Source organism: Dendrobium catenatum, unplaced genomic scaffold, assembly GCF_001605985.2.
Source record: "Dendrobium catenatum unplaced genomic scaffold, ASM160598v2 fragScaff_scaffold_1220, whole genome shotgun sequence".
Taxonomy (NCBI): Eukaryota; Viridiplantae; Streptophyta; class Magnoliopsida; order Asparagales; family Orchidaceae; genus Dendrobium; species Dendrobium catenatum.
In genome coordinates, this window is record NW_021319682.1 from 10,466,898 (window position 1) to 10,611,076 (window position 144,179).

The 144,179-nt window shown below is 35.1% G+C and overlaps 6 protein-coding genes across 13 annotated transcripts; 3 read left to right on the forward strand and 3 right to left on the reverse strand.

Annotated features, from left to right (window-relative positions):
• The first annotated feature begins 3,263 nt into the window (after window positions 1-3,263).
• Window positions 3,264-26,414, forward strand: LOC110100408 (alpha-1,3-mannosyl-glycoprotein 2-beta-N-acetylglucosaminyltransferase-like). 2 transcript variants are annotated; one of them, XR_003702241.1, is made up of 15 exons: window positions 3,264-3,502; window positions 9,556-9,606; window positions 15,480-15,556; window positions 15,686-15,731; window positions 15,802-15,864; window positions 17,372-17,438; window positions 17,788-17,856; window positions 17,942-18,011; window positions 18,107-18,168; window positions 18,274-18,364; window positions 18,453-18,546; window positions 18,613-18,675; window positions 18,776-18,814; window positions 18,929-19,062; window positions 25,967-26,414. XR_003702241.1 is itself a non-coding variant. In XM_020827902.2 (15 exons), exons 1-15 carry the CDS (start codon window positions 3,434-3,436, stop codon window positions 26,081-26,083), a joined length of 1,149 nt encoding a protein of 382 aa, XP_020683561.1. In that variant the 5' UTR covers window positions 3,264-3,433; the 3' UTR covers window positions 26,084-26,401. The 2 variants fall into 2 exon arrangements, 1 of the variants encoding a protein (XP_020683561.1); XM_020827902.2 differs by having other exon boundaries at window positions 18,892-19,062; window positions 25,967-26,401.
• Window positions 26,415-28,786: 2,372 nt separating this feature from the next.
• LOC110100395 (U-box domain-containing protein 44) lies at window positions 28,787-61,473 on the forward strand. Of its 6 annotated transcripts, none has more exons than XM_020827879.2 (5): window positions 28,787-29,219; window positions 37,827-38,403; window positions 38,491-38,800; window positions 40,563-42,172; window positions 61,190-61,473. In XM_020827879.2, exons 2-4 carry the CDS (start codon window positions 37,852-37,854, stop codon window positions 42,140-42,142), a joined length of 2,442 nt encoding a protein of 813 aa, XP_020683538.1. In that variant the 5' UTR covers window positions 28,787-29,219; window positions 37,827-37,851; the 3' UTR covers window positions 42,143-42,172; window positions 61,190-61,473. The 6 variants fall into 6 exon arrangements, with proteins under 6 accessions (XP_020683538.1, XP_028554909.1, XP_028554913.1 ...); XM_028699077.1 differs by lacking the exon at window positions 61,190-61,473 and having other exon boundaries at window positions 28,790-28,951; window positions 29,078-29,219; window positions 40,563-42,424; XM_028699078.1 differs by lacking the exon at window positions 61,190-61,473 and having other exon boundaries at window positions 28,790-28,951; window positions 29,113-29,219; window positions 40,563-42,424.
• Window positions 61,474-62,253: 780 nt separating this feature from the next.
• LOC110100405 (protein HOTHEAD) lies at window positions 62,254-67,530 on the reverse strand. The gene is made up of 5 exons (XM_020827898.2): window positions 67,239-67,530; window positions 65,860-66,374; window positions 65,154-65,693; window positions 63,801-64,366; window positions 62,254-62,518 (listed from the first exon to the last, which is right to left on the reverse strand). The coding sequence occupies exons 1-5, from the start codon at window positions 67,312-67,314 to the stop codon at window positions 62,464-62,466; spliced, it is 1,752 nt and encodes a 583-aa protein (XP_020683557.1). The 5' UTR covers window positions 67,315-67,530; the 3' UTR covers window positions 62,254-62,463.
• A 16,872-nt stretch (window positions 67,531-84,402) lies between these two features.
• Window positions 84,403-85,200, forward strand: LOC110100409. The gene has a single exon (XM_020827904.2). The coding sequence runs from the start codon at window positions 84,546-84,548 to the stop codon at window positions 84,906-84,908; it is 363 nt and encodes a 120-aa protein (XP_020683563.1). The 5' UTR covers window positions 84,403-84,545; the 3' UTR covers window positions 84,909-85,200.
• A 3,233-nt stretch (window positions 85,201-88,433) lies between these two features.
• On the reverse strand, window positions 88,434-114,079 carry LOC110100403 (ABC transporter B family member 28). The gene is made up of 16 exons (XM_020827893.2): window positions 113,498-114,079; window positions 99,921-100,108; window positions 99,209-99,232; window positions 98,143-98,244; window positions 97,739-97,829; window positions 96,771-96,871; window positions 96,605-96,655; window positions 95,583-95,711; window positions 95,283-95,345; window positions 94,871-95,150; window positions 93,734-93,882; window positions 93,578-93,667; window positions 89,542-89,676; window positions 89,401-89,457; window positions 88,950-89,006; window positions 88,434-88,862 (listed from the first exon to the last, which is right to left on the reverse strand). The coding sequence occupies exons 1-16, from the start codon at window positions 113,922-113,924 to the stop codon at window positions 88,626-88,628; spliced, it is 2,181 nt and encodes a 726-aa protein (XP_020683552.1). The 5' UTR covers window positions 113,925-114,079; the 3' UTR covers window positions 88,434-88,625.
• An 18,282-nt stretch (window positions 114,080-132,361) lies between these two features.
• Window positions 132,362-138,032, reverse strand: LOC110100415. 2 transcript variants are annotated; one of them, XM_020827911.2, is made up of 3 exons: window positions 137,686-138,032; window positions 134,342-134,513; window positions 132,362-133,079 (listed from the first exon to the last, which is right to left on the reverse strand). In XM_020827911.2, the coding sequence occupies exons 1-3, from the start codon at window positions 137,935-137,937 to the stop codon at window positions 132,538-132,540; spliced, it is 966 nt and encodes a 321-aa protein (XP_020683570.1). In that variant the 5' UTR covers window positions 137,938-138,032; the 3' UTR covers window positions 132,362-132,537. The 2 variants fall into 2 exon arrangements, with proteins under 2 accessions (XP_020683570.1, XP_020683569.1); XM_020827910.2 differs by having other exon boundaries at window positions 134,342-134,519.
• Window positions 138,033-144,179: the final 6,147 nt, after the last annotated feature.

The following is a 144,179-nucleotide window of genomic DNA, read 5'->3' on the forward strand; positions in this document are numbered from 1 at the left end:
GCTTGTCGGACACAATCATACTAATATTTACATATCAACTATTTATAATTGTTGTGTCCTGGAATTTTCGTGACGGTAGGGAAATATATATATTTTAACATCTTAGTTTTGTACAAAGATCCAACACATAATCAGATAATATATATGGTGCAACATTTATAAGAGACCCCAGAGTTTTTACATGAAAATCCCTAAAATGGGGAAAAATCACGAGATCTAGCCCAGTTTGGAATGATCCAATAATTTTTGTAGTTGGTTACAAATGAGTTTCTTCCTAGGGGGGAGGTCCTAGTTTGATGTAACAAATATACATCATATTGAGTGCATTACATGGTGGGAATAGGAAGAATCACTATTGACGTGTTCGTTTGGCTGAAAGGACACTAGTCGATGGGCGACGGAGGTAGGAAAGACCGTTGTCGGAAAGACCATAGTCGACGAAGGAGGTTGGAATGATCATAGTATGTAGGCGACAGAGGTTGGAAGGACCGTATTCGGCGGGCGACAGAGGTCAAAAAGACCATAGTCTAGTGACGGTGCTCGGAGGGACCATAGTTGGTGGGCGACGGAGGTCGGAAATATAGTAGTAGGTGAATGAGATCAGAGGGACCGTAGTCGGCGGGCAAAGGAGGTTGAAAAGACCGTAGTCGATGAAAGATATCAAAGGGACCATAGTCGGTTGATGACGGAGGCCAGGAGTCCGGTGTTAGGCGAAAGTTTGATGTCGGGTAGAAATCTGGCGTTGGTCGGTGATCGGGTGGAAGTCCAATGGTGGTCAACAACTGGGTGGTGGTCTGATGACGGCCAGGCTGAAGTCTGCGTGGCGGTCGGTGACGATCAGTGGCCGGGCGGTGGTCCAACGACGACCATAGTCTAGTGATGGTGCTCGGAGGGACCATAGTTGGTGGGCGACGGAGGTCAGAAATATAGTAGTAGGTGAATGAGATCAAAGGGACCGTAGTCGGCGGGCAAAAGAGGTCGAAAAGACCGTAGTCGATGAAAGATATCAAAGGGACCCTAGTCGGTTGATGACGGAGGTCAGGAGTCCGATGTTAGGCGAAAGTTTGATGTCGGGTAGAAATCTGGCGTTGGTCGGTGATCTGGTGGAAGTCCAATGGTGGTCAACAACTGGGGTGGTGGTCTGATGACGGCCAGGCTGAAGTCCGCGTGGCGGTCGGTGACGATCAGCGGCCGGGCGGTGGTCCAACGACGATCAGGCTGAAGTCCATGGACTGTTGGCGGTTGGGCGGTGGTTCCCAGAACTATTCTCAGGACGATATTTTCTACAGTGCAGATCGGCCTGGACGATCTCCAATCGGCCCGGACGATCCTGGGAAAAATATCACTTTTCCCAGTAGCTACAGCAACAGGAAAGGAACGAGGTCTCACAGTCGGCGACTAGGATCTGGTCTGACGATGGTCGGAGTGAAGTTCGGTGGCGTTCGGTGGTCGGGCAATGGTTCGACGACTACCGAGAGAAGTCCGATGGTGGTCGGCGGCCAGGTGGAACTCCAGCTACTATCGGCGGTCAGGCAGTGGTCTAACGAAGGTTAGGCTGAAGTTTGATGATGACAGGCGGTTGGGTGGAAGTTTGACGACTACATGGAAGTCCAACGACGGTCGGGCGGTGGTTCGACGACGGTCGATGGCCGGGAGGAAGATCAGTGGCTAGGTAGAAGTCTAGCGGTGGTTGGTGGCTGGGCGGTGGTTCGACGATGGTCAAGCTAAAGTTCGACGGTCGTCGGTGGTCTGGTCAAATTCCAGCGGCGATCGGCGTCGGGGCGGTTGTCTGATGAAGGCCGGATTGAAGTCCGTCGACGGTCGACGGTTGGGTGAAATTTTGGCGGCTGTCGACGGCCAGGTGATGGTCCGGCGACAGTCAGGCTGAAGTTCGGCGGCGGTCGGCAGCCGGGTGGAAGTCTGGCGGCGATCTAGCTGATGACAGTCAATGTGGGTTCGCCGGCGATGGTGTAGGAGCTCTTGAAAGCTTTAGAGCTCTTTCCAATCTCTAACCAATGGTTCCCTTTAATGAAAATAGTGTGAGTTTATTTATAGATTTTTATGAGAGGCACACACCGTAAATATAGAGAAGATCCGGGGCTGATTCAGAGTGCTTCATCGGATGGCTTGTATTGTTTCCCCAGATCATGAAGAGTTTCTCAACTGTTTAAGTGCCTTACCGATGTCGCTCAATTTGATTATAAGAATGTCATATTTGGATATCATTTTGTCATCCAAATAATGCTTTGATCCTTCCAAATGTGGTTCGGCCCTCGATTTGGACCCATTTGGTCTCGGGTTGGACCGATTTCAATGTCGTTGGGTTCGTCTCTGTGAGACATTCAGTTTGACTATAAGTTTATTGAAATTGGAATTCAAATGATCCCAAATTGAATTTTGAAAATTTCCAACTTGAATACGCCTCAAGATACGTGCTCGATCAAAGTAATTTTTGATGTCGTATCAATAATATAAGTACAAAAGAATAAATTATTTTAAATTACTTGTGATAATATGTAGTTATTATATAGAAGGCTTTATTATGCTAATAAGCATGCGCCTGATAAAATATCATAAAAATGTCTTCTAATTAGTTTGCATAAGTTAAACTTTTTTAGATCTCTCGTGCAATCAGGTAAACAAGCTAAAAATTTCTTCTTCCTTTTTTTCATATAATTACGATATAAAATATATTTTTTTTTAATTTTAAATATTCTTCATGACAAAGTTCTTGAGTATTTTAATAATTTTAATACTTCTATGTATTTTTAAATCAGATATGTAGGAGTGTTTATTGTTTGGTTCAATCAAATTGATTTTATTTTGTTATTTTAGTTCGATTGTTAAAGTATTAGTTGGGTTATAAGGTATACTTTTGATTTGCTTTGGTTCTTAGTTATTTATTCCATTTTTAATATATTTAACTAATGAAATAAACTAAATAATATTTATCTCTTAAAATATTAAATTAATAAAATCATGTAAATAAAAAGTGACCTAAAGAATAACTATGAATATTATTTATTTCATATAATAAAATTATAAAATTGAATACAATTAATTATCATTCATCTTAATATGCTTTAAAAAAATCATTTTTTCTAAAATTTAATTATATTTTTCATTAATTTATAGAATAAAGTAAACTAGATTTAATTCAATTTAATATAGATTGAAAATCATTTGATCGAGTAAAAATTTTAAATTTATAATAAAACAAATTTATTTAGCGAATTTATAAATCAAATATAATTTTCAGCCGATCCGAGCAGTCGCAGACTCGCAGAAAACCTAAAAAGGCAATGCTCCGGAATTTTATGTCCGACGACTTTTCACGGAACAGTGGAACACGGTGTCTGAAGCAGCGAAGGGACGGTGACTGTGAAGGCGATTCCTAGGTTAGGGTGGTGATCTTCCTTAGCATCACCGTTTAATGGCTAGGAAAATTTGCAATGTTGGTTTTCTGATATTTGCCGCCGCGGCCATATTTATATTAATCCAGGTACTCTATTTCAAACCCTGTCCTTCTCTAATCCCTGTTCGTTGATTATTCTTGTGAAGCGATGGATCAATCCCGTTGTGATTACCATCTCGGCTGATTTCTTTGAGTAAAAGGGTTAGGGTGTAAGCGGGTCTATCCATTCGTGAGTCAGCTTAACAAATGACTTGTCAGTCGAGCTTTGATGAGCTGATGAGTTAAATTTGAGCAAATTCTGAATCAACTTGTGAGTCTTCTCGTTTAGAAAATATTAAGATTAGTATACCACTGGACTTATTTACACTTATAATTCTATTGGTTCGTATCTGTTATAGTGAAAAGAGAAATAGCTTGGGCTAACTAATATGGCGGAGTTTTTGGAAACTGCTTTTAGTACTTTATGAATTGGAGTTAGTCGTTCATTTTTCATCATAATGAAAGCAGTCGTTCATAAATGGCAAAGTTATGATCTTTGGAAGGGATTGACTTGTTTGTCAAATTAAAAGCTGCTTCTTATACTATAATGTTGGAAAAGACTAACAATATAAATGTTGTATGGATAGTAGTGAAGGGAGAGTTGAAAGATAAAATTTTTGTGGTGTATATGGTTAGTAAAAAGGTGATTGCTATTTAGTTAATTATCAACGAGGATATTAGAAATATAGTTAGTGGTAATGCACCTTAAATTGTGTTAGATGATAGTTTGGAAAACTAATTTGGAAAGAGATGATTGAACTATTATTCCAAATGCATACATGAGGAAGAAAGAATCAAGATTGAGCCCATATATTGTTGTGTTGATTATGAAGATGCTTAAGAATAATATATAAAGAGAGATATCTCGATGTATGCTTTTTGTATATGACAATTTGAATTGGTTCAGTATCTTCTAAAATTAGTGAGAAATTAGAATAATGATGATACTTTTTGGAAATGAAGATTATGAGAATATGATTGACTTTTGCAACCTTATCACCCTTAATTAGAATAATATAGTTTTATCATCATATTAGTAAAATCAAAGTTAGAGAGGCTTTAAAGAAAATGAAGTGTGATAAAACTGTTAGACTTGATGATATTCCAATAGAGGTGTGAAAATGCTTAGGAGATTAAGGAATTTCTTGGCTTATTAAACTTTTTAATATCATTTTGAAGATTAAAAAAATGCCAGATGAGTGGAGAAGTGTGTTGGTTCCTATTTTTAAAAATAAATGTGATGCACAAGAGTGTGCAACGAATTAAGTTAATGTGTCATACATCAAAACTATGGGAGAGAGTAATTGGGCATAGGTTATGAAGTGATGCCAATGTTTCTCAAAATTAAATTGAATTCATGACGGGTAGGTCAATTATGAAGCTATTGAGAGGTTTGATGGAGAAATATAGAGAAAATAAGGATGATATACATATGATATTTATTGATTTAGAGAAAGCATATGATAAAATTCAAAGAGAAGTGCTATGGAAAGTTCTAGAAAAGAAAGGGGTTAATAATGCTTTTATTCAAGTCATGAAGGATATGTATGCAAGAGTTGTTACTTTGGTTCAAACACAAGGTAGTTTAACCAAGTAATTTTCTATTTCAATTGGATTACATTAAAGATCAACTTTAAGCCCACATCTTTTTGCTTTTGTCATGGATGTTCTTAGTAGACATTTGCAAGAGGATGGACTTAGGTGTATGCTGTTTGCTGATGATATTCTTCTTGTTGATAAGAGTAGAGAGGCAATTGAAGGAAAACTTGAATTATGTAGGTCAACCTTAGAGTCTAAAGGCTATCTAGTGGGGGGATTATGATTTTGGGTGATCAAGCCATTAAAAAGAGTACATGTTAGATATCTCGGGTCTGTTGTTCAAAGTGATTGGAAAACGAACAACTTAAAGTTATTAGAACAAGTGCTAACTATATTATATTATGATGTTGTTGTTGTTGTATGATAATTTTTGGAAAACGAACAACTTAAAGTTATTAGAACAAGTGCTAACTATATTATATTATGATGTTGTTGTTGTTGTATGATAATTTTTGGAAAACGAACAACTTAAAGTTATTAGAACAAGTGCTAACTATATTATATTATGATGTTGTTGTTGTTGTATGATAATTTTTGGAAAACGAACAGCTTAAAGTTATTAGAACAAGTGCTAACTATATTATATACAATTTTATATGGTGTGATATTAGTAGTTATTAATCATATTACTAGGAGATAAATGGTAAAAATGTGTGATAGATTTAATTATAATAGATATATATATGAATGAAAATGTAGAGGAGGATAAATTTTTTAGAGTTATGATTGTGGTTAAAATTTAGGTGCTTTAGGAGTATTATACAATAGAGAATATCATATAAACTTAAAGCTCATTCTTGTACACTACAATTTGGCCCACTAAATTGTATGGGCTTGAGTCTAGGGCAATAAAAAAATTTATGAGAGCTAAGTTGAGCGAACTAAAAATGAGAATATTAAGATGAATGCGAGCCTGCGAGGCAATGGTTAGTATATATAGATTAAAGAATGACTATATTAGAGGAATGATTGGACTTAGGAATAACATCATTTTATGACACATCAGTTTAAAGTAGACTTGGAGGATTTGGTTAAATACAACTTTTGGTAGAAAATGCACGCATTAAATATGTGTATAAAATTAGTTATTGAGAATTATGAAGGAAAATTGGCATGCTTAAGGTAAAATAGATAGAAGTTATTCAAAAATATTTACGAAGAAATAGTATAGCACTCATTGCAGCACTTAATAGTAACGAATGAAAAAAAAAGTATTTATAAAGCTAATCCTCAATAGTTGGGATAAGTTTACTAAAGACGACGGCTTCGGGAAGAGAGGAAAATTCTTTGGGGTTGACTTGAATAGACATACGAGTTCTAATAGAGTGGACTATGAGAAGGTTAATGTTGGCTATGGCTTAAGAGAGAGTAAATGATTGAGAATTGTTAATTGGTTTTGTAGTAACATATGGTATTGTAATAATTAACCTATATTTTCAGTAATAGATAATTGTTGGATATGGATCAAGGTGTCGAGAAAAAAACAAGTCAGTGATAGTTAAGTTCAGTGTGGAATAAATGACGATTTTAAGATGGATATGTGACAAAATTAGAAAAGATAGATCGAAGAATCATTATATTAGAAAAACTATGAGAGTAACATCCATTGAAGATAGTACGGTGAAAAATGAACTTTGGTAGTATGGACATATAAATTGAGAGTAGAAATAAAATGGATGGATAAATTTTTCATTAAAAGATTTGAAAGCGAAATGGTAGCTTGGTAGGCCAAACATGAATTAATAAATGGGAGGTGGAACAGGCTAATTATGCAATACTTATCATGAATTAATAAATCAAGAGGTGGAACAGGCTAACTTCAAGCTGAGTTAATGGGAATAAACTTGAATCATACTTTAGTCAATTGATGGCTAACATAATTCCACAAAAGCTATTCGAAGTTATTTTGCAGCATAAGTTAAGTGGACTTTGGAATGGCCCCAAACCAAAAACTTTTAAGGTTTTTTGGGTTGGTTTAGGTTAGCTTTAACAGGTTAGATTAATCACATTGTTATTTTAGAGTTTCGGTGTAAGGGTGGGTTATTTTCAAGTCTATTATCTTAGTATTAAGTTTAAGTATCAATATGGTTTCTATTTGGTTTGTTAATGAGACAATCCCTCCCTTGATGTTGACATTGGATCTCTTCTACACTTGATAAAATTTAACTTGGGGGTAGGTTTTGTGCTTAACGTAGGCTTGAGATAACTTGGGTTTAATTGTTGCAATCCCAATCTATCAAGCGTGCTAATTATGAGCTTAGCTTTACCCCAATAAATCCTCCAACCCAAGAGGTCTTTCAAGTTTGCCAACCTTTCTTGGTATTGAAACATTCATCTTCCTTTGCATTGATACTCCCATCATGAGGTGGGAGGATGAAGGTATTTATTAGAAATGGCAATTGGGAAAATATAGCTAAGGTCAAGAAACTTCATTAAGTGAATTATCTAAGTTTATGACATTCCATCAGACTGTAAATTATTTATCTCGAAAGAGGCATTTTTGATGATTTTGTATGCTTCATGTTTCTTCTATCTCAAAATCAATTTGAATTCCTGCTGGGTAGGTCAACTATAGAAGCTATTGAGATGTTTGGTGAGGAAGTATAGAGAGAATAAGGCAGATCTACATATGATATTTATTGATTTAGAGAATGCATATGATAAAGTTTCAAAAGAAGTGCTATTGAGAGTTCTAGATTATATTCAAGTCATTAAGGATATGTATGCAAGAGCTGTTACTTGTGTTCAGACACAACGTGATTTGACCAAGTATTTTCTTGTTTTAGTTGGATTACATCAATGATCAGTCTTAAGCCCATATCTTTTTGCTTTAGTCATGAATGTTCTCACTAGACATTTGCAAGAGGTTGTACCCTGGTGTATACTTTTTGCTGATGATGTTCTTCTGGTTGATAAAACTAGAGGGGGAGTTGATGGTAAACTTGAATTATGGAGGTCAACCTTAGGTTCTAAAGGCTTTCGTTTGAGTTGATATAAAACTGAATATATGGAGTGTAATTTTAGTAATAATAGTTCTTGTGGGGGATTGTGACTTTGGGTGATAAAGTCATTAATAAGAGTATACGTTTTAAATATCTTGGGTCTATTGTTCAGAGTGACGGAGAAATAGATGGGGATATTATTAATAGAATTCAAGTTGGATGGTTGAAGTGGAGGAATGCATCGGGCTTCTATGATAGAAAAGTCCGCCTCAAACTTAAGGGAAAATTCTATAAGATGGTGGTTAGACTTGCACTGTTTTGTGGTGCAGAATGTTGGCCATTAAAAGAGAAGCATAATATTAAGTTAAGTATTGCAGAGATGAGGATGCTCAGGTGGATGAGTGGCTTTACTCTTAGAGACATGATACGAAATGAGCATATATATGAAAAGGTTGGAGTAGCTCCAATGGAAGATAAGATTAGAGAGAGCCACTTTAGATGGTTTGGTCATATAAAGCGCCGGCCTTTCGATGACCGAGTTTGGAAAGTAGATGTATTAGATTTGACTTACCTTAAGAAAGGTAGAGGTAGACCTTAAAAGACTTGATTAGAAGATATTAGAAATGACATTTCTTTATTAGAATTAAATGAGAATTTAATTGTTAACATGACACAATGGAGAAAAATGATTCATGTAGCCGACCCCACACAGTAGGATAAATGATTGATGATGTTGTTGTTGCATGTTCCTTCTATCTTATTGAATATGTGCTATATTATTTCAAATCCTTGAAATTTATGCTGATTTTTTTGAACTGTCTAAGTCTTTCCCTTATGTATTCGAAGGTTGTAATTTGAGCTCTTGTAACCTTTTTAATTTTTATTTTTTGGCCCTTTTTTGAATAAAATACATTTAGGTTATTTTCATAAATAACTGGGTGTTAACATAATTCAAAATGCATTCTTAAGTATCATCCTCACCACCAACCCCTCACCCACACTCACACGTATGCTGTATGAAGATCATTATCTGCTTCTAAATTATGGTACCTATCCTTTTCCTAACAATTTTAGTTTATCTTTATGAATCTTCATTCTCCATTAATTTTTGTTGTGTTTTGTATGAAGTGTCGTCTCTATTTTCTACAAATATTCTTGCATAACAGAGTCTACTAACCCTAACTTGAGGGTACTATGTGTACTTTACTCTTTCACATTGTTCTATTTGATTTACAAGTAGAACCAGTTGGCAAAGGATGTTCTGCTACTTTTAGTGTGGTTTTCATAATGATTACGAATTTGGCTAATGCATTGCCTACTTAAGCATTTTTGCTAACTAGTCTGCATTTTATTTTCTTCCCTTTACTTCAACCATACTTTGTATTTATGTCCATCTATTTATGCCTTGGTGCTATTATTTTACTTGCATGCAAGATTCATATATATCCATGCATTCCTTAGCTTTCATGGATGTGGTAGAAATGCTATACATAGTCTACTCATTTTCTTTTGTTTTTTATGAGAGGCAACATTAATCATTTTTTTTTATCTGGCTTGCAGATTCGACTTTTTTCAACACAATCTAGATATGCAGATCGCTTGGCTACCAAGGTATGCATTTATTTTTGATTTTATGTATAACATTCATGAAATAATATAAAACGACTTTGTAGTTGTTAGGGCTATAGTCTAGTGTTTACTACAAACATTGATAATCAAGCACTATTTATTTGCTCATGAATGCTCCTCATGCTGCCTTTTAGTTTTGACGAGAGCGTAAAAGGATTGCTATTTAATTTGAACTTTCACGTGTTAATGTATTGAAATTCATTGATATGTAGGTTCAAGTATTAGACACTACTATCTAACTTACCTATCAGAGGATTCTTGCATTACTGCTTATAATTTCAGCTAGTTCGATTGTGAAGCAAATATTTGACATACATATTAGGAAAGAAGGAATTCATCCTACATAACCAATGTGAGAGAACACAACTTAGATTGAGTCTAGGGCTTTTAATTGGGCTTATAATAATATAAGTTTAAGCGCTAAATTCCTCTTTGCACTCAATTTAACCTAAGTGGATTCTAAACCTTATAGGGACTATTTCAATGCCATTATATCATGAGCTTCTAAATTGATGGAATTCAAAGGTACTAAGGTACTGATGGGATAAGGTGCGGTTATATCTTTTGAGGAGGAAGTGTTTACTACATTGGCATAAGACCTATCTTGTCTATGATAGAAGACACCAAGCTTTCTTGCTTTACTTTTGGACAGATTATAAAATTATGGATTACTTCAACCCAACTTTTGGAACTAACCATGTGAACATTTTGATTGAGAAATCATACAAAAGCTATAATAGGGAAGACTTTGTAAAGGTTATCTGCTAATAAGTAAAGGGCATCATAGCTTTGTCCCTTTCTAGCAATGATTGGGTTTTTTCCCTCTTATATGAAATGAATCAATTTATATTTAGCTCTTTGTCGTTTATTGTAGTGATTAATTAGGTATTTGATAACTTATGGGATGGATCTTCTTCGATGAGCTCGTTCTACTTTTACCTAAAAAGCTACTCAATGAATGAACATCTTTGTTGCATCCAACCGTTGACTAAACTAAAACATTCATAACATGAAGAGATGAGGGTGTCCCACTTTTAGACAAAGAAGCCTTGTATTAATTTTGCTCAGCTTGAAAAAATAGCTTTCATTGACTTTTTAGTTCACACATGTCCAATAAATTTGGGCGTAAATATTGTCTTCTTGCAAATATACTCATGAATTATCACATAAAAGTCTATCTAGCCAATGCAAAAGATGTTCGTAATATCCTCTATTGGCAATTTAAATGATATCATCAACCATCATAGCTTTAGGTACAAGATTTGTATGATTGGCTGAAAATTGTGAATATTATGTGTTGGTTGTGAAAATAGTAGGTAAAGAGACCGTATATTCGAAGTGTTGGCTGATGTTGTATGATATGAAGTTAGATTATATATATTGAAAATTATAGTAATAATAGACTTTTTTTTTATCTATAACTTGTATGTTTTACCCTAAATATTTGTATTATCTTATAAAATCTCAATTTTATAACAATTAATTTCTTAGGGCTGTTTTGTTTGTTGAAAAATGAATACAATATAAAAAGATTACAATGTATTTGAAATGTTTTGGAGTTGTTTGGACAAGTGTAAAATAAATGCATATAATTATTTTTTTATTTGACTTAGAATATAATGAATGCCATAATGCCCAATGATTGTGATGGTCAATGGTCACCAACGATAATAGTGGTACCCAATGAGCAATGGCGGAGCCGGTGGCAAGCTGATGTAGCAAGGATAGGGTGGGGGGTAATAAAAAATTAAAGTGCTAAAATTCCATCTCAGATTTCCCTTAATTAATGGATTTGAATTTGAAATTTAAATACGAAAAGAAGGGAGGGAAGAGTGGAATTAATTATCTCCTTAATTGGGCCCTTAATTAGGGAGGAAATAATTATGATAGAGGGGAGAGAGAGTGCCAGCCAAGGAGGGAGGAAATATGTCCAGATTCGATGTATGTGTCTACATACATTGAATAGGGGAATTAAATTCAAATCCAATCATTTAATTCAGATTTGTACTAATTGGGGGGAATTTCCTAAAATAGGTGTATGATATTTAGGAAAGATTTTAAAATTCAAATTCATTTGAATTTGAATTATGAAATCTTTCCAAATAAGATAGGAGCTAATTTAGGAAGATGATAATGGGGTAATTGAATGATTCTTTAATTAGAATCTTGAATTAGGAAAGGGATGAAAGACCTTTCGAAATTTAAAATTCAAAATTAAGAGATGGGAGTGAATTGTGTAATTAATTCAAATTAATGAGGGAAATTAAAATCTCAAAAAATCATGTAGCAGCCCCCACGTAGTGGGTTAAAGGCTTGATGTTATTGCCACTGTTGTTGTTTAATAAGTAGTTATTTGAGAGCTTGATAAAATGCTAAATTAATGATGACTTAGTTATTTATTTGATGAATTTTTTGTATTATTATAATAATTTTATTACATTTTATGCATTTAAAAAATTATGTATTTTAGTAGAGATCTAAGTATGGTAAAAATATTAAACAAATAGCTAGATATATGAATTAATTTTTTATAAGTATTTTAACATCACCTAACAACTTAAATAAATTTAGCAATTTATGTTCATAATTGATTAATTCTTATATATTCATTTATATCTAATAGTTAAGTTGTTTGCTTAAATTAGTAGCATTAAATATATAATTAGTTAGGTTTTATTAAAGCTTGAGTACAACTTAAAATTGAATGAAAAAAAAAAAAAATTGAATGAGAAAATTAATGAATAAGTTTGAACATGGTAATATTTAGCTCGATTCGTTTCATTTATAGATTGAAAGTTTGAAACTATCACATGGTCCCAAATTGCTTGTTTGCCAACTATAGTTGGAAAGATCTTAGGAATATTGAGTCCCTCAATGTGTTTCTTGAATAACGAAGCTATAGAAGGGGAAACCCATAAGAGTATCTATTAGAATAGTTGCAATAAAAATTTGCTATGAAGGAAGCTCCAGGTTTGTCAAGAGTGTTAGTCATCAAGCGGATCTTCAATTGGTTGCAATGAGATGCGAGAGGAATGGAGGATCACTTGGTTATTCTTGAGTAGGCCAATGATATAAGGAGTGAAGCCTTAGCAATGAATATATAGGAGAACATGAGATTTAATAGTCAAAGCCTAGTCGAGGATTACTTAAAGACCCTCTTCTTAGATGGAGGTGTCAATTTGGGTTTTTGGGTCAGGTTCGAGTTTGAGTTGAAGTTGAACTGACTATAATATACTCGAACAGAACTCAACCTATTTATTATATGAGCAATAATATGAGGAAATTTTAAAAAGGAGCTTAATCAAAGATTAATTAGCAAAATTAACTTTGTTATAAATAAATTAAAAAACAAGCAAAAATGCTAAGTTATCTTGCATTATCTTAGAAAATGCCAAATAGTTTGACATTTTCCTTAAAAAATGTATTTTGTCTAATATTTGTTAAAGAAATAATTTAAAAAAAAAATATGATGATAAGATTTCTAGTTGTGTAGTAGTAAGCAAACTATAGTTCCAATGAGGAACCTAGGTTCGAATTCCCCTAAAAAAAATTGAAGTAATTTTCTAACTTAATTATTCAGAATTAATTAATCATTTTTTTAACTTAAATGTTTTTGTGATAATGATTAGCATAATCTAATTATTAAATATTTATAATTAATATTAAAAAAATAAAAAATATATTTAATATCTTAATTCAAATTTTAATTTTTTATTAGAATTAATTTAATTTATTTTAAAACAAATTTTTACATTAAGATAACTTAATTATTCAATATTAATTATTTATTTATTTTAACTTAATTAATTAAGTCACATTAAATTCATTACATATATCTTTACAGGTGGTTCAAATTTATACAATCTTTCACATATACATATATATTTATCTATCATAATAATCACAGACATCCTTATTGTCAATTTTTCATTATCACATATACATTTGAATTAGCATTATCTTGCACGTAATAGAATTTGACTATAAGTGAAACAAATATATAAAGTATTACATTTAGAATTTAAATAAAATAATATAATGAATTTTTTATAAATAGCTATAATTAACCACTTTAATTGCTTATGTATTTCAATTCCTTTCAAATAATTGGTCCCTGAAATAGTTTCTTAATACAACCTAAAATTACACATCCAATTGCATAACTATTAGCATCTTTAATTTTCATTATTTTCACATAAACATTTCCTAAATACAATCTTACCTCAAATCCCTTTTTGCAGTTGAGATTCACCACTAATTTTCTTCTCTCTATTAGACGATCACTTATTTTTTTATTAATTAAAGAAATTCAAAATAATAAATTTGAATGTAAATAATAATTAGATTACTTACCCTTTTCTCCGTTGCTAGAACATAGAAAAACTCCAAATTCTAAATTCTCTTTTTCTCTTTTTCATACTGTTTTTAACTTTTCAATTTATGAAAACTAACCTACACTTGAATTCACATTAATTGATGGTAATTTTTTAAAATTTGAATAGAAATAAATCCTAAACTAAAAGTAATTACATTTGAATGCCTTGTTGACGTTCTTCCAATTTCCTTCCCTTTCCTCTCTCAAAATTCTTCCTCTTTCTCTTCAAATTTATTGTCAACTCTCCCTTAAGTTTCAATCATAGGATAAATGACTAAATAAAAATGAATACAAATAAACAAACTTACTTCCTTTCTCCTTCTTTTTCCTCTCCGCTGAATCCTCTCAATCGAACTTCTAATTTGCGTTTTTCTGCCACAGGAGTGCGTAAAAAAGGTTATTTCTCATAAGGAGTGGCTACCTTTCACGTTTGATCGCAGAAGTCCACTCAACGGTGCAATCCGAGCCCTCTAGAAGGGTTCCCGCACCCACGCGGGTCACTTGCGGTCTGTCTAGACCTGCTTCTCACTGGATTTCTAATTAGGGTTGGCCAGTTCAATTGAACCGGCCGAACCGGCCTTTACATATTTGGTTATATGCAAATTAAATGCATTAAAATAATTTTTAATATTTGTTAGGACACTTTCAAATACACTCTTTATCCGTCTCTCTTTCTCCATGCAAACGCCAATTAATGTCGCAAACCAATGTTTCATCAATGGCTCCTCTTCTAGACACCATTGTCATCACCACTACTTGTTGACCCCACTCTCAAACCACCGCCCTCCACCTTGCCTTTTCCCTCTTCTCATCCTCCTTGCCGCCCCCCTTCCCCTCACTCCTCCACAACACCCTTACCCTTAATTGCAGCTATTGTACTTCTAGTTTGAAATGTCTCGATCTCCACTTTGCAATTCCCTTTGGCTTTTGAGGGTGATGGGCCTTCATCTTCTTATCATAGACAATCTTCATAGGTATGCTGAAAAAAAGCAGTTACAATTGAAAGTTTCAGAATATAAGGACTACAAAGTAAATGAAACAAAAATTAAATTGTTCAGGCCATGTATTCACTCTGCACTCCTGCCGAGCAAAAGCACGTAAGTCTCCATGAAGTAATACTTTAAAAAATTGTCGAGACATAAAAGGACACCTTTCAATGGGTTTGACTTAAAAAAAATTGTAGTTGTAATATTTTAAGTGAAGGGCATTACAAATTGTCTTTTTCTTCATGAATCTATGGTCAAATTTTTATGAAAAGTGATCAAATTAGGTCACAATGTTGTTCATAAGTTGCAGGCCAATATCAATAATCTGGGTCTTGTATTTGAAAGTAATGTAGAAGGCTAAAAGATAATTATGTAGAGAATGTAATCGATTACTCTATCTAATGTACGTGTTGTCTTTTATTTATTTTGGCATGTTATATCAGCAATCACTATTTGTCCATTTCTGACAAATTTGCTCCGCTACTTTGTTTTAGGAGCCCTTCGCAGCTGTTGTAATAATGGCTTGCAACCGCCCAGACTATCTTGAAAGGACAATTGAATCTGTCCTGAAGTATGTCCATTTTTTACATTAATTATATTTTTAGATCCAACTGTTTCCATGTTAAAACAATAAGTATCCTTTCTTTATGTCGAGAAAACATAGCTAACTAGCATGTTAACGCTGCTTCATCTTTTCTAGATATCAGAGGTCAGTACCTTCAAAATTTCCCATTTTTGTATCTCAGGTACACGTGCCTTACTTTATTATTAATTTTTGGATTTTATTTCTAGAAAGTCAAATTCTCCTATTTCCAGGATGGAACTAATCCAGATGTTAAAAGCAAAGCTTTGAGTTACAATCAGATAGGACATATGCAGGTCTGAGATCTAATTGTTGCTGCTAAACCAAAAGCACCATGTTTTTTTTACCTCAGGCATCTGATTTAACTGTGGCAATACTATAAGCAAACTCTAGCTATAAAATTTTCAATAGTTTTGCTCACTTTATGTAGTATATTGCAATGTGATTTGGCCTCTCTTTACAAAAAAATGACATTTTTAATATTGGCTAGATCTCTACTGTCCTTGATATCTACTTTTTATCTTACTCCGCATCCTTATTTGATTGCAATTTAACCAAATCTAGGTTTAATTTTTGAACTCTGCATTGTTGGTCTCTAATGATTGGGATAAGGCTGCTGCTGCTGATGATGATTATAAGATGGGGTAAGCATAACTTTATATGATATGGTCAAACACCAGCATTGATAAAGGTTATCCCATTATGCTGTTTATTTATCAAATCTGTAAACCTTTACAACAGTGGAGCAGTGGGCGAACAACACGTACTGGAACAATGCCTGTATTGATTTCACCTTGTTACCTGTTTATATAACTATCAGGTCAACACATTTAAACACATTGAGTTTGTTTAGGCTATCTTAAACACTTTGAAATTTTACTACTTGTTAGAGTTTAGGTTGCCAAATGCATCCTCAATTTAACTTAGAAGGCCTAAGTTTGAAAATAAAACACAGTTCACAAATTGCAGAAGTTTAATTATGTCCTACTATTATAGCTACGTTTAGGACGGCTTTATCACTGCTACTTATAGCAGCTTTCAAGTACAAATTTTTTTCTTTTTTGTACTTGAAAGCTGCTTTAAGAAGCAATGAGAAAGTCGTCCCAAATGAAGCCTATATGATGTCTTGATGCGGTTAGCAGTTAAAGGTTTATTCTCTTGTTTTGTTGCTTTATTTCCTCTTAACCTCCCAACCCCTTGTCACTTACATTCTCCAGGATCTCATTCATCATGATTTTAGAAGTAGAATTTTGGTCCAAAGCATTTGAATTGCCCCTTCTTGTCTTTTTAAGCTTGGATTTTGAAGTTATAATAGTTTTTGCTGATAAGATAACAACGGAGGGAGCCAAGATCTATATAATTGTACAGTGTACTTTTTTTTCCTCCTGTATAGCTTTTGCGTTAGAATGTAAGCATTTTTTAGACTGGTTATGTTGCATATTGCCAAATCCTCATATAGCTTAGATCAGTGATCCAGCTCTAGCCCAAAAACTTATGTATATTATACTCTAATTGATGAAAAATAAGACGCTTTAATGACTTTTTCTGTTGAAAGAAATTCCGATGTTGGCCCAATCTCATGCTTTTGATCAGTAAGGGGTGAAAAAAAATCTCTTAAAAGAAAAATGTGCGAATGATGAACTCATAGTTGAAACGTAGTAAGGCACCATGTGAGCAATTATGCGGCTGTAATTTATATCAAGATTTTCACTGATTCAATTTATCTACTCATTTTTTACAAATTTTATGAGCCATTAAAATATATTATTAGCCAACAAAGTTTTCATTATTGCTCGATTGCAGCACTTGGATCTTCAACCCGTGAACCCTGAGAGACCTGGTGAAATAATTGCATACTACAAGATTGCTAGTATGTATCTTTTTAGTGTTAGTTACATTTACCTCCTCTGTTGATAGTTAATATTATGCATAAATCTCTTGTGTATTCTGAAATCATACTTACATTCCATGTTAGATATTACATTACATGTTAACCTCAATGCTCTCTTTGAAAGTACACTCGACTCCACTATTATTAATTACATATTAAGCCCAAATCATTACCTGAGATCTTAAAAAATATGAGGTAAGAATTTCAGAAAACACATGAGAGGCATGTGTATTATTGCTCATCTATAAGTGAACTAAGTCTTATTAACCAATAATTTTGTTTTCTTTCATTTGATTTTTTTTTTTAGACTAAGGGTTTTACTTCTCAGGGCATTATAAGTGGGCCTTGGATGAGTTATTTCTCAAAAAGAATTTCAGTCGTGTAATAGTATTGGAAGGTATCATTGGCTTTTGGGGCTTGTTGATCTTGTTTGCTTTATGCACGGCCTCTTAACTGCTAGTTGACTCTTTATTGCTTGACAGATGACATGGAGATTGCCCCAGATTTTTTTGATTATTTTGAGGCCACGGCCGCTCTACTTGACAATGATAAGTATGCTCCAAATTGACATATCTAATGGAATAATGACTATAGCTGCAGTAACATCACAATGACTAGATAATTTGCTCACCAATTTACTGTTGAAGGAGTGTCATGGCTGTTTCTTCGTGGAATGATAATGGTCAACGTCAGTTTGTGCATGATGCTGGTAAGATTGGATTTACCAGAAGCATTCTTAGGAACTGGACATCTTTGAGGATATCTACTTTCCTTAATGATTTTTAATTAACTTTTGGGTGTCATTTATCTGCAGAGGCCCTTTACCGTTCTGATTTCTTTCCTGGACTAGGATGGATGCTAACAAAATCCACCTGGGTTGAATTGTCACCTAAGTGGCCTAAAGCATATCCTCAACTGCTTAGTTATAACTTCTTATGTTTGTGAGCTATGAAGAATTTGCAACTTTGGGACATTTTCCTTGACATAGCACACTTATTGGGATGACTGGCTGAGACTAAAGGAAGTACATAAAAATCGCCAATTTATTCGCCCAGAGATCTGTAGAACATACAATTTTGGTGAACATGTATGTATCGTCTTAATTCATATATTTGCTTAAAAAAGTTGACCTTTATATGTGACTTCTTTTCAGGGTTCTAGCATGGGTCAGTTCTTTAAGCAATATTTGGAGCCTATCAAATTAAATGATGCCCATGTATGTTCAGGAAGTTCATCTTTTTTGTTCCCTTGCTTCAACTTTCTTTTTTATCAAAAGATCTTATATTGAGCCCTTTTACTGTGATTATTGGAAATAGGTTAACTGGAAGGAAATGGATCTGGGTTACTTAACGGAGGTATTGCTATTTCTGCTATTGTGTTGTTGCGGTCTATGATGTGATAGCTGAATTTGCACTACTATGATGGTTGGCAGGGAAATTTCTTGAAACACTTTGCAAAAATGGTTGCAGATGCGAAACCCCTATATGGAGCAGATGTGGTAGGACAGGCTTATAACATAGATGGTGATGTTAGGATCAGATACAGTGATCAAAGTGATTTCGAACGAATTGCACGCCAATTTAGAATATTTGAAGAATGGAAGGCAAGTGCTTTTCTGTTCATGAGCATACTTTAAATTTGGCAGTAGAAAGGTCACATCTTTCCTTTATTTTAAGTAAAACGACTCCCCAATTTTTTAAGTGGATGACAACTCTCTAGTCTCTTCGATGTCTTCTGGTGCCACAATCACTTGTTATACCCTTTGTTTGTTTGATGTCTCAATCATTCAGCCTTGATCTGGTCATCTACTTATCCATCATTGTATCTGAAACATTCATTTGCTGGATTGCTTAAATTTTATCATAAAAAGGGGCGTGCCAGTATATGAGGATTCCTGCTAATGCAGGATTTGAGAAACTGTTGATGTGCATTGACTTATCCCTGCAATTCAGATAGGTTACTTTTGTGACTTGAGCCCTTGACTTCCACATCACAAAGGCAAATTAATCATTCGTCCAATCTAGCCTTAATTTATTTTGTGTTTGGAGCAGTGGAAAGTGCGGACAATGAAAGGAAATTTAGGAAATTCGTGGGTTTTATCATGATTAAATTTTTTGGTTATTTGGTGCTCACATGTTCAAATGACGACAACCCTCCTATGTTCTTGGTAATGGGTGAATCCTACAACGTTTATGCAGTTTTATTTTGAATCTGCAACTTCCATTACCTTTACTCCAATTCCGAACTCCTAGTAAGAGCCTTTGAATCAGCTATCCGAATATTCAGCAACTAAAAACCAACCAATATTTAGAATATGTGGAATTTCTGGGGAGTGTTTAATGAAGAAGGTCTAAACAAGTGAAATTTTGTTACCTTTCCAAAACGCTTATAGAAGATTCCATCTACAATTTTTTTTTCCTAAGCTTCTTGAGAGTCCCTTTGTAGGCATGAAGATGTGAATTATCTAAGTCTTTATTTAGTGCAAAGAAGGTTTGAATTCTTCGTTTAGTTTATGATTATTAGTTCATCATCTTGCCTTATTTATTGCTCTATGAGAGGGAAATTCGAACAAAATTTTCATGTATTCATTAAACTGTAAGAATATTGGTAGATTGATATGCTTCTTGATCCATATCAAGAAGGGGAAGGCATCTTTTGAGTAGGTGTTAACTTCCAAGTAAAGAAGAGGGGAATGAAGAGAGATTAGAGAGATAGAAAATAAGAAATTATTCATTCTATGCCAATTGATTACAATAGGGCCTTTTTATACTACTTGGGTAGACCAAGTTTATAAGATAGACATGGTCTACCTAGTACGTGGCTTAAAAATAAAATAGATAGACTCAGTCTACCTTATTAAAAGAGCCTAAATAAAGTAAAGCTAATTTCATATTTGTAGATCTTTTTCTCTATGTTACCTATCTTGACAATTTTGGAGTTCTTCTTGTTCTTTGGTAGACTCTAATGTTTGTAGCCCATTCTTCACATTTGATATATGGATCTAGCCCAGATGCTGATATCTAACACTTCCACCACATTTGAAAACGATCTTGTCCTCAACGTTGCGAGAAGGAAAAGTCAAAGAGAGGGAAAGAAATTCAAGGTGACTATTAGTAATAAGTTTGATGGAGATTTTTTTAGGATGAATCTTAACTTGGTGAGAGATAGAGGAAAATGAAGTTTGAAAAAAAGCTCTATGTAATTCATCTAAAAATTCTTATACCGTTGGCATAGAAAATTTAGCTAGAATGATGAGGATTTTAAGGGCTATATAATTCATGCAGGAATACCAAGTACCATCCTATTTTTGAAAAGGATGGATGTTAACATGTTGAGATATTGGTGGAAAATGAATACGATGGTTAATGGCACTAGGTTAAGGTAAAACTTGTGGCAGTTGAAACATGTATTGAGATTGTTTGAGGAAGGTAGGATTGAATAATGGTAGATGATGTGTAAGAAAAGAAAAACGTGCCAGAGAAGGTGACGGTTGTTGAGAAGAGATTCAATAGGTGTAAGAGGAAGTATATTGATGGAGTGTAGTATGTGGACGGTCAATAATTAAACTAGCAAGTTTCTTGTTTATGGAATCCATGAAAGCATGGATTTGTTGAAGGGATGAGCCAATGGAAGCAAAATGATCATTGGCTGGAGTTACTTTTAAATTTTGGCAAATTGCAATTCTTGATTGATTTGTATCAGTCAAACAACTTCTGCTAAATTGGAGTTTTTCATTTTACTTGATTATTCAGGGCTGATTGAAGTAGTGCCAATGTGGTTTTATTTTTTGAAAACGAAAAGCCTAATGTGTTATTGCAAGGAAGATTAGAAAGTTCGCTAGTCGTAGTATCCACGATATAGTATCTGACACCGGTAGTGATGATGGTTTCTTGTTGATTAAGGTTCTTGTTGGTAGTGAAAGATAGCGACTCCTTATGAGAAATAACTTCTTTCCATGCAATTCAGTGAAAGAAAATGCGAGTTAGAAGTTCTGTACGAGAGAAAACCATATAGAGAAGAGGAAGAAGGAGAGGAAGGGTAAGTAGGTAAGTAGTGGTCTGTTTTATGTATATTTTGGTAAAATTTCTCCGTGATGTAAACTTAAGAAGGAATAAATGTTTAATTTGAGTGCACTGGAAGAACCTTTAAAGAGAAAGAAGAAGAAATTTGAGAGAGGAAAGGGGAGGAAATTGGAAGAACGTCACTAAGGTATTCTGATTTAATTTTCTTTAAAGTAAGAGTTAATTAATTCTCGAATTTTAGAGATTCATCGTTGATTTATATAAATCCTTGTGTAGGAAATTCATTCGAAATTCGGAAAGTTGTAGTAAAGAGGAAGAGAAAGAAAACAAGTTTGGAATTCAAAATTTCTTCTATCCTTGTCGACAGAGGAAGGTGTGAGTGATTGACTTATTTGTATATGTTATTACATTTTCATTTCTTTAATTAGAGGAAATATTATTGCTGTAGGAAGAGCTCAATTATTGTAAACATTGATTCAATAGATAGAGAAGAAAGGAAAGCTTTATTATGAAGAAGAAAGGAAAAATTTAGTGAGAAGGAGAATTAAATATATTTGAATTGAGACGAATATTGGAAGTATATTTGATGGGTCGAGGATTTGAAAGGAACTGAAGCACGAAATATCAAAGTGGGTAATTACAGTTGTGTATAACAATTTCATTATTGTATTTCTACATCAATTCTGAAAGTACTATTTTATAAAATTGTTTTACTTATTTTTTTATATTATAATGAGTAAAGCGATGTAAATTCAAATGCATATATAATGGTGGAAATGTGATATATAAATTGTTTTGATTAAAGAAAAATATACTGATTATCATGGGAGTATGAAGGTATACAAAAATGTGAAAGAGATATATATTAATTTAAAACACATGTAAAAGAAATAAAAAGTAAATTTGGAAAGTATATATATAATAGTACAAGTAAAGAATGAGGAAAGAAATGATATAACTTATAAATTATAAATAAAAGCATAAATGAATAAATGAAAAGGGTAAAAAGGATATTCATGCAAATTACTAGAGTTCACCCCCGTATGATATTGGATGGGGAAGCAACATACTCATGTACATTAAATAAAAATGGAAATGGTTGTACCTTTATTGGTACATTTTGACGGTGTTCCTGTACTAATTGAAATGAAAAAGGAATAAACATCAAATGTTATGAAATGTATATAATATGAAATCTATAAAGAAATAAATAAATGAAATAGAAAAATATGTATATGTATGCTAAATACGTATACTAAATGTTATAGAATATACATATATCAAGTGTTATATAAGTTATAATATTGTCTAAGAAATGAGAAAAAGAACATGCATTGCATCTTATATATGTTTGAAGTTTATTTTAGCAATGGTAATTATCCATTTAGTTTATCATATAAACTCAACCCATTAAACTAACTTTTTCAGGTAAGTCTATAGAGGACGACACAAAAATGAAAATAGGTAATATATGATTGATGTAAATATTTTGATTGAAAATTAAAATGATATTAGTAGTTTTAAGGTAATTATGTGGTAGTGGCTCTTCAGTTTTATAATTTATTTGAGAAGTTGGATATAAATTGTTTATGAAATTGAATGAAATGTTACACCCGTCCGACTTTTCGTTCACTCATTAATTCGAGTATTCGGGCCAGGTCGTGACAATAGTGAGGGATCAACATCACTAAACTGAAAGCCATAGTTTTACAAATGAGTAGAAAGTGTAGCATACCATTGTCGTGGCGCCTGTTTGAGGCCATAAATAGCTTTCTTTAATCCACACACATGAGTATGATATAGTGCGTTGTGAAAACCTTGAGGATGCTTCATATAGATTGTCTTGATCAAATGGCCATGAAAAATGGCTTTAGAAACATCAAGTTGAAGAATGGGCCATTGACGATGTAGAGCAATAACAATAAGCATTCGCACTGTCGGCATTTTCTCCGTCGAGCTAAATGTTTCTATGTAATCAAATCCATGTTCCTGTTTGTATCCTTGAGCCACCAAATGAACTTTGTAGCGAGCTGCTAAGCCATCAAAATTTTACTTTGTTTTATGCATCCACTTGTAGCCAAGGATTTTGAGTTTAGAGTCATAAGGAACAATATCCAATGTTTCTTGAGACTACAAAGCCTGAAATTCTTGGGTCATAGCAGTGCGCTAGTGTTCTTGTTTGAATGTAAGTTGTAGGATCAGCTGGCTGAACAAGATGGGAGAGATTAAAAATCTGTTTTGGTTTCAATTTACCTGGTTTCAGCCTTGTTTGCATTGGATGAGATGGAACAGGTGGAGATAGTGATGATTTACTAGGCGAAGGTAAAGTGGAGATGCGAGTGGGGGGTTGGAATGAAGTAGTAATGGTGGCACGTTGAGTTGGTGGAGGGATATCTAGAGGAGGCAAAGTTGGAGTGGACAAGTGGGGATATTTGGGAGTTAAACTTGAGGTAGGGACCAACACCAACGGTGGAAGTGGAGAAGGTTGCTGCACTAAAGATGAGAGGAAGTGTGGTTGCTAGAACGGATAGGTAGCTTCATTAAAGATAACATGGCAGGAGGTGTATATTTTATTTGTAGTAGGATCTAGATAGCGATACCTTTGCGAGCAGGTGCATAACCAATGAATAAACAAGGCTGAAAGAATGGGGAAAGTTATTGGGATTGTATGGAAGCAGACATGAATAACAGAGCATCCAAAAATTTTGAGATCAGTGTAGTTCGGGAGTTTTCCAGATAGGAGTTGATATAGTGAGGCATTTTGAGTAATAGGTGAAGGTAACAGATTAATGAGATAGACAACAACATGTAAGGTGTCAACCCACATAAATGGCGGAAGATTAGCCTCAATAAGAAGAGTGCGGGGAGTATCAATAATATGATGATGTTTTCATTCTGCAACCCCATTTTGCGATTGAGGGGGACAAGTAAATTGATGAATAATTCCCCAATGTTTTAACATAATTTGAAATTTAGTGTTTATATTCGCCTCCAACATAGCTATTTAGCATGAAATTGACATTCAACCATTTGTTTAAACTCAATGAATTTTTGAAGGCATCAAATTTCTTGTGCGAAGGAATACACCCAACAAAATTTAGAATGATTATCAATAAAAGATATATACTAATGAAAACCTTACAACGAAAGACTTGGCGAAGGCCTCAAGACATCTAAGTGCATAGTATCCCAAAAAGTTGTATTATGATTTAACAAAAGGAATGTGGCTCATGAGTAGCTTCGAGTGCAAGGTTTTGTTCATCGCTACACAAAAATGTGTATGGATCATCCAAACTCAAGGGCTGAAGGTTTGTGCGAATTGCAATTTTGAATGCTTGATAATTGATATTGAGCTGGAAGATCATTTAATATGTATATAATTATATCTTCAGGATTGAGATTAGAGCCCGCTGTTGCAATAGCATCCACTTTAGCTTTAACTATTAAGAGATACTGTGTCGTGGTTTGATCTTTCATAGAAATATTCTGTAGTTCATTTTTATTTTAAGTTGAATAATCCAAGAATGTGTAGAAGATTGAAGCTGTTGTGTAATGGCAGTCCAAATGTCGGTACAATGATCCGATGATAGAACATAGGGTAACAAAGCCAAATAAATGACTGAATATAAGGTAGCAACGAGATTCTGGTCCAATAGAAGCCAACAATGATAATGTGGGTTAGGAGAGGTTAAACCTTTGGCATTGGTCAGAAATTTAGCTGGGAAGATACAAGAACCATCCAAAATACCTTCAAATCCATTATAGCACGAAATAGTTTTGAAACCTGAGATTGCCATGTAGGAAAATTTTCAGCTGTCATCGAGGTAGAGATGACGTTTTTAACATTGGCCATCAGAAATTTCAGCTGAGATAGGGATAGATCTATTGTCCTGAGGCAACCTAGAGTAGACATCTGTCTCTTGAATTTTCAGAGGTATTCATTGATAAGAGGCAAATGAATTACAGCGGCTCTGATACCATGAAGGCCTGCAGAAACTTTAGAGAAAGCAGAATGATTCTAAGAGAAAGAAGGTTGAGAAACAGAGTCCATTTTTCCATCTATCTTGCTTCAGTAAAGTCACAATATATATAATATACTAAGAGAGAAGTAATGATAGAGTAGTTAGGCTTTGTTTGGTTCTTCCTCTCCTTTTGTAAAGATAGTTTTAGAAATAATGGTTAAGGAAATGGAGTTTTCTAACGGAGAAGTAAATATCAAAAAGCTTCTCAAAACAGTAGAACAATGAAGTTTCCTAAAAAGCATTTCTATAGAAGCGTCCCATCCAAACAACGACCAAAAAATAATTTCTCCGTTTTTAAACAGAAAAGAAAAAAAATGCCGAAATAAATGAGGCCTTAGACAGAAGCAACGATCAGGATCAATTTTAGAATGGCATAGCAGCTTTTGCAACTCCACTACCTCTGCGCGCTGCCTTTTTCATATTTATACGCTTTCTGTTGATGTATCTTGTCCCTCTTTTCCAGGATGGCATCCCAAGGACGGCATACAAAGGTGTTGTTGTCTTTAGGTATCACTCTTCAAGGCGCATATTTCTTATTGGTCCTGCTTCTCTCAGGCAGCTTGGAATAGAGAATAATTGAGTCTTACCCTACACGAAATTCTGGAGCTTTACTCTGATTATATTCACATTGAAGAAAGAAGCCTCATTTCAATCCATTTTTTTAAATAAGACGGAAATGATACCATGAAAGATTAATTTAATTTTTATTTAATGAGTCAATAGATCAAATTGATTGATACTTCTATATAGTCAGATTTTTTTGATCCTTCATAAAAAGTTAAGGGATTAATTTGTTCATTTAATGCTAGGTAACAACCAGTCTATTCCTAAATAGTAACTGTTATTGAGAAGACACTGATGAAAACTATATTGATGCTATACCATTGGTTTCTTAGAAGTCTTTAAGGGAATGAGATTTGGTTACTTCACCTCCACATGCATGTGTGAATCAACTAGTTTGTGGCAATGTTGCTATCCATAGATCAAATTGATCTGATTTTACTTGTGTATGACTCAATTATGTTTATTCAGGATAGTTGTTTTTGAGAAATTTATTAATGTTAAGGCTTTGTTTGGGGAGATTTTTTTCTGCTTCTTAAAATGATTTTTTAATACAAAAATGAAAATTTTGTACTAAAAAGTTGTTTTAAGAAGTAGTAAGAAAGCCGTCCCAAACGAAGCCTTAGTCTTTTATTTGAAGTTCTTTTGTTTATAAGAGGTGGAAGATCATATATTTTGTAATGCATTGCATTCAATGTCTCATGGTTGATCCCATTCTTCAATTTTTGGTTGGAGTTTATGACCAACATTGGCATAAAAATGTTTGAAGATGCTATTTATATATTGATCTCTTTGATTTGAGCTTGATTTGATATTAAAATCTATTGATCGCTCCCAATAATTAATCAATGTATTATTGCCCTCCATTTGTTTTTGAAGATGGGCGATGAAATATTAATATGATATAGTTTCAATTCTAGAATTTTCAATCATTTTTAAATTTATCATTGAGGGCTCTACATATATATCATATAATTTTTATGCATTTATATTTATTTATATAATTTCTAAAAATTTTAATCTAATAAAAAAATATTGCTAATATTAATTTTTCTAGTGAAATATAGGTTTTTATGCTTATATTTCATGTTAATAAATAAAACCTCTATGGTATGTAAATAAAAACAAAATTGGATAATTCCATAAAGCAAAAGAATTAAATATATAAATAGTGCTTAGATAATATCTAAATAATATGGTTCATCGATATAGCTACTCAAACATCTCTCTTTCAATTGTGATCGCCATTTTACGAGCAATATCTTTTTTCGATCTTAAGTGATCCTCGTTGAAATGCTTCAATGCGAACCCCTTCAATCGAATAAAAGGTTAGTGTTCATACGTTTTCTTTATTATGTTTGAATACAATTATTGTCCCTTCTAACGGATACAATAATAGGTTAGAACACAAAGGAGAAGAAATAAGAGTTTTTTTTGGTTTAAAATTGAATATGTTTGGACATAATATTTAATATTTGAATTATATTGGAATGATATTTAAATACACATTTTGAAATAAGGTTTCAAATATTAGTTGCAAAAATAGGTTTTGAAGAATATTCAAAAAAAGTTTGAAGTTGCAAATAGCATTCAAATAGGTTAGATTTATGTTTGAATCTCATTCAAATTGATTTTGAACTTCATTTGCAAATAGAATTTCAAATTGTTGCTGATCGGAACATTCATGGTGGTAGAGGGATAAAGAGATTAATATCTTAGTTTTGAATGAAGATCTAACACACATACATATAAAGAGAAAAATGTGGGAGAGTCATAAAAGACACTAATATTTTTACACGAAAAATCCTGAAAAGGAAAAAGAAATCATGAGGTTTAACCAAGTTAAAATAATTCCACTAGTGTTGATGGTTGATTACAAATAATATCTCTCATCAGAAGAGAGTGATGGCTCAATGTAACAAATACACATTGTATATAACTCATTGCATGATAGATGTTCTTAAAAGAGTGTTGCCATGTTTGTTTGGTTAGCATAACTGTAAGTTGTGCGATGGTAGTTGGAGGAACCGTAGTTGACGGGCAACGGGAGGTCGAAAGAATGTTGTCAGCAAGTGAAGTGGTCAAAGGGATTGTAAATTTGTAATATAAATGTGTTTTCCACATTATATTAGAGGATTAAATTAAAAAAAAAATGGAAAACTAAAAAATTAGTTTTCCGCATTCTATAGAATGCAGATTTTGATTTTCTACATTCAAATTAGAGGATTAAATTCACTGCATTCTCTTTAATACGCGATTTCCTTCTCTACTCATTTTTATATATTACTTAGTTGAATATTGTTTTAACCTTATCCAAAACTTGCATAACACTATAACCTTATAGAAACTTATTCCGACCCGTATGAACTTTATTTAAATCTCATTTTGAGTTTTGTTCAAACTTTATTAGAATCATATCGAATCTATCCTCGAATTAAAGCAAAGGATTAAAAAAAACATATTTATATATAATTTGAACAAAATTTGAACTTTTCTTTCATATGACCATAATCTTGATTGTAACTTATTAGACTCAAATTAGAATTATTTTCAAATCAATGCTTATAGCAATGGACTTGAAAAATGTATTCTAATAAAAAATGGAAGCATTTTAGCTCGAAATAAAAATTTTCATATTAGTTTTTAAAACAAAAAATATGCTTTTTCAATTAATATAATTATGGACATATAAAATCATAATTTCTAAAATTTTCGTGTAAAATTCTCAGTTCGTAAGCTACAGTGCAAAAAGCCTCTTTCTGGGTTTCCACGTACCCCGGATTCGGATTCGCGCCGCCGGCAGCGGTCTAGACCCGCATTCCGCGTATTTCAACGGCGCAGCTCGTCTGCCGCATGGAAGTTCTAATTCCGATTAATGCGCTGGCCGGTAAGCGGGGCTGCTCCTCTTACCGTATTACTTAAGACGACCTGACCTACAGTGGTCAAGCGACTAAAATCTCCGACCATTGCTTTCTCCTGCACTTCTTCTTCTTCTTTTTCTTTTGTCCCCCAGTTTTTCTTGCATCTATTTAGTTTGATCTACTGCAGCATCTTACTTCGACAACCAGCCTATTCCTTGGACCTCCACAACTAAACTGGGGATGGATCGGTGGCTGTTAGCGCATCGGAAGGACCGTCTGGAGAGATCCTAAACCGTAAGATTCGAGACCTCAATTTCTGCTCGTGAAGTGCGAATTCTTATGATTCTTCCCTATTCTTTGCTTCTTGTTATCCATGGTTTCATTTTGCGCTATGTGGAAGTTTTTGGACGCTTTAGTCCTAGCATTTCGAGATGAATCCTGAATGCGAATTGCTTTCGCTTTAAGACGGTTAGCAAGAGAGTAATGATAAGTTATGGAAAACTAGCAATCCGCTTCAGAATTTGGAGGATATTCCTCAGTATCATTTTCCCCTTCTTTTCATGTTATTTTAGAGATACGGTTGTGTGGAAGTATGAATTGAAGTTTATCCAAGGTCGGCCTAGGATTATAGAGATTCCCATTGGGTAATTGGTCTCATAATGATTGCTATGTTCTGCAGTATACTATCTTATTCATAGAGAAAAGCTTGCACAGGTAGGTGAAGGTTGTTCTTAATGGTTATCAATCCTCAAATTGTGCCGATTTCCTTTATTATTTATCTTTTCTTTCCAATGAAGAAGCCTTGATCTCTTTAGCTTGAAGGCTATTCTCTTTCTTTCCTTGCGGCGGTGTTTAATGGACGATTAAGATTTGCTTCTTCTATGCTTTTAGTTAAGGATACATGCAAACATGTAGCTGCATATACCATAAGTTTCATACGGTCATTAAACGTTTAGATATGTGCTCATATATGTTTCCATTTTTAAATGATCCTTCCATTTCACTTTCTTCATAGTAATTGAGAGTATAGTATTTTTTTGGTGCGGTCACATACTATTACTAGTTTTAATCCCCATTGGGAGGATACGTTAAATTGAATGAAGAGAAGCCCATAAATACTTCCAGGGAAATAATATAATGCAGATTATAATGAAATCTAAATTTCTTGTTCAAGTGAGTTGGGCAACAAAAGCTGCCAAGCTGGCTACTATCATGAGCTCTCAATCATATGATATCTTTTGTAATTGCAACTAATTCTTTATATTTCATAATTAATTCTTTGTTTAGTGTTGTTATTGTCTAGAAAATTAGGTGAAATTTTGTTAAAAAGTTGAGGTGATAAGTTGTTGAAAAACTCATGATTTTTGTTTGGTAGATGCGTAGTTGAGTGTTGTTTCTCATCAACCCTCAAACACTAAATCTTAGAAGGGGATCATAGGTGATCACGATAGCGATGAGGGTTACAAAAGCGGTGCACCGACATGTTGCATAGTGCAATGCGAAGGATAATAGGTGTATGAGCGAAGCATGATTATGGGCATGCTCACATGGTAGCATGAGTGACAATGCAATTTAAGGTGCTCCTATGGTGAAACCAAATTGATTTCAATATCACTTATTTTGGAACTTTATCATATGCTTTCTCTAAATCAATAAATATCATATGTAGATCCTCCTTATTCTCTCTATACTTCTCCATTAAGCATCTCAATAAATGTACAGTTTCCATAGTAGACCTTCCCGGCATGAATACAAATTGATTTTGAGAAACATTATTATTACGTCGTAACCTATGCTCCATAACTCTCTCCCATAGTTTTAAAGTATTACACATTAATTTAATTCCTCTATAATTTGCACAATGCATCACCTTTATTCTTAAAAATAGGAATCGACACACTCATTCTCCACTAATCTAGCATCTTTTTTGTCTTTAAAATAATATTAAAAAGTCAAGTAACCTAAGAAAATCCTTCATCTCCTAAGCATTTCTATGCCTCTATTGGAATATCATCAGGTCCAACAACTTTTTCACTTTACCTCTCCAACAGCTTTTCCACACCTTTATTTTGCTTAATAAACTTTTTTTTTTCAATCTACCTGTAAGTCTTCTTATTAGTGTATGATTTATTTCTTGAATTATGTAAAATTTCTATCATGCTCTTCTCAACTTAACTATTTTATCCCACATGGGGTTTGACTTAACTAAAAAATTTCAATTTATCTTCCTAAGCAAAATAATTTCTTACCTCTTAAATTTCACCAGCTTATGTTTGGGCAAGTTCTATTATTTTATTTTCTACTCTAAAGATATGCATCCATACTCGATAGCTATTACTCTATATTTTGTGGTTAAATTCTCTCTTTGAATCACCTTATAATCTTTGCTAAAAAATTTTCATTCCTTCTAAGTAAAAAAAAAATATTTATGATTTGGTATCTCCAATTATGCTAGTAATTAAGTATCTCATTCCTTAAAGTATGTGTTTGCTATTTCAAGATCGGTGTTGACCTCCACATGAGAGCTAGAAAATCTACTCAAATCTTGCTTACTTGCTGTTCGGTGCTGCTCGCATCTCCTCTCGTGATTCCTGCACAAACCCTGTGTCTCGATTGTGCTCTCGTTCTCGTTATTAAAATGAGAATGAGCGGAACCCTCCATTTCTTCTTTCTTGCTCAAGCTTCAGAACTTCCTGATTCCTCCTCACGACCAAATCAACTGCAACAGTTGGCCCAACCCACAACTGAACCTCCCAGCTCTCCCGTCACCCTCATTCGCACGTAGTAGCCGCGTGATCCCATCTCGATGCACGAAATCTCAACGACCTGCTCTTCTCGATCCCGCACCCTTCCGCCTCTTCCTACTCACGATCAGACCGCACTCAATTGGCCGCCGCTCCCTATCCAACAACCGATCCGAGGCCTCCCAAACCATCGTCCCATGACCTCTGTCGTCGAACGCGACCTCATGCCGAATCCCCTGCTCCCAATTCCACACCCAGCTTTTGTTTCCACCTCATGTGCCAACTTAACAATCTTTCGCTTTTTTGTTTGCACACAGGCCACCTGACCGGATCCACAACCTGCTCTGCTTGCCTCCGGCAATCCAATCTCCACTAATCAAATTCCCACTCCGACTCAGCCGTCTGATATCCCTCTACCCACAACTTCACCCGAGCCTCCCTCAGCCACTAGACTGAACCAAAGCACCTCTATCTCCATCCAGCAGTTGAGTTGAACTCATCCTGCCACTCTCATCCTCCTCTCCATTTACTTAACTATTCACTCTACACCAAACTCTACAATAACCCACTACCAAACCCAACAACAACTCACTCCTTAGCCATTTTCTCTCTCTCTCTCTCTCTCACACACACACACACGGATTTATATTAATATTAACAGTGCTTATTATTATTATTATGTATATTATTATTATTAAGTTAAAAAGAAAGAAAAATGAAGAAGAAAAAGAGAGAAAATTAAAAAAAAGAGAGAGAACAAAAGAAAAGGAAAGAAGTGTGCGCATTTTTGTCATCGTCGTCCCCCCAACACGGCCATCGTTGTTCGTCACTAAGGTATAAATGGTTCCTAAACTCAAAAAATCTCAAAACCCCATTTTCAACACTTGTGGCGCGACGGGCGAACTATTTATACACGATTTTCTTAGCATGGTGAGAGTTAACTCAGTGTGATGCTTGCGGCGTGGTGGGTGAGTCTCGTACACGCTTTTTATAGAGTGGCAGGGACACTCCTAAGTACTTGTGTATTTGCTTTTATGCCTATGGAGAAAAAATGTAAGTTTTTCACACAGGTACCTCGAAGACCCATACACTCTTTTCATAGCGTGGCGAGATTGAAAACCACGGCCGCGGTGTCACCCGACGCCTACCATACACACTTTTTATAGCGTGGTAGGAAGGCTTAGTGATGTAGGCAAGGGGGGGTCTAATCAACTTGGGTTCCTTCTTATCCTTGGGCTGCTTGCTGTTTCTCTGTTTGGAGCCTTGGCTGCTCTCGGGTTGGCTTTGGCTGCTATGTTTTGAGCTAAAAAAGTTGGGTTCTAGTTGGTTCGAGCTCATTAAAGATTGGTTGTGATGATGATTTTTGGATGAAACCTGCGGGTTTCTTTGGAATAGCTTGCGAGCTATGTCATTCACCTTCCTCTCCTCTTTATTGCTTGCGAGCTATCCTTCGTCTAGTCTTCTAACATCTTTCTTCTATCCGCAAGTGATCACTCCACCTGTATCCTTCTTCTCAACGGATGAAATGTAGTTTTAGTAGTTTATGTTTTGAAAGTTTGTAAGTCCTTTTGTAAGTGTCTTGTAAGCGTCTTTTGTTTGTAAGTGTCAAGAGTTATAATGTGATTTTTGGAGCTTAAACCCGCGGGTTTATTTGTTGGAAAAGCTTGCGAGCTTGTTCCATCTCTTCCTCTCCCTCTAGGAAAGCTTGCGAGCTTCTCCTCCTTCGTCTCAGCTTCTAATCTCATTCTTCTCTCCGCAAGATCGACTCCACTTGTATCCTTCTTCTCAATCAAGCAAAGAAGAGCTCATTTAGGTGTTTTGATTTTGTGTCAAAGTTTGTAAGAGTCTTTTATTAAAAAAGTTTTATTGTTTTTTATTTTGTCTATTTTGTGTTCTTTGGTGTATTTTCTTTATCCTAGGAAGCATGTGTTTTGCTTGCAAAAAATTTGGGGTTTTTCTCAAATTTTTACTTGCATCAATTTGGTATCAGAGCCTATGTTTGTGTCTTCCTAGGTCTTATTTCGTATCTTTTTTATGTGTTTAGAAAATGAAAAATCACAAAAAAATTAAGTTCGTTGTGGAAGAATGCAATCCAGAAGATTTTGAAGTCCCTCTTCCGATGGACAGATGGGTTCCGGCGGAAGGAAATTCAACAGATCCCTTACAGAATGAACTATACAAGCTCCTAGTGAAGATGAATTTGTGTACGGAGCGGTACATGAAAACGAAACAACTTTTACAAGAACAATTCAAGCGAGAGCGAGACGAGGTTTTGAAAAGGTACACAGACAAAATTCAAGAGCTTGAAGCGCCTACTTCGTCTCCTCGGGAAAAATCGAAAGCTTCCTCATTAGGAGATGAGCTTTTTTAAGTGGGGGAGAATTGATGTAGGCAAGGGGGGGGGGTCTAATCAACTTGGGTTCCTTCTTGTCCTTGGGTTGCTTGCTGTTTCTTTGTTTGGAGCCTTGGATGCTCTCGGGTTGGCTTTGACTGCTATGTTTTGAGCTAAAAAAGTTGGGTTCTAGTTGGTTCGAGCTCATTAAAGGTTGATTGTGATGATGATTTTTGGATAAAACTTGCGGGTTTCTTTGGAATAGCTTGCGAGCTATGTCCTTCACATTCCTCTCCTCTCTATAGCTTGCGAGCTATACTTCGTCTGGTCTTCTAACCTCTTTCTTCTATCCGCAAGTGACCACCCTACTTGTATCCTTCTTCTCAACGGATGAAATGCAGTTTTAGGAGTTTATGTTTTGAAAGTTTGTAAGTCCTTTTGTAAGTGTCTTGTAAGCGTCTTTTGTTTGTAAGTGTCAAGAGTTATAATGTGATTTTTGGAGCCTAAACCTGCGGGTTTATTTGTTGGAAAATTTTGCAAGCTTGTTCCATCCCTTCCTCTCCCTCTAGTAAAGCTTGCGAGCTTCTCCTCCTTCGTCTCGGCTTCTAATCTCATTCTTCTCTCCACAAGATCGACTCCACCTGCATCCTTCTTCTCAATCAAGCAAAGAAGAGCTCCTTTAGGTGTTTTGATTTTGTGTCAAAGTTTGTAAGAGTCTTTTATTATAAAAAGTTGTATTGTTTCTTATTTTGTCTATTTCGTGTTCTTTGGTGTATTTTCTTTATCCTAGGAAGCATGTGTTTTGCTTGCAAAAATTTGGGTTTTTTTCCAATTTTTGCTTGCATCACTTAGCCCCCATAAAATTCCCCTAAATGGGAAAGACGTTGGGGGGTTGCCAAAATGTTGATTGAAAACGCGTAGGACTTAAACAAAATGGCAAGGACTAGAACTTAAAATAATAAATAGGGAACTGGACCTAATATCTAAAATGAATCCACAAATCACAAGATAATAAAGTTAAATATAAGTGTGCAAGCAACAACTTGTGGTGGAAAAAACTCCAAGCATAATGTGTTTGCAAGAGATGATCAACAAGGATGCTATAACTTACACATGAATAATATGAAGCTTGTAATATTCATACTAGTCAGCATGCAGGCCTGTGAAGGAACTTGAAGGCACCAACAGAGGAAGCTCCTAATGAATGTGTTAACGCACTAGAAAACTCCTAATGAATGTGTTAACTCACTAAAAAACTCTTGATGAATGCGTTAACTCACTAAAAGAACGATACGAGCAATGAATTTGTAATATAACAATCTCCATATGCTCAACCTCAGCCAGCTTGCAAATGAATACACTAATCCGCTTGTAAGCAATGACAGTGGACAAACTGTGAATGTAATGGGTTCCCTGCGAACACAGATAAGAGAATTGTAATGTTTGTAACGCGCTGCCTATAGGGGAGGGGAGCAAACCCGCAATAAATACGAACTCCTATGAGCCATTGTAGGAGATTCGTTATGCACACAACAATATCTCACGAGTTAAAATAGCAGGACTATGGCAGAGAATACAAAATTGTAAAGTGTATGACAGTCACACTTATAAACAACACTAGAAAATTTACATTTAGTGTCGCTTGCACATAGATAATCATAGAAGGCTCATAGTGCATACATCAGTCCTGCCTATAAACAATGATAGTGGATGTATTGCAAATATGTTATAGCCCCTATAGGCATAAGTAAGGAGATTACAATGAGTACAATACAACGCCTGCAGGCAAAAGCAATGAGCTTGTGATAAATACAAGATCTAAGAACCACTGTAGGAGATTCATCATCTTGCATGACACGACAACCTGCCTGCAAGAAGCAACAAGCGACCTGTAACAAAGCGCTATGACCTATTTACATGTAATAATTGGTGGCTCTTGAATGCCTAGTGCTAGATCATGAATAAGTTCAACAAAGTTTGCATTGTGCGACAACCTACATGCATAAAGTAGTAAATGACTCGTAGCGCAATGCTACGACTCACCTGTAAGCACAAGCAGATAATTTGTAGTAAAAACTGCGGACATTGATAAACTGAGGCAATAAATTTGCAGCGCTAGGTTGTTACTCTAGATAAATTAGTTTATTTTCAAGCAACGGGTAGAAGGCTCCAAATGCACCGTACATCTTGTTTGCAGGATGAAGTGCACTCCCGCAGATAGAATGCTAATGAAAATGACATGCAAAAGATGAAATGAGCTAAACTGCACCACTTATACGTGAAAAATGAAACTCAACGCGCTACTAAGCAATGCCATCGGATCCACAACATTCGTACAAGCGGATAAAAGGCGTTCATAGGCCCCTCAAGGAAACTTGTGCATCTTTTTAAATGATGATCATTTGCAGAATTGAGCATATTTGAATAGTGCAAAAATACCATCCCATGCATTTGCACACTGACACATTCATAAAATACACACGTTAAAAAAAAGAGTTAGAAAATTTAAAATAATTATAGGGTTTGTAGAGCAATTGCACACTTTTCAAAATGAGATAATTTTAGTTCAACTTTTTTTTAAGATGCACAGTATTCTCAGACTTTATGCTTAAATATTTAGCATATTTTTCAGAGCTTAAGTAGGTGAGTTTAATTTTGAAAAAAAAAGGTTGTTGCAAATTTTAAAATAATTGTAAGTTTTGCAAAGCAATTGCATATTTTTCCAAATGAAAGTATTTTAGTTTAACTTGTTTTTAGCCTGTACACATTATCAGACTTCATGCTTGAACATTTAGCTGGTTTGTTAGTGCACATGCGCTTGAGTTTGATTTCGATGATTTGATGTGTCATTCTTGTTTTTTTTTAATGCAATTTTATATTTTTGTTGTAATTGTGCAATGTACTTCTACACTTTTTGGTGCATTTGGGCAACACATTTCCCAATACACTTATTTTTTAATGCTCCTATATGATGCACTTACGTACTTTTTCGTGCATTTACATTGTGTACTCGTTCTTTAATGTGCTTGCATGATTTTCAATGCATCCACATGGTGCACTAGCATGCTTTTTGATGTATTTTCCTAATATTCTTGTATTACTGCTCAATGCCTTTGCATGCCTTTCAATGTGTCTATATAGTGCATTAGCATGCTTTTTAGCAAGTTTATATGATGCGCTTATCAGAGCAATTATATACTTCTCAAGACGGTTGCACATTAATCAAAGGTAGTTGCATGCTTCTGAAGCCAATGTCACACTTCTCGAGATAGTGACACACTTCATAAGGTAGTGTTAAGTCATGATCCATTGATTGTTGGCTCTAGGGAACGTACTAGCATTAGCACTAGAAAAATTCAAATGTGAGTTTATTTCATTAGTTTTGATTTGATTTTAATTTTTTACTATTGCCTAACATTAACCCTCAATCTTTCTCATCTAGATTAGGGACCATCAATGGCTGTTATCAAATATGCAATTTCCATGGAAAAAAAATAAATAAATAATTTCCAAATAAATTCTAATTGTTATAGAAAAAAGTGTTGTAATAAATAAAAGGACTGCACTTTCTCATTTCTCATCAACCTATAAATCAAAGCCTAAATCTCATCACCAAATAAACATTAAAAAAATCCACTCTAGTTCTTTTCAATCAAACAAATTGTTGAAATTAAATTGTATCATTTCAAACAATTTCTTTCACCATTTCCAATTTTCCATTTCTATTTCATTTTCATTTTCTCTTGTAATGCCTTCAAACCAAGCAATGCCTTGGTATTGAGTGATTATCCATCTTATAACCATGAATATTTTAATTTGTGGCAGGATTTTTTCGTTGTGTTCTGAAGTGATGGCAGATATCTGGGATGGAAGCTATGATGCCAGTAGGCAGTCTGATGAGAGCTATCATGAAAGGCTGCACGTTGAGCCTATTTATGAGTCATTTCTTTGCCCATTGACAAAACAAGTCATGCGGGATCCTGTCACCATAGAAAATGGGCATACTTATGAGAGAGAGGCAATTGAGAAATGGTTCAAGGAGTGCAAGGACAGTGGAAGAAGGCCTATTTGCCCATTAACATTGCAAGAACTGAATAGCACGGATCTGAATTCCAGCACAGCTCTAAGGCATACAATTGAGGAATGGACACAACGTAATGATGCCGCTCAGCTTGACAATGCTTGTAGATCCTTGGGCCCTGGTAGCTCAGAAAGTGATACTTTACAAGCATTAGATTATGTCATGAAAATTTGTCAGAAAAGCAGGTTGAACAAACGTGCAGTGCGGAATGCTGATTTAATCCCTATGATTGCAGATATGTTAAAAAGTAGTAGCAGAAAAGTACGTTGCAAATCTCTGCAAACTCTGTGTGTAGTTGCTCAAGATGATGATAACAATAAGGTTGTCTGAAGGATTACTGTTATTTTTTTGTTGACGATCTGCACAATTTTCATTATATTTTTTTACTAAGTTTGTCTTATGCTGCAGACAGTTATTGCCGCAGGGGATACCGTGCGGACAATTGTGAAGTTTCTATCACATGATCACTCCCAGGAGAGAAAAGAAGCAGTGTCCCTTCTTTTTGAACTTTCAAAATCTGAATCTCTTTCTGAAAAGATTGGTGGAGTCAACGGTGCTATACTTATATTGGTTGGTTTGGCCAGTAGTAAGTCAGAAAATATATTGACTGTTGAGAAAGCTGAAAAGATATTGGAGAATTTGGAGAAAGATGAGAAAAATGTGAGGCTAATGGCTGAAAATGGCAGGCTAAGACCCCTTCTTACACAATTGCTTGAAGGTGGTTCCTTCTCTATTTTTTTTTTTGGTTCCTTCTCTATGTTATCTGCTTTTGGGTAGTCCACTTGGGTTCATGTTTGTCGCAAATTATCTTATGTGAAACCTTAAGTTGTGGTCCTGTCTATTTTCTTTTTTACCTTTTTTCCATCATATACATATATTTTTTTTCTGCAGCTTTATGCTTTTTACATTCATGTTCTTCCATATTTTCAAGCATATCAGCCTTAATTCAAGCAGTTTGATGTTTTTATTTACCGCATATCATTTCTCATCTCTGGCCAATTTATTTATTTCTATATGAACTTCTAGTAAATAGGTTGTTTACAAAGTATTTGCCAGCTCTTGAAGACTTAGTTGTCATGTTTTTTGACCTCCTAGTTAGCACTTTAGGAAAATAAGTTATTTTCGATGGGAAAATCTATCGGAAATCAAAGAATTTCAATTTCCGACGGATTTCGATCGGAAATCAGCTTAAATTAAACGACCAAAATTCCAGTGGAATTTTTCGCCTGAATTTATGACGGATTTTGTTGTCGGAAATCTATAGCAAAAAAAAAATTCCTGAATGACTGAATACATGTGCATATGTTTGTATGCAGAACAGGTTCCTACATATCTAATTGTGACTGAACTTTTGTAAACCTAATCAAGAAGCTACATACATAGAAATTAATTCTAAGAGATACATTACAAAATTAGATGAAGAAAATAATAAACGCTGGAGTGTAGTTGAGATATTTGGCATTCTAGTACAAAACAAATGTGTCAATTACTATGGTAATATTCAACTGATATTTTCTCAACCACAGAAATCCAAAAAAGGAATCCTCTTTGACAGTATCTTTATTTTCACCGTATGGTACACCTCAGAAACTTGGAGGCAAAAAAGATAATTCATACATAAAGAATATAGTTTTAATTCATCTTATTGGCCTAACAGAGGTGATATTTATCACAACAAATCATCTTTGAGAGATAAATTTTGGTGACATCATTACAAACATAACATCAAAATGTACGATTAATAATTGAGGTCAGCATTCACTTGAAAGGGTAGGTGCATTAAATCAGCAAACTCAACATAAATCATGAATCACATCGCTTATTTGGAAAGAAATAAAAAAATGTACCTACTGCAAAACTCTCAAGGCATTAATCTTTTCCATCACCAATGTATCAGCTCATTGCCATTCTATGAAAATGGTGCTTATTGTCCTTCTATAACAAATATCACTTAAATACCTAAAACTCATTTTTAACAAAATTTAAAGGGTAAAATCTAAAAAAATTGAAAATGATAAAAAGATGAAGATTTACCTTTAATACCTCAAAGAAATTGAATAAAACAGTAAAGAAAAATGCTTGAACTGAGTTGGGTGATGGAGAGGCTGAAAGAGGTGCTTAGGAGAGAAATTTTGTTGAAATGGGAGAGGGAGTCCATCAGGGTTGAAATAGTGCCTTATATGGTGGAATTTCCGACGGTTTTTTTTTGGAAATTAAGTAAAATTTCCGACAGCCATTTTGGTTGAAAATTCTACCGGGACACTCAACAATCGACGGATTTTCTGACGAAATTATTTCACTGGTAAATCCTTCTTTTCCCATAGTATAGATTATGTGATTATGAAAATCAGAAGCATTCTTGATTCATATTTCTTACTTGCAATTTTATTTTTCTGACTCTAGTTTTTTTGTTTTTGTATTGTTTGCAAAGGCATTGATGTTGTTAACCTTCTAAAACAACTTGTTTGTATTTGACATAGGTTCACCTGAGACACAACTGTCCATGGCTGCATTCTTGGGAGAACTTGTTTTAAGCAATGATGATAAGGTCTTTGTAGCCCAAACTGCTGGCTCTGCTCTTGTTGATGTCATGAAGTCTGGTAGTAAGCAGGCTATAGAAGCTGCACTTAAGGCGCTGAATCAGATTTCATCACATGAGGCAAGTGCTAAGATACTTATCCAAGCTGGTATCCTTCCACCTCTTGTCAAGGACCTCTTTACCGTTGGTTTTGACCAGCTTCCAATGAAACTGAAAGAGGTGTCTGCAACTATTCTTGCAAATATTGTTGCATCAGGGTCTGGTTTTGAATCCGTCCTACTTGATTCAGATCACCAAACTCTAGTCTCCGAGGATATTGTTCACAATCTTCTCCTTCTCATCAGCAATACTGGTCCGGCAATAGAGTGCAAGCTCCTTCAGATGCTTGTTGGGCTCACAAGCTCTTCCACAAGTGTCCTAAACATTGTTTCTGCCATCAAGAGCTCAGGTGCTACCATTAGTCTCATACAGTTTATTGATGCCCCTCAGAAAGACATTCGCATGGCTTCCATAAAGCTGCTGCATAATATCTCGCCTTACATGGGGCGGGAACTTTCAGATGCTCTACAAGGCACTGCTGGACAGCTTGGTAGTTTGATTGGAGTTATAGCAGAAAACAATGGGATCACAGAGGAGCAATCAGCTGCAATTGGGTTCTTAGCTGAACTTCCTGAGAAGGATTTAGGTTTGATCAGGCGGCTTCTTGCTGAAGAAGCCTTCCCCATGATCATTTCCAAGGTTTTAAAGATCCGGCACGGGGAGATTCGTGGCAACAGGTTTGTCAGTCCCTATCTTGAAGGGCTAGTCAGGGTTCTCTCTCGGATTACCTATCTTTTAGAGAATGAATCGGGGATTGTAGTCCTTGCTCAGGAACATAATCTTGCAGCCCTATTTACCGATCTCCTTCAAACAAATGGGATAGATAAGGCACAGATGGCTTCTGCTATGGCACTGGAGAATCTTTCCAAGCAGTCTAAACATTTGACAAAAATACCAGAGTTACCTGAACCAGGTTTCTGCGCTTCAATATTCCCTTGTTTCAGTAAACAGCCAGTTGTGATTGGGCTATGCCGTATCCACCATGGTGACTGTTCTATAAAGGAGAGCTTCTGCCTTTTGGAAGGGAAGGCAGTCGAGAAATTGATTGCTTGTCTGGATCACAATAATGAGAGGGTGGTGGAGGCCGCACTGGCAGCTCTCTGTACTGTTCTTGATGACGGGGTGGATATTCAGCAAGGAGTACTTGTTCTTTGTGAAGCAGATGGCATCAACCCAATACTTGAGGTGCTGAAGGAGAATCGGACAGATGTCCTCAGGCAGCGAGCTGTGTGGGCAGTGGAGAGGATTCTAAGGACAGAGGACATTGCTTATAAAATCTCAGTAGACCAGAATGTGGCAACAGCTCTGGTTGAAGCATTCCGTCATGGGGAATACCGAACTAGACAGATTGCAGAACGGGCATTGAAGCATGTAGACAAGTTACCCAACTTCTCTGCAATATATACCAAGGTAGGGGGTTGATTAGTACTGGTGGAGAGCTTAGTTTGTGTGGTATGTATCTATATCTTTTTTATATAAACTTTTTCTTTGCTTGGGTCTGGTTACTTTGATTCTAGATTTTTTCTAAATCATGGCCAGAGATTCCTGCTTGTTAATATGCTAATGATTTGTTCAAGCATTTTTCAATTGAGAATCGAGGTGATTGTTTATTTCTACATCAGGAATGCTACTGATAATAGTGAATTAAGTGTACCAAATTAGATTTATAATGAAGTATGGTGCTTCTAAGTTTTCTTTGGGATATAATTAGGCATTATGGACTTACCTTCTCTTTTAAGCTATGTTAACAAATAAAATGCCTTGCTTGATTCGCATTCTGATGTTCATACATTATGGATAATTTTGCCAATTTCAGGATAGTTACATACACCTGTGTTTGGACTCCGACATGAATGCTTGTTCTTCCGGTTTGCAGCAAATGTGTGGAATTTTGACCCACTTGCTCTCATGTTTCTGCTATTTGAATACTTCCAAATTTTATATCCATTTATTTTTAATCCAACAAGTTGGGCTAGATTTTTATGATTCTCAGATGGATTCAACTGCTCATCCGGATTTGTAGTCCTCTTTTTTGTTATTTTGCATGTGAATTAGTATGAAATGCTAATTTTTTCTATGCTTCTAGGCATTATTATAGTTATTGAATTATTTTGTTGCCATATTAATATTATCCTATATACTTATTGTCAAAATCTCAGTCATCCCTTAACATTTGATCCCACGGTCAGGATGAGAATTCGTGGGAGGCTCACCTGGATCACGCCAATATCCTTCTATATTTGGGTAGCTGAATTAGGAAGGATTATATTGAGGAAATTATGTATCAATTAGAAGTTATTTATTTTTTTATTAAGACATCTTGTATTGATCTATAAATAGGGATAATTTTGTATAATAAGTAGAAGGTATTTTTACCCTTATCAAATTCTATGAATTCTAACATGATATTAGAGCCAACAGCCTTAATTGCCGTCGAAGAATGATCCTAGATCGTTGGAGGAGGAAGAGAAAAGAAGAAGCTCGGGGCATCCGAGACTTGATCCTTGCCGACCCATATACGCTGGATGGGACGAGCGACTCCATCGGAACTTCCAATTCGAGACGAAGAAGCCTAGTTGAACAGTCACATAAGAGCCGAAGGAGCATCGTACCCTATCCGACAGAAAGGGAAAGTCGATGAAGGAGCAAAGCAGCCCGCTCGATCCCCCCTTCTGATCGCACATCCCAGACGAGGTCGACTCGATTCCCCCTTTCGATCTCACATCCCAGACAATCCACACCTGCGACTCACGGGATGAAGCCGAGCCCGCGTGCGACTTGGGGGGTGAAACCGCAACCCGTGCCCTACTCCAATCCGAGCCTTTTTTAAGGCTCGATCGGTTCGATTTAAAAAAAAAAAATCTTTTTTAGTGAAAAAAAGGAAGGAGAGAAAATCTTTATCATCGACCTTTATTGTCGACAAGGGAAATTTTCTCTGAGAAGCCTTCATTGTTGAATTTCTGAGGAATACAAAGTTCCGACCACCGATCTTCATTGCTGGAATTCTGAGAAATACAGGTTCCCACTACCGGCCTTCATTGGTGGAATTATGAGAAATACAGGTTACCACTACCGGCCTTCATTGCTGGAATTCTGAGGAATACAAGTTCCCACAACCGGCCTTAATTGTTGGAATTTTGAGGATAGTTTTCCATCATCGGCCTTCGTTGGTGGCTTTCTCTTGTGGTTGATATCCTATCTAAAACCAATGCAGCTCTACCTCTGAGCGGGTAATTGCAAGCTGGTCTCCAGCTTGAGGGGGAGTGTCAAAATCTCAGTCATCCCTTGACATTTGATCCCACGGTCAGGATGAGAATCCATGTGAGGCTCACCTGGATCACGCCAATATCTTTCTGTATTTGGGTAGGTGAATTAGGAAGGATTATATTGAGGCAATTATGTATCAATTAGAAGTTATTTATTTCTTTATTAAGACATCTTGTATAGATCTATAAATAGGGATAATTTTGTATAATAAGTAGAAGGTATTTTTACCCTTATCAAATTCTATGAATTCTAACACTTGTTATTTATTTAAAATTTATATTATTGATTCTTATAGTATATACTCATTATGAAGGACATTCTTATTTATTGTACTTATTACTTCATGCTCTTGTCTTTATATAGTTATATTTATTTTAACATTAGGATTATTCAACTAAAATTAAAATTTTTTGTGATTTTTGTCAGTGTTAGAGTCATCTCTCTAAATCTTCACCTTTATCTCTATGTGAAGATCTCGTGGAGGATCCATACTTGTCAATGACGAATGGTGCACCACGATGCAAAGTTCTCCGTGGAGTCATGGAGCATAGCGCATGGTGTGGCGCACGCCACATTAAATATGGCACACCACATAAAATAGTTATATATATATATAATACCATTAAATAGCAAATAATAGATTGATATGAGCAATATTTAAACATAAATATACCTCCAAATAGCAAAAATGACAACTTTAAACCCTAAAGAAACTCACATCGATAGATTTGAGCATGATTTAAACATAATTTAGCTTAAATCCTGCCAAATAGCAAAAATAACAGCTTTAAATCTTGCAAAAAGTTAAATATTGTTCTTTCTCTGTTTTACATTAACGCAATTTAGCTAAAAATTTAAGTAGAATTTAACCATACTTTTGCCTAAATCCTGCCAAACAGCAAAAATGACAACTTTAAATCATGCAAAAAGTTAAATACTATTCCTTCTCAGTTTTACATTAACACAATTGAGCTGAAGAAACATGTGAAAGGGAAGAATGATCGTAACCTTCGCTACAAGCCCCCTGCGACTTCCGATTTGACAGGAATGTTGTCGTCAAAGGAGGAAAGGAAGCTTACTTGAGCGAATCTTTCAAAACTCTATTTCGGGCAAAGTTTGTGAAAGGGAAAAAGCAATCGCTACTTTCATTGCAGGCCCCTGTGACTAGCTCTGTCATTGTTGAAGGAGGCGAATAAAGCTTCCTGGAGTGACTCTTTAAAAACTCTACTTCACGTAACGCACACAAAGCTGAACTAACAACAAAGAAATGGTGATGAGAAAAGTAACACTAAATCCTATTAAGATAAAATATATTTTTTTTATATTTTATTAATTTGATGTTTAATTAATTAATAATAATTATTATATTAATATATAAATCCTAAAAAAATAATTATAATTTAGAATTTTGAAATTTATACCATGTTAATAAAATTGCTCGCGCTATTCGCACCTTGAGCCATGCACCATTGCTCATGTATGACGCAAATAGCGCGCACTATTTTAAGTACTTACACCGCGCCAAGTAAACAACGGTGTATGTGCATTGTGCCTTGCGGTGCACCATGGTATACGCCATTTTGTGCCAATGATATGTATGGGAGTATCCAATATCTCTTATGGATCTCCTAGCCCGGGATTTGCTCCCTCGGGACTCGTCGCTTCGTTATTCGTTCGCTTAGGCAGACCTCCTACTCATGCCTTGTTGTGATTCATTTGTTCATTCCTCTTGTTGCTATTCTGCTTGCCACTCGTAATCCATCAATGCATGATCTGTTTATCCATGCCTTGTTAGCCTCATTGCAATTTTCCTTGTCGGCTTGGGCTTGTTCCAATGTTCCACTACTTCTCTTACTAACTTGAATATTCGTTTCATCACTAACTTTGCTTTCGCTTCCTATCTCGAATAACTCTTGAATATCTCAAGAGGATCTCATAAGTATTAGGCGAAGATCTCTTGGAGATCCTATGAAGATTCCATGAAGATTCTGTGAGAATCTTGTCTCTTGAAATGATTCTATCGCCCTTTGCTTTTGACAAAGATTGACCTAGCATCAATCTCTCAATTGTTCTCCATTTTTCAAAGAACGTCTCATTCTACTGTTGATTGGCCTAGATAGACAATTCTGAAAAGTTGTTAAACATATATAGTTTGGATCACTTGGTTCTTCTTGGACCATACAAACTCTCGATGCTCCTTGTTTAGCATCATGAGTTAGTTGGAGGGTTTAGAGTTATTCGAATTATTTTGTTAACATATTAATATTGTTTATATGCTTAATATTTATTAGAAATCTATAGCATGAATTATTTGTAGTATATCCTTGTTATGAGGATATTATTCTTTCTTGCAATATCTTTATTACTTTATTTTTTCCTTTTAGTCATATTTGTATAAGCATTATGATTATTCAAATAAGGATGTAGGCTTTTATGATTTTTGTCAGGCATTACTGTTTAAATACTCTAGATTGTTTGGGGCCGCTTGAATTTGTTGTAATGTTCAACGGGTGCTTTTAGTACTCACGTGTATGCCTATTGCATGTTTTATATATTTTAAAAATTGTATGTATGTTAGTTTTGGTCACTGCTTCACAAACTTCATTTTGCCTATAATTGTTATTTATGGGCAATATGAAAACATGCTTTACTACAAAAAGCCAAGAAAGATCTGAAATAGATCAAGAAATTTGTCAATGTGAAAGATCCTACGGACATGCATATATATGCTAAAATTTTAGTTGTTTTACCCCTCTTTGCTTTTTCTGTCATCTGCTGGTGGTTCCTTATCTAAGTTTATGAATGCTCAGTGGTTTTATAGGTCATTTTTAAGGATCATGAGTCTAAGTTTGGATGAAGAAAGGCATATGATTGTTAGTTTGTTCCTGCTGCTTCTAGTTTTGGACAACCTAATAAAATCTTCTTCAGGAGCACTTAACTTCTACTGAATGATTTCTCTCGTTGCAAATATTTGGATCGAGATTTTTAGAGGGTTGCTGTAGATATTTCCATATCTTGGCACATGAACATGCCATGATATTCACATCGTATTATTGAGAATATATTATCCTTGTCCATTGAGTTGTGCTGGCTTGGGGTAGAGGTGTTAGTGATTGCTTCTTTGATGTTAATGTCAAGTTCATGTTGCATTCTATATCCATTTTAGAGCAAGTTAGCACATCTGCTTAACCTGTGGAGCCAATTGTTTCGTCTATCAAGTTAAGTAGAAACTCCAAAGAGGTAATTTGGATAATTATGGGCTGAGTTTATTATTGTGGTTTGGATTCAAATTAATTTCAACCAAAATTATTTTGATTTTCACCTCCATAAGTTCTACAAATAGGAGACCTAAAAGGGCCTATTGCATGGGATTTTTCTTCTCGACGTCAGAAGAAATATATGTTTCTATCCTTCCGAAATTAAATATTCATAAGCTCCTACATGTAATTGATAACTAGTCTTGTGTCTTACTTTTAATTGATAAAATATTTGAGATATGCTTCTACCCTTTCGAAAAAAATGGGTCATAAATTATGGAAATTTATATCATTATGATAATACTTGATTTGAAGATCGCCTTGATTATTTTTATAAGAATTTACCGTTTCTCTCCCCTTTATTGTAGAGAAACTCATCCGAAAAATAGAATTGGGTAGAGTGGAACGTAAGGTACAAAGAGAGGGAGGGAGGGAGCTGCTTCAGCTTTTATTCATTCATCAATTCTTCTACAGTATGAGCCAATAATCTCTATTTATTAAAATATGGTTACAAATTTAAGATTGAAATCAAATTTATTCCTAATTCAATTCAAACCTAAATATTTTAAAAAAGATTTATTTAATTTAAAATATATCCATAAGTTTTAATAAAATATATTTAATTCTAAATATTATAAATTATTCTAAATTTAATTTCTTGTGCTGTATAAATTCACTTGGGACCGATTAAACTCTTTTCCTGCAGAGTTTTATAAAAGCTATTGCTTGGAAGTTTGGTGACCATAGAAAGTAGCGTCTAGGAACTTTGGATCCGAACATTTCAATGCACCAAACATCTTCTTGAAACAATTCCATATAAGATCTAGTCACATGGTGTTGACATTGATGGTAACATGAAATCAATATTTGAACACTTTATGTAACATCTATGTCCATTTGTTAAAAAAAAAAAAAAAAAAAATGTTGACATTGATGGTAACATGAAATCAATATTTGAACACTTTATGTAACATCTATGTCCATTTGTTAGGATTAGGGAGCAATATTGTGACTAGCTGCTCTTAGGTATAATAAAGGTCTTCTGAAGAATTCCTTGTTCAATTTTTGGCCCAACTGTATCTTTAGGCATAAAATTATTAGGCTCATAGTCATGCTCAGGTTCAATTATATCGTTATGCTTAGGTTCAAGTACATGAGGAAGAAAAGGTTATGAGACTTTTGGAGTTGATGAAACATTAGAACTAGGGTAATCAAATAGAGACTTGCAATGAGTTTTACCTCCAATAAATATATAGGTTATTTCTCAACCTCAACATAACTGTTAGTAGGCTGAAATAAAAAATTTATATGTTTGATGAGATATAGTATAATCCTTTGTATAACTCTTATAAAATCTATAGATATAATTGAATGTCTCAATTTTATCATCTATAGTCTCCAAGCAATATTTTGTCAAAGCATCCTTAGCCAGGTCATATCATATTTAAAATAATATTCTCTAGGGAGATGCTAAAGACCTCGATGAAGTATATCAAGAAGATAACAATAACTCCATTGTGAATATTGAGAATTTTGAAACTCCATAGATGTGCTTGTGTTTGTCACATGTCCTCTCTTATGTTGGACATCTTAGGATATAGCGTTCTATAAAGCAATCTTAAGATGAGATGCACAAGCAAACCTGCAAAAAATCACACTACATAGTTTTCTAATTTTTAGTTCAAACAAAGATTAGTATTTTGGTGTAAGACTGGACAACACGTAAATTTGTTTCCAAACAATAGTGTTTCAAAGTGGTTAAAATTTGAAATTTCAAGAAATTTGAGAACAAATGAAAACCGCAAAATAATTTAGGATTTACATCTCAAAAAGAAAAATGGCAATGTAGCAAACTTTATCAAATATGAAAAACATATCCAAAACCAATCATAAATTATTTAAATGAAAAATAAAAAAGATGGAAGTCATTAATTAGAAGATCTAGGCCTCATATTTGTTAATGAAAAAACATCCATAAGTAGTTCTCATGAAGGCATGTGATGAACCGGCTGAGTCGGTCCATTCACACTACAGCTGACCCAAAACAGGGTTGGCTCAACCCAATAGGCGGACTGCTCAAAACAAGGGTGAGAAGGCCAGGCGGTCAAGGATGTGTGCCAGGTGAGGGGAGCATCTCCAAGTTGGAAAGGAAGGATATTTAAAGTAGTGGATCACTTATCAAAGGAGAGTGTGGAGGAAAAACATGGAGGAAATTCAGGTTTTGGGGGAAAATGGCCTTTTGGTTGTATTTTTTTTCTTTATATGAATTTTGTGAGTGTTCTTGCTGTTCATTATTTTTATAAGGGATTTTAGTAGCGTCTAGAGTTTGAGAGAGAAGGTCCTCCTCTTGAAAGAGGATCGTTATATCTTGCTTGTTCATGTTTCCTTTCTTATCAAGTAAATTTCTAGGTTTGTTGTATTTTATTGTTTGTTCACTGATTTTGGTGAGCAAGTCCTAACAAATTGGTAATAGCGCAAATTTTTGGGACAGATGGCAGGAAGAAGAGTTGAGGCATTGGAGGAGTTGGAGAAGGAAATTGGGCATATGCGATCCAATTTGGGAGCAATAGATGAGCGTTTTTCAGCGGTGGATGAACGTTTTTCAGCAATAGAAGGAAGGTTTGGACTCTCAAGGAGATGATGAAATAGATGTTAAAGAATTAAGCTAAGGCGGCTCCGTTAGAAGCAAGGGGGAATCACTAAAATGATATGCCAAGGGAAGACAGAGATATGGAATTGGAGGGGAATAGGAAGGAATACTGCCCCTTGAGTTACCGAGGAAGGGTGTGGATAGGAGATATGAAGATAGGAGGGAATGGGAAGAGGAGAATGGGCAAGCTAAATATGACAGAACGGAGATGGGAAAGGGAACTATGGAGAGATCCCAATGCTCACATCATGAGAGGCATGAGAGGTGGAAGAGGATATGGGAGTGGAGGAGATCAAAAGATTAGGAAATTGAAAATGCTAGAATTGAAATTGAGCATGGGCATGGGCATGGGCGAATATATAGGGTGGAGAGATACTTTGAGGTGAATGAGTTAACATAAGGTGAGATACTTATGGCAACAACTCTATGTCTTAAGGGGGAAGACACTGGCATGGTACCAATAGAGGGAGACGAGGTACTCGACTCGTTTGTGGGAGGAGTTTAAGGACTGTTTGTTGGAGCATTTTCGAGCAAAGAAGGGTGTGAATTACTATGAGCAATTCTTTGCAATGTCACAGGTAGGCACTGTGATGGAGTATCATAAAAGATTTGAGCTTCTATCAGGATGGGTAGGGAGGTTACCAGAGATAGTGTTGGACAGCAATTTCATGAAATGCCTCAAACCAGAGTTGATAGCAGTGGTGCTGGTGGCAAGGCCCCGTGACTTGGGAGAGGCGATGGAGTTGGCTCAGTTGATTGAGGAAAAGAATTCACTATAGAGGAGTAGTAAATGGATTAGTGTGGGAGGTTCTTACCGCACGACGATCACTTTCCTGGCACATAGGGTGCAGACTATACCAATTTAAAGGGAGGCTCCAAAGGAGGGCAGTTCGGGAGTTGGACAAGGAGGGAACTTCAAGAGGCTAACTTATACTGAACTGCAAGACAAGAGGGCTAAGGGGCTATGTTTCAGATGCGACGAGAAATTTTAACCGGGACATAGATGTAAAAATTGTACATTGCATGTTCTTTTTGTGTGTGATGAGGTGGTGGACAAGGCAGAGGTAGTGAGGGAGGAGTTAGAGGAAGAGGAACCCTTACACTTGGAGGTGGCTGAAGTTTTATTGAACTATGTAGTAAGATTCACCCTGAATCACACTATGAAAGTAATGGAACAAATAGGGGGAGAGGCAATAGTGATCTTGGTGTACAATGAGGCTATACATAGTTTCATATCGAACCACGTGGTATACAAACTGGGTTGAAATTGGTGGTCACGTGATGTTTTAGAGTGATGATGGGCATAGAAAAAGTGGAGAAGAGCAAAGGGATATGTCAGGGTTTGATGGTGGAGCTGCAGGGTATTCACATCAGGGAAGATTTTCTTCCATTGGAGTTGGGTAGTACTGATTTTGATTTTGAGAATGAAGTGACTACAAACGTTGAGGGATACTAAGGTAAACTAGAAGGCATTAGCTATGGAGATCTAGGTGGAGGGGAGAAAGGTGATAATTAAAGGAGATCCCAGTTTATCTAGAGCAATGATTTCGTTGAAAATCATGGTTCGTGCCATACAAGGGGAAGGAGGGGATTCTTAGTGGAGCCCTAGAGTTTGGAGGAAGGAGAGACAGAGGAGATAGAGGATATTCCAGACATTGTCCAACCACTTGTTCAACTGTTCAGAGAGGTATTCCAGCTTCCCCAGGGATTATCACCCCCATGGGAGCACGAGCACTCTATTGTTCTGAAGGAACGAGTTTCCCCCATTAGCGTCTGACCATACGCTACCCTCAGATCTAGAAGGATGAGATTGAGAGACTGATTTGGGAGATGCTTGAAACTGAAATCATCAAACCCAGTGTGATCCCTTTCTCTAGTATTGTATTATTGGTGAAGAATTTATGTAGACTACCGTGTCTTGAATAAGGAAATTGTACTAGAAAAGTTTCCCATACGAGTCATTGATGAGTTGTTAGATGAGTTACATGGATTTGTGATATTCTCCAAGATTGACTTGAAATCTAGGTACCACCAGATTAGAATGCGACAGGAGACACCCACAAGACAGTTTTCAGGACGCATTAGGGATACAATGAGTGCTTGATGATGCCTTTTTGGCCTTACTAACGCACTGACCACTTTCTAGTCTTTGGTGAATAGGATATTCTAGCACTACTTGTGAAGATTTGTGCTGGTTTTTTTTTACGACATATTGGTATATAGTAGGTCTGAGGGGGAGCACTTAGAGCATTTGAGAGTTGTGTTATCCACCTTAAGAAAGAACTCTTTGCTTGTCAATTAGAAGAAGTGTTCCTTAACCCAGTCCAGAGTGGAGTATTAGGGCATGTGATATCTCAGGAATGAGTGACAACTAACCAGGGTAAGATTGAGGTCATGCTCAAATGACCCATACCCAAAGCTTTGAGGGAGCTAAGAGAATTCTTAGGATTCACATGCTACCATAAAAAGTTTGTGAAAGGATACAATTCTATACCCGAGCCATTGATAGAATAGCTCAAGAAGGACAACTTCAATTGGGAAGAGTCAACCACCCAGGCTTTTGAGGAGTCAGAAGAAGGCTATGACCAATGTGTCAGCATTAGCTCTTCCAGATTTCATCCAACATTTTCTAGTTGAGACAGATGCCTCAGATTTTGGGTTGGTAGCTGTACTCATGCAGAACCAAAGACTAGTGGCCTATTTCAGTTAGGTGTTGACGGCTAGGGCAAGACTCAAGTCAGTTTATAAGAGGGAGCTGATGGAAAATATGTTGGCCATTAAAAAATTATGGCCTTATTTATTGAGAAGACATTTCATCGTCAGAACTAACCAGAAGAGTTTGAAGAATTTGTTGGAGAAAATAATGGTTAATGAGGAGCACCAAAGGTGGCTTTTCAAGTTAATGGGCTATGACAACAGATGGTTTATCCGGGTGCATGAGGGAGCCCCAGATGATTGCATTATCTGTGTCTTTAGTGGTTGGCTGGGAAGCATTGAGGAGAGAGCGAACATGATGCGAGGTTGAGAAAAATTAGGGAGAAGTTGGAGGAATATATGGACACTCATCCTGCATACTCAGTGGTGTGACAGAAGTTATGTCATTATGGGTGGTTTGTGCTTCTGAAGACCTCTTCTTACATTCCCTACTTGCTTCAGGAGTTTCATGGGACGACCATTAGGGGACATTCGGGGATCAAAAGGCATATCATCGGCTTTCTGCAGAGCTGTATTTGGGAGGGTATGTAGAAGGATGTCGAGAAGATGGTGACTAGTTGCAGTATATGTTAGAGGCATAAGTATTTAACTGTCTTCAGGAAGGCTCCTCCAACAATTAGCTTTGTAGAAAAGGTGTGGGAGGAGGTGGCAATATACTTCATTGAAGGACTGCCAAAGTTAGAAGGATATACTATGATACTGGTGGTAGTTGATCAGTTGAGTAAGTATGCTCATTTCATTCCCCTTCGCCACCCCTATACAACAATATCAGTAGAGACAATTTTCATAAGGGAGCTGGTGAGACTGCATGAGATATCGGAATTGATTATATTAGATTGAGACAATATCTTTTTGAGCTAGTTCTGGAAGGGTTGTTCAAGATGTAGAGGACTATTCTGAAAAGGAGCACTGCTTATCATCCTCTGACGGACAAACAAACATAGCTGGTTAATCATTGTGTGGAAGCTTATCTTCGGTGCTTTGTATCAGATACACCGAAGTTGTGGGCAAAATAGTTGACATGGACAGAATATTTGTATAAAACTTCCTATCATTCGACAATTCAGACAATACCGTTCAAAGTGTTATACGGAAGAGATCAACCTCACTTGATATAGTATAGACAATGCATCACACTGGTGGCATCAGTAGAGCAGTACTTGGAGGATAGAGATAGGATCTTGGTGGAGCTGAATGGGCATTTGTTGAGAGCTCAACAAATTATGAAGAGCAAGTAGATGCACAAAGGAGAGACATTCAATTTTAGGTGGGGGACAGGGTTTATTTAAAACTTCAACCCTACAAATAAACAACCTTTGCATGGAGAGGGAATGATAAGGTTATCCCCCCATTATTTTGGTCTTTACGAGATAGTGGAGCGCATCGATGTCGCGGCATACCGCCTATAGTTACCACCGTCGTCAGCCATCCACCCAATGTTTCATGTGTCCCAGTTGCGACATGTGAATAAGAGAGCACATTTTGTTTTCTTGGCTTTCCCCGACCTTGACAATTGCCATGGAGGTTTTGTTAGAACCATTGGAGGTCGAAGGAGTGCGCTAGGGAGTTACAGGAAGCAAAGATGTATTGTTCAGGTGGAAGAATCTACGTGAGTACGAGATCACGTGGGAGTCCTACCAGATTATTCAGTAGCAAATCCCTTTATTCCACCATGAGGACAAGCTGAGACGGCCCATTCATTACAGCCAGCCAAAAATAAGGCCGGATCAACCTAGAAGGCGGGCGGCTCAAAACAGGGGTGGGAAGGCCAGGCGGTTAAGGATGTGGGCCCAGGTGAGGGGGTGGCTGCCAGGTTAGAAAGGGGGTTAGAAAGGGAGGAGAATTAAAGGAGTGGATCACTTATCAAAGAAGAATGTGGGGGAAAACATGGAGTAAATTCAGGTTTTGAGGGAAAATAGGTAGATTATAATAGGCATTTTGGTTGTATTTTTGTTTTCTTCATGCATATTTTGTGAGTGTTCTTGTTGTCCTCTATTTTTGTAAAGGATTCTAGCGACGTCTAGAGTTTGGGAGAGGAGATCCTCCTCTCGAAAGAAGACCATTGTATCTTGCTTGTTCGTGTTTTCTTTTTTATAAAAAAAATATGTTGGTTTGCTGAATTTTATTATGTCTTTGCAGATTTTTGTGCTCAATTCCTAACAAAATGCATCATACTTGAAGATTTCACATTCAACTAGCTCATAAAAATTTGATGACAAAACATGAATTTCATTAATAATTAATGAAATAATACATGCATTGAGAGGTCTTATTTATAATAAAAAGCTAAAATTAGTAGTTTCTGTAAATCACAATATTTGATGGAAAATGCAAGTTCATATTTTAGTATTTTATGATTTCATTCCTAAATGGTGGGTGTCTACTCCAATAATAGCGAGAAGCTACTAGCAGCGCAAATAAATGGTCGAAGGTATGATTACAGTAGAAAAGTAGGAGGTCGCTAGCTATTGTCCCATTCACAGAAACTGAAATCCACCGACAAGAGCAATGCGGCAAATCAACTACATAAGTGAAGCCATCAACAACATTGTTTGCACAAGCCAATCCTTTGCCAATCAATTTCGAGCATCCGCCATTCTGCTGCTAGGCCACCACATAGGCAATTGCAAATTAGTAGATTCCAATCCTTAGCTACAATCCAAATTGACAAGGGAATAATAAGGCAGCACGAGTAAATATCAATAATACTCTTTCAGATTTGAAGCTGGACAAAATATTGTACTCGACATATTCTAAAATGGGGTAATTGATGATTATTGAATGTAATAATGATAGGAAATGCTTGTAGGAACCAAGAGTTTCCTTGGTTGAATTTGATTTTCAGCACTTTGCAAAAACAAATTTGAGAAGAACTTGGAAGAATAACCAGAAATAAACTTTTTAATTAATAATAGTTGAAGAAAAATAACAATATACAATGGATCTTCTATTGGAGAGGAAGATCCGGCTCTCACAAATCTCTAGACACCACTAGAGTCCAAACAAACCTAAGAACAATTTAATTTCAGCAAATAACATCATCATCGTAATCCTATGAAAAACACCCTATTTAAAGCATACAAAAATATCCCATATCCTCATACAACCCTTTGCATTTGAATTCTTTCCCTCCTAGTAGCTCCCCATTAATTGGACTTTGATGCCCTGAGCCCTACTATAAAAGGGTGGTCTTGACCACAGTGATGTCCACGGTTTATCCCAACAAAAGAGGCAGGATGGTGTTCTAGATGAAGATTACTAGGTGTTGGGGTAAGGGGAGGTGGAGGTGGGAGAGGGAGATATTTTAATTCAAGTTCTCGTCTCATGTTTTTCCAATCAGAAATAGGGTATTCACCACGAGACTCTCTATGATCTTTCACCCTCATCCAAAATTGACAAGCACGACCGTTTAGGCAAGCCTTAGCAATACTCACCCGGTGGGACTCAGGAATATCATGTGTTTCAAAATAGTCTTCTAACTGTCTAACCCATTTCTTAAAGTAGTAAGGATCCGAGGAACCATCAAAGGTGGGCAGACGGTTATGTGACTCTAAGTGAGGTTGTTGCGGCTTGGGCTTAGGACTAGGACGATAAGCTGAGTGAGTAATCTTCCGACTAACATGATTGAACGAATGGGGCACATACCTAGAGTGGGGAGAGTTAACATGTTTCTCCTTTATGGTTTTAGTTATAGAGCCCGCTATGTTAACTAGGTCATAACTTCTTTTGAAGTCTTATCGTGTCCATGGGAAGCGCTAAGTGAAACCTAATGAAGATTAGGTGCAAGGGACAACACTTAGACACTAAGAAACTAGCCTAACATTCACTAGGTGTGTGCATGAATGATGTGGACAGCAAACATAACAGTAACTTAAACTAAGTTAAAAGATGATATGCATGCAACAAAACATAAGAAGGGTTACGAATGCTCCTTGGATGACTTCTAGCACATGTAATGCATGCTAGCCATGCTTTGATACCAGATGATGCAGGACATGTATGAAAATATGATTTAGATAAGGATTTTGCACGCTTAATGTTAGAAGCCACAATAATTATATATTTATATTGATTTTAAACAACAAAATAAAGCATGAAGAGCGGTAAAACAAGCTTAGGCTAAATCACATGCATAGGAGTTAAGATTGTAAAATATCAAATTTAATCTAACATTGCATACATTAATGGTTTTCAACAATAAATCCAATGCTAACAATAAGATTAGATACTATGCAAGAATCCCTCATTCAACTCTCTAGTTATCCAAGCTTTAGCGGGGAAGAATCTGCATGATCGTTGTGAATCAAAATATAACCACAATTGAGAAATAAACTAAGAAGATAAGTGAATTGGAGGAAGAGTTTACCCAAAGAAGGGGAGTTAAGATATTCCGGTGTGGTCATACATTATGAGCTTGGGGAAGAGTGGACAACAACTTATGGATTGGAAGCCTTCACGATGGCGATCAGAGACCTTCTGGACAGCGGGAAAGTCATAGAAGGTCACCAAAATGGCTGGACAGCAGCTAGGGACGTCTTAGACAGCAACCATGAAAGTAGGGACAGCAGTTTGGCACTTGAAATAATTCTGGACAGCAACTTTGCAGACCTGGACAGCAGTTCCAGCACTTGGAAATTCTGGACAGCAAATTGTATGGCTTAGAAAAGCCTTGGACAACCTGTGACGGATTGTTGGATAGCAGGCAGGAAAGGAATTGGTGACAATATTGCTGGCCAGAATTTTCTGAACAACCAATTCCTATCTTCAAATTCCTGGACAACCGTAAGAGCAGTTTTAGTAGGCTAGGGTTTAAACTTTGAATGAGGTGATTAAGTCGGTTAAGGGAGAGGAGAAGGGTCGGGTGGATTTGGAGGAAGATTAGGGAATTAATTTGGGAGGTTAAAGAGGGAGTTAATTAGATAGAAGAGAGGTGTGGGCCAGCTATGCAAAGTGGAGCAATTAATGTCCCCAATTATTGGATACGGAATTTAGATTGATTCTGATTTGATTTCAGAATTTTTAAAAGCTTGAGAATTTCCTAAAATAAGTCTTTCTTTCTTCTTTTTGCTCAGGCAAGAGATTTGAAATTTTGAATTCATTTGAATTTGGAATTCAAAACCTTCCAAATTGGCAAGAACTTATTTTAAGCAAGGGATTAAATCTGATTTGATTTCAGATTTAAAAATTGGGATTTTCTAAAATAAGTCTTATTGTTTAGGAAAGATATTTGAATTTTAAATTCATTTGAATTTGAAATTCAAAACCTTCCAAATTGACAACAACTTATTTTAGGCAAGTTGGAGCCTTGGAGGTCATGGGTAAAGGAGGGCCGGCGGTAATGGCTTGGAGGTAGACGGCCGGGGCTGATTGGGGGTGTGGCTGACGGTTTTGAAGGTGGCGGGTGAGGGAAGTCCTTGCTGAGAAGTGAGGAAGAGGAGGTGGGGCTTGGGAGGTGACCGATGGTTTTATGGGGTTGGAAGCTTGCGAAGGCCGGCGGTAATGGAGGTGGAAGCACAACTAGACCGACAGCTAGGGAGAGAGGAGGAGAAGAGATAAGAGAAAGGTAAAGAAGAATCACGAACCCGGACGTTTCCAAGGTTGGTGGGTATTGCGTTGCCCTTCACCAAGGGACTTTCTCAAAGCCCTCTCCAAGAACTCTCAAACTCTCACAAGAGGAAAACGCAGAAATTTTCATAATAATCTTCATTTGCCCTCAAGGAAGGAGGGGAGGGCTTTAAATAGCCAATACAATGTTAATTGTTTTTTTTTTCTAAATAGCCAATACAATGTGACAAATAAAAAGTACTAAAATGCCCCTAGGGCTTACACATGTCTAAATCCTTAAGTAAGGGCAAACATGGAAAAGACGACAAAATCATAAACAAAACTAATACATCAAATAATAAAAATGAACATAAAACAAAGTAGAGCGGATGTCCTCATCAGTTGGCCATATATTTAGAATTATTTCAATAGTTCTCAAATTGGGTTGTATATGATGATCATGCTCCCAGCTTGTTGATTGATTTATAAAAACTCGTTATGGGTAAAGCACTGATGAGGATATTTGAAGTTTGAGAGTTTATTTGAATAAAATTTAGCTGGGCTGCTCTTTCATTTTTTTCTGTGGTAAAATAGTGTTGTCTTCTATCATGTTGTGTAGATTTTTATCAGTACATATGGCAGGCTAGTTGTTATAGTACATTTTAGAGATTTTTTCAATTGATAGTTAAGTTTCTTTTATCAATCTTTTTTATCACGTTTCTTTATAAATACCAAGTGTCACAACTCTTTTTTCAACTTCAACACTGCCATTTGAGGTAGATATTGTTTCTTAATTTTTATGTAACCAAGTTTCTCCATGCGTAAGTGTAATAGTTAGTGGCGGATTTTCTGAAGTGTTATGTTTGTCTTTAACCTGATTTATTTCATTTTTCATTTGGTATCGTCTTGCTAGCAGTTCTTTCAATCAAGTATTTTTATTTCTCATTTGATCTCCATTTCTCTTCTGCATTGCTATGATGTATTGTCACAATTTTTTGAGATCAACTTTGTGTGATTATTTCTCTGGCATTGGCATGGGCTATAAACTCCATTTCTCATCTCTTGTCTGTTAATGATGTTCAAGTGTTTGGAGAAGCCTCCATTAGCAACCCTTTTTAGCTCAAAATGATCCTCAATCACTTTCACCAAGCCAGTAGCCTTCAAATTAAAACTATTAAATGCTCAATCAGCTTTTCTGAATGCACCAAAAACCCGTAGAAGTCTCCATTATGACTTTAAACCTCTCGTCAAGAATATTAGGCTTTTGCTAAATGTTTGTAAGGCTCATTGCCTTTTTATGGCCAGTAGACTACAACTACTTAAATATACTATCGAAAAAATCAATGCCTTCTAGTGTTGTGCTCTTATCATTCTTGAAGTCTACATTATAGCAACTAATAGATGTTGCTCAAGATTCCTCTTCCATGGCAACCTTGAAGCCAAGAAAATTCACCTTGAGATATACAAAAACATTATATTTGCCGTTTTCCCTCTCCTCCCTTTTTCCCCTTGAAATTTGATAGAAAACAACCACCACTAGTGCAGAAACTTGCTGAATTTCAGGGAAATTCAGCAAAATGGTGCAGATTTTTCAAGCTTTCTAGAGAAATAAGAGGAATAATCACTTCAATTTCAACAATGGAAGAAGAAAACAGGAAACCGATACAAGAATCTTCAATTCAAGATGAAGATCCAACTCTCCAAATCTCTAGCCAAAGCCTAGAGCCCAAAAGCAAAACCTAGATCTCAAATTCAGCCTCCAAATTCAAGATAACCCTAACCCTAGCTAGAATAAAGCAATTAAAGCAAAAAAAAAAAATCCTAATCCCTAAACAACCCTTAATTTGAATTTTCCCTCCAATCCTAAACATAATTAGTGTGTGGGCCCCTCAAATCCAGCCTCCTCTCCCCTCTTGATTCTGCCCCCTTGTGTTCGCCTCCTGCAGGTGAGAATTGGATCAGGATGGACTGGTTCAACTGGCCCCCCTTAGGCCAGCCTACAAAATGCTATCACTTTCCTCTCCGATTAGAATTTATGTACTTACATAGCTTCCCTGATGCTCTCAATCTGATTATCTTTAATCTCGATTAAGCAAGAAGTTGATACTAATCTTTGGAAAGGCAGCAAGAACTTTTGTTTTAAAGGCTTTACTTTTGCTTGTTTTGATGGATTGCGCTAGCTTGGTTGTCAATTGTCATAGCTAGCTGAGCCATAAAAAACTTTTTTATGGGTTTTCCATTTTTAACTTAGCTTGCTTTGAAGAATGGTTTCAAAATTATGGATATTCTAAGAAATATTTTTTCTTCCTCAAACTTGCCAATTATGCCACCAGGATAATGAAACCTTGGGGCATATTTTCTTGTCCTGCTCATTCTCTAATACTCTGCTTAAAGGTTGTTTTCCATGGACTTCCATTTTCCTTCCTAGTCTCTCAATACTTCAATTATTAGAGCAACACTGAAGCAGAGGCAATGATTGTGGTTCTTTTAACTTCGCTATTTGGACGAGCTTTGGGACATCTCTGAGTTTTTGACTGCCTTTGGTCGCTACTTGTATGAATTTTAGTTGTATAAGCATTTAGACGATGAGGAATGGACTCTAAGTTTTCGTTTCAGACTGTTTTTTATTGCTTCTTAAACTAGCTTTCTAGTTATACTAGAAAACTACTTTAAGAATCAGTAAGAAAGCCGTCCCAAACGAAGTGTTAAGTTGTCTCCCTCTTGTGAATGGCACCTATGGACTTTCTCTCATCTTCTTGCCTCTTTGAGTATTATTGCAATCTTTCAAGGCGCATTCTTAGTTTTGAGACCATTAAGGCTTTGTTTGGGAGGGTTTTTTATTGTTTCTTAAAACGATTTTTTAATACAAAAAGTAAAAACTTTGTACTACAAAGCTGCTTTAAGAAGCAGTAAGAAAGCTGTTCCAAACAAAGCCTAAGTGGAATTTATAAATTGTGGGAAATATTTTTCTTGAATTTCCCTACACTGAAGCAGAGGCAATGGCAACGCACCCTTTAAATTTTCACAATTTTACAGGATGCTATTTCAGAGATTTAGGAAACCACCTGTGCATACGCCGCAGTGTTTTTAGGGTACTGCAAGGATAGCAGATTACAAAAAGTTTTCCCCTTACAACCCTTGAATTTTAATTGAACGGATGCAAATACTCGAAAGGTTAGCCATCTCTATATTTTCACTGTTTAATCTCTTAATCCGCCACTTGTGCTTTTAGTGTGTTTAAATTCGGTCTGAATAGTTCAACCCATTAATAGCCATGTTGGTATATTTGCATATGGATAAGAATCATAGTGCCTTGCTTCGGATGTGCTTCATATTACTAATAATTTAGGGACCCTATCCATGTTCTGTTGTTCCATATATGATGTGACCATTTTATGTCCATCGAAAGTTCTCCCGGAACAAGAGAAATTGCCGAACTAAGGCTTTGTTTGGGACAACTTTCTTACTGTTTTCTAAAGCAGCTTAAAGTACAAAAAAATATTTGAGCTAAAAATTTTTATATTAAAAAACTACTTTAGAAAACAGTAAGAACGTTATCCCAAACGAATCCTAAATTGAATGACTAATTCCAATTAATATAGCTTTTATTAAATATTAAACGAGTAGGGTATTATATATTTGAATTGGAAATATTTTATTTCATTGTCATGTTCATTGGCCACTTAGAAATGCAGAGGTAGTATTTCCTTTTACATTCCAGATAGTTAAAAAGTGTATTCTGCGATATTTGGAATCCTAAGAATGTATTAATTTGGCTCTTATATTAGATTAAAGATACTGCTACTACCCCTTTTAGAGATTTAAGGAAAGAACAGAAAATGGCAATGATTCTGTATGCTCTTATATTTATTTTACTACTTTCTGGCTATGTGGGACAGCTTTTAACAGCTTTTAGTATAAAATTTTTTAATTCCAGAAATTTTTGTACTATAAAGCTGTTTTTAGAAAGCAACAAAAAAATTATATGAAATGAAACATGAATGCTGACTGCAACATTTTGAGCTAAGGATTACTTTTAAAATAGTAAGCCTCTGCCTTCTTCCAATCGTAAGATATAAGATACACAAGACAGTTCATACTATCTTCAACATAGCAAAATACCACAGAACGAATCACACGATAAAGTTAAGACTCTTAACGAATACCAAGTAGTAAACTCTTCTCATTATATTCTCTTATTCTTCCACAAAAATCATTCAGATAGCAGACTGATCTACACCATATTACATAACGCCAACATTAAGAGACACGAAGAAACTAATTCAAAGCTTCCTATTCCATAAAGGACATCAGGTTTCTCCTTTTGCTCGCAGTCTCTCATTTAGGATCTTAACGCCCATGTACCTTGTGCATAGAAGAGCATGTCAGTATAATACAAAGTTCATACACAGTCAAAAACATTTGAAAAAAATAGTCTGCATACATTTAACTTTATAAATATCAAGTTATTTACAATGCCAAATGCTAATAAAATAATATATCAAGTTAAAACTGACTAGGTTAAATTAACAGTTCTTGCATCTTTTAGACTTTGTAATCAATGTAGAATTGAGGCTTCATTGAGACGGTTTTCTTAATACTACTTAAAGCAGTTTTCTAGTACAATTATAAGAATTTTTATACTTCAAAACTCTTTTAAGAAGCAGTAAGAAAAACGCAACCAACAAAGTCTGAATTAATTAGTCATCTATATCTTCCAAATCAATATCCAATCAAGATCGACAGTATACAGTTAAAAAGACTCGGCTAAAAAATATTAGAAATGATCTTTATTTATTAAATTTAAATGAAAATTTAATTCTTAATAAAACATAATGGAGAAAAAAGATTCATTCAACAAATCCTTTATAATGAGATAAAAGATTAATATAGTCATTGTAGTACTATTAGCGGTATATAGTTCAATTTGACTTTCCTAAAATTTCCCCCAGAACTTAATACTCACCCTGAAAGCAAAAAAAAAATGAAAAACGACAGCAGGGAGGTCGGGGCGCAAATTTTTGGAGCCCACATATTGACATAGAATTGAATGACTGAGTAAAATCTTTAATTAGAATTGAATCAAACTCAAAGATTAATTAAATGCTCAGCCTACCCATTTAAGGGGTCTCTATTTGGAGGTGCCTCACATGCCCCGTGTCATATCTTATTTATGTGCTCTTGTGGCATAAACCTACCGGACACCGTGTTCCACCGCAACCAACATAATGCATTACGCAGGGACAATAGAATGTTCATACTTCATAGTTATGATAAATAGAATTTAAATTATTATTTTTTATATATTTTTATTTAAACATCTTTGAATTTTAAATAGTGAAAATGGTTGAAATAGGCTCTCAACTATTTATGCTGCGTAATTTTACTTTTGGATTTCTTAAATTATTTTATTTAATCTATTGATTTGTCAAATATAATCTGAAATGATCCCATATTTAATTTTTTTAAGATTTCATACATATATATATATATATATATATATATATATATATTACTTTAGATCATATTTGAAAAATCAAAAGATTAAATTAGACCTTTTTAAATAATCTAGTATGAAGATATTTTTCATAAATAATTATGTTCATATAATAATTCGAGGGAAAAGGAGAAGCAAGCTACGAGTTACCTTCCAAGCATCATGACCGTCGCCTGCGGATTCGTCCCCGGCGAGAAATAGAAGGTGGAGCCATCAATCACCCTCAGCCCATCAACGCCAATAACTCTGTAATCCCCATCAACAACCCTTCCCACCTGGCACCCCCCATGGTAATGCCAGATAGTCATCACCGTATCCTTGCAAAACTGCTCCAGATCCTTGGAGTCGTTTTGGTGCCTCGGCAGCAAGTTCACCGGAAAGTTCACCGTCATGTTGAGCAGAGCCTCTATGGAGATGAAGGGGTATCTGAACTTGCGGAAGGGTTTGGTTTGAATGACTTTCTCGATGGTCTTGATGCCTTGGACGCATCGGCGGAGATCGAGCGGGTTGCTGAAATAGTTGAAGGTGACGGATGGGTTGTCGTCGGGGTTTAGGGTTTTGAGCTCCAGGTGGCCGGTCGAGAGCGGTCCGATGACTTTTTCGAGGATGAAGCCGCCGCGAAAGCCCGATTCGTCGAGATTGTTCATGGCTTTTACGGCGCGTTCGATGGCCTCAGGGGTTCTTTGCTTTGGCGGGACGGTGGAGAGCTGCCCTGTCTGGAGTGTAGGGGGATTTTGTGATTGGCATTTGATTCCACAAAAATAATTATGTCAGCATATTTGATGTAAAATGCACTAAGATTAATTTTAATTTTTTTTAATTTTTGTTGAGATTAATGTTATATATATGATATCTTATATTATATTAATCTCTTAATAAATATAAGAGTTTTGAAATATATTGGTGCAAAAATATGACAAGATGGGCTTCCAAATCCCTTGAAATTTCATTGAGATATAGTATGTATTATTAATCAAAGGGCAAATTCAAGATTTAAGTATTCAGTGCGGACGCTGAATGCTGTTTGGAAATTAATCATAATGTGTCACATCATCCATTCGTTGTGTACTACGTCTTGATACACTGACGTGACTACACCTGATTCTCCTCCGAACGTATAGCTGCTTTTGACCTCCGCACAGAAAAATTTCTCCAAATTCAAATACCTTAAAGTTCATCATAACATAAAAATATGTTCGAATATTCTTGTGTTGAATTTGGAAATTGTCAAATTTTAGTATTTTTTAAACATTTGAAAACAAGTTTTTGAATTTTTAAAATTCCTCAAAATTTTATTTTGATTATCGTTTATTTCAAATTAAACGACAATAAAGCAAGGGAACAAGTCTATTAATGGGATGCTTTGTCTGTATATTAAGTTGAATATTTAATACTGTATTATGACTTTCAGACGCCGATGATTTAATACTCTCGTGGACCACTCGTAAAGCTTCTGCTCTAAATTAAAGTTCGTGAACAGACAATCGAAAATGACAAGCATACCTGAGGCGAAAATATGCCGAAATCCCTCGCCGCCGGCGCCTCCGCACCACCACCACCACCAGTCGAGCCAGCGAAAAAATGCCCACTAGCGGCCTCAATATAACTCCCAAACTTCGTAATCCCCACCACCTGTATCAACGAAGTCTCCACCGGCGTCGGCGACGGCACAAATATAGCATTCATTGGATTATCCGACATCCCCTTCCCCACCATCGGCTGATCCACCACCACCTTTATCCCTTTCTTCTCCAAGTCCGCTCTCGGCCCCACGCCGCTTAGCATTAGCAACTGCGGGCTCCCCAACGCGCCCGCCGCCAGCGTAATCTCACCCCCTCTCTTCACATACGCTCTCTTCCACCTTCCCGTCTCATCCTTAAACAGCACTCCGTTCGCCGCCGGTTTTCTCCTCCCATTCAAATTCCATAATATCTTGGACGCCGTCGCCCGTAGAAGAACCGTCAGGCGTGATGGATTCGCGTACGCCAGCAGGTCCGCCGCCGTGTGTCGGTGTCCGTTACGGTCGAAGATGGTCCCACCGACCTGTGGACGCATCATAAATTGATGGTTTTTAGATGATTGTACTGGGAAAAAAATTGTGTGGAATTTTTACTATCAACTAATTAGCTAAATTTGACGCTTACGTATAATAATAACAATAATAATAATAAAATAATAATAACATATAAAGTTAATGAAATTAACGAACCTTGGTCCCATAGATGTGATCATAGGTGAATCCGTTGTACGGCGTCACACCGGCCGCCAGCAACCCGTCCCTCACCGCCGATTGCCACTGCAGCATCGGCGGCTGAAAAGCAACGAGCCGCTCGACCCAGCTATAAGACTCATTAACAAGCCGCCCATCACTCCATCCGGCCCGACGAACATAGTCCGGGCTGGCCCGAGTATAGAACCCGGCGTTCAGGCAACTGCCGCCGCCCAGAACGCGCGCTCGGGCGTTTATAACGCCGTCCTCCGATACGAAGCGCTGCGACGCAGAGGTCGGTGAAAGATCGGCGAGAGTGTCTGCGAAGGAAGCGAGGTTAGTAATGTTGCTGTTGCCGTACGGTGAGCCGCCGCGTTCGAGGAGGAGGACGCTGAACTTTTGGGAGAGAGTGGAGGCGAGGGGGCAGCCGGCGGTGCCGCCGCCGATGATTATGTAGTCGTAGTAGGAGACGGCTGGGGCTTCAGTTGCTTGCTTCAGGAACGTGTATTTCGGAGCTGCGATCAACATTTCCATGAATTAATCAAAAGTAATATTTAGATCTTTAATATATTCATTTCCTTCCTACAAATTCATTCTTTTAAAAATTTTATAGCATATTTTTTCTTAAATAAAGTCTTTTGCTGTTTGGCAAGTACGCCTTCAATTACTGTCAGGTGAAAAATTATTCGTGAAAAGTCGCGATGGATTTCCAGAATTACCTCTTATAGTGCCAACGGACAAAAATATATCGAACTAATTAATTTTCACAAGCAAAAAAATAAATAAATAAACCTGTGGTATCTGACCAATAAGCTATAAATTTCTTCGCAATCGACCAGCATCTTAAATCATTTTTAAGAATTGTTTGACTAATGAAATGAAGCAGTTTTTTTAAATATTAATAGAAATCATTCGTAATTCAAAAAAAGAGCACAGTTACCGTTTGATTTGCTTTGAATGGTTGAGATTATATCAATTCTGATTCATCAAAACTATCATATTCTTAATTTTCGTTAAATTCTGGCCGCCCAAAGGACTGGGAAGTAGGAAATCCTAAACAAAGCTATGTGGCTACCTATATTACTGTAGAGAATCCGCACCTGAAGAAAACACAGATAGAGCTGCGAGGGAGAGAGATTCTGTGCGGAAAATTTTCAAATCCTATTTTGTCTCTGTGAATAGTTAAAGTGCAGCACTTTTACCGTTCAGATAAAACTAGACGATTCTTTCCGTTGTTATTCACACAGAATAATTTCTCTCAAAGCAGAGATTAAATATTTTTGGCATCAGTATTCTGACACAATTTAAAAAAAAAAAAAAAAGCCACTCACTAAAGAACCAAACCACATAAATCATAGAAAACAGGAGAGGAATTATACCAAATTCAGAGTGGCAGAAACCAACAAAGCAGAAAAATAGCAGAAGACAACTCTTTTGTAATCTTCTGACTTCCATCCTTTACCCAACAGAGAGAGAGAGAGGGATGCAGTACTGCAGTAGGGGAGACTAGATTTGGGAGCAAAATATATATATAAGAAGGAGAAAAGAGAAGGAAAAGATAAGATTGGTTGTGGTACGAGGTGGGGCCGAAGAAGCAATAGCGGTTACAGTGCAAAGATGAGCTCCAGATTTCTCTGGGGTTCTTTTTCACCTAACAGCGAGATAGCTGGATCGACGCAGTAACTGATGATCATAAAGATGAAGCTTTTAAACATGCACGGCGCATGAGAACCTCTCCTTATTAAATACGATTCCTTAACTAAAAAATGGGGAGAAGATGATCAATGCAAAACTCTATATAAAATACAAGACTGCCCAATATTATCATAAATGAGTAGTTTTTTATAGTATACTCGAAGATTGACTCTCCCAATTAGCTTCATTAGTAATGACGTGTCAACATAACTGATGATCGATCTCCTTTCCTAGTAGTTGGTGCTCGACAAATCTCCATCTCTAGAAATTCACTAGTTTCCTTTGTATTAAAGATTTGTGCATCAATATCCTTATTGTTGACTCAATTCTTATTTTTGATCACTCTAAGTAGGTCAAGAGGATGTAGAAAGAGAATACTCGAATATAGTCAGTGTAATAGCTCAAAGTCTTAACTATCAAGATATTGCACATTTGACCGAATTGCGTGACTATTTTGTCATTTTGATGTAATTTCTCCGTAGGTCACCACCCATTGAGAGACTGCTCCTATAAAAGCACGCTTAACTTTTAGAGTTTCTAATAAAATTCTAAACATTACAACAAAAAGACATCTCGATGTTTAAGAATTTATATTTATTTTTTCAAGGGATTTTTCACGACCAATGAAATTTATTTAAAGGGATATATACATCTATTTAATTTGTATAAAAAAAACTAGTAAAATCTTTGTGACTATGAACATGCAAAGGCTAATATATATATATATGAATCACATAAAGTATATATTTGTCTTCTAATCATCTTGTGAGTCTTCATATATTCTTCTTTATTCATTCTTTTATTGACATTTAGTAGACCTTCTTATTTAGAATATTAAAACTTTTTTTTTTACTTTTAATTTTATTATATTAAGATAATTTTCATGCATATATTTGAAGTCATGAGGTGTAAAGAACATGAATTTGAAAGGTATCTTTTACTCTAAATGAATTTTATTTTTCCTATAATGTTGATGATTTCAAGGAATGTGCATTTAATTTGAGTTGACGCAATTAAATTGCAATTAGAACTAATAATCGATATAATTGCATAGCATCCATAGTTTGTTTGCCATTAATTAGAAACTCTCCTAACTAAACTCTGAATTAAATAGAAAATTTAATTAGGGGGATTAATTAGCTAATTTGCGTATAATAGGGGCTGTTATTTAATGTCGAGTCAAAAAAATAGATAAAGGATAGAGTTAAAGGAAATAAAAGGGGTTGGTGAGAGATAAGAGGAGGTTAGTAGTTGAGGCTTTGTGGGGAGTAGTTGGGCTGAAGAGTAGAGCCCACTTGAACTCTTAAATGAAAGGCTTTAATGTAAGAGAAAAGTTTGATGGGTTGATTGCTACATGTGACACCTAATTAGGCTGCCCCTTATAACTGATCCTGTTGCATTCTCAATGGATTAGATGATGAGTTACTGAGCGAGAGATATTTAATAAGGAAAAGAAAAAAAAAATTATATATAAATTAAAACTTTTTTGAAAAAGTCATGATATGTCATGAAAATTTGTTTTGATCGTGCATGGATCTTGAAGCATATATGAATTAGAAATATAAGAAATTAAAGTTAGGACTATCCAAACTCGGTGGCACCAAAATTGGTTCAGTCAGAGTCTGAACGGGCCCAAATCAAGGGACTGAAATATATTTAGAAGATTAAATGTATTAGTTGGATAATCAAATGATATAAAAATATGATATGCTTATTGTCGAATTGAACGGCTTGAGAAGACGAATCCAACGAGCCTAACGTCTCTTAATCTCGGCATCATTAAGATAATTAATTGCTGAATGAATGTTCTATGATTGAGAGAATCAATATGGGCCGTTCGATATATGGAGCACCCTCAATTTTCCATGTACCTTTTTAATATTTATAGAGTGTGTCACTCCAAAAATCTATAAATAGATCCTTACTCTCTATATAAGGCAGACCTTTTGCTAGAGATCTGAGAGAGCTCTGGGGCTTCTAGAGCTCATTCGTAGGAGAACTACCGTCGATCGACCACCACAAGACCTTGGCCACGCCTCTAACCGCCATCAGACCTCCACCAGACCATCAACTATTGTTAAACCTCGGCCTGACCGCTGATTACTGATGTCGGACCTATGCTAATCCACCGCCTAGCTAGCTACGAGATATTCTCCTGGTCGTCAACTGTCGTCGGAGCTCCACCAAGCTACCAATCATCGCTTGACCTCAACCCGGCCACCGACTTCTACACGACTTCTGCCCAATAACCAATCGTCGTTGGACCTTTACCTGACCACTTACCAATGCAGGACTTTCGCTTGCCACCCAACTGCAGCCAAACCTCCGCCTCGGGCATCAACCTATGCTAGACCTTCTCTAGCCGCTGCTTCCACACATTCGACCTCCTCTTCAAACCAAAATCATTACATGATAGATAATTACTTAGTGTTTAAGTGTAATGCACATTAAAAATATTTATACTTAAGAATATTTACACACGAACTTCTGACAATTAAATTAACTATATAAGAGCAACACAATATTTGCTATAAATGGTATAGTTAAGGTATAGCAAATGAAAAAGCTAATAAATTAGTGTTGTGACTATTAGAAATAGTCTCAATGCAAATAATCAACTCAACTACACAAGCTGTCTATTTATTTAGTCCAACACCAAAGCCATACAATCCATGTCTATACAAAATAATTGTATTAGTATAAGAAATACGTGCTAGGAGTGTGAGTATATAGTATCAAACATAATGAAAAGATTTACTCAGCTCAAGAGTATCAAAGCCTTAGAATGTGATTCAACATATAATATATTAAACATGCAATAATATAAATTTAAATTAATGATCAAGCAAATATAAGTATTTTATAAGAAGATTAATACGAGATTTGGAAAAAAAAGTTTATAAAATTATAGTTGTTAGTTTTATACGAAAGAAAATTATTTTTGTTATTCATTTCTAAGTTTCTAATATGATTAACAAAATAATTAGTCAATAATTTATGCAATAATAATATTTCAGTCCATATTTATAATACTCAATAATTTTTAAATTTATGTAATATTTATATTTGATAATATGTGATGGATTTGTTATAACAAATAAAAAATAATGTAAACAATGCATTTTATTATTATGCAATGTTTTTTTTTTTTTTTTTTTTTGGTAAAAAAAAAAAGTTTTTTTTTTTTTTCATTTTGGAAATAAAAAAAGACATTCCATTTAAGATGGTCTTTCATATATGTATAAGATGGGCTGCGGCCCACAAAATTGGAAAGCTTGTTGTAGAAGCCAATTGAGTTGGGCTTTCAAAAGGTCTGGCACTCTTGTGCCGACGTGGCTCAATGGCAGCCGAGTTTGCCGAGTTTGAAGGCTTGTCATGGTAGCGGACCCATTGGGCCATCAAATGCCAAAAGAGACTCAGTATGATTGTTAAATTAGAGCATGATGAAGAGAATAATGCATTTGGTGGCACTCGTCTGATGGAAGATTTCAATAAACTTTAAGATATTTTTACTAAATATTGTCATCAAACTTCAACGCAAACTTGAATTGAATTTTATTACTGAGAAAAGGGAAAACCTTAGGAGAAGCATAGTTTTAAGCTTTAGCAGATGAAATATGGAGAATGCTCAAGAGTCATAGCCTATCAACTAGGTCTGTGACCCTAGAATGACCCTTATGATGGAGTATGAGTAAGGAGGATTCGTTGTAACTACAACTTATATCGTCTCACATGATTGATCAACAAATATGTGCTCCCCCAAGTCTTAAAAGAACAAAATTCTTGAAGTTAAACATTATGAGGCCCAATATCACTAATACCTCTGCCACCAACTCATGCTCTCAATCCAACAAAGAACATTGAATAAAAATCTAAGTTTCTTGTTTTGTTCTTCAACCTCACCAAACAACCATTATATCTTTTTGGTCAATCTCCATTGAAGAACCAAATCATCCTAATCTCACCACCTCAACTCTTATTCCTCCTCCAAGCCCTCACAACTTATAATGATTGCATTAATGGTTATCACTATTATGAACCTTACATACGATACAATCTTCACTGCATTTGAGGCCTCAATTATCTCTCCCATGGGTGATAACTTTATTTTTCCAGCATCAGCCTCATTTACTACCTTTTTACTTCTTTCTTGCCTATGCCTCAACCTTAAGTCTATAAGAATCTGTTTAAAGGACACAATGAGAACATACTCTTTAGCAAGTTATTTGATGGAAATGTCATATTTCCCCTCACTTCTAATGCTTCTGCTAAGAGAACAAAACCAGCTTGGATGGACTTGTGTTTGTCGAATATTGGATTTTTCATTGTTAAAGTAGAAGGTGTGAAAGCTTGAAGATCTGTAGTTGCATTTTGAGGCACTATGCACTACAATTATAGTGCTTTGACATGAGGAAAAAATACAAATTCAAAGGATTGTTTAAAGATTGGGTGCAATTTTGGTTAACCACATATCTCTTGTGGTAAGGATAGAAGTAACCCAACATTAAATCAATGACATGTTAAGGAGACTTGTTTTATATTATGCGCTAGAGAATTGCTTGGGGGCACCTCTTTGGACTACATCTCGACGGTATCTCTCGTGAATTGCTCTAAAAAAAAAAAGCTTTCAACAATTTATGTAGAGAATCCACATGCCATCTCGACAATCCTCCTATTCCACTCAATGTACCCATCAAAGTCTGGATTCTTCTTCAACACAACTTAGATATGGGCTTCAATATTTATAGCAGAATCCTACAAAATCTAACACACATCACCATAAGAGTGGAGCTATTGCATTTAATGAAAGGGCTGCCATCAAAGCACGTCCACATATCCATATAATGAATTTATTGCCACAATATGAGATGCACATTATTGCCATTTTGCTCATCACCTTTAAAGTATCCTAGGATATTATCTTATGCATATTCATTGCATCTATTCTCTGTTTAGCTCTTGGATAACTCTAGTATCAATTACTCTTTATGTCCCATCGACAACTTGTCAAATCCTATATGTAAGTCTGAATCATATATTTAACACTTCAACATATAACAAGAAATATCATGACAAATTAAATACTATAAATCTACATCTATTTATTTTATTATGTAACAAAATATTTAGGCTTTGTTTGGGACAGCTTTCTTACATCTTTCTAATGCAACTTTTGTAACATCTCAAACTCTTAAGGGTCTCACAGTTTTGTCATGTTAGTGTAACTTCCCAAGAGGTCGCCCGTCCAAAGATTTATATGGGATGAGCACACTTGACCATGGAGTTTCTTTAATGAAAATCTAACAGTTGTGCCAAAAGGCGCATCGATATTTAAGAGTTTAGCTTTTTTTTACCTAAGGGGGTTTCACAATCTCTACCAATTAAGTAGCTGACATCCTTATCAGTATATTTATCTGATAATACTCCACCATACAGAATTTTAGAGGTGGGCCCTCTAAGTTTAAGCGGTGACTCCCGTCATATAGCACTTTGTCTCATACAATGTTCAAGAGATGACTTCCATGATATAACACTTTGTCTTATATGACATTCAGTTCTCATCTTCAGATTAGTGTATTGCTCTGATATTATTTGTAACAGCTCAAACAGTTAACTATCGAGATGTTGTCCGTTTTGGCCTAAGGGCCTCACGTTTTGTTGTGTTGGTCTAATATCCCAGGAGGCCACCCATTCCAGGATTTCTTCGGGATGAGCATGCTTAACTATAGAATTTTTTTAATGAAATTTCAATAATTACACAAAAAAAGCACCTCAAAGTTAAAGAGTTTAGCTTCTTTTACGTAAGGAATTTCACAACTTTTTAGTACAAAATTTACTACAAAGTTATTTTAAAAAACAGTAAAAAAACCGTCCCAAACGAAGTCTTAATTATCTTTTTCTCTATGAACCACAATTTCATTTCTTTACAATTAACCTAAGAGATTTTCAATCATTTACATCCCCTAATAGAAAACAGAGTAGAGTGATTCAACTCCCTATTTGAGCAATTTGAAAAAAAAAAAAAAATTATCAAAGTTATCAATGAAAAATAAGCATTTTTCATTTAAAGTTTGACTATTTTTGATACAAATATCTCGTCTATAAAAGTAATTATCAAAAGCTTGCCGCATTCACCACCCTTAGAAGGTATGCTTGGTTATGTCCTTCAAGATTTGGATGATCGTATTATAAATGGAGATAATTAGAAATAAATTTTATAAATAATCAACTTTTGAATGTTATTAAAAAATCTGACCCATTTGTTAATTATCAATTTATTAAAAAATAACAAATAAGGTGTCATCGTGTCAAATATTAAAAAGAATGGCATAGGCGTCAAGCATATCGGCTCAATTTGTCCCATGCCGGCACAAGATGCTACTCTACTGCTTAAAGATACGATTCAAGAAAACAATTTCAGCACCACCGTAGAAATTAAAATTCAGAAGATAATTAGTGATTAAGTACGCTTAGCATAACGAGGTGAGTATGGTAAATAGCTTAATTAATCTCTAATCTCAATCTAGAAAGCAAACTAAATGGCGCATTAGCTAAGGGGATTAAAGAGGCATTGTGAAGGCACGCTGAGAAAGTTGCTTAATAAATGTTTGATTAGCGGTTCTACTTAGGGCTGCAAACAAACCGAGCCGAGCCGAGTATGTGAGTGTTCATGTTTGTGTTCATTTAATATCAGGTTGTTCAAGTTTGGTTCCATAAATGAGCCGAACGCATTAGTGTTCAAGCTTGTTTATTTTAGAATCGAGTATTTAAAATATTGTTCAAGTTTGTTTGTTTAGTTAATTAAACGATCACGAACGAGCTTTAATCGAACCGAACAACGAGTAGCTCGTCAAACGTTTGGTTCGCTTGCAGCCCTAGTTCTACTCTACCTCCTAATGAAGATTCCCATTAATTAATTTTTTAAATTGAGTGATGAGTTGAATTACACGTTATATGTCACTCACAAATTGTAAATGACATCTAGATTGTGCATTTTTTTTTTATATAGATTGAGCATATATATATATATTTATCTACATACTATATAGTAGAAGATTATAAGAGTGGGAGGAAATATTAAAATGAGTTGATAAGATGAAAAATGTTGATATTATAGATAATCTTAGTTCTACCATTATTGTGGTCAAATGCAATGATGGTTGAATGGGATTACTCAGGCATGTGAAGCAATTAAGGTTTAGGAATTCAACCTACTGTCGCACGATCCTCTATCGAGGCCGAGTATCGCGCACTAGCGGCTGCCGCTTTCGACATCGTGTGGCTTTGCCGACTTCTACTAGACTTCCACATCCCCTCGCTGGAACTTACTCTTCTTTACTGGGACAATATCACCAACATGGTCTTAGCCAATAATCCAGTGTTCTATGCCCGTACAAAGCACATTGAAATTAATTATTACTTCACCACATTGACTCCAAAGATCAACCAGTCGACATCCTAACCAATGCCCTATCGCCTACTCAATTCTATCACTTGCGCTACAAATTGACAATCATAATCTCATAATTCTCAATTTGAGGGGAGCTGATAAGCAAGCTTTGATAAGCAAGCCACCCAGTTCAGTTTTCTCTCCACTACCGTCCTAGCCTTGTAGCCGACAATTCCTCTGTTAAGGCAATCTGGACCATCGATTGCTAGCTGACTCATCCTAGCCATTCATACATTTGCTGCCTTGTATCTTTCTTCATTATATAAATATTATTGTAGCACATCTAACAGACATGAAGTAATATACTCTGCTTTACATATGTTGTCTTCTACCTTAGTAATTCTTCAGCATCTTGGTAGCCTAATAGACATGAAGTAATATACTCTGCTTTACATATGTTGTCTTCTACCTTAGTAATTCTTCAGCATCTTGATAGCTTGGTTACACTATATTTAGTATATATTTTTTCATATGCATTTCTTTTTCATCCAACCGTACGCTAATATTTTTAAACTTATTTGAAAGTAAATACTTTACATCTACTTAACCTAAAAAAGCCCCTAAAAGACTTCCTTTAACAAGTGCCCACTTCATCAAATCTCATAATTTTTTTTTTTAGATTGTATTCAATTAAGACAAATTCATACACACATCACATAGGTGAGATTCAAATTTAAGGCCACGTAGTTGATAATCAAAACTCTCAACAAATAAATCAAGATAAGTTGCATAATTTAAGTCCTAAAATAAATAGCCAAGTTATTTATCATAATTTTAATTGAATTTGATATATATCGTATTAAATAATTTTTAGAATAATATTCTTTAAATTTATTAAATCTGAGTTAACATCATTTATTTAATTATAATAGTAGCTCAATAGCTCTCCCTAGGCTAGTGACCGGCGCCCAGCCCTCGAGTGAAAGGGGCCACTCATAGCTCATCAATTAAAGAAAATAGACGTTTGTTTTTATTTATAATAATAAGTCTTATTTTGATTAAAAAAAAAAGTTATATATGTCATTTACTCACATCATATATTTAAATAACATATTTTATAGTTTGTTTTAAAAAAAAATCAGCCACAAACTGTCAAGCTCAAGAAGAGGTGAAATCATTCTGTTCGGATATGAACAGTATTCAGAGGCAAATCAGAATATGCTACATCACCTCTTTGCTTTGTGCTGCGGCTATGTACTTGTTGAGTACCAAATGACATGACACATTCTGATTCATCTCTAGACTGTCTGATATCCTCACAGAATAATTTCTCCAAGAAGACCGTCTTTGATTACTGTCATTACATTACTTTTATTTCTTTATTTTTTCAAACTTTGACTTAGAATATCTCCGTATTTATTTCTTGTTCAGCGACGACATAAGGGCAGATGTACTTGGTTAAGATATATATTTATTAATGAGCAATCTTTCAAACACCATTAAATTTATAATTAAAATATTTTTAAAACAAATAAGTGAAATATTATTTGAATATGAAACCACAACTCTTTATTTGACCACATAAGTCATCCATATAAAAATATAAAATATAAATTTGTTGGAATAATTATTTTTTATAAAAGGAGTTCAAATGAGATTTTATTGAACAATTTATTTTTAAAAAAAATTATATTAATAGCATTTAAAATATTATCATTTACATATTTTATACATATATTTTATTATTTACTCACATAATATTTAAAACTTTAAATATCAATAAAAAATCATTATTTTATTAAAATTATGCATCTCGTTCATGTTCCATCACGGCTTCTTTATCATCGCATGCTCTTGACTCGGTCGCTAGCTTTTAAATAAATATTTGGAACACAAAGTGTAGTATATATTTTAAAATAAATGAAATATATGTTTAATTAATATTACATTTCATTAAAATAAAATATTGATTAAGAAAACTCAAACTCGATCGGCTCAATCCATATCTGAAACAGATCTTGCAATTGTATTGAATGCTATGGGTAAGTCGCCCTAATCTATCTTCCCCGTTTTATGCTACTTCTTATCAACACGCACCGTCCCATAGGCATGCGCCCGCTGATGATAAATCCTCCATTTCTTCAAAGATGGCGACCACCATAACTAAAAATATCTTACAATTGCTCAAATTATTGGAGAAGTTATCTTACGCCCATTTTAGCACTTCTTCGTGCTTGCTTTAAACAATCTTCACAGTGCAACAAAGAATCTCAGACTTTTCTTTTAAACGTTAAATTCCTTAATCATTCAATTAAACTGAAAAAAGCAGAAGAACGTTTTGCGATCAAAAGAGCTAAAATGCCAAAAAAAACAAAAAGGGTTGGCCCACCAGCCACTATTGAGTGAACTTTTATTTGGTCCGGTGAACGTACGCAGCTCTACGTTTGGCCACTAATCTTATAACACCACGTAGCACGCAGAAAACCGCGGACCCGATCCGGTGAATAGTGGGTTTGGCACACGTGCGTATTTTAAATCCTTGACGACCCGACAAACAGCCTGTCACCCTTTTGTTAAAAATTCAAATATTTACCTTTATTATTGCTCGGTATTGTTAGGTATTGGTCAATTTTGCTCGGCAATAACCAATACTGAGCAAATACTGAATAATACCGAGTTATACCGAGTTTTTCTAGAAAAACTCGATACAACTCATTATTGGTCTTCACAGAGTGATATTTCTAGTTATTGCTAAACAAATAAAGAGAAATACCACTTTGTGAAGACCAATACCGAGCAATACCGAGTTGTACCGAGTTTAGAAAAACTCGGTATTGCTCTGTATTGGTCTTCACAGAGCTGTATTTCTCGTTATTGCCAAATAATACCTAGCAATACCGAGCAATACCGAGTAATACCTCGCAATACGCGAACATAGCAATCCCGGGTTCCGGTTCGGGTCAAGTCGTCGGGCCGCGCGGTAAAGAGTAAGAGGACGTGGCGACATATTATTGGCGGCCGAACGTAGTTCTACGTCCGGTCAGAGGACGTAATAATTGTTCCTATTGAGTAGGCCGCCAGCCAAAAATAAAAAAATAGGAGTTATTTTATATTTTTCTTAAGAAAAAAGGTTGTTCAAATTTTAAATGTTTTCAAAATTAATAAATTTATTTTAATGTTGGTGCAATGCAGGAGAATCAAACAAATTTTTCATTGTACCATTCACAACATTCCTCGATTAATTTTATTTTTAATAATATTAATTGCTACTTGCGTTGGTTTAATTGATTAAGATCCGTTGAATGATGGGTTTGAATATATTATTAATTTTTCTTGGAATCTGATTGTGTCAATCAATTGGGTTATAATACTGATTTAGATCTCAATTCCATTGGTTAGGTTCGACGAGGAGCTCGTCGGGGCACGATATGCTGGAACGTTGCAGCATTTTGGGTTCGGGAAAAAAATAGAGAGTGGACGCTGCACCGCTACGGATTGATAAGAATGGTTTTAATTTCTTCTCTCTTCTTCTTTTGTCAATTGAAGGTTTTCATCATTTGGATGTTTTTAAGTGTGCCTTATCTGTTTTGAGAAAATAACTGTGTGAAGTGAAGAGAGACAAAATGAGAGTGAAAAGAAATATTTGTACAATTTCTTTCAAATTTTATAGTGGATTTCCTATTGTGGTGTAGTTCCTTTATTTATTTATTTTGAGTTTTTAACGTTAAATCTTAGTGTCTTTCTTCTTCTCTACTTTTATTTTTTCTTATTTATTCTTCGTTTCCTGATTGTACTTCTCTATATAATAAATTAATATTAGAAAATTTATTTATCTTGAAGACTAAAATTAATGAAAATTGTATTTATATTTCAACTCAAATCATAGTTAGGCTTCGTTTGATATGACTTTCTTAGTACTTCTAAAACAAATTTTTAGTACAAAAATTTCTTAAACTAAAAACTTTTATATTAAAAAATTGTTTTAGAAAGCAGGAAGAAGACTTCATTTGGGACTACTTTCTTTCAATTTTCTAAAATTACTTTTTAGTACAAAATTTTTTTTTAACTAATTTTTTTTTATCAATATGCTGATTCAAAAAATAGTAAGAAAGTCATTCAAATTGGGATGGTTTTCTTACTGTTTTTAAATAAGTTTTTTAGTTAAAAAATTAAAAATTATGTAAAAAAAATTATTTCAAGAAACAGTAAGAATGCCGTCCAAACCTAATTAAATCTGAGGTCGATTGAAATAAATACTTAATTAGATTCGGTCTTAGTCGAGATCAAATCGACGTGTTGGGTTTGTTTTCCCTCTCATGTTATTAATTGATGGTGTGGCATAGCTTCCACAATTACGACGACTGAAAGTACTAATTAAAAAATATTGCACATATAAAATTAGCAAGAAATCAATTTCAAATCTTTTAGTCATCAAGCTGGTACAACTAAATCAGAGATTAGTCAACATACTCATCACGCTAAAATCTCACCAAATGCGTGCTAATTAGTTTTTCCAATCTCAAACGAAAAAAATTTCTTTTTTTTAAAGCCATCGAACAACTAATGTGAAAGTAACGGATAAAAAAGTTTTGGTTCAAATTAGGATTGTAAACGAGTAGAGTCGAGCTCGAGTCACTCCTGATTTAGGCTTGAGCTTAATTAATTAATCGAGTTTGAGCTTGGGTTCAAGCTTGTTATACGAGTTTGAGGGCTTGTTTGGAATGAAAGAGAAAAAACGATTATTATTCAAATAATTATTATAATAAAATGAGATGTAGTTTTTAAATATTTTTAACAATTTGATTCTTAAATTTTTTTTTTAAAAAAAAGTTAATATATTTTAAGTATTTTTTTATTAATATATATTAAATTAGTCTGACTCACGAATTAATGAGACGAGTTAGGGCTTGTTCAAGCAACTTGACTCTTTAGCTCATCAAGTTTTGCTCAAGAACTATTTATCACATCTAGCCCAACCAGCTCACAAGTCAGCTTAACTCATTTACACCCCTAATTCACTTTTTTTAATTATAATATTAATATATTTAAATTAAATATAAATTAATTTTCTGTATAATTTTTAAATTTATAATTAATCTTGTGCCAGTTTTTTATTTTAATTTTATATTTTTAATTGATGAAATATTTAAATAAAATTCTATGATTTAAATAAAAACTTATAATGCAACGCATTTGCCGGCAATGTCGATGCAACAGTTTAGGTCTATCTTTATCAACTACCAGTTGCTCAATTGGTCAGCGCTCATACATCAGCAAAGTTACTATTTGGATGTAGACAATTAATAGAAATAGTATTTTTATGAACAAATTTTATTTTTGATTGAATTCTACTAAGAAATAGAAAGTTTAAAAATTTATAATTCTCATTGCACTGGTTCCGATTAAATTAAAATTTTAGTTAATTTTAAAAGCAAAATAAAGTAAGTTAGAAAAACTAGAAAGAGATTTAGGCTTCCTTTGGGACGACTTTCTTACTGTTTCTTAAACGGGCCTTTAGTACAAAAAAATTAATTTTTATATTAAAAAGTTGTTTTAAGAAGCATTAAGAAAACTATCATAAACAAAGCCTTATTAGAAAGCAATTTTGATTAGAGCAAGCAACAAATATCATTTGGATAAAGAGGGGTAGTGAATTGAAGGAATGAGAAATTTTTATAGCCTTTGAAGTTGTAAAATCTCTTGTTATTGCATACATACCTAAATTCTTTTTTAATTTGCCTTTAGAGCACTACCTCCTATATTTTGCGATTGATGACTTCCTGCGAGAGGAGAGTTCGCTTCCATTTTATATTCTTAGACGTTCAAGTTGTGTTGCTTTTGAACAAGTGGTTGATAATTTGAAAGATGTTCACTTTTATGAGTAGATAATGAGTTTGCAACCCAATTTTCCGTGCATTTTGCCTTTTTAGCGATCACATTAGAAAAGTATACTAATGATGATTATATGTTAAATGTGTGCACTACTGCTTGAATGGGACATTTTATTCTTGCTTGCAATAGAAGCTTCATTGGTTCTTTTTTTTCGTGAAGGTGTCACTTATTCCGATTATCCTCTATAAAGCTTTTGGAGTCTGCATATATTCCAATTGATCTTTGGTTCCTATCATATGATGAGTCATGTGGTAACTCTTTGATTTTCTTAATTAGGTATAGTTTGTGTTAGCATCCTCCTTTGCCTCATATCATAAGGGAAAAATTTTCAAATATGTCAACTGAAAACAAGGCTCCCTCTTATAGTGGCTCATTTGATTAACTCAATGAGATAGGAGAAATTGTCCATAAGGAGCCATTAGAGAGTGTTTTGCTTGTTTTAAATTGCTTGAAAAGTGAACAGAGATTAGATTCTAATCAATCACTTAATAATATGTGTCTAACAATTACCAAAAAATATGTCTGACTAGCGATACTTGAATACTAGCTTTGGGCAAGTGCTCATTAGTAGTACATGGATAGAATAAGTACACAACGAATAAGTGTAGATTAGGCTAATCATGAACGAGTTCGATTAATCTTTTTTTTGTTATAAAATTAAATCATTGACTCTATTATGATCTAAATAAAAAATGCAAAGTTAGTTCTATTGAACAACATCTCTTCTCTCCCACTTCATGCCTCAGAATGTGCTATTCTCATCCACCGGTTCAGTAGTCAGTCATTGCCTAACTTATATTACTCTAACTAAATTCTATCTTTCTCATTCAAATATACTACTCCCTTGCATTCTTTGTACACCAATTTTATTAAAAATTATTTGAGAAGTACTTACCCTCTCATCTTCATTCCCTCATGCGTAAGTCAATTCTGTAATAAATATTTGGTTATCTTCCGTTGACAATTTGAAATCCAACGGCACGCAACTATACTCGAAAAGAGTATTAATTAAATCGGAAATTAATCATAAGATGCTTTGCCCATCATATTTCTTGGAGCTCAAGTTAATCACGTGAAATGATGAAATGGAACATAATAACTTGCTTTCCCCATTAATAGAGCCCTACCCACCACCACCGCATGCATCTACCGTTGATGAGGACACCGCACTGTCGCAATGCCTTAGGAGACACTCAATGCCTTACGCAACTAATTTCGCACTTCGGCCTCTGAGATAGCCGATAGCAGGTGAGGATTTGGTTTATCTTCCTCTTAATTTTATTCCTCTTTGACTTCGGTAAAGATTTTTGGTATGATTTATGGATATTGATAAAGCAAGGAATCTATATCGGAAGGAGAACATTAGTTATTTCTCCGACTATATTTATTATAAGCACAAGAGATTGAACACGTTCTCCGAACTTTATAATTGTGTCTTTTCTTATTTTGAGAAAGAGCAAATTTCTATAGTTTCTAATACATTACTCATTTTTTGCCATGCCCTGAAATCTATAATAAAAGATTTGTTTTTCCTTTTTTTTTTCGCTCTTTATTATCTTAACAGTTCATTTTATTTATTAATCAATCATTGAAATCAGGTCAATATTCATAGCTGATTAATTACATTACAGAGAATCAACAAACACCAGAAAACATAATTCACATTTTTATAGTCCAAAATTACATCATAATAGAAGAATAAAACAATAGATAAAATAGTCACTCCGACTACAAAAGAATACATAAACTAAATAACTGAAATAAAATTACACTAGCATCACTACATATATAGTCTTAAGCTACAAGGTCTTTATTTGAAATCATTTAAAACACGTAATGATTAAATATTATAGGAAGTAATTAACAAAAATCTTACAATTTAAATCAATGCAAAAAGAAGCAAAATAATATATTGTAAATCATATAAATAAATCTATGCATCAATATATATGCTGGTTATCTGTACTAATTGCTAAATTTATAACATATCACGTCGCAACCCATAGTATCAATAATAGTGATCTGTATCAGTAAAAGTGATCAATATCATTAGGAACAGTAACAGTATTAACAGTAAACAACCTTAGAACAATAAATGTTATAGTATTAGTAATAGTAATGAGTAATCATTCAGTAATCAATATTATATAGTTAATAATCAATAGTTTATCAATTATTTATATTAGGGTATATTGTTTATGCACTTATTACTCCCAATCAATTTCCAGCTCTTTATGACTCTTAGTCGTTGCTATGAAATTGTTGCTCTCAGATGGAATCGTACCTTGAAATCTTTGTATCATTACATTGCATATATCTGATATCAATTAATACCTCCTTATCTATCAAATCAATATCAATACAGTACATCCTTTTCTTTCTGAGTCTAACCAATATTATATTCCAGTACCTATCAATCATTTCAACACGTTGTCTAGTTAAATACATCTAACCAATCACAATACATTGTTTTCACTTCAATTTTAGGGAACATTTTCACACATATTTCAAAGAGAAATTCATATACATAAATTTAGCAGTTGAAAATGCAACAAAATTATATCATATTTTTTAGAATTATCAAATCAATAACATATCAAAAGTTACGTGGTGAAAACTTACGAAATATGGAGATAATGCATTTTATCATATTTAGGAGCGATAAATCTATAAGAATCAAAATCATAGAAAAAAAGAAGTAAAATGATAGTTACTTACAACGACTAGAATCATTTTTATAAAAGGAACGATGGGCGAAAATGCCCTCATAAATATTCTCACTCATCTCTCTCTCTCTCTCTCTCTCTCTCTCTCTCTCTCTTCCTTCGTTTCTTCTTGGCCAAGCCATGCCACTGAGGCGTGAGGGAGGCGGTGGAGTTGATTTAAGGGGAAAAAATATTTTTTAAAAAATATTTTTAGTGGCACAGCGCCGCATCGCTCAGTCCCAATGTCGCAGCGCCACATTCAGAAATTAGATTCGTTGTAGAATAGAGACATTAGTGTTGCACCGGCGGTTTCTGGCATCGCAATGCTCTCAACCGTGGCACAGCACCCTAGCTCACGCATATACATCGCTGAAGCGCTCGAGTTCTATCAACAAACTAAAAAATTCATATTTTTCATTTTAAAAGTTTTTCATTTCTTTAGGCCATTACATTTTTTCAACAGGTTTAGGCAGCATGATTTTTTTCTTTTTTTGAGTTTTTAGTGAAAACACTTAGGTGTCCATTAAATTTTTTTTTAACAAAATCTCACATCATGCCACATAATCTATGTGCACAAATCTCAAAACACATCGAACTATCATAACTTAATATTTTTGGAGTCCTTCAAGATTAAAAAAAATGAACAAGGTCAGTAACATCCCCACCGTCCATTATCAGTACACCATTAATTATTCCAAGTTCGCCCCACATACTCACAAAATGATTCCACATACCCCCTTCTTAATCATAATTAAAAATTAGCGGCCAAATTAATTATAATCAATCCACACTACTTTGTAAACCAAATTTGAAAAACAACTCCACCATTTCAATTTAAATAATTAACCCATCGCCAAACGCCAAGTTCAAATTTTGACAAGACTCGTGACTCATCTTCTTCATCATCCCTTCTCCCTTCTTCCCCTTCCCCTCCATAGTCTTTCTATTTATATATATCAGACAGAGAAGCCTCTCTTCAGCCAAACTCACCGCAGTTCACAACCATGGCTGCAACGAGAAGAAAGGAACTCTCCTCTCTCCCAACCAAAGTGGCTGCTTGCGAGACGGCGACGTGCTATGTTGCGTTGTGCCTTGTCGCGCTCATCCTCGTTAACGTGCTAAACGAGAGCGCGTCGGCGGTTGCCGGAGCGGAAGCCGAGATGGTGCGGGGGCAGAAATTCGGCGGCCGGCGGCGGCCGTGCGACGAGATATATGTGGTGGAGGAAGGGGAGACGCTGCACACCATCAGCGATAAGTGCGGCGACCCCTATATAGTTGAGCAGAACCCTCATATACATGATCCGGATGATGTATATCCTGGCCTTGTTCTGAAGATTACCCCTTCTTATCCCAGTAAGACTACTTAGAGAAATTAGATAGGAAAGAAATTTCTCTGCAATTCTTGATCATCTTTCATTTTTACAGGAGTTGTAAGGTTTAATTTGTGTTCATCACTCCTTGTAATTAATATAGAAATGAATATAAATCTGAATGAAAGATGATTGAAGAAGATAAAGAATTTATGCGAAATTCTGTCCGAAATTACTTGTAAGGTTTTCTGTTGGAGATCGAGGTGAGGTTTGTTCTATGTATTTGCAGTAGAAGTTGTACGTTACAGATACATATATGGATTATCGATCTGGCTTTTTTATGGTTGAATAGGCGCAGCTCTTTATTGATTGCGAATTTTTATTTGCTTTGGGAATAAGACTTAAGATTTCTTTAATTAAGATTTTTTTTTTTTTTTGGAACAATTTGTTGGAGGGATTCAGAAGTTGGTGAGAACATTAGTTGGATTTTTTTTAAGTATAATTTTTTTTTTAAATTAGAAATTTTATATTAAAAATTATTTTAGAAAGTAATAAAAAAGTTCTCTCAACGAAGTCTTAACGCATAGAAATTATTTTTTTATTGATTTCTAAAAATTTTTAGTTTAAAAGTTTTTTTAAACTAAAAAATAATAAAAAAATTATCCTGAACGAAGCCTTTATCTGGTAATTAAAAAGGAAAGGTTTCTTCTAAAATTTTTATATTTATTTAGGGAGGAAAGATATTCTATGGGAATTCAGGAGAAAAAACAAAATCCTATACAATTTTAGTTTCTCTCGAAATTATCAACTGAGTGATAAGATCAAAATATATGCAGCATATTGATGAGAATATTGTGATATAATTTTGTCTTATTCAGATAAATCAAGTGAGGGAGAAGCCGATATGTGCAGTTGATACCATGTATAATAAAATCATATTATTTAAATATGATTCATATTTATTTTTTATTTTTACATTTAAGTCAATTAAGTTAAATTCATAACTTTGAACTCAATATCTTTTAATTAGTAGCTAAAATTTTCAACCGACAATATCAAATTGAATTGCATAATTTTATTTTAAACAGAAAAAATTGATATTCTTATCAAAGTGATAAGGAATATAGTTCCAAATTATTAATTAAAATTTTAATTCTTAGAAAAGCTTTTAGTCCAAGTCTATGATTATAACACATTTACCTTTTTTTTTTGGGAATTTTTTTTTCTGGCTTAAAGATTCTTGTAAAACAACGTAGTCTACTTGCATTAAATTAATTTATAGCCTTTATTGATCATGATCACTAAATTTGCAGATTTTCGTAATATTGGAGACTGATATAACATCAAAATTGCTTTTGATTGGGCACACATCTTGATGCATGATTAAATTGAAAACTTCTAAAATTCAAATTCGATGCGGCATGAATTCAAATTTCAGCAAATTTACGGTTGAACTGAGTGTCTTGATGGGACAAACCAAATGATACAAAAAATAGTTTAATTTGAGTTTGAATGAACCCAAATTGAGCACCTGAAGCAAAATATTAAACTTTGGGAGATTAACTAAACAATTAAATGCTATCTAAATCTTGTATACTTATACTTAAATCGAGCGTCTCGACAAGATGAATCCAACGGGCCTAAGATTACTTAATTTCATTATCATTAAGGTACTTAAATGTTGAAAGAACAGCCTATGATTGAGTGAATCAATACGGGTCATTCGACAGAGTATTCCAGATTTTTTTTTTTTTAATATTTATGGGGCATTCCACTAAAATATATAATTAGATCCCTACTTTGTATATGAAGAAAGGCTTGGATCTTGGCTTGAGAATTTAGAGAACTTAGAGGTCAAAGATTCCTGGAGCTCCACACGTGCATCCCCACTGGACTACCATAAAACACCGATGTCGAACAACCTCCCAAATGTCGTTGTTATATCACTTCTCAATTAATTGCCGTCATTAGACCCAGCTTCACCACTTTCATTCGATCATCATTGTTAAGCTGCTGTCCAACTACAACTCTCTAGAGGTATTAATAAATGACTTAACCTGACAATCTAGCTTGAAATTAACTAAAAAAATCTAAGTTCATGTTGACCAAATTAACTTTTAGGTCGAGTTGGTATTAGAAATCTTGACCGGATTAGTTTTGGAGTCTGGTTCAAGTTAACCTAAAAATTCAAATTTAACTTGAAAATGATCTGATTATAATTCAAGTCTGGGTTAAACAAGTAGAATTTTAGTCAAAGGTCATATTTAGGTAAAATGGGATATATTAATCTAAGAAATTATGAGATCAATATGATAAACATGTCAGGTTTAAGTTAGTTATGTTTGAGTTAAATATTATGGTCCCTATAATAAACGAGTAGGTTGGGATCAAGTTTATTCAGGTTTGATCAATTTTGTGTTAGACCCAAACTTGACCCGCCAACCCAAATTAAAGTTCCCTACCATCCTTCGAACACGGACTCTCAACTACAGTCCTTTGATCATGAATGCCTTAATATGATACTCTTACCACGATCGCCCAAATATAATCCTCCGACCACATTGTGTGACTACGGTTCTTTGACAACGACCACCCTACTATGGTTCATTGATGACTATCAACTGACTACACTCCTCCAATCTCAGTTATCCGACTACAGCCATTTGTCCACTGTTACATGACATCGATTCTCTAAACACTATCGCATGATATTTGTCCTCCGATTATTTTCGCCCTACTATGATCCTCTAAACATCATTCCTTGACTATGGTTATTTAGCCAACGCCATTCAATTATAGTCCTCTGATCATCATTGTCTAACTACACTATGACACATTGACTTTATTACCTGCCATAGCCAATAATATCAACACATGCTATTACGCATAAAATCTATGCACATTATTGACACCAAGTTTTACTTCTGACTTCAGCACCAATATTTATTTTGAAATGAATGGTGAAATTATCATATTGTCATTTGGTTGATTGGAAATAGTTGGCATTTTATATGTTTTAAAATCAACAATATTTTATTTTAATAATGATTTTATTTCATACAAATTAATTGATATGAATTTTTTAAAAATATTTTTTGCTTATAAGCAACAAATCAATCAACCCTTAATCATTATATATTTAAAATATAATTGGGCTACTCTCAGCCAAATGAAGGAGACAACATTGTGCAATGAAGAAGAAAACAAAGAACTCAATCCCGTTTGTGAGTGACTACCACAACGGTCGACATGCTAATGGGTCATGGCCATTGGTCAGCATTTGTTTCTCAAGATATATTAATATTTTATGCATTACTTGTGCTGTAATAATTATAAATTAAAAAAAAAGTGTTATTTGGCTTACTTAGTACAAATTTTGAATAGTATCATAAAACCTTTAGATCAAATTTCTTCTACATTAAGAGGTCATTTGATTTGAAATAAACATGTTTAAAATATTTTTAATATAAGAATTTGATAAATTTTGATATTTGATTTAGAGTGAAAAAAAAAAAAGACCAAACAGCCCCTAAATTTCTATTTCCTCATCCAAATAAAATAAAAAAATTATGAAGGGGCTCATGGTGCAATACCTCATGGATTCTTTTTTTGGCCAACGTGAAATATACATATTTATACTGTACAAGTTAAAAAAAAAAAAAATCCCTGCTCAAATGCCATTTCCACTATGCATGAGGGACCCACACCACAAAAAATAATAATAATAATAAATTTATTTATTTAAAACGAAGAAGAACAAAGGGGAGAGAAGAATTACTCAAATGCAAGCCTTTGGGCACCAACTAATGATGCATAGCCACCCCCCTTAGTCACCAGCTCAGAGTGGGTGCCTAACTCTGCAATCTTACCTTCCGAACAAACAGCAATTTGGTGAGCATTTTGAACGGTGCTTAATCTATGAGCAATCACCAATGAAGTCCTTCCCTTCATTAAGTGATCAAGAGCCTGCTGAACCAGTCGCTCGCTTACTGCATCAAGAGCACTGGTTGCCTACAGCAAAAAAGAAATACTTGAAGAACTCGGCTACAATAATTGTCCTCTTCAAGTTCAGAATTGATAGATATGCACAAAAGCTACCTCATCCAGTATCAAAATAGGAGCATTTTTTAGAAGGGAACGGGCTATGGCTATTCTCTGCAAATCAGAACAATTCAGTGATCCAAGAAAAACCAGTAGAAATATGAATATCTCAATTAAATTTAAGGGGTTTTACATAGGTATCATAAAATTTCTGTGCATCTTTATGTATAAAAATATCAAAAAAATTATATTACTTATATTAACAGGGGAGGAATCAGCCATAATTTTCAGGAGGGCAAACGTGTAAGTAATTATTGGTAGATATGTCGGGGGTCCGACATGCCCCTGCTTATATAATACCTTAGTCAGACAAGTTAATGCTAGTGATATTTTTGTTTGATAAAAAGATTATGGTGTTATCTAAATAAATATAAAAAAATTAAGTGTTAAATATATAAATATATAAGAATAAAATGATATGTGTGTAAATATCCCTTAAATTTATTACCTGCCTCTGCCCACCACTAAGGAGGCCTCCACGCTCACCAACTTGTGTATCATAGCCCTTGACCATATCAACAATATCAGTCTTCCTGTACATATTTTCTCAGTGAAAATAGAAAGGTAGTGAGTAAAATAAGAAGCCAACCTGTGGGAGAGAAATTATGAAATCATGAGCATTGGCAGCTTTGGCTGCCTTTACTATGTCTTCTTTCGAGACGTCCTTGTCAGGGAGTCCATAAGCAATGTTTTCTCCAACCGATACAGTGAAAAGCACTGGTTCCTGAGGCATTATTAGAATGAGTTAGGAAATGGATATGAGACATGACTTGTTATATCAGTACAATGGGTGCATAACTAAAGATGTGATGATGGAAAGTAACCTTCACAGTATTAGAAATATGCAAGACTTCATGCACAGTGAGAAAATGCAGCACTTTACATGCTTTATGTGAGCATAATGATTATGTTAGGAATACAGGAGGATCTTTGAGAGCTCATCTTGAGCTCTTCTTGCAAGAGAGAGAGGGAGAGAGGGAGAGAGGAGAGGAAAGAGAGACAGAATTTAGGAGGAGAAATTTATCTAAAGCTTTATTAATTTCCCCAAACTTTACATCACATAAGCATCCTTTTTATAGAAATTTACAATGGTATGATAACATGTAGGAATAACCTAACTAAAATTAGGTAATTCAGATTAGGTAATTCAGTTTGGCACAAACATCGAGTTAGATTGTCGAATTTTCAGAGGCTGGACTGAAAGATAAAGAAACTAAAATGATTTTACTTGGAAGCCGCAGTGAGCATTAGCATAACATGTGGGCCCTGGAGGAGAAGCATATGCATTAGAAAAATTGATCTGGGATGAACACACTCAATTTCGAAACCTGGGGCATAGAGGCTTCCAATCATATATGAATGATTTGAAATTTGCAAATAACTTCTATAAAGCCATGATCAAAGGTACACCCTATTTTGCCAGCCAATTTGTGAACTCGTACTGTAAGGTCAATTACAATTAGAGAGATTCCTCATCTTACCAGAAAATTTAGAGAGAGACCAATAATGAAGCAACAGGATAAGCAAGTCTTGGAAATTTAATCCAGATTTTTATTGCATCCTTGTAATCCTTCAATTTGCGTGCCCATCAATGTAGCAGAGAAGTGGGATATTCCTGTTGTTTGAATGAGATACACTACCACATGTAATAGGGATGTGAGACCCTTTTGGATCAACCTCCTAAAATAATGGAAGACCAACTCCCTCTGATTTTGGGTGAATCAATCCACACAACCTCGAGCACTTCTTAAAAATAAAAACCCTTTTAATCTCTTCCATAAATACTCATATCATAGTGAAAATTATAATGCCTTAAGTCGAAGCACTCAAATGCAACAAGTGTCAACCATCCATGAGTGTCATCGGCCCATGATGGATTAAGTGCTTCTTTGACTACTAAACTACATGATGAGTTTCCATGGGTGTCATAGGCCCATGATGGATTTGGTACTTCTTTGACAACTAAGTAATTTTATTATCTGTCTCTTTACTTAAGTGAAGAGAAAAAATGATGAATGATGCAGCATAGTAAAAGTGCTCATTGGAGCCATAGCACACAGCATATGGTGCAGAACATGCCATTAAAATGGCACTAAAATCACATTAAAATGAAGAATATATATTAATAATTCAAGAGTTAACTATATGACAAAAAATTAGATGTAGTAAATCCTAAATAGAAAAATAATAATAATGCAAATTCACAAAGATATAGGCAAAAGTAGAGATCTAATTCTCAATCATCCGTATCATCTTCATATTTATCATTATCACTAGCAAAATAAACTTCATCATCACCATATTAATCCTAGCGCAAAGTAAAAACAAATTTATTTTCTTCCACCTTTTCTTTCCAATGGAAGCATCATCCAATTTCTCTAACAATCATTTGTTGGCATTATCAATATCGTTTATAGAAATTAGGTCCTAGTGTCGTGATAGTTGCAGTGTTGGATCAAAGCTCTATTATATTTCACAGACACTAAATTCTTGAAGTGATCATGCTCGAAATTGTTTCTTCTTTTGCTATGGAGCTACAACAAAGTGAATTAATATTATTCTATTAGAAATTCAATCAAATAGCATAAAAATAATTATTTATTTCATGAAGGGGTAAACTTTAAAACGTTTCTCCAATTTAATTCCTCAACTAAACAAAATTCACCCAAAATTGTCCCTTTGGGACTAACTTGGGATCAATTTATACACAATTACAACATTATGGATCATCATAGATCAATTTTATATAGTCAAGGGATTAAATTAGAGAAATGTGATATACTAGGAGCAAATCGGCTACTCGTGAATAATTTGAGAACCATTTTAGAAATTTATGAATTTATGCAGTATTTATGATTAGAAATGCATACATTTTTAATTATGCTAATGCATTGCCATGTGAGGCTAAGAACTTTAATAAAAAAAATTAAATAGAACATATGATCCATAAGTTGGCCATTAACCATACACCCTATGCTATGAGATTCCCATGGACGATACAATCTATGGTTATTGATAAGGATCCTTAAATTAGGTTGGGTGAATTCAATTCTTTAAGTGAATCATAGCTCACAATAGCCCAGGATGATAGAATCATGGGATATTAATCGGATTCATCATCATTCCCCTCACCATCAGCTTTAAGCTAATAATAGTATATTTTTACTTCACCAAAATTTGAATTGTTGCTACCATCTGCTAGGTATTTAGAGCCTACTAAACGAAAACTCTTTCTCATGTCCAAGAGGTGTAAATAATCACAAGGTTTGCACCTATGGAAAACCTTGAACCAGATCATGAAATCCTCGTAAAATGAGCAAAAAAACTCTAGGTAGTAGCTTATTTGGTATCCAATCTACCTTAAAAAAAATTAACTCAGAATCACTCATGTAACGAGCTTGGTGGGAATTTTCAAAATCTACATCCATTAACATAGGGATGCAGTTAGATATCAATTCAAAAAAATTTTGGATAGTGATTTTCCTTTCTTAATTTGTTCTTTTTTGATAGGATGGGTATAGACATAAGCCAAATTCCTACAAGCCCTATCCCAAAAATGAGACAAAGGAAAGCAATCGGCATTCCCCTCTCCCTACGTTAGGTTAATAGCCCAAGCAAAAGCAGTTAGCACAGTTTGTTCATTGCATAATGACAAGCACACAAGTTGTACAGTTACCATGTCAAGGCGGATAGATTTAAGAAGGTAGACGTCAACCATTTGAGCAAATGGTAGCCTGCTTGTGAATGCAAGTTTCGGCAGAACATAAATTGTTGAGGATGTAAGCTCCCTAAAGACTGAATTAGATGGAGCAGGATTTAATAATGGCTCATAAATTGTACCAAGAACATAAACTTGGCTTTGAATTTTGCAAAAATGTAGAAAAAGACATTACTACATGTCTTTTGTTTAAAAGTGCAAAAATGCTTATTTTGAACATCTAAGATCATTAAGCTATGAGACTCCTAAGCTAGTTAAAGATATACTTGATAGGTAAACAATTGGGTCAGGATATCCTGACCCAATTTTGCATCAGGAACCGCCTCATAAATTGACAAATTGAATGAAATACATTATCCGATTGTGTGAAAATCTATGACGTGGCATGGAATATCTAACAAAAATAGTGTATCCTAATTTTTTCTTAATTTGATGTAGATTTTATAGCAAATATTTTCATAAATTTATATTTTGTCTGAAAAATTACTACATGTATTGATTTAATTTTTATTTCATCTTCTTTAACAATCATTTTGATGCTTACATGTCAATAACTTATTTTTTTATGTTTTATCATAGATTTTAGAGCATATATCTTTCATATGCTTGTATTTGCTTTAAATCAAAATCATATGGTTTCACGTCATTTAAATTGATATAAATACTGTGTGACAACTTTTTAAATCAACTTTACAATAATTGAGTTAGGATATCCTGACCTAAGATTTTTCATTAGGATTGCAATTTTTTTCTGATGTTTTCTGCAAAGAGGGAGAGAGAGAGAGTAGAGACAAATTTTATCAAGCTAGAGATCTGCTGCTTTATCTAGGTTTTCCTCCTGGAAAAATATATTTTGTATTTTGAATTAAAAGATATAGTACTTGTTACATGCAGAGAATGAAACTACCTGATTGACAACCGATACAGCTCGAGCCCATTCCCTTTTATCAAATGTCCGAACATCTTCCCCTGCCACTGTTATTCGACCTTTGGTTGGCTGCAAATACAATTTAATACATCTTTTCTTTTTCTGCCTTAAATGATGTTTTGAATTGACAATTACCTCATAAAAACGAGCCAAAAGTTGTACAATAGTACTTTTCCCAGATCCACTAGGGCCAACAAGAGCTGTTACTTCTCCACATTTTATTTTGAGATTTAGGCCATTCAGAACTTCCACATCCGCTCGCAAAGGATAAGAAAAATATACATCTGTTCATCACAACAATGAATTATCAGTTAACAAAAATGAAGCAAATTGAGAAATAATTTGATATTATAGTTGTCAAGGAAATGCAGGATCTCTGATTGTTCAAACACTCTTTTGACAATATTATTGACGCTACACAAGATTGTGGCATTAAAGAAATCTGGACTAGTTTCACAATTAGTGGCTCCTGTTAGAAGGTTGAATTTGCATGCGCTTATCATTCTTGCAAAAATTTTTGTCACAATTTCTCAAGAGGCTTCAGGGGATGCTGAAACCTATGAAAATATCCTAGCAATGCTAAAACCTATGAAAATATCCTAGCAATCTTGGCAATGGAGAGACTAGGGAGCATTCATGTTATGAAACCAAATTAATAATACCATGGTCGTAGCTCTGTCCACTTTTGATATAGTTTGTACACAAAACTTTAAATTAACTTTAGATCCTATTTTAGAATCAATGCTTTACCAAGTTGATAGCCTAAGCCTACTGATTGAGAGTGACCCCCCACATAGTCACAGGGATACATAATCAATGATCTAAGCCAACCTATGGATTTTGCCTGTGATGATCATCCTATTATTGGGGTCATTGTATATACAAACTCTATATCTAAAAGAACTTTCAGACTCAAATTTTGATCAAGGATGCATGTTCCCAATAATTACTGAAATATTGTAGTTGAAGCATAATATGACCCATACGAAATATTGCTGATCTCTATAAGTCTATATATTAGCAATTGTAAGAATAATAAAATCTTGAATCATCAAATAAGCTTGAAATTTTATTATGATCGTCAGCCAAAAACATTTAACTGAACCCGTTACATTATTGCATAGCATATCAAACAGTATGATCAGAAGGTAGTAGAACTAGACCAAGTAGAAATTAATATGGTCTTACTTAATTTATAAAAGAGCTAACCACTTCTTATGCCAAAGCTAACTGAAAGATAAGATGGATTTCCAAAAAATATATAGAAAATACCTTCAAGACAAATGTCACCAGACCAAGCTAGACTGCACCCGTTAGTAACTGATCTCAGATCATACATATAATGTTTATTTTGGGCATTGATTTTAGAAGAATAGTCATCTTTATAAATAAACCAAGGCCTGTCATCTTTCAGATATTCTAATTTAAGTTCCTTCTCTAAACCATAAGCCAGCGGCTCATCAACTTCTGCCGTAGATAGAACAGAATTAATCCGCTCAATGGCAGCGAAGGTTCCACGAAGATGACCTAATGTGTTAACAGCCCCTTGAACCTGACACAAACATGATATCAAAAAAATAAATAACGTTCCTTTAAAGTCTCTTCCATAGGGTGGAAAATAAAGAGAAAGCCTTCCTATTTTCAAAAGTCTTAGGCCTACTATTAGGAGTGTATAATAACTCACAGCAAATGTTAACGTAAATGTGTAGCCAATGAAGGATGTCATGGTACCAACAGACAACTCACCCTGCAAGGAAGAATAAAAAAAATGTATCTTAAAAAAAATGTATCTTGAATTGGTACTGCATAAAGTATGTGCATTTTACTCAATATATATTTCTATAAATCAACCATGTTGCTGATAAAGAAACTTAGCAGAGGGCTGCATATGTAACAAGCCATGCTTCTTTAACTGACAGTAAAAGTTCCTTGTGATCAAGAAAAATATTGGAGCTATTTTTAGTTGGAAAATGGAGGTCCTTACCGTTTTTACTTTGCTTCCACCAAGACAATAAAGCGCCATAAGGGAAATATAAACTACCATCCGAGTTAATGATTCATTTGCTGACTTCAAAGCGCCAAGTTTTAAGCCACTATTCTCGTAAGCAAGTAACTGCATAGATTTATAACATGAATGAAAAAAAAAAGACTCTTCAGATGTTAATCACAAAAAATGTTAAAACCGAGTTAAAAATCAAAATTTGGATACCTATCTGCAAAAAAGTGCATGGATTGAGGAAATGCTGACTTGGAATTTCAATGTGTTGATCTATATAATAGCAAAATGGAACTTTTCTACCTTCCATTTGATTTCAGCGAAACAACTTTTTTTTTTGTTTGCTAAGTAGATATTGATAGAAAACCTGACCAGACTAATTCTCCCAATAATTTAAAGACGGCTAGGACCTCGTCCTATGATTATTGATAGAAGGTTGAATTTGAAGGCATTCCTTCTTATTATTCTTCTTGCAAAATCTTTAGGCATAACTACTATGAATATTTCAAGTCTCATTCATAACATAGGAAACCAAAGTTCCAATCAATGGGCACATGAAAACGATTAGATCCTACCTTCAAACATGACGAGTCTAAATCCTACTATTTCAGATCAAATTTGCACTCATAATTATAAACTAACTTTAAAACTTCTCACCTTCCTCTGAAATCAGAGCCTTGTGCCTACCATTACTAAACCCAAGGATATGGTCAGCATATATTCAAACATGAAAACTGATCCAAATAATCATATTATATTAGACCCTCGTCTTCTTCCTATTATTGAAGAGATGATGATCATAATTTATAGGAGGCTTTGAATAACAACAGCAAATCAAACTAAACCGCTCATGGGAAATCCAGCTAAGAAAGTAAAAGAACTCTCCTATGAATATTCAGCTAAAATAATAAAGTTAAATTTATGCTTCCACAATCCCATCAAAAAGCACTTCATGGATTATAATGTCGCTTCCCAAGCAAATAAACAAAATCAAATAAATGAAATCGTACCAAGTTTCCAAACATCGACATTTGCCTTCTCTCACCAACAAACGACCTGACCTACAGGTGACAAAATAGCGATTCCGTGATCAATTTGAATTAAATAATTCAGTTAAGGGAAAACCATTAAGTGGTCACAATGCATAGACAGCATCAAAAGCATGTGCTAACTCACAGTACGGATTGCTGAAAACGTTTCAGTTGCACAGCCAGAAATACTTGCTTCAATCATTCCATGGGATTGGAAGACGGGCAGGGTTGACCTCTTAAATATAGCTAGAAAATCAATAAATTCAACCACAATGGAGATTCAATAGAAAGGACAACTTACAATAAGATATATAAGATAATTACATAAAAAATGGAAATCAATCATATGCAATTATCAAACCTATTTTCTCATCACTGCCTATCACACTACTCTAATTTTGGGATATTCATATACTAAAGAGCAAATAACCAAAAAAAAGAAAGGTTTTCTGGAAAGAGGACCAAAACAGCATAGTAAACTACAAGCGTTAATGTTTGAGATAAGATACTACAGCTCTAGAACTAATGATATAGCGTACAAGTCATTATGCATCCCATTCTTTGATGACTATTTCTAAATATAAATATGTTTGGTAATTGTCCAATTGTCCATCTAAAAAATCCTGTTTCGTTTTATAGTCAAGTTGACTGGGACATAACTTATGTCAATGCCATAATAAGCCAATGCATTCACACAAACTATGTTTAAAGAACTCCAAAATCTGCTCCTTAAAGAGGCATAAGCTAATAGAAATACCTTAAATCTTTTGCCATAACAAGAAGAGCTATAGATTCATGATGCCATAGAGAGAGAGAGAGAGAGAGAGAGAGATCATTCCTCTCCTTTATTATTGATAATTGCAGCATGCTTTGAAAGAAGATTGAATGATATCCTTGGATTTATGCCATGAGAGCAATACTGTCATTCATATCACTTTGGCTTTGTTTGGGAAAGCTTTTTTACTGCTTATTGAAGCAACTTTTTAGTACAAAAATTTAAATTTTTATACTAAAAAACTGCTTAAAGAAGCAGTAAAAAAGCCGTCCCAAACGAAGTCTTTGACACATATTATATAATGTAAGCATTTGAACAAAGATGAGATAAACCATTACCTACTATAATAGACACAGACATCATCAGCAGCCCTAGGACAGGAGCAAGCTCTGTTGACAGTGAGAATAGTATACATATTGTACCAAAAATCTGCATGGGTGGACAAAGTGCCAATTATGATGATGAAAACAAATAAAGATGGTGACACAAAAATTAAACTTTCTTTCCCTTTCATTTAAATGTGGGATATAGTGCATGCACATGGGAGTGTGTGCATGTGTTTCTGTGGTGGGGGTTGTTGAGGAGAGGATGGTCTGAGGAAAAGAAGAGCATGCTAACTTAATAAGAAAGAAATGTTGGAGACAAGAATACAATGGATCTCACTCTTATGAACTAAACCTGCACTTGTCAAACTGTTGGCAACACATCAAGCTCACATGTTCAATGATATAAATTAGCTTGCCTCAGAGAATGCCCGAAGGCCTCGATCCCTTGATATGTTTTCACTAACAACTTCTTTTAGAGAACCCAAGTCAGATGTCAACAACCCTGTCAATTCACCAACCTGTCCAACATTACAAAAATACAAATGATGTAACCAGCTACAATCAACTTGTGGAACAACATTACGCATATTGTCTAAAATCAATATGAATAGCTATATCTAACTTTAAGAAAAAATGAACTGCCGCAAGCATATGTTGGCAAAGTCGTTAGATATCACACATGTATGGACTAGAAGATACAGTTTATCCTTTAACATGAGCATGAAGTCCGTCAAAGTTGATTTAGTTTCAGCATGAATCAAGGAAACAATTGGCAAACAGATATAAAACCCATGTTGATAAATAAAATACTAAGAAACGCAGAAAAAAGTTTGTAAGGCATGCTTCAATGTACCTAAAACACTTCCATGTGTTATTCATTCTTGTGACTCCATCAAATCTTTGTTGACATGCTTTTCATGTCAACTCAGTCCGGTTCGAGTCGATTCGAGCCCGATTTGGCTCGATCGCGCTCGATCGGCCATCGAGCGTCAATTAATCTAAATCGGACCCTAATTTGCTGAAATTAAATTTAATTTCATCATATTAAAGCCAATTTGATCAAATCGACCCAACATCAGTCGAACTCGCCATCATCATTGATCTTATCCCAACTATTTTGTATAAAATAACAATAAACCTGGCATTTGAAAAGAGAATTTATTGAGTTAAAACAGTTCAGCGAGTATGCTTAAATATCCAAATCAATTGTAATGCATCATAGTAGAAATTAGAGGTCACAAATAATCATTGGACTAACCTATTAAACATAACTTCTAAAGAAGCATCAAGAAAAATAGGCAACACATAACTTCAATGATGGACATTATTTCAAAAGGTTAGTTCCACTCATAATAAGAAACTTCTATACAAAATATATGCCGTATAAAAAACCAGCTCTAAAAAAGGTGGTTTGAGTTTTTCATCAGATCCGCACCAAAAATTGAGGAAACCAAGGTTGAACAAAGAAAAACTTAATCATACCTTATACTGGTCGAAAAACTCCACCTGAAAGAGAAGGGAAATGGAGAAAACAAATGAATAAAAAGAAAAGTGTGTTAAGAAAAAATTAGAAAAAAATGCAAAAGAAAGAAAAAAGAAGTTTAACTACAGAACTAGATTCTTCACATGACCTTGCTGCTCAGAATATTTATACATACAAAAACTATGTCAATTTACATTTACTTGAATTAAATTTCATGATATCCTTCATGCTTAATTTTCCATTATAAACGGAGCTAATGTCGTTACTGTCTTTGTTCTCAAGTTATATATATAAGAACCTTTGGAAAGCTCTCCTTGAAGCAGCATTTTTTGAATATATTGATTATTATATACTCTATGCCATATTTCTGTCTCACTTAGTGTTTCACACATGGAGGAAGAAATAAAAAGGGTTTCTCTTCTCTAGATGGCTATTTCCTATTTTTCCAGAAAAATTAGTATCTCCTCATATTTATATACCTGAGTAACGTCCCGGCCCACTTTTGAACTTGTCAATCAACATCTTTAAAAAAGTATAAATATAGCTTTCGATGAAAAAATATAGATGCAAATATCAATTTAAGAGCTGGAGAAAGATATATATATATATATATATGGCAAAAATTTTCACTGAAAATAGTTCAACTACGAAACAACTACAAAAATATGAGTTTGCAAGCAAATATACTGCAGCAATGTTGAATACATCTACCTTTTGGATCAGCATCCTTTTAAAGATTTGACCCCGAAGGCTTGCCATCACCTTTTCCCACATAATTGTCATGTTTATAACAAATACAACAGTAAAAATTGGTTCCAAAATATACAAAGTAGCAATTCTAGAGACAAGATTCCAAAAGGTCCCTGTTCCTCGCCCTATGAGCACTTCATAGAACTTTCCTGCAAAAATTCGACACATAAACAAGTCTCAAATGAAGACATATTGCCTGTAATGAACCTAGTTAATAAAATTCTATGAACGATAAGTGAAAAATGAAAAGATTTAATATATATGATGTTAAAACATATAGCAGCGACTAGATAGAAAAGGACTAAAACATTAACATGTCCAGAAAAGAAATTAGAACATAAGAATGCCATAAACATTTTAGTTGTTGCTATGCATTTCAGTATGACAGAAGCACCAAGCTGCTCTACCTTTCTGCTGACAAGCACATATGGCGGAAAAAACCTCTTGATCTTTCTTTGTACGTGTTTCATTTTTTGTAAAGTTTAACAAGTGCATTTACCACTTGAAATTGAATTAACAGCTTTCTTAAATATGTTATCCAACTTAGAACTCAATGGAACTCAATGGCAGAACAGAAACAAAGCCCTACTGTAAACAAGAAAGAAATGAAAGTTCAAAAATAAATGGAAAAGCATTTTCGTTACTTTCAGCGTCTCGTTTTACAATATATCTACAGCTTTCCCCACAATACAAACATGGCAATTTGACATTAAAAAGAATAGATTTGAGCATGTGGCTCCTACTAATCCAAGGGTCTTGGGAAGGTGTGATGGATAGAATCAAAACTTAACGTAAAGTTCTGTCTTGTAAGAAAGATTCTATCCTGAAACCTCTATCTATAATGAACATACACACCCAGTGAAAGAACTTACCATGTTGGTGGTAACAAAAGACTCTTATTCTAAGCTCAATCAAGTTTTAAAAAAAAAATTATCATGATAAAAACTCAAGCTTAATCCAGCCAACTTTTCAAATCAGTCAAGACTAGGAATTTCAGATTAAAAAAGTCCAGTTTTCAATGGATTCGTATGATGGAAGTAGGAGAACGTGAGCATTCTCATGAGCTGGCAGCAGCATTCTGACTCTACAAAGTAGTTTTACACTACAAAGTAGTTTTACAACTTAATTTGCTTAAATTCCTGAAACAATTTACTGAATAAACTTTAATACGATTTTAGACCACATAATGATGGCACATACACCAATTTCCTGAAAGAAAATTGTAGGTGACAGCAACATTTTTCCAACATCACTTGCCAGAGAACCTACAAAGGCAGATAACCTACAAAGGCATTTATCATACTTGTTAGTGTTATACTTGACTTAATATGGTTCACTAGAATATTCGTTAATTGATCAGGATTGGATCATAGCATGCTTATCAATAATGAATAGCGAACCTAAGTGCAAAAATCCTATGTAATCGCATTGCGCACTATTTTACAAATAACAAGAAATACTATAAAATAATGAATCATTAAAAATTTAGTAATATAAGAAAAAATACTTATTATTGCTTTAACATGTTAAATATGTGCATAAAGAGCCCATAAAAAATTACCAGCATCATATAAAATGCTCAATATTATCATAGGAGTTCATGACATTATCCAATTCCTGTGAGAACCAATAATTTTTGGGAATAGCGAGGTGAAGCAATATATGTTGGAAATAGTTTCAATCAACTTGAGACAGACATGCCTATTATTAATTATGGACCTGAAGAAACTAACTGAAATCATATCAATCTAAAATTAAAAAGTCTTGATCCACAACTTAACCTTTAGAAGTCATCCTTCTATAGGTACATGCATTCAAGAGTTTAGTTTTAATAGTAAATGGCAAGCATACACCAAAATCATGAACAAAGTTTTGAGGTGAAAGGAAAGAAGTGGATGAATAAATATCAGACCATTTATGATTATGTTAAATTCAGAGAATGAGAGAGGGAAAATGATGTGGACATCGATCAGAGGTTCAAGCATGTCTATCGCCGGAGACAGCGCAGATCGATGGCTACGATTCAGAGTCTTTACCTTTGATGTATTTTAAGTTTTATTTAGTTGGCATTTTCATTTCCTAGTTTACCCCTATGTGGAGTGTTGTCTTATTATAGCCCAAAGGGCATTTGAGTACTTTTATTTCTTTATGTTTGAAGACCTATTTATAGGGGTCTCATGCTTTGTAAAAGACTAATGAATATTTGAATGAAAAATTTGTGTTTGTTTCTACTTCTTCTTGCATGAGAGCTTGAGAAGGGAGAGAGCTCAAGGGGAGCAAATCGAAAGGCCCACCAGTCGTTGGAAGAGTCCTCGGCTCGTGGTTAAGTTCTTCTATCTCCTTCCCCTCCACCACAAGAAATCCCTTCTAAACCCTTATTGCCGCCGCCCCTTGGGAGCCCGCCGCAGACCACTTCCATGGCCCCCGGCCGACCACCTTGCCGACGACTTCCCTACCCGTTCTACCCCATCTCTAAACAAGTTTCAAATTTGAAATTTGAAATTTGAAATTCAAATTTCAAATTCTTTCATAATTTGGAATTCCAATTTAGGAAAGTTTTCATGATGAATTTCAATTTCAAGTTAATTTAAATTGGGGTCATTAAACATATTTCCACCTTATCACCCCCAAATTGGAAACTCCCTTCACACCAATCCCCTCTCTCCCTCTTAGCATACCGTCGGCCTCATCCTTGGTGGAGCCCCATTAATGCCTTCATTAAGGCATTGATGACACTTAAGTTTGAAATCAATTTCAAATAACTTTTCCCTCCTAATTCCTTCAAAACCTGAAATTAATTTCAGGTTTTAACATTACTCTCGCTCCTCTCCCTCTCTCAAACCGCCGGCCCCATTAATGGGCTTTCTCCTTGTTGTTTCCAACTCTAGCCCCCAACCCAATTTGAATTCAAATTCAAGTCTTAATTGGCTTCCCTCCAAACACAATTAAATCTGAAATTTATTTCAGATTTATTGGGAGACTTATTGGGATTGAATTCGAAAACCCTATCCCACCCCTCATTGAACCCGCCGCCCCCTTCCCCTTTGGAAATCCCGCACCCCCTCTCCTTGAGATTCCCGCCGGCCTCATCTCCTCCTCTCCCACCTTATCAACTACAAGTGTTCTCTCTCACCACACCACGATCTTCCTCTCTTCTCGAGAAAGATTCTCCTACGTCAAGCATGCATGGCGGATCCCGAGTTTGAGTGGGGATCAGTATTCAACGCCGACGGAAACCTTAATATCCTATGATCCCCCTTCTTTGACGTGGGATTCGAAGACGACGCTACCGTTGGAGATTATTTGGATCGAGTGGTTCCTACCCTTGCTAGCGTCATCGACCGCCAACGTCCAAGCTACGATTGGAGCATCGACAGTCGAGCATTCACGCCATCCTCGTCACCGTCAACCTCTCCGTGGATCAAGGCCATTGGTGTTGCTACCGTCTTAGTGGCATCGTTGAGTTTGCTAAAGACCTTCTCCCGCTAAGCCCGACTTGAGTGTGAGTGAGCAAGGTAACTCGTTGTGAATTTTCTAGACATTAACCGTGGGATTCTATTATTTTCTGCATTTGCTTTATTGTGATACTTTTGGAGATCTATCATTAATTGTGTCTAAACAACAAGTTTGTAATTGCTTATCATAATATGTTGACAAAGGAAAATTCTTGAACCTTAACCTACGATACTCTAATCTTATACTGGTATACTTTGTGAATCTTAATGAATTTCATGTGCAATTCTTGGACGTATCACATCAGAAAAGGCTTGATTTTATTGCATAAAGCTCTCCTTATTTATAGATCTATACAAGATATCTTAATAAGAAAATAAATAATTACATAATATTGCATCATTGTACTAATATAATCCTTCCTAAATCAGCCACCCAAATATGTAAGGAGATTGATGTGATCCAGGTGAGCCTCCCACGGATCTTCATGCTGGCCATGGGATCAATAGGGAAGGGATGGCTGGGATGATATTTGACACTCCCCCTCAAGCTGAGGAATACAGATCTATTATTCACAGCTTGATAATCAGTCCCAAAAAGACAGAGTTATCAAGTCCCTTGGTAAGAATATTTGCAAGCTGATCTTTTGATGAGACATGGTAAATACGGATAAGTCTACTATCCAATTTCTCCTTTATGAAATGTTTATCCACTTCTATGTGCTCAGTCCTATCATGCTAAACTAGATTGTGAGGTATGTTGATTGTTGATTTGTTGTCACAATGTAGCTTCATGGGTCATTCCCATTTGATCATTAGGTCATCTAAAATCATCTTGATTCATAGTAGCTTACATATACCTAAGGTCATAGCTCTGAACTTTGCCTCTGCACTAGACCTTCTCACCACATTATGTTTTTTGCTCCTCCATGTAATTAGGTTTTTTTCCAAAAAATGTGCAGTATCCTGAGTGGGTCACTTTAATTCCTAGGAGATATTTCAATCTACCAAGCCCTTTGATCTAAAATTCTTTGGCAAGATATTTTTTAGAATCACTTCTAATTTTCATCATTCCCAGTCAAGATAATATCATCCATATAAACTAACAAAATTGTGACTCCTCCTAAGGCTGAGTGCTTGAAGAATAGTGTGCGGTCCCTTTGGCTCTGTCAATATCCATTGAGTAGCATGACATTTGAGAATCTTTCAAACCAAGCTCTAGGTGATTGTTTAGCCTATATCATTATTTAAAATTGTGCAACGAGAGACATGCCTTAGCGCAATTCTATCCTGTAGCGTGTTAAGGCGAACGCTTAGAACACAAATCATGATGCATACACCTCAAATATACAAAGGCGTGTCTCGCCTTATAGATTGAGGCGTTCACCTCGAAATATAATGTAAATAAAGTTATTAAAACTTAAAACTAATATCGAGTATCTCATTTTGTTCCTGTTGTTCGACTTTGTCTACTGCACCACCCGTAAGGTAGAGTTTTGAGCGAGTTGCTAAAAGCTTCTTCACCTTCAACGACATTCCATGGTCGATCGAAAGTCAGGATAGGTCGACAACATGCCCTGTTGGATCAAAAGTCAGGAATGTTCGACATCGTTCTTCCTGTTGGATCAAAAGTTACAAAGATGGGAGTTTGTTCGCTACAACAGTAGGCATTCTTCTCCGCTTAAACGTGCTTAATCGATCGAGTAGGTAGGCCCTTCGCCTCCTTCGACTTGTATGCTCGACTCATATACTACCATTCAACTTGCAGTGACAAAACTTATTCTTACAAATTAAATGATTAAAGAAATATTAACATTTAACAATTAATAAAACTTATTCTTACAGACTCATATGCTCGACTCAAATTGTTGTTCGACTTGTGTTAACATGTTTTTATTATTATTATTCTAAATTAGCAAATTAAGTTTAATTTTATTACGAAATAGCAAATTATCTTCATGAAATGAGTCCTAACAAATTAAAATATAGTGCAAAACACTGAATTAAAGTTTTGAAAAGAGAGCAGATTTTTCTTGAAATTAGATGAGACGAACATTTAACACAACAAACAAGAGAATAATTTAAGAGGAAATAAATAAATAAATAAAGTTGAGGTTTATGTTTGAAAATATTACAAACACTAAGAGAAGTTATACTTAAATTTCTCTTTTAATTTTTTGAATGGAATATGTTTAGATCCTCTAAATTTTATGATATTTTTAATGTAAATTATGACAACTCTGAACCAGAAATCCAAGGAAGATATAACCATATAACTTGTACCTCTGCATAAATTAGTAGTATATTTCAATTCTATGTTAGTTCCATCATTGCAAAGCACAAACTAAATGCATTTAAACAAATGATCAAACATGAAAACAAGGACCCATAAAGCGTATCCAGATATAGAAATTTGTATCCAATGTCCCTCCCACCGTTACCAATCTGATGACTTAATGAGTTGTTACGCCATTACTAATTATTTTTTGAATTAAATGCCAATGAATAGGAAATTAGGAAAGATAAAATTTTGAGTTGAACTATATTTTATGTTGTTTTATTATTGTGATGTTTGGATTTTAATTCAACTTCAAACAGTTTATTACTTGTCACTTTATATATTGTGTATTTTTTGTGTTTCATATATAAGACAATTTATTTCTTATGCCAGCTTTTAATATATCATATAGACATATACAAAAAAATTCTCATTTTGACTTTACACAATTTTCTAATTTTGAGGCTTACGCCTCTCCTCACAAACAAAAAAATAACTCAATAGCCAATTGGGCAATTTTATTATTTTAACCTCCACGCTTTGTCACCCCTGAAATTCCACTTAAATCCTGGTAGAATCTCTATAAATATTTCTTCCTTCAAATCCCCATGTTGGAATGCATTTTGACATCCAGCTGTTCCAAAAGCTAGTTATAATTAACAGCTAGAGAGAGCAGGATCCCAATGGCATTCATCTTGGCCACAAGTGCAAAAATTTTCTTATAATCAATGATGTATGTATAAATGTACCATTTCACCATTAGTCTTGCCTTGTACCTTTCTAGTATACCATTACTTTATATTTAACAAAGAATACCCATTTGCATTTGATTGATCTTTTTCCTACTGCTAGGTCGATAATCTCTCAGGTATTGTTCTTCTCTAGGGCCTGCATTTCAAATTTCATGATATTTTTCCAATTCTCATCAGGTAAGGCTTCAAAAATAATGTTAGGAATATTAATATCATTTAGTGTAACAAAAAAAATTTTTGTAAAGGTGAGAAATTATGGAAGGATATAAAGTTGGTTATAGGGTACATGGGAGGTTTTTAAAGTGAACTCGTTTTTACCTCAATATCAAGCAACGGTTCAGATTATTGGATATGTTCTAGAGCATAGTTTGGATTTGTACGTCTGAAATATATCTTTCCAAACGTCATGTTACTTATAATAGCAAAGTCATCAGTTTCCCTATCTTTGATTTCAGGTTTCGGTGGATCAGTTTGAGGAGAAACTGGAAGGTTAATAAGGGGCAAGCTCACTTTCCTCATCTTCCTCAGTTTTAGTCTCCCCTTGAAGATGAGGTTTGATGAAATAGAATTTTTGTTCATCAAAAGTGACATCAACAGATACAAGGATTTTTTTTTAGGGGTGATAACACTTATAACCTCTCTAGGTGGATGAATATGCAACAAAGATACACTTGAGTGCTCTTAGATCTAATTTACCTCTATTTTGGTTGTGAATGTGAACATAGGCAGCGCACCCAAAAATTTTAGATGTGAGGTTGTTATGGGTTCAAACTTCATGGTAAAAAGAGGACAATACATTCATTGGTGTTTTTACTCCCAATGTTCTGGAAAGTAGTTGATTTATGAGATATAAGCAGCTAGAAGGGCTTTCCCAGTAGGATTTGAGTATAGTGTGGTGGAATAAAATTGAGCGGATAAAGGCAAGAAGGTGACAATTTTTTTTCAACTATGTTTTGTTGTGGGGCGTGAATGCAGGAAGATTCACGAATGATACATTCCTTTTGAAAGTAAGAGGATATTGTCTGGTTAAAGTAATCTTTAGCATTGTCTGAACAAAATTTTCTTATTTTTACTCCAAATTAGTTCTGGATAATAGTGTAAAAATGGGGAGGATAGTGCTAACATCAGATTTGTTCTTGAAAAGAAAGATCCAAGTGACTCAAGTATGTCATCAATGAAGTATACAAACCATTGGACTCCTGAGATGTTAGAAATTTTTTAGGGTTTACAAATATCACTATAAATAAGATAAAAGAGAGTATGACATCTCTCTTTTTGTTTTGGAAAGAAACTAGTTTATGCTTAGCTAACTCATAGGTTTCACAATGAATGGATTCATTTTTTAATTCATAAAAAAAATTGATAAATATTTTTTTATAAAAGATGGATGTTCTAAACTAAAATGATAAAGTCAAATAGTAAATTTTTTATTAGATAGGGATAACATATAATAGCTATTATTGATAATAGTAGATTGGTTCAACTCTTCCAGGTAGCACAATCCATCTTTCTCTTCAACAAGTTCAATCTTCTTTCTCAATCTTTAGTTATGAAATAAACAACAAATAGGATTAAAAAGGACTTGGCACTTATGGTCACTAGCAATGTTTAAAATTACATATTCGGGTATTGAGGCGTTTTCATTCGTGAGGCGAGGCGTAAGCCTCAAGGCGTTTTGAGGCGTAAGCCTCAAAATCAAAAGATTGCGTAAACATAAAATGATAAATTTTTTATATACTAATGAGTGAATAATATTAAACATAAAAAATATAAGATATGAAGTGAAATCAAAATATCCCAATAATAAGACAACATGAAATATAGTTCAACTCAAAATTCTATCTTTCCCAAATCCCAGTATTCTTTTCATTAACATATAATTCCAATTTCCAAAAATAAATAGCAATGACATATCATATAAGAACTCATAAGTCATCAGCACTGTCATCACTAAGGGGTTATTCATTTGAATCATCATTATGATGAACTGCTCTCTCCCCTTCCTCCTCTCTTATAGAGTCTAATGTCGGCATTTACTTCAAGATTTATGTAAGTTTTAATAATATATAGCGTGAGGCGTACGCCTCATGCCAGTGAGGCGAGGCAGGCCTCAACCAAGTTGAGGCGCAAGCCTCATAAAAAAAACTCGAGGCGTAAGCATCAAGGCATTTTTTACTGGAATTGTGCAAAGGCGAACCTCAACGAGAGCCTCATATTGCGCAATTTTAAACCATGGTCACTGGTAAGTTTTTGTATGGAGATTAGGTTTATAGATAATTGAGGTACATGAAGCAATTTTTTTTGAGTGAGTGAGAAAGAGAGAGAGAGAGAGAGAGAGAGAGAGAGAGAGAGAGAGAGAGATAAGGGTATGTCTCCTTGGCCTACTACTGTGATAAGAGAACCATTAGAAGTAATTATTTTATAATCACACAGGCAGGGAGTGTAGTTGATGAAGTGAGTAATAGAGTGTATCATATGATTTGTGGTTCTTGAGTCAATGATTCATACACCTTTCAAATGCTTTATAGAGACGCTTAATCCGATGGATATAGAAAACTTATTTGAAAGTAAAAAAGAAGAAGATGTAGGTGATTTTTCGAGGGATATTAGGAATTATTTTAGCCTATTAATATTTTCTTTGTTTAGCTCTCTAAAGTTGGACTATGTTTCTGGACTGGGTTGACTTGTTACAGTGTTAGCTTGTTCTGTCTCTTTGTTTTGTCCACTTTTTTTATTCTACTCTTTAATTGGGGGTTTTTCATGTAACTTCTTCAGCCCAACCAAGAAACACAGCCCAACCTCAGAGAGCTCAAGTAAGGAGTTACAAGTAACTTCCAGTAGGTATCCTTTGTGCATCTTGAGTTATTGCAATAGCTACACCAAAGAAAGTCTTTTTGTCTTTAGGTTTTGAGGAATCCTTTTTTTTATTTCATATTGCCTCTTGGTTGTCACCATTGTTAAACCTTCAACAACCTTTGGTTCCAACATTACCCCTCGTCGACTTTCCTCAGCACGAATGAGAGAAATGATCTCATTTAGTGAATGAGTCTCCTCTTTGCTAAGGATCTGAACTCTAGCCTTGTTATAATCCGCATTTAATCCTTCAAGAAAGTCACACACTATCTTTTTAAATAAAGTTTTTTAAGATAGCAGCATCTTCTGGATACTTGGTCTCTATACATTTGTAGTGATCAAGTTATTGCCATATGTTTTGAAGGAAAGTGGCATATTCAATCACAATCTTATTTCCTTGTCTTGTGCTTCCCATCTTAATCTTAATTTTGAAGACTTGAGCAGCATGCCAATTTTTTGAGAAGATGTCTAGCAGCATCCCATATGTCCTTTACAGTAGATAAGAACATAAAGGTATCACTAATTTTTGGAGTTAAGGAATTTCACAACCATGACATTTGTGTGTTCCCTTTCTCTTTTATTATTTTTCTGACACTCTTGTCCAATAGTAAGAAATATAGTTACTTCTTTTAAAGATTGTGAGGTTACGAAGAATAATCTACAAGTCATTCAAATAGGGGCACCTAGCTTTCAGAGCTTAACAGCCTGCTGGGTCGTCTGCAAAGTAAAGGTATTACTTCGCCAAAAGAATTAACATGCAAGTTTGTGGCCCGAGAATAATTTCTATGCTAACCAAACTGATGTGGGTTGGAAGAAGAGGATGCTTGAAGGATTTAATCTCAATCCATGGACAAAGGTAAAACCAAGCTTAAAGCTTCAAAAACAGATTATATTCATCAATATATCCCACTCCCTTTCATTAGCTAGCTATTTATAAAGCAAAATAGAACTATCTAGAATATTAGAGGTATGCTAGCCCTTAAGCTATTAATAGTTATGATGTTCCTACAACATACTCCCCTAGCATAAAAAGAAGGCTCGACTCCGTCGAGGTGCTTTATTGGAAAAAGATAGATGTAGAAATTATAATCAATCCTCCGGGGTCAAATACTTTGCGTCTTTGATGCCCAATCATTACTCGCAAGCAGGCTAGGTGCTTGAGGGATTCACTCGAAATTGAAGCATCATTTGCATCTTCCTCATAGTCTGTTTGAGCTGATGTTCTACCACGTAGTATTTCAAAATTCTCAAAGCATGATCCCACAAAACATGCATCTATTTTTACAGAGGATTTTTGTAGTTGAGATCCACGTGCTAAGGCATCACGCAATTGCTTTAATCCACTCAATTTGTATATTAAATGATATTTGCCAATGACAAAATCATGGATATCCTGGCTAGCACGAGCATTCACAACCAGAATAATTGGGCCATCATCTTTTCGAAGACCAAAAATTTTTAAATGAAATTCAACATTTTGCTGCTCCTTTGCTTGCGATGCTAAAAGAAGCATCTTCGTCATTGCTTCTCCAGAAGAATCCTTGGCAAGAGTAAGAAAATGCCTCCCTATAGCTTCATCAACCGAAAGGCTAGTTAATTCAGCAATTTTCATATTACAGCCATTTATGAGACCATCAATATCCATTGCCATAATGGGTACATTTGATGTCTCAATCAAAGGAACTATTTCATTAGTAACTATTCGAAGCTCGAGGATTCCAGCAACTTTAAGATCATTCATATGAGAATCAATTGTTAACTTCTTGATTTTATTTTCGATGTCATTAACTGCCCCTCTAAGTATAAGCTACAGGGAGTGAATGGCATCCATCTCATGGTCACTCCATGACTGCCTCTTCGTCTTACCAGCATCAAGAAATGCCTTGAATGAGGATGTTAGATGCATCATCCTCTCATCGTCCACACCAACTTTAACCCCTGACATTGAATCCTCAAAGACAACTGTGTGTTCAGGCGATGCATTGAACTCCTTAAGAGCCCTCAAATAAGAATGTGGGAATGGTTTGGTCCTCTCACACTCACTTCTTCCAACAACTAGAGCATGAAAGAGTTATGTGAGTTCAAGAATCGAGATCTTATGTTCAGCATTAGGTCTTGGATCATTAGTCATTGTTGTATGTTTCAATCCACGATCCTTGATCCATATACATAATTTGTGGAGTCCACTTACAGCCTTTAACAACTGTGGAATAAGACTTCGAAACATTGCTTCCTTGTCATCCAAGAACTTTGCGGTTTTGTCAGGGTTCCAATCTGAAAATATGGTTGTCCCAATATCATCATTGGACTTGCCACTAGTCTTCTCAACAAAGTCATCCTCATCAATATCAAACAGTACTGCTCCAAGTGGAACAAGCTCAGATAAAGATTTTCTTCCGGTCTCATTATGGCAAACAACAGGACCCCAAAGCCTCTTACTCTTTTGCTACTGCTACTGATTATGCCCAGTCTTACCACTGTCATCATCTTGTCCTTCATTCACTATCACTGCCATGACCAGAGATGCTACTGAATTCATATTCTCCATATAATGCAGATGGCAACTGTGAGGGGCCCGGAGGGTACTGCCACAAAAACCGATATCAAATAGTAGCCTCTCACCTAGATATACCCTTACATGTGGAATCATGCTGGGGTGAGGGAAAACAACGGGCAAGGGATTGCCGAAGCAGAGCGGACGGAGTGTTGGTGCCGAAATCACGTTGGAAGGGCTTCGGATCATGGCTCTGGTTGTGAGATGACGCAGAATGGAGATTGCAGGTCTGGTCGCGATCAGCATCGATCTCACGTGGGCGGGAGGAGGGACTAGATTTCTCGTGGGCGGTAGGAGAGGCCGGGTTGAAGATTTGCGAACGGAGGTAATCTCGCCATAGCTCTAGGTCGAGAAGAAGGGTCAGATTATAGGAGAATGCAGAGGCAGAATCTGATGGATTGATTAGAGGGACAGCAACGGGCAAATATGAAGGTGAAAGCGGAGTTGGACGTGGTGGGGGTGTGTGGATCTGTGTGGAACCGGAGTCGCGGGAGCTGAGTGGGAGCGGCAGCGGGAGCGGAGTGGTGTTGGGGCCTGAATCGTGCTGGAGGGTTGGAGGATGTCTAGCAAGTTGCTTTCCTTCAACGATGTTAATATCAGCGACGAAGTCGGAATCGGCATCGGGCTGTGGATCTACTCGGGCCATGGGTACGAGAGCAAAATCGAGCTGTAGAGCGAGAATGGTCACGGGTTCCAGTGGCGGGTGCTGCGTTGGATTGCGGGAAGAAATGGAAGCTGATTCGATCTTTGAGAGCGCGTGTGAGTAGATGGCTGGAGATTGTTCGTTTACCGATGTGCAAACTCGTTCTAAGGAACGATTGAAATCGGAAAATAAGGCATCAATCTGATCAAGCGATGCTTCCACTTCGAGCCATTCGAAGGGCTTCGTGGCATCGATCACAGTCTACAGCCCTTCTTCTTTGGCGGCCATCTTCATGAGGATAGTGGGGCGGCGGATCTCACCATTGGAGTGGAGGATAGTCGTCTTCTTCGTTGTCGACCGTCCATCTCCTTCGGTGTAAATAATCGTCGACCGCCCATCTCCTTCGGCGGCGATCTTCGTGGACTGTCCATCTTATTCGGCATCGATCTTCGTAGACCGCTCATTTTCTTCGGCTTCGATCATCGTCGATAGCCCACCTTCTGTAGTCCATCGTTTTTCGCAAGCTCCGGGCTCTGATACCAACTGATGTGGGTTGGATCGTTGGAAGAAGAGGATGCTTGAAGGATTTAATCCCAATCCAGAGAACATAGGTAACACCAAGCTTAAAGCTTCAAAAATAGATAATATTCAGTTATTCACCAATACATCTCACTCCCTTACATTAGCTAGCTATTTATTAAACAAAAGAGAACTATCTAGAATATTAGAGGTATGCTAGTCCTTAAGCTATTAATAGTTATGATGTTCCTACATCACAAACAGATGTATAGCATTCCTCCATTCAGCTTCAAAGCTATACATGCATGCCATTACAGCCAGAACCACCAAGACTCGCAGTATATTACTAGATACTACACAGCATTCTAGCAGCCATATCAAGAATATCAGAATCCAGTCCCTTCCAACAAATCAGAATAGCTTTTGAAAAGAAAAAAAATTGCACACATTTCTGGATTAGGCAGCACCGGATTAGTTCATGCCATACCAGAAAAGAGGGGCATCGCCAGAGTACATGTGGTGCAGCCAACGAGTGAAGCCAACGACAGGACAATCCTCAGCTTCTGCTGTGACAGGAGAGGCCAGATGACGCCCCAGCTCACCGGCAGGGAGGACGAGATCGGCGCCGCGGAAATGGTTTCCCCGGAGCGGCCGGTGCCGTTGTCCTCGCCGGCGGCGTGTTCGGAGGCCGGAGCAGAGACATAGGCCGCACGGACAGTTCTTCGACCATAGCAGCTCCGCTGCGGGGGTCGATGGACGCAGGGGACGATTCTGCGATGCCGACAAAAACTCGAGGTAAGGATAAGGTTCCGGCGATGAAAGGAGAGTGGGAAAATCGCAGATTTCTGGTATTGATGTGAAGAGTAACAAGAGCCGAGGGATGGGGAGAGCGGGAGAGGCCCCGAAGCAGCCATGGTTTTCGATTTCGAAGTTTTTGAGGTATATTCCCTCCCTTCAAGCGCGGCCTATGTGGGGTATCGTCTTCGATTGCGTAAGATGGGGGTAGAGTCATTTGGGCCGTCCGTTTTCCGCTTGGTGGTTCACGTTTTTCAGTGAAGGTGGCTCACTGACTCTACTTCTTGTGCTCGGAGAAGTGGAGCCAGAGGAAGAAGTGGAGCCAGAGGAGGAAGTTATTGCGTACAAGTCAAATTAGGGAGGGATCTGCACCTTGGGATGTGACAAATGGGAAATTGTTCTGCACGGAGGTCTATGTTCGGAGATAAATTAGGTGCAGCTTCATCAGCAGTATCGAACAGTACCGAGCTACGGTACACATCAAAGAGGTGATGTGACGTATTCTGATTGGTCTTCTGACGGCTTGACGCCTGCACAGAATAATATATATTGACCAAAACTCTAAGGAAGGATGGGTAGGCTAACCCTGATTAAAAGTTTGATCTTGGGGATTAAAAGACGTGGTAGCTTTGTATTTAAAAATAGAACATGATCAGTAACTGATGGTAGGGTAGGTTATTGGGTAAGGATCCTAGTTTAAATTAGATTAGATACCAATATACCATAATTGCTTGTTGGATGTTGATATTAGCATTAAGTGGGTTATTTGTATTATCTTTTTTACTCAATCATTAGTTTTCTAACTTGTCAGGGAACTTATTTGTATTTTAGATGGATTAGAATTTCAAAGGAGATGAGCAAAAGGAATTATCCAAAATCAAAGTAGGGAAAGGAGAATTCTATAATACACATAATTGCAAGATAATATTGTTATATTATACATAACTTTATTGGATTTTCTTAAATTTAGGGGCTAAGAGTCACCCTTATCCCTACTCTAATTTCATTATTGACTGTGTATATATTTCTATAGCTTTCTTAAAGTAAGGAGAGTGTAGCACATCTCATCTTATTCCATATAATTTTTTAAATGAGTGCCTCTTATTAACCAATTTTTTACCTTATTAGATAAAAAATGTTATCAATAACCCAACTATTCTTGGACCTTAGATCCAAATTTACCTTACTTGATTATAGACATTTGAGTTCATAATCATTTTAACTACTCACTAAATTTTCTTAAAGCATTTTAGATCTAAATTATATTTTTTTTCTTATTCATAGAGTTTTTAACGTGTTTTGAGATTAGTCTTAAATAAATCTTAGTCCTAAATATTTTGGAACTTTTGTTTGATCAAAATTTTTGAGTTAAAACGATGTGAATGGCATTAAGTTTTGCATAGAGATGGATGTATAAGAAGTTTATATTATAGAGTAACAAGTAAGATGATTGCTTAGGTCAAGTTACTTTTTAATGGAAGGGAAGTTACCCATTTAGGAAGTAAGGAGAAAAAAAAAGTAGAATAAAAATGTGAGAAAAATAAGAGATGGCACAAGAAAAATGATTTTGCCCGCTAGCTGGTCAAAACTACATCTGATATTCAAACATGTAGAAAAGAAATATTACAAATCTATAAGTTATAAGGCTTTCTAACTCTTTCAGTATATAATATGACAATATTAGTATGTCATGAGTTAACTTTTGCTAATAAAAGATTGGAAGTGGGTATTTATAGGAGTTAGGCTAACTGGGTGTGGCCTTAAGGTAGATGATACCATAAGTACCATGTGTGGTAGTTTTTATTGACTTAATAAAGGGAATTATGATTTCTATGTGTGATGGCAATGTGTGGTTGAGTGGCATTACACCATTCTAAAGAATATTTGGGGCATCGTCATCGCGCCATATGTAGAATAACCACTTTATGTCTCCTTAGATAGAGAGTGGAAAATGGCGGTTATTCTAATATTAGAATGAAAAGTAATATCTTCTAGAATTGAAGGTAAGAATATGGTTAGAAAGATCAAAGAATGTTAGAGACATATCTAGGATTTTGAAACTATTCATGGCTGATTGAGTTTTATTTATTTTGCATTTAAACATTTTAGTTTGTTAGGTTCCTTATTTTATTTGTGCCATTTAGTTGTCTATAAATGCCTCTCTCTCTCTCTCTCTCTCTCTCTCTCTCTCTCTCTAAGAGGGGGAGGTGCTTTTTGGTTATTTGAGAAATTAGTTTTAGATTTTCTTGAAAACAATATGTAATTCCCAATTTGAGGTGAGGTGAAGGGTGAGGAATCATTGTGGGTCCAACACTTCATCAAGATTGAGTGTCAAAACCTATTTTCTCTTCCTTGTAGCTAGTCTTTCCCTATTATGTAAGCATTGGGATGGATTGGAGCACTTATCATTAGTTATGTGAAGTAAAACAAAATCTCATATTGTTAATGGGTTAAATTCCAGCCACAAAGACCTAGTTCTAAGTCTTCCCACCACTCCCCTTAGTTTTTCCTATATGGGTGTTGCTTCTTGGATAATTATTTATAATAAAATAAACTCTAGAATAAAACAGTTTGATAACAGTCTAGTTAGCCCATTTTCAATCACCAAGTTGATTGAAACTCCTCTTTTGCTTGTTGTTTGGGTCCTCCAATAGTTTCTTTTAGCCATAAGAAAATAATAGTCAAGATTTCAACCATTGTACCCCAAGTTCTCTATTCCCATTTTTTATTTCAATAGTACTCCTTTCTTATATATGGTCATCTACTTGTGTTCTACTTGTGGGTGACTAATTCCTAAAACAATAAAGCATTCTTGCATCAAATCTTGGACCTATCTTGGTCACCGATGAAGCAACTTATTGGAATCAATCAATATTTCTATTATGGAAAATTGAAAAACAAATTTAGGTGACTGCACCTTGGATAAATAATCCTTCCAACTCTAACTCGAGCTTTGCCTAATTATGGATTGCATCTGATTGGTTGGAACCATGCTGGGTTTTCTCTTCTTTTCTTGCACATTTTAGCAAGCAAAATTTTATGCATGTTTAATTAGTTCTTTATGAAGTTTGGAATGATTTATGATTGCATTACTGTTGAGTTGAATTTTACTTATTGTTGAATTTAAAATTTTGTCGAAATGGCGATAGCTTAAGAAAATCCAAAATTGCATGTTTCTTTTGTTTTGATGTCAATGACTCTTAAATGATCCAACCAACTTGAGGTTATTGCATCAATGGAATTCATATGGCATTAATTTGTGCAAACCAAGAGATATGCTAACATTTCATCAAAATTAAGGATTAAACAACTCAATCTCATATAGAGTTCTAGATGGATCATACACTATCATTGGGCTAGCATTTCAGATCTGATTAAAAGATAAAATGACAAGACTATTGATAAACATATGAATGACTAATTTGAAACATGCTAATATATATGTTACACTTCCATCTTGCTTTAGAAAAGAACTTTAAAAATAATCATTACGAAATAATTATTATAACTAAAACACAATAAAATCTATCTTATGGCAAAGACAAATTTCAAATTAGACTTATAATGACTCATAAATTTTTTTTATTTATTTGGGTTAAATTACGGGCTATTACATAAGGAGCATTAGTACATGTGCAATTTTGTATTTATATGTGAATTAGTCTACCTAAAATTGTAAGTTAAATAATACTTTTATGATTTGGTTTCAATTGTATTTTTATTGTGAATTAGGATGCTCAGGTGGATGAGTAGCTTTACTCTTAGAGATCGGATACCAAAACGAGCATATATGTGAAAAGGTTGGAGTAGCTCCAATGGAAGATAAGATTAAAGAGAATTATCTTAGATGGTTTGGACACATAAAAAGGTAGCCTTCCGATGACTCAATTAGGAGAGTAGATGTATTAGATTTGGCTTATGTTAAGAAAGATAAAGATATAACTAAAAGTACTTGGTTAGAAAATATTAACAAAAATACCTTTCTTTATTAGATTTAAATGAGCATTTGACTCTTAACATGACACAATAGAGAAAAAGGATTCATGTAGTTGATCCGACGTAGTGGGGCAAAAGCTTGATGTTATTATTGTTGTCGTTGTTTCATTTTTTTATTGTAAATTGACTTTGTTATGGGGAAATGGGATTGACTTACTGAGTTTTATACTCACCATATTATTTATAACATTTCAACTAAGGGTAAGAGTTTTGTGGAGTAGAACGAGTCTGGTAGACAACAAGAAGTCTGATTTTAAAAAGGTACTTATGATTTTGCAGTTTAGTTTGTATTTAAATTTTGCTTAAATATTATAACATGATTTTTTGTAATTTAATTATATTGAGAAGAAATTTATAATTTGAGCACTCTATTTTTTATTAAGGATTGATGATGGGACCCATTAGGGTTATTTTTTATAGGATAATAAGTATGCATCTTAAGTATTTATATTATAAGACAGCTGATATTAGGATTGGGGGATTTATCATGGAGTAGATTGTAGACAACCTTTATTAGGAAATCATGTGGAAAATTTATTGAGGAAGGCATGACTGGATGTATAAAAAATAGGGATTGAGTAGTTTAGTGCTGCTACCTCATTCATCTGACTAAGAATGATTGAATTTGATAGATCTAGATCCTTAACAAGTTGGCTAATGTAATTAGAATGACTTAATATTTATTTTAAGAACCATTAAGTTCTTTGGTCATGTCAACCTTATTATAAGAATAGATGGGGGATTTAATCATGTTAACCTAGAAACTCTTAGACATAAAATGTACCCTCCACTTTAAGCGGAAGATTATTCTTAACTTCTCATAGTAACATGTCAATTCTAAACTATTTTGTCTCTCTTCATGAGAGAGAATTCATATTGCCCTTCACTTCTATTCATGTCAACACCATTGGATTTTCTTCACCATGACCTCTTAGCACAGTCTCATTGCTTTTAGGGCGCATGGCATCTCCATCTTAAAAGAAAACCAATTCAATCCATTTTAGTGGCTAGCATAACCTCCTTGTCCTACTTTGCATGTCGGCTCCAGATATTACGATCTCCACCTCCATAGGAGGACTAATCTAGTCACATTCTTTGGCCTCTATGAACTTTTATGTCACTTTGTGCGCCACACCGCCACCTTAAAGTTACTTCATCTCTATCTCTAGAAGAAAGATTATGCATTTAATCAATAATATTCCCCAACCATTCAGCATTGTTTCATTCTTAGCCTTTCATGTTATTGCCTATCCTTTTAGAGTAAAACTATCCTATCACAATATATCATAGCATTGTCAAGATCAAATATGCTAGTAACATCTTAATATTAGTTGCATTATATTAATATCTTTTTCTAAGTTTAGATAAGACATCCTATTATAAGAAATCTAATAATGGTAAAAGGTTTTTTCAGCTAGACAAGGCCATTCAAATTTTTTCTCTTTTTTTTTTTTAATTTCATATAAAATATCTGATCTCCCATCCAATTTTTTTCTTTTTTTTTTTTATTGCATGAAAAAAAAAACTCAACTTCTTAAACACAACAAATATAATTAATTAGATATTTTTTATAGTAAATATTAATGCTTGTTGCATAATTATTATAATTTATTATTGGCATCCTATAGACATGCTGTAATTGGTCGGGAAATGAACAAATTCGGCTATGGATGGGCAATACATATTAAGCCCATTAAAAGTTGGGCATTATTAAGTTATGGTTTCAAGTAAAAGCATACAATGCTTTTCAACAACTAAGGCTTCATTTGAGACGGCTTTTTTACTGCTTCTTGAAGGAGCTTTGAAATACAAAATTTTAAGTTTTGTACTAAAAAGTTGTTTTAAGAAACAGTATTAAAGCCGTCCCAAACGAAACCTAAAACTTTGATGAAATCACAAACCCAACAAATTATAAACATCGCACAAAAACATTGAGAAAGAAATTCATATATTACATTGACAGCATATCTCAGGTATTTAATAATAATTAATCTTTCATTAGTTTATTACAATTTATAATTATTAAAAAAATATTATCATACAAAAATTTTTAAATTTGCTCCTTGCTTACTTTTCTATATATTCCTATGCAGGGTAATATTTATTATTAAAATTGTTGCGTCCTGGAATATTCGCGGCGGTAGAGAAATATATAGTTTAACGTCTTAGCGTTGATTTTTGAAGTTTCCAACTTGATTTTTGCCTCAAGATTCGTGCCCGATCAAGTTAATTTTCGCATGACGTATCAAAAATAATTTTTTAATAAAATTGCAAGTTAAATTCACTTCAATTTTTCAAGGAACTAAATCAATACCTTCATTTGAAGTTAAAAGATAATACCTTTGGGCTACAAAATTAATGATTCCAAGGGGATGTTGCTAAGTTAAGTTTATTCATAATTAGGGTTGGGATTTACTTAAGAAAAAGCTTGTGAGCGGAACTTGAGCCATCATATTATCAAATCATTAGCTCATGAATCGACTTGACAGTTAGTTTGAATTTTATTAATAATAAATAAGTTTAAAAGTATATGAAAACTCAATAATTTGCATGTTGGGGATATGAAAGTAAACCACGCAGCAAAACAAACAAGAAAAAATAAAATACAATGAAAAATAAAGTACACCAAGATTTAATGTGAAAAAAACTTAAAATCAGAAAAAAAAAAAAACTACGGAACAATACCGCACCAAAAAATCTACTATAAAAATTGAGAGAAATAAGTAGAGATCTATCTTCTCTCACTCTCTCCTTGCTTATCTTCTCACTTACATTATTCTCAGTGGTTGTTTGGGATGTGAAAGTAAATCTCACAAAGAAAAAAAATTTAGGCCAAGAAGGGGAGACAACCCCCCTCCAATTGACTTGAGATCAGAGGCAACTGTACAATTGGACTAATCGACACAATCAAGTTCCACACAGACTAACATAACATATATATATATATATATATATATATTATTATCTAAGTTTTTTCATATCAATTTAATTTATTATTATTACTATTTCTCCAAGAATTCTCATTCTTTTTATTCTTTTATTATAGCTACTTGAATTATAATACTCTTTTATTTATCATAATAAACCACCAACTCAAACTCATAAAATTTAACTCAAATATAAGTTGAAATTTGACTAAGGGGATGTTTAGTTGCCTGAAAAATAAATGCAGTAAAAAAGAATGAAGTGTTAAAGAAATGAGGTCTTTTTTTTTTAATGAATGTAAAGGGTTTAGGGTTAGGGTGACATTGCCTTTTTTTGGTTTGGTTTGAAGTTAAGTAATTGCAATGTAAAGTGAATAGTGGTGGCTAGGGTGGCAGTCAGTGATGGTTGGAGGGGCAGCTCACAGTGGTGGCCGGAGACGACGGCTGGCGGTGGCCGACGGTGGGTGAGCTGTAGTGGCAAGAGGTGTGGGGCGAAGGCTGGCCGTTGGTGGTTGGCGGCAGATATGGCCGACAAAGGTTAGCAATGCCTTAAGTTTGTGGTGTATTTAAAAATTGACCAAATACGAAGAATTTCAAATACACAAAAGTTGAACTAAAATAGAATACAAAACATTTGCTTTAGTTTACAATGAATTTATTTTTCATTCATCTAAACATCTAAATTAACAAAACCTCTTCATTTGATTTACTTACACCCTAAATGCATCTAAAATTTTTATATAAACAATAGAAACAATACATTAAAAGTGAAGAGCACTAATCTCAATGAAAATATGATTTTTTATAGCTTATACTTCGCAAAAAAATCGTTTATAATTTATATATTTACATGCATTATCATTATCGTAGAGATGACAATTAGGTCACAGCTACCTTTTTCTCCTTCATATTCATTGGTCCATCAAAGAATCTGTCGTTATCGAATTATGGCATATTTAATTAAAAGCATTCAATATCCTAATTAACCAAGCTAGGTTTTCTAACTTTTGCGTGTACGTATACTTAGAATTTTTTTTTTCTAACTCGATTATTGTTAGACCGAACAGTAATATCTACGAATATACTGTCCGAATTAAATACAAAGCCCTACATTGATAGTGCCTGAAAAACAGTTAAGACAAAATGTTACCGATCTATACAATTTAGAAATAAGTCGTATTTAGAGGGGAGAAGATATTATGTCTTTATCGTGAAGATGCGAACAAGTGCATTACTGCACAGTGCGCCACAAATTTCCATGCATGAGCAGTTTATTTTTTGTCTTTACTCCTTAGTTAGAATAGCCATATTTCATGATTTTCATCTACCGTCATTTTTTTATATATTTTATTTTAGTACAATGTTGAAGGTTAAATACATGGTTTATCTTTCATTCATATCATATTCAATATTATTATTCGGTCTGGAGATTTGAATTAATGAGATTAAAATATGTGATTGATTAAATTTTGATGACTGACTAGTTATTTTCAACACACATAAAGAATCACTAAAGCTTTAAAATTTTAAAATAAAATGATATAAATATATATATTTTCTGGGAGCATCACGCTTATGATGCACATAGTCTTCTCTTCTACTCATTTTAATTGATTGAATTATACCTGAAATATTTTTCAATTGGAATAGTGAGTCATAATATAACACAACAAGTAAATCATGGTTCTAAATTATAACAACATGTGACCTTTGAATTGATATGCATGCATATTTCAAAATAAAAAGTAATTCTAATTAAACACTTTAAACATATTCATTAATGTTTTCAGATATCATATATTTATCTTTTTTGTAAATAATACAAACATCATATGAGACACCGTTTAAAATAGTCACAATGAAGATACTTCTTTTCCATATTATTTTTTCTTTATCATAATATTTTTCATTTACGTGCATGAATATATTGCATCATTAGTCAGTACCAGAAAGGAGTGTGTGATCCATCATTCAACATGCACATGCAATCACATATATCTTAGCCGCGCCATTCATTCATATATAATTCATTAACCTTATGTAAAATATATCATGCTAATTGTCATCTAATTGGAAATGATCAATCATTTGGTATGTGAAAGATAAATCATTTACATAGCAATTAGAAGAAACGATAAAGTAAATCATTTACAATAATGATTAAATGCAATCAGAATAATATGGGAATATGAATACTCATCTTGAAACGGTGACTTGATAATTTACTTTAGTCACCACCCTATTGTCTACAACTTAATACCTATATAAATGCAATCTCATAGTTATACTTGAAATATTCTCTAAATTTAATATTACATATTACTATCATTAAAAAATTAAGAACTATTTTAATTTATAAACAAATATTTAATAATTTATCAGTTTAGATGAAAAAAATATTTAATAACTTTTAAAATAAAATTTTATAAAATATACTTTCATTCCTATATAATTTATCCTAATTCATTATTCTTCACATCATTAGTACCTTTCGTTCATTGCCGTTGAAGTGTGCGAATTAGGGTTATCTCACACGAGGAGTCATTGCTTTCACATTCGAGCGCAGTTTATTGCTCATTCACACAGTCCGATCCCACCTACTACGCTTGTAGTCCTCTCGTTCGCTCGATGCTGCTCACCAGCTTTCTATATGCTCGCCAACTCTTTGATTAGGGTTCGTTCAAATGAACCGGTCCAACCGGTTGTTACATTCAACTTGTTAGAAAACTAATAATTAATTTAATTTAGAAAATAAGATATTAAATAATAATTTAAATTATTTTTAATGAGATATACACAAATAGTATTTAATTTGACCGTATTTGACTTATTATTAGCCCAGTAATATATATTAGTTAGTACGATTTAATTTTATTAAACTAATTATTTATTTGAAAATGGCTCTTATTTGGCTCAAATATGAGCGAGCCAACAAGATCATTGTGTTTAGGAACAATTTCAAATAAAACATTTATTGAAATGAATATGAAAATACAAGTTAATTTTTATTTTGAAGAAATTTGAATGTCCAAAGTATAAATTCACTCCTTGTTTGGAAATTTTATAATTTTTTATAAAATTGTTGTAGGAAAAATAATTTAACTCTTAGAAAAATTCAATCTTAAAATATTAAAAAATTTCTACTATCTCACAAATTTTCAAGGAAGAAATTTCATTTTGCATGGCATGTGGTATGGGATTTAAGTTTTTAAAAGTTATTCACATTGTTCCATCTTAATCACGCACCTACCAAAGATCACCACTTGCATTAACTATTTCGCATAAATGTCCAATGTAGGTTGATGTAACGTCTAAATTAAATGAGAGATTTCTTTGGCCCGCCAATGGATACAATTGTCTTCATGATTATGATCTAATTTGGAACCTAATGATAAGATTATGGTAATAAATGTACATGCATGTCATGCGCGCATATGCATTGATGTTGAAAGAGTCTCAAATTTTGTTCTCAAAATTATGCAAGTGCAACATAGTACCCTAAACCCTAGCCGCCCCCGCTCCTTCCCCTCTTCCTGCGGTCCTTTTCTCTTCTTCCGGCGAGGCCGGAGGACTGTTCTTCTCCCCTCGTCATGGAAGGTATCGGTGTGGCTTCTGATTTTCCTCCCCTTGGTCTTGCTACGGGGTCTTCGGGGATTTCCTGTCCGAGGGATTGGAGTAAGGTTTTTGCGCCTTCTTCCTCTTCTCCCAAAACCTTGAACTTTTCTCACTTCCCATCTGAACCCGAAATCATCCCTTTTTCGGGTGACAAGCTTGCTTCTAGTGGAGATGACTGGAAGCTCTGTTTGGTCGGGTACTCTTTAGGGAGGCGACCTTTTTACGAAGCTTTGCTTGGCGCTATCAAAAAGACTTGGACTCTTAAAGGCTCGGTCCAGTTGCTATCTCTGAGCGATGGATTCTTTCTGCTCAGATTCTCCTGTGCGGAAGATTACGATATGGCCTGGTCGAGGGGAGTTTGGTTTCTGCTAGGAAAGCCCTTTGTGTTACAAAAGTGGCACCCGAAGTTTAAGCCCAAGAAGGAGGATTTCACGATGGTTCCTATCTGGGTTAAGATACATGATCTTCCTCTTGCTTGCTGGAATTCAGAAGGGATCTCCCGGATCACGAGTAAGATAGGAGTTCCGATAGCTGCTGATAATCTGACTGAGTGCAAGATGCGTCTGACCTTTGCTCGGATATGTGTTCTTGTGGACAACTCGGCCACATACCCGGAGGAGATTCTTGTTTCTTTGGACGGTGATGTGGTAAGTCTGAAAGTTCAATACGAATGGCGCCCATATCCCTGTGAGCACTGTAAGTCCCTCACACATTTCTCTTCTGCTTGCCCAGATAAGCCAGTTCTGGTTCCTTCTGATTCTGAAAAAGGAAAATTTGATAATCGGGGCCGTAGTTCTAGCAGGAACCATCGAAATAGGAATTCTTCTTGTTCTAAAGATTTCTCTAGGCCTCCTGTGGTGAATAAGACTGTCATTGCTCCACCCTCTACTATCCAGATCTCTTCTTCTCAAAATCAGCTCATTCCATCCAATATAATTGGTCAGACTAATCTCTATCAACCTCACTCTCCCTCCCCCTCAAAAAAAAAAGGCAGGACACTCTCCCTCCCCCCCAAAAACTAATGCTGATGCGCCTATTCTTACGGTTACCTCAGGCATTGAGTTGGGTATTGGCCCGGGTATCCCTAATCTCAATTCCCCTAATGAAGATGCCTCTTCGTCATCCAACAACCAACAGTCTCATTCTCAAGATTTAGGAAAAGACTACTCTTCTCCTAATAAATTTGCTATATTGAATTCTGATAGGGATGATTTCTCTCTTGCTATATGTAATGAATCCGTTGATGTTATCACTATACCTGTTGAGGTGGCAGGAAGAGACAAGGAAACTAAACATGTTGAGAAAGTTATTTTGCAACCTCCTAGCATTGCTTCCAATAAAACTGCTAAAGGGAAGCAGGCCAAGAAATCCCAACCTCAACGAAGTCATTAATGTCTTTTCCTCCGATGGCGGTGTGGAACATTAGGGGGTTCAATCGTCCAGATAAAGTCCATTGTTGTAAACGGCTTATTGAGTCGTTTAAGATTGATTTGTTTTGCATTTTGGAGAATCGGGTTCATGCTCAAGCTCTGTGCGATCGGTTTTTTGAGGCTTCACATTCCCTCTTCTTGAATGAAGCTAGCTGTCACAACTTTGCTCTTTCCAATTCAGGCAGAATCTGGGTTAAATGGAACGCTTCCAAGTTGAGCTTCACTCCTTCTTATGTCACTTCTCAAATCATTTCTGGTAATGTGTTGGTAGGTAATCTTTTGCTTTTCCAACTCTCTGTCATTTATGCCTCTAACTGCCCTTCTGAGCGTTTGGGGCTTTGGGAGGATATTGCTAAAATTAAGCCTGACTCATCTTTGCCTTGGGCGATCATTGGGGACTTTAACTGCTGTAGATTTGCTCATGAGAAGTTGGGGGGTGCTCCTATTCATCAATCTGATTTGAATGATTTCAACAATATGATTTTTGTTAATGGTCTCCTTGATCTGCATTCGGTCGGGTGTAAATATACTTGGTACAACCAGAGATTGGATAACCCTATCCACATTAAATTAGACCGTGCTCTTGTGAATGTGAGGTGGATGGATGCTTTTAGTAATTCTTATTGCTCTTTTCAAAGTCCTTCATGCTCGGACCACAGTCCTATTATTCTACACTCGGGAAATACTTTCAAGGTGCAACACAGATTTTTATTCAAGAATTTTTGGACATCGTTTGATAAGTATTGGTGTCTACTTCTTCAAGTGCTCTCTTTGCCCTCCAATGGCAACCCTATCTCCAGCTTTTGTAACTCCTTAAAGATACTCAAACAGAATATTAAAAAAGAAGTGTGGGCCTCCTCTACCATCATCTCCAGGCACCTTGACAGTTTGCATGAGAAACAGAATTTTCTTTTGGAGAGGATGCATGTTGATCCTTTGAATTCTAATCTTAATATTTCCTTCAAAGCTTGCAATGCCGAATTAGCCAATTTTACTAACATTCATGCTTCTTGGATCATCCAAAGAGCTAAGGTCAATTGGCTCAAATTTGGGGAGGATGACCTTAAATTTCTTTATGCTAAAATTCGTACTAGGAAAGGAAGTTCCAATTCGGTGGTCAATTTGCTTTCTTGCAACTCCTCTGCATCTAGAAATGAGGTGATATCTTCTATTACTCAATACTATCTTGAGTTGTTCAACCCTATTTTACCTCCTATTTCGGATATGGGGTTATTCCCTGTTGGGAGCGTTTTACCTGATTGCTTTATACATTCGCTGGATTCTAATGTCCTGGATGAGGAGATTAAGGTAGCAGTTTTCATGGGGGCTTCTAATTCATCCCCGGGGCCTGATGGGTTTAATTTTCACTTTTATAAATCGGGTTGGCATTTAATTGGGCCGACTGTATGCAAAGCGGTTAAATCTTTTTTTTTTCAGAAAAGTTACATGCCCAATGGTATCAAAGCTACTGCTCTAGCCATCATCCCTAAGCACAAAAACTCCTCCTCTTGGTCTGATTTTAGACCTATTGCTCTCTGCAATGTATTCTATAAAATTATTCCTAAAGTGCTATCTGCTAGGCTTAAACCCATCATGCATATGGTTGTGAAAGATAATCAAGCTGGTTTTGTGAAATCAAGAGTCTCCACGGATAATATTCTTCTTGCTAGTGACTTACTATACTGGGCTGGGAAAAGAGGTGGGACAAAAACCTTTTGTGCCAAATTAGATATTAAAAAAGCATTTGACTCGGTCGCTCGCGAATTTCTGCTTGCCAGGCTTTCTCAAAAAGGATTTTCTAGCAAATTTGTCCATTGGATTAAAGCGTGCATTTCTGATGTTAATTACTCTATTTTGATTAATGGCGCTTTGGAGGGATACTTCCCCTCTACTGCTGGCCTTAGGCAGGGATGTCCTCTCAGCCCCTATCTATTTTGCATTGTTATGGACGCTCTTTCTAATTTACTTGAAGATAGAAATTTCAAAGGTATATCCTTTGGTAATTTCTCCCTTACCCACCTTCTTTACGCTGATGACGTTCTCATATTTGGAGAAGCCACTCTTGAAAACTACCATAACTTGGTAACTACTTTAAGTGATTTTGCTAATGCTACGGGGCTTCATGTCAATTATGAAAAGTGCGCCATTATGTTCCCCAAGCATCAAAGCAATCAACTTGATATTTGTCAAGCTCTCTCTATTCATAATATTGTCACCAAAATAACTTATCTAGGAGTCCCGTTATCTTATTACAAGCTTAAAGTTGAGGATTATTTGCCTCTTGTGGACAGTCTTTACAAAAAATTGAATGGGTGGAAGGCTAATCTTTTATCTTTTGGTGGTAGACTACAATATCTGAAATTCACAATCCAAAATACTATTGCATATTGGATTCGTGGTGCTATATTGCCTAAATCTGCGCATACGATTTACTCTAAAATCTGTTCTAAGTTCTTATTTTTTGGGGATATCAACAATACTAGGAAGTTGCATATGGTGGGCTGGAACAAAATCTGCTTACCAAAGAAGAAAGGGGGCTTGGGGTTACCTTCCATTTTGGCTATTCAATTTGCTTTCAATTGCTCGGTAATCTGTAGATTGTACAACTGTCATTCCATTCTCGCTGATTGGATTCATTTTAAATATTCCTCTCCTTGGAAGCCCCCAGCTGCTTCTGCCTCTAAATTCTGGAAAGAAATTTGTAAAACTGCTCAGAAGGTAAAAGCCTGCTTTAAGTTCAAATTATCAAGTAAAGCTCCTATTTCTTTTTGGTGGGATCATTGGTATAATAACGATACCATTCACGCTCATCTGGGTGACAGGATTCCTGTTACTATGCATGATCTCTTGCTGAAAGATCTTATGTCTAGGCTGGATTGGGTTTTCCCTGATAATTTTCCCCAAGCACTGCGTGATCTGCTTGGGAACATTTTTCCTGCTTTTGGGGATGCTGGGCCTTGTTTATTCTGGAAGAACAAGAATTCCACCAAATTTAAATATTTTTTAGAGGAGTATTATCATGATTTACCTACTTGTGATTGGTATAAAATGGTATGGCATAAAAGGCATTCCCTAAAATATTCTGTTTTTGCCTGGCTTGCCCTGTGTGGGGGACTTAAGACGGCTGACGCTCTTCGTATTAGGCATATATTTGTTCCTGAAATCTGCAGTTTATGTTATTCGCATGCTGAATCGGTCTCCCATTTATTTTTTGAATGTTCCTACTCATTTAATATCATTACTGCTCTTATTCCGGGGATGCAATGCTTTCTCATGCGGCCTAATATTCTTCAGATTTTTGACTGGTTGAAGGTTGTTTTCAAAGGTAATCCGAATGTGTTCAACTTCTACAAACTGATTGTTTGTTGTGTGATTTACTGCATCTGGAAGGAAAGAAATAATAGGAGATTCGAAAGTAAGTCCGTATGCCATACCTCTTTACTGTTTGCTTTAAAGAGGATTATTTCTGTTAAGGTGATGAAATGGGGAAGTTCTTCTGAATTGCTGAATAGAATGTAATGGTTTTTGCTAGGTCGAATATTTGTTATTTATGGATTGCTGGCTGGCTCGTCTTGGCGCTGCGACTATTCGGTAGGTTGCCATGTCTGGACGATGATGAAGCTCCCTTTCATTTCCCTTGGATGGTCTTCGGGCAACCAGGGAAATGTTCCTGTGCTGTCCCTTCGTCATTTCTGAGTCCAGGCATATGATCTAATTTGGAACCTAATGATAAGATTATGGTAATAAATGTACATGCATGTCATGCGCGCATATGCATTGATGTTGAAAGAAAGTCTCAAATTTTGTTCTCAAAATTATGCCAGTGAAGGAATTGGTCTCTAATGTAGGAAAATTTATTCAGTGCGGATATTGGATGTCATCCGGAGGAGAATCAGAGCGCACCACTTCACTCTTTTGATGTGTACCACGGCTTTGTATAGCTGTGAACGGGTGACGTGACACACTCTGATTTGCCTCTGGACAGTTTTGTGTCCACAAAGAATAATCTCTCCTAATGTAGGGCTTGTTATTATTATCATTTAGTTTGAGAATTTTAAGTATTGTAGCATAAAATTTATTTATTTGAGATTTAATTTTTATAATTTTAATAAATTCTTATGTGGGGTAATTTTATTTTTTGGAGATACACTAACTAGCTGATAATAAATCAATAATTAGACAAATTTTCCTCTTATATGATATCTTTTTTTTATGTTTAAAGATTTTATATGGGCATAAACTCTGATGGTTAATTGCCCCTCCTATAAGGGAGAGAATTTTCAAATAAGAGTTAGAATTATGAATTATGCATTTTATATACATTGCTATAAATGGCTAGTAGGCTATCTCTATTTGGCTTTGGAATGATGATGAGATGCAGTAGGATAAATCAATTGCTTCATATATTCTTGAGAGTTTGGCTGCAAAATGATGTAGGGAGATCATTCGATGAAGCATCACAAATAAAGCTCCTCAGAGCTAGAACACAAAACTAGTGAAAACACTATTAACTTCCAAAAATATATTCATGCTTCTTCCCTTTTACAACTCCTATAATTATATGCTAACAAAGGAAATCTAGATAAATCAAGAACATTCTAGAATCTTTGTAACAAGCTAAATAACATATGTCTAAAGAGTATTTTAACTAAGATGCTCTGCATCATTCTCTTTCAGTACAAAGAAAAGAAGCAAGCGGCGGAGTCGATGAAAGCGAGATTTGGTCGCGGACTTGGGACGGATCTAAAAAGGCGCCATTAACTTGTATTCAAGCAAATAATTGGAGGGTGCAAATAGCCAAGTTACATTACAGCCGATCACTTGTGCTTGGTAGAGTCTGGGATCACCCTTGCTCCCGCTAAAAGCAGCAACGTCAGCATCAACTGAGAGGGAGATGTAGCAAGAGACGGAGAAGTGATGCTATGTAGATGAAGGTTGATGAGGCTGGTGTCGCACACGAAGGCGGATGCTGGATGCTCAAGTGGTATGGTGTGGTCGGGGACGATCGAGTGAATCAGCACCGGAAGTGCTGTTCGTGGAACTCTGTAATGAGGCTGATTTGTTCAGTCATGTTTTGGACGGTGGGAGATGAAGAGAAGATGGGAGTAGCAGAACATCTGTTTTTGCAAAGGAGGTGGCGGCGGGGTGTGCGAAAAGTTGATCAGAGGTAGAGGAGCTCGCAGATACTGATATTGGAGTGGATGCCTGCGATCGCGAGTGTCGTGGATACCGTCATGGTTGTTCGTGCAGACTGGACAAGGAAAGGCACGAACTCTGATCAATGATGCATGTCGATTGAGAGGTGTTGTTTGCATATGGAAATTCGTGCCAAAAGATAACCGATGGTATAGTTGCAATCGGTGGTGGATTCATTTTGGTATGGTTGCCAGAAGATTGAATCGCTGGTGTGGTTGCCAGCGGGGGATGTGTAGATTCGCCAGTATGGTTGCCGACTGGTGTAGGCTTTGAATGTCGTCGACAGTCTAGCTTCATACATGGTCATCCCAAAAGCATCCTAAACCCCGATCGACGTCAAGGGTTGATGTAGCAACAGCCCAGATCTACATCAAGGGTCATACCTCGCTGTGATACCATTCTGATGTAGAGAGATCATTCGATGAAGTATCACAAATAAAGCTCCTTAGAGCTAGAATACAAAACTAGTGAAAATAATGTTAAATTCCAAAAATATATTCATGCTTCTTCCCTTTTACAATTCTTATACTTATAAGCTAGCAAAAGAAACATAGAGAAATCGATAACATTCTAGAATCTTTGTAACAAACTAAATAACATATGCCTAAAGAGTATTTTAACTAATATGCTCTGCATTACTAAATAATAGATCGACTCACAAGAGATGAGTGGATTGATCAAAAAGTCTCTTAAATTGACTATGATAAATTTTTTAAAAAATGTTGTAATAATTTTTCTTAGAGGGGACTATGTAGTGTAAACACACCGTAGGATTTGCTTATAGGAAGGCTAGCATTTGTGATGTTAAGTTAGCTGAATGGTACAATGGGAGTTAGAGTAATTAGCCTAATATGCAACTCACTAATGATTAGCACTATGCCTTTGATCAACTCTACTAGGGGCAAAATTTTTGAGAGTTAGCTTGTTGTTACGTTAATTACCTAGTTAATTTAGTTATGAGTTTGTTTGTTTGCAATTAAATTTAGCTTTGTTCAAGATGGCCTTTTTTACTGCTTCTTAAAACAGTTATTTTGATATGAAAATTTTAAGTTTTGTACTAAAAAGCTGCTTTAAGAAGCAGTTGAATACTATTCTATTTACATATTTAACACCTAAAACTTTAATGGGAGATTTACATACATACCACATAATACTATTCTATTTACATATTTAACACCTAAAACTTTAATATTACATACATACCACCCATAGTTCATTTTGGTATGCATGTAATATTAAAGTTTTAGGTATTAGATATGTAATAGAATGTTATAAAGTGGTATGTATGTAAATTTCCCTTTTTTAATATAACATATAAATAATTAATAGGATGTTGATCTCAAAATAAATTTTTTGAATTTTAAAATTCATTGTGACCAAAATATTTTTAATTTTTTATCCATTTGGTTCATAAAGGATTTACAAATACACTAATATAATTTTTAAAATGTAAATTTAGTTGGAGATTAATATGCATTACTCTTTCATTTTATCATTACAGAAAATTAAATTAATTAATCCCATCAAACGAGAGAGGTCTTCGATTGATGGCCTAATTAATTCACAATTAATCACGCCACCGACACGAGCAGGTCATCCACCAGCTCGTCCATTAGCCACGCCACCACACCGCCGGTCATCTCCACGGCCACGGTCTCCTCTTCCTCGTCGAAGCAGTTCCATCCTTTACCGCACCGTTCCATCTCCCTAACCGCCACGTCACCGTCCTTCTCCGTCACGCTTCCTCCACCGGCCACCCAATCGCTGGCCAACTGTAGCAGGTCTTCATTGCCGGCGCATCCTCTCTTCTTTCCCCGCCGACAGTCCTCGTCAAAAGAGAGACCCTCCACGAAGAAGTCGAATAAAAGCTTCTCGCCGCACGGCGGAAGAGAACTGTTGTCGGTGATCCGGCGGAGGAAAGCTAAAGCCGTTCTCCGCCGCCGCCGCCGCCGCGCTTCGTTCTCGTTTCCGTCTTCTTCCTCGTCTGTTTCCACGTGTACGGTTGTCTTCGCAGAGGCCTCCGTGCACGCAAAACTGTGGTCCAGGTCCACGGGTTCCAGATTAGCGAGGGTTTCAAACCGTCGGATCATCTGAAGGAGTTGATTCTTCGTCCCTGCCCATCACCAGACAGAAAGCAACGCGACGTGATTTATTTTTCACGATTTTTTATAATTTAAAAATAAAAATCAAATAATGATAATAAGACAAAAAAAATCCAAAAACGCTTCAGAAAATTGAAACGGATAGAAACTATTTTCACAATTTTTGAAGAATTTTTTGGAGTATAATATTTCAAAATTTCGCGCGCCAACTCATAAAGCAACAGTGACGTTAACTGTTGAACCAAAGTTCTGTGATACAAAGGACAAAGAATATATAAAAATGCAGGCTTAGAGTTTCTATTTTTTGGGGTAACAGAATTACAGTTTCAAAATTATACTAAAATTTATGTTGAATGATTTCCACCATACACATGCATTAAATAATAATAATAATATAATAAATAATAATAATAATAAAATAATTTCTTTCAATCTAATAGCGATATTAATGTTTGGCAGTACTTTAATTGATCTTACAACTAATCTTACCTTATAAATAATTAATAAAACTCAAGAGAATTTTTCAAAAAATTACTCCTAAAATCAACATATATTATAAGAATTAAGAAATCGGGGTGCCAATTTTGGGTGGTCATGGGTCAAACCCGAAACTGATCCGGCACTATTCAAGTCAACCCGATATTGACCCGTTTTTGTAAATGAGTTGATTTTTCATATCCAACCCGATCCGTGTCGGGTCCGAGTCAACCTGACATGACTCAAATAACCGGGAGCTGACTAAAAATTGCTAGTTTTAGGTCAAAAATAGGTCAATATCTAATTTTCTGCTAAAAAACAGGTCAATTTTGAATTTTCAGGTCAAGAACGGATTTTGAGGTAAAAACTGGTTAAAACGGGCGTATTAAGAAATTGATATTGACTTACCACTTATATTAAATTCTGCTCATTGTATAAAATGGTAGACACCCACATGCTAAATATTGCACTCTAAAATAGACTACAGTGATCCTATATTCACAGTATCACATCAATAACAGTATTTAACTATTTATAAAAAAAAAAAGAATTTTTTATATTTACGTGGGTTTATTTGCAAATCAAACGCTTGGGCGAGAACACGGGTTGGGACTTGGGATGGAAGAACCGGGTTGTACGTGGCCCTTCAACCAGATGACGACAAAATAGACAGTGTTCCATAGCAAGTGATTGTAGCGAAATACATGAACCAGAAACAATAGCACAGATTATTTCCCAAAAAAATATTAGCACAGAGAGAGACAGAGAGAGACAGAGTGAGAGAGAGAGAACTTACTCTCAATGTTGATGAGGCTCTGTTCAAAACAAGGTGAGATGGCCGAAGGCTGCTCCACTACTGCCTCGTCTTCGTCCTCGTCTTGATACGGGAAATCCATAACGGACACGGGGCTGAGCTGTTCCTTTTCCTCTTCGAAAGGGCAATCCATGCCTACTTTGCCACAAATTTCCTGCTCCTTTCAAACCCAATTAATATAAATATATATTCAAAATGTATTTGAATAAACTTTCTTCAACTTCATTACAAGTAGAGATCGATATGTCGGACGATGAAAGATTAAGATTTCGTTTGGGACGGCTTTCTTAAGAAAGTCATCCCAAACTAAACCTCAATCTCAATTTTGATTGTAACAAAAATAGATATAATTTTAGGGCAAATTATTATGTGCGGACACTAAATGCAAGCTTGTGTCCGAATTTGATGCACTTTTACTGTGCTTTTGATGTTTTTTTGTAAAAAGGTAGCTAATACACAATTTTAATTGCATATTAACTGTCATTTTGCTATCCTTTTACTGAGTATTTGAAAAGCACAACAAAAGCGTACCAAATATCATTACGTATTTGCTACTCTTTTGTTGTGCTTTTGCTGTATTTATGCAAATACTTAGCAAAAGAATATTTTATATGTAATTAAAATTGTGTATTAGTTGTCCTTTTACAAAAATAGATCAAAAGCATAGTAAAAGCGCAGAATAATTTGCCTTTTTTGTGACGATGAAGCAATATCATTAGGCAAGTGAAAATCCTGGTCGACCTAGCATGCAACCCACACCAATTTACACCGGCAAACACTTAAGGCTTTCACTGCTTGCCAAAAATTCAAACCAGGAACCTGAACTTTGCTCAGCCGGCTCTTCACCACCCGGACAAACAGCAATGATTAATTTGCCTAATTTTTAGACAGCTAAAAAATCTCATCCCTTGTGATGTGTGCAGAGTATTGGAATGGCTCTAGTTGATTAAACAACAAGGAGATTTTGAATGTAACAATCTAGAGCGCTGTAAGCTCAGCGAGTCAGCGCAGTAAAAAGCAGAGGAAAAGCAGCACGCGTGGCGGGGTTTTTTGGCTTTGTTGGTAGCAGAGTAAATGTAGGGCCAAGGAAAATATATTATTAAAAAGCTGATCAGCTTTAGTGTTTGCCGATTTAGTAAATACGTTAAGGACGGACCACGTCCAGTGCTAGGCTATTTGGTACCATCTACACCCACCGACAGCTGCTCGTTTCCATCCAAATAATAAACTTCTCTGTTCCAATGGACAAAATAGGGTGGCAAAATAAGCTGAGTTTTATAATTCCAAGTTCAATTTCTTTCCAAGTAAAACCCCCAACTTCTCACTCCCCCGCTAAGAAAAAAACAAACAAGCAAACATTCTCTCTCCACGCATTCCAGGAACAGTGCCCAATGAAGTTCCATTTTGTTCAAAATATCCCGGTGAAAGAAAAAATTCAAGCTCTTACATGCAGTTAATTTAGATAATAAAAACAAAAAAAAAAATTCTTAGTTAAAATTTGAATTCAATTATCAATATAAAAGTATATTAGTTATTCTAATGGTAAAAAATATATTCTCACAAAAAAAATGAAAAATAATAGAAAAGCAAAAATAAAAAATAATTTTAATGTCTGAAAAATAAAACAACTAAAAAACTATTTCAAATATATTCTAAGTTCATAATTTATATGGACTGATAATCGCCATTTTACAAAAAAAAAAAAAAAAAAAAAAAAAAAAAAGAGTGACTGCAAAAGTTGAGTTTCTATAATTCGAATTTTAGTTTTCTTTGAAGTAAACCCCGGCTTAAACAGTGCCTTAGAAGTACGATTTGTTGCAGTAGACCCCGTGAAAGAGAAAAACGCACACATAAACAGTCCTTAGAAGTACGATTTGCTCCGCTAGACCCGGTGAAAGGGAAAATCATAAAACTCAATTTTTTTGGATATCACCTAATTTAATTAGTAAATTAAGACTTAATTTATCATTTAAAAACAAATCGACCAAGTGCTCGTCAGTTTACTGTTATTTTCTTTGGAAAACAGTATTTTTCTTTAACTATTAACAAAGTTGTCTATATGTCAGTATGTTATTCATCTTGATCTGTTGATTGGGAGCTTTATTTATCAATTAAGATATATTGAATTCAAATATTACATATATGATGCATGTATGACGAGTGTGTGTTTGTCTTAATTAGACCAAGGCTTCGGTTGGGAAGAATTTCTTACTGCTTCTTCAAACAATTTCTTACTATAAATTTTTAATTTTTGTACTATAAACTGTGCATCAGTAAACATAAAAAAACCGTCTGAAACAAAGCCTAAATGTTTCAAAAAAAAAAAAAAAAAAAAAAAATTGAAAGGGGGGTGCATGTGAGGTTTATCATATAATGAATGATACTCATTCATCCCATCATAACCTCTTTAGACAAATTATTTTGCAGATATTAACTATTCAGTATACAGTCATTCTGATTTTCTAGTTTGTTTGGGATGATCATAATTGATAATTTTAAGAAAATCAGTTGTGACTACCCAAATGTTTGTAATGATTACATGTAGAATAGGAGAGATGAAAGTCAAGGTTTGGAGAAATTATTCTGTGCGGACACAGATACAGCACTACGTCCGAAAGCGAATTAGGCATAATCTCATCAGCAGTATCAAGCCGTAGTTTCGATCAAAGAAGTGACGTTCTGTATTTTGGTTGGTCTCCAGATGCCATTCGACGTCCGCACAAAATAATTTCTCTTGTTTGGCCAAACTTTTTAAATAACTATATTGTTGAGGTTATATTAAGTTCTTTACAAAAGTTTGATGATGCATAGAAGTTGCAGCATATGCCACATTATTGGCTATCTTATTTCAATAACTTTTTTTGACAGCTTTAGCTTTTTATCAAAGAAAACAGCACCTTTTAATTAAAAAGAAAACTAAATGCAACATTTTTTAAATAAATTTAAATTTAAGATAGAAAATTTTTTCCTTCTCATGACTATAATTTAAGTGCTCCAATTAAGATAAGTTTATCTTTTATCCAAATCAATTTTGTAAAACAAGATAAAAAATTATAAATAAAAATAAAATTTATTTAAGAAAGTGAACCATGAGTCAGGATTTTATTGGGGATTCCAGCTTAGGATTTTTGATCTGTGTAGTGCTATCAATTAAAAATCACAGCTGCTCTAATGGAGGACCAGCTCCAGTGCTACAGTACGATTAATTGCTCACCTAACGAACCAACTAAGAAATACTAGTATAAATTTTATATATCCTTAGAAAAATATATAAAAAATTAGTTTTTTATGGAATAATCATAAATATAAGCGATGGCGTGGCTCACCTCTGGCTCCTGGCATCCGGTGGACGGCCGGCGAGATTCTTCGCCGGGGCCTACGAAAACCCCCTTCTCAGTTCTCGGGCTTATGGGCATCGAATCCTTCCCGTCCACGAACAACTCAGAGGTTGCGGCGGTGGAGAAGAGGAAGTCCGACGAGCTACCACATCTACTAACAACAGGCGAAGGGTAAAACAAAGAGCTTCGCTCCACCGTCTCTTCATCAAAAGAACCCAGCCGCACAATATCCTTCACCATTACCTTGCCATTTTCCTCTTTCTCATGATCGCGCTTCTTCCAGAAGCTTCGTCTCAGTTTTTTCGAGAAACTTCTAGGGAGGAGACGTGGCGGGGGGGGGGGCGTGGCGGGCCGCCGCCACAGACGGCGTCGGCCGACGCAACAGGCCCTTCTTCGGCAGAGAATTGCAGAAGCTTGATGATGGCCGAGAGTCTAGTGAGCGCGCCTTTGGATCGGGACCGAACCAGCCTCCAGCCGCCTTTATCGGCTCCGCCGCCGCCGAGCTCTGCTTCTAGCAGGCGGCGTACGCTGGTGCCGCCGGCACGCTGAAGTGGGGCCCACCAGAATGACTCCGAGCACGAATCGAGCTCAAGGTAGTCCTTGAGCATTAGAGGCTTTTGCGCCATCGAGCTCAAGGTAGTTAGTGAGAGAGATAAGAGAGAAGAAATGGAAGAGGGTGGGATTCAAAGAGAAGACCGGAGGAGGCGGAGATCTCAAGACAAAGAACCTGCGAGGTTTGGAGAGTTTTGCATTGAGCGATAATTCATGAGAAGAGCTACAGAAGAGGATGAAGCAGTCGAGATGGCTTCCTTCCGGGCCTCGACCTGGTGCTTTAATACCAGAGAGGCAGTAATGGTTCCAAGAAATCTCCCCTACATTCACTTCTTTCGAGCAGTAAATAAATAAATAAAAAGGAAATACGGATACCTGTCGCACATTTAGGATTAATTAAAATAAAAAATAAATTACAATGTTTTCATAATAGATCTGAATCTAAAATAAAATAAAAAAACCGAAACAGAATGCTATACTGACGACAAATATATTAAAAAAAAGAATTTTAAACATGAACAGTACAAGCATTTAATTTTTCTTATATTAATGCATGCAAGACATTAATAATAGCTTGATTCCCGCCGTAATAAATTAAAACCATTTGTTATGTTAAAATTCTCTTTTTGAGAAAAAATAAAATTGTGTCAGTTAAACAGACTTTTTCCGGATGATTATGATTCCAATCACTTTTCCAACTCAAGGAAAGAAAGAAGCACGCATTTTTGTTTAGCCACATGGCATAGCATCATAGTAACATAAAAAATAAAGAGGACAATATTATAACTTATGATAGGGGCACTTCTTTTTCGTGTAATGCTATCTCAATTTAAATTATGGGGCTTAATTTGAAGTTAAATAAGATTAGAAGAGAAATATAATTAGATTTATATTAGTAAAAATATTTTTCATGCATTCTAAAAAGAAATCTTAAAGTTAAGCTTGGTTAGGTACATGTTTGTGTTTTATCTTTGGCAAACAAAGAGTAGGTGTCACAATCTGAATGGATATGACTTAATATCACACAGGAGAGATTGTACTTGATTGTGGCAGTAGCCAGAAACTGACTCTAAGATCCAGTTGGAGATGTGTTGAGAAAAATTAAACTTTTAATTTATACAACACAAAGTCATTACTGAATATAATATAAAGCGTAAGACTACTAAATCTAAAAAATGATTCTCTATATATCCTCCAAAAATATATATTTTTTATTTTAGATATATGTATTACCGTGCTTGATAACATAAAGTACAAAAAAAATTGAGCATACAAAAATGAAATAAGCCAAAAAGGCATACAAAAAATTATAGAGCAGTGTTATATATAAAAAGCTACTCAGTTTTCTCCTTATAATTTTCTTGACTTGAAAATAGAAGCAAAAGCAAGAATATGCTAACACGACTTAGTAGGATGTATTAGCCTAAAACATGAATCAATATCTCTAATCAAAAGAACTAAAAATAATAATAAACTAAAGTATTGTACGGAAAGTTGAAACTAAAACATATATTGATATTGAATTCCAATAAGCATTTAAATAATTATTGAAATTGTAGTTAAACTAATTGAAATATAAACAAACATGTTACAGTGATTATTCGAATATCTTCTATCCGCCAATAAAATCCATTCTCAACCCAAACAAAATTCATTTTCTCTACCAACAAAATTTTGTGTTTCAATCAATATACACATATTTCATTGCATCACATTAAGCAAAGTATAATTGAACTAATTAAGAACTTGCCAAAATACCTTTACTATAAACAACATAAAATCTTGCTCAATTGGGTAAGCAGAAATTGACATTTTTCAAAATATATCTAAATTATCAAAGATCATGTATAACGAAATTATGAAGCTTTAATTGAACTGAATAATTATTTTTAGATGACAAAATAAATTTTAAATTGATAAAAATCTCTAGTTTTCAAATTTATTAATTTGAAAATCTTTTCAAATAATGGATAGCCTTAATTTAGAAAGCTTTGATGGCTCATTAATGTATTAATTAGAAGAATGATTATTGTATTAATTAGATGATTTGATTTGAGATTTAATTAGAAAGATTTTTTTTTTTTGCTTATTTTATATACCTCAAATCTATTAGTTAGGAATTTGAGGGCTATTGTATAGGTATGAGAGGAGAGAGAGTCAATTGTAGTACATATTTGTTTCTCCATAATAATGAAATAATCCCCTCCATGTGAACATAGCCTTCTTCATCGAACCACGTAAATCATTGTGTTGACCGTGCTTTGATTTTTAGATTATTTTTACAGTTTTGTATAATAATTAGTATCATAGTCAAATTTCGATGGGATTTCTAATGACAGCTTGAAGAATAGGAGATTAATATGTTATTTTAATTCATATGGTTAGTTCAAGTGAAGAAGAAGAGTCATATTGGTGTAATTCTGGCTATGTGGGACACTTGTAATTTTGTGGAGGCTATGAAATTTGGTGGAACCATGAATACGTCCACCTCGACAATGGAGAAGGCGTCAATCCATCATATGGTTACACATCATGTTAAAATTGATGTGACAAAATTTGACGGCAAAGAAAACTTTAGCATGTGGAGATGTGAAGTGATGAATGCACTATGTTCTTTGAATCTAGAGGCTGTTTTGGATGACGAGAAACGTCTTGAAGAGACTTTTGAGAGAGATTGACTGAAGATGAATCGAAGTGCCAGTGGCTTGACAAAAAATTGCTTATCTTAGGAGATTAAGTATTGGGTGATGATGTAGACTTCCATAGTGAAATTCTGAAAGATTTTGAAGAATAAGTATCTAACAAAGAGGGTGGATAATCATCTCCATATGAAAAAATGGCTATATCGGTTTTAGATGAGATATGAGGTTACAATTGATGAACATCTAAATTAGGGGTGCAAGGGAGTTAAGCTGACTCAAGAGCCAACTTGAACTTGACTCATTAACGAGCCTACTAGTTGAGCTTATCGAGTTTCAAGTATGAGATTTTAGTCAAGCTTGTATAATATACGAGTTCAATTTCAAGCTGAGCCCGACTCAACTCAAAAACTCATGAAGCTGCTCGTTTGAAAATAAATAAAATACAATCACTCCACCGCACCGCTAAATTCACTCACGTATAAGGTTTAAGCTTTTGAAGACCTAGTTTTATTCTATGATTCTTAAGAGCTCATGTTTTGTAATGGCTGCGACCTGCCTGCGACCTGCAGCCATGTGAGAAAAATCTCCTAGTCATACCCTAGAGTGATGACATGTGCTTCCTTGGGTAAGAAAATATACAAAACTCCATTGATCGAACTTATCCAGAAGGATCAACAATCATTTCACTATAAGTTTTCCTCGAGTGATATACAAGAGAGAGAATGCAATTGTTAATGAGGGGATCTCTCCTACCCACTTTAATATTATTTTTATTGATTGGATTCAAAAAACATGAACTCTCTGTTACTTTCCCTAGTTCTATTTTGTGATTCCCCTATATTATATCATTTTAGTGCCTTGATGCCATCCTTTCATTTCTTCTAGATATCATTTGAATTTATATATTTTGAGGTCCATTAGGATTCTTTTCTTTTGCCATTGACGATGATGTTATTCCCTTAATAAGCATAGCTTATCCCCTTCGAAGGTCATTTGGTAACCAGGGGACTGAGGTGCTATGGTGGCTTGTTGCTGTTGACTTGAATATATAGTTGTCGGTAGGTATTATCAGTTCTCCCTGAGTCCCCTGTCTGTTTAATCCTCATTCATGTTGTCGTTGGGTTTTATATATTTTAATCTATGGTGCCTTACTCCTACTGACTTGAACATACATCCACTAACTTGAATATCTAATATGTTGCATTATTGTTGCTGCCTTTCGAGTTTCAATTCTAGTTCATCATGTTGTTGAGTTTTCTAAAATTTAAGGTATGATGGGATTCTGTACTTTTCAATGGAAATTATTGTTATTCCCTAATAAGCATACCTTCTCCCCTTGGAAGGTCATTTAGCAACTAAGAGAGCGAGGGGAGCTTGTTGAAGTGTTGATTATACTTGATTGATTATTTTTTTCTTGTTATGAGTCCTATCATTCATATTGTTATTGTTGTTGAGCTCAAGTAAGTGTTTGTATATTCAAGTCGGTGGTTGTATGGATATATGTTGAAGTTAATGGCTATATGTTGAAGTCAGTGAATGTATGTTCAAGTCCCTTCAATGTTAGTGGTTGTATGCAATTCAGTGGTTGTACGTACAATTCAGTGGTTGTATATTCCATGTTAATGGTTGTATGTTCAATGTCAGTGGATGTATGTTCAACTAAGTGGCTTTAAGTAATATTCAATTCATTGGTCATATGATCAATATAGTGGCTGTAATGAGGTCCCTTGAATGGTTCTTTGAGTATGGGGAGTAATGTTTTGCTATTTTGGTAATTAGCAAGCACAACTTTTTTTTTTCCTATTAGTATATAAAATTTTGGTAATTTGGTATAGTGGATATACTAGTCCTCATATGGTTATTTTGTTATTTTTTGTTATTCTTCTATTGGGCAATTGGTATTTTTGTTGTTGGTTATTCTACTATTAATATTACAAGGGAATTTTGGAGATCTTTTGAAGAGGATTATGGATGAAGATTTGAAGTCTCTTAAAAAGAAAGCTACTTGGAGATTGGTGAAACTTTCTACAGAAAGAAAAGTCATTGGATGCAAATGGGTGTATGCCAAGAAGGAAGAATTTAATGGAGTTAATGTGTGGTATAAAGTTATGCTAGTAGCAAAAGGTTTTGTGCAACAGGAAGGGATTGATTGTGATAAGGTGCTCTCCCCAGCGGTCAAGCATCCCTCTATCTGTAATATCTTAACACTTGTAGTACACTATGGTTTGATTATGGAGCAGCTAAATGTGAAAATTGCATTCTTACACGAAAAATTATAAGAAGAGATCAAAATATGTTACAGCCGTTTGGATTTGGAACCTCAAAAAACTTTGTTTGCATATTGGACAAGTCTTTATCTAGATTGAAGCAGTCACCATAGCAGTGGTACAAGACTCATGAACAATTGTCCACTTATTTTTAAAAACTACGCTTTCTTTGATCCCTTGGGAGGGACGGTATGTAGGCGACCAACTTGGTGCAATCATTATGCTATTGGAGCCTGGTTTGTCGTCTTTCACTTTATAAAGTGAAAGCTGAGATGAAGATTGCTGATTTGGAAATCTTTCCAAATAATAGAGAGCCTTGATTTGGAAGGCTTTGACGGCTCATCAATTTATTAATTATGGGGTTATTTTTGTACTGATTAGGCGATTTGATTAGATATTTGATTATATTTTTTTCTTATTTTATTTAACTTAAATTTATAAATTAGGGGTTTAAAGGCGATTGTATAGGTATGAGAGAAGAGAGAGTCAATTGTAATCCCTATTTGTTTCTTCGCAATAGTGAAATCATCCCCTCCTCGTGGATGTAAGCATCTTTGTCAAACCACATAAATTATCATTTTCTTTGTGTTGTTTGTACTTTCATTTTTCTATTATTTTCACTATTTTACACAACAAAAAATAACCCCGAAAAAAATTTAAATAAATACTCAAAATGACCAAAACAGTTGTACCGATAATATATCAAAAGTTACATGGATAAAATTTACTTGAATCTAATAAAATTGCATTTTTGTAAAACTAAATTATAATTTTGATCGGAAAAATTACAAAACACTAAATTATTAAAAATTGAGCAGGCAACGTATGTAACCTATATTGACCCGAGCAACTTTTCGAACTGCGGCGACAGCTAAAAATGATTCAATGCCACCTAAAATTCATTTTCTCTCACTAGAAAGCCCCTTCTCTCTCACTGGGCACTGCTTAAACGAAACGTAATAAATGGAATATTAAATATGGATAGTTTTAAGTTTAGAATTCGGCATAGTGCCTAGGTGCC

What these genes read in the sequence shown, in the direction of transcription:
- LOC110100408 (XM_020827902.2), top strand. Translation starts at nt 3,434, where the DNA reads ATGGCTAGGAAAATTTGCAATGTTGGTTTTCTGATATTTGCCGCCGCG. An exon ending in TCACCTAAGTGGCCTAAAGC is followed by an intron (nt 18,365 to 18,452) that starts ATATCCTCAACT and finishes GACATAGCACAC; the next exon opens with TTATTGGGATGACTGGCTGA. An exon ending in ATCTGGGTTACTTAACGGAG is followed by an intron (nt 18,815 to 18,891) that starts GTATTGCTATTT and finishes GATGGTTGGCAG; the next exon opens with GGAAATTTCTTGAAACACTT.
- LOC110100395 (XM_020827879.2), top strand. Translation starts at nt 37,852, where the DNA reads ATGGCAGATATCTGGGATGGAAGCTATGATGCCAGTAGGCAGTCTGAT. An exon ending in AAGATGATGATAACAATAAG is followed by an intron (nt 38,404 to 38,490) that starts GTTGTCTGAAGG and finishes CTTATGCTGCAG; the next exon opens with ACAGTTATTGCCGCAGGGGA. An exon ending in TCTTACACAATTGCTTGAAG is followed by an intron (nt 38,801 to 40,562) that starts GTGGTTCCTTCT and finishes TATTTGACATAG; the next exon opens with GTTCACCTGAGACACAACTG.
- LOC110100405 (XM_020827898.2), bottom strand. Translation starts at nt 67,314, where the DNA reads ATGGAAGTCAGAAGATTACAAAAGAGTTGTCTTCTGCTATTTTTCTGC. An exon ending in ATCACATCTATGGGACCAAG is followed by an intron (nt 65,694 to 65,859) that starts GTTCGTTAATTT and finishes ATGCGTCCACAG; the next exon opens with GTCGGTGGGACCATCTTCGA. An exon ending in ACGGTCATGATGCTTGGAAG is followed by an intron (nt 62,519 to 63,800) that starts GTAACTCGTAGC and finishes TCTATGCACAAG; the next exon opens with GTACATGGGCGTTAAGATCC.
- LOC110100409 (XM_020827904.2), top strand. Translation starts at nt 84,546, where the DNA reads ATGGCTGCAACGAGAAGAAAGGAACTCTCCTCTCTCCCAACCAAAGTG.
- LOC110100403 (XM_020827893.2), bottom strand. Translation starts at nt 113,924, where the DNA reads ATGGCTGCTTCGGGGCCTCTCCCGCTCTCCCCATCCCTCGGCTCTTGT. An exon ending in CGTTTTCAGCAATCCGTACT is followed by an intron (nt 96,656 to 96,770) that starts GTGAGTTAGCAC and finishes TGTCACCTGTAG; the next exon opens with GTCAGGTCGTTTGTTGGTGA. An exon ending in CATTTACGTTAACATTTGCT is followed by an intron (nt 95,151 to 95,282) that starts GTGAGTTATTAT and finishes TGTTTGTGTCAG; the next exon opens with GTTCAAGGGGCTGTTAACAC.
- LOC110100415 (XM_020827910.2), bottom strand. Translation starts at nt 137,937, where the DNA reads ATGGTGAAGGATATTGTGCGGCTGGGTTCTTTTGATGAAGAGACGGTG. An exon ending in CCGGATGCCAGGAGCCAGAG is followed by an intron (nt 134,520 to 137,685) that starts GTGAGCCACGCC and finishes TGGGTTTGAAAG; the next exon opens with GAGCAGGAAATTTGTGGCAA. An exon ending in GAGCCTCATCAACATTGAGA is followed by an intron (nt 133,080 to 134,341) that starts GTAAGTTCTCTC and finishes GGTGATGGGCAG; the next exon opens with GGACGAAGAATCAACTCCTT.